General features: G+C 36.5%; 1 protein-coding gene and 1 non-coding gene across 2 annotated transcripts; one reads left to right on the top strand and one right to left on the bottom strand.

The window, feature by feature from the left end:
- Window positions 1–20165: 20165 nt before the first annotated feature.
- TSBP1 (testis expressed basic protein 1) lies at window positions 20166–112042 on the top strand. Its single transcript, XM_047731973.1, has 32 exons — window positions 20166–20333; window positions 22059–22145; window positions 23090–23122; window positions 23923–23955; window positions 24719–24751; window positions 24839–24868; window positions 24962–24982; window positions 27660–27680; window positions 28219–28239; window positions 39727–39747; window positions 39966–39977; window positions 47210–47248; window positions 47839–47859; window positions 49464–49484; window positions 50271–50291; window positions 50903–50923; window positions 51536–51556; window positions 54723–54743; window positions 55664–55684; window positions 58488–58508; window positions 59118–59132; window positions 59759–59782; window positions 60415–60438; window positions 60739–60765; window positions 61234–61254; window positions 61639–61727; window positions 63893–64034; window positions 87891–87908; window positions 91270–91290; window positions 105547–105567; window positions 106273–106287; window positions 110769–112042. The coding sequence occupies exons 1-32, from the start codon at window positions 20321–20323 to the stop codon at window positions 111722–111724; spliced, it is 1905 nt and encodes a 634-aa protein (XP_047587929.1). The 5' UTR covers window positions 20166–20320; the 3' UTR covers window positions 111725–112042.
- Window positions 52179–52285, bottom strand: LOC125103383 (U6 spliceosomal RNA). Its single transcript, XR_007128385.1, has one exon. It is a non-coding gene; the product is annotated as a U6 spliceosomal RNA (small nuclear RNA).
- Window positions 112043–141010: the final 28968 nt, after the last annotated feature.

Raw genomic sequence — 141010 nt, 5'->3', positions numbered from 1 at the left:
TTTAGCCATTCTGACTGGTGTGAGGTGGTATCTCACTGTGGTTTTGATTTGTATTTCCCTGCCAAGTGATATTGAGTATTTTTCATGTGTCTGTTGGCCGTTTGGATGTTTTATTTGGAGAAATGTCTGTTCAGGTCTTCTGCCAATTTCTTGATTGGATTTGTTCTTTGGGTGTTGAGATTTATAAGTTCTTTATAGATTTCAGATTCTAGTCCTTTAACTGATATGTCATTTGCAAATATCTTCTCCCATTCTGTCAGTTGTCTTTTGATTTTGTTGACTGTTTCCTTTGCTCTGCAAAAGCTTTTGACGAAGTGCCAATAGTTCATTTTTGCCTTTGTTTCATTTTCCTTGGACACATGTCTAGCAAGAAGTTGCTGCAGACAAGATTGGAGAGGATGCTACCTGTGTTCTCCTCTAGGATTTTGATGGATTCCTGTCTCACATTAGGTCTTTGGTCTGTCTTGAGTCTATATTTGTGTATGGTGTAAGGAAATGGCCCAGTTTCATTCTTCTGCATGTGGCTGTCAAATCTTTCCTATACCATTTGTTGAAGAGATAACACCATTTGTTGAAGAGTATCATGTCAGCTGCAAAGAGAGAGAGTTTGACCTCTTCTTTGCCATTTTAGATGCCTTTTATTTCTTTTTGTTGTCTGATTGCAGCCCAGGAATAAATCCCACTTGGTTGTGGTGAATAATGCTCTTAATGAACTCTTGGATCCTATTGGCTCATATTTTGGTAAGAATTTTTGCATCCATGTTCATCAGGGATATTGGTTTGCAATTCTCCTTTTTGGTGGGGTCTTTGTCTGGTTTGGGGATCAAGGTAATGCTGGCTTCATAAAAAGAGTTTGAAAGTTTTCCTTCCATTTTGATTTTTTGAGACATCTTAAAGAAAAGGTACTAATTCTTTAAATGTTTGGTAGAATTTCCCTGGGAAGTCATCTGGCCCTGGGCTCTTGTTTATTGGGAGAATTTTGATTACTGCTTCAATTTTCTTGTTGCAAATGTGTTTGTTCAAGGTTTCTATCTTTCTGGTTCAGTTTCTATATAGTTTATACACATCCCTAGGAATGCATCCATTTCTTCCACATTGTCAAATATTTTGGCATATAGTTGCTCACATGTTTCTAGAATTGTTTGTGTTTCTTTAGAGTTTGTTGTGATCTCTCTGCTTTCATTCATAATTTTATTTAATTCATGATTATGATTTATTTATTTCTATTTTCTTTTTGATAAGTCTGGACAGGGGTTTATCAATCTTATTAATTCTTACAAAGAACCAGCTCCTAGTTTCATTGATCTGTTCTACTGTTCTTTTGGTTTCTATTTCATTGATTTCTTCTCTAATCTTAATTATTTCTCTTCTCTTGCTGGATTTAGGCTTTTGTTGCTGTTCTTTCTCCAGCTCCTTTAGGTGTAGGTTTAGGTTGTGTATTTGAGACCTTTCTTGTTTCTTGAGAAAGGCTTGTATCACTATATACTTTTCTCTCAGGACTGACTTTGCTGTGTCCCACAGATTTTGAACAGTTGTGTTTTCATTCTCAATTGTTTTTATGAATTTTTTAATTCCTTTTTCATTTCCTGGTTGACCCATCATTCTCTAGTAGGATGCTGTGTAGCATCTATGTATTTGAGTTCATTCCAACTTTCCTCTTCTAATTGAGATCCAGTTTCAAAGCAATACAGTCTGGAAATATATAGGGAATGATCTCAATATTTTGGTAGGAGTTGAGGTCTGATTTGTGACCTGGGAAGTGATCTATTCTAGAGAATGTTTCATGTGCATTCAAGAAGAAAGTGTATATGTTGCTTTGGGGTGGAAGGTTTTGAATATATCTGTGAAGTCCATCTGGTCCAGTGTGACATTCAAAGCCCTTATTTCCTTGTTGGTCTGTTGCTTAGAAGATCTGTCCATTGCAGTGAGGAGGGCTCCCCTCACTACTATTAAAATTCCCTATTATCATTGTATTATTATTTACGTGATTCTTTGATTTTGTTATTAATTGGCTTATGTAATTAGCTGTGCCCAGGTGAGGGGCATAAATATTTAGAATTGTTATATGTTCTTGCTGGAAAGACCCTTCAAGTAGGATATAGTATCCTTCCTCATCTCTTATTTCAGTCTTTGGTTTAAAATCTAATTTGTCTGATATAAGGGTTTGCTATTCCAGCTTTCTTTTGATGTCCATTAACATGATAAATTGTTTTCCACCCCCTTCACCTTAAATCTGCAGGTGTCTTTGGTTCTAAAATGTGTCCCTTGTTGACAGCATATTAATGGGTCTTGTTTTTTTTTTTAAGATTTTATTTATTTATTTGACAAACAGAGATCACATGTAGGCAGAGCAGCAGGCAGAGAGAGGGGGGGAAGCAGGCTCCCTGCTGAGCAGAGAGCCCAATGTGGGGCTCGATCCCAGGACCCTGGGATCATGACCTGAGCCGGGGGCAGAGGCTTAACCCACTGAGCCAACCAGGCACCCCGGGTCTTGCTTTTTTATCCAGTCTGATACCCTGTGTCTTTTGATTGGGTCATTTAGCCCATTTACATTCAGAATAACTATTGCAATAAATGACTTACGTACTGTGGTATTGCCTGTAAGGTGATTGTTACTGTGTATTGTCTCTGTTCCTTTCTGGTCTATGTTAATTTTGGACTCTCTTTGTGTAGAGGACCCCTTTCAGTATTTCTTATAGGACTGGTTTGGTAATCACAAATTCTTTTTCTCTTTCTGTTTGTTCTGGAACCTATTTTGAATGACATCTTAGCTGGATATTCTTGGCTGTATGTTTTTCTCATTTAGCACCCTGAATATATCTTGTCAGTCTTTTCTGGCCAGCCAGATCTCTGTGGACACATCTGCTGCCAATCTAATGTTTCTACCCTTGTAGGTTACTGCTCTCTTGTCCTGAGGTGCTTTCAGGATTTTCTCTTTGTTTCTGAGATTTTTAAGTTTCACTATTATATGTCAGGGTGTTGACCCATTTTTATTGATTTTGAGGGGGGTTCTCTGTGCCTCCTATATCTTGATGCCTGTTTCCTTCCCAAGATCAGGGAGGTCCTCTGCTATAATTTGCTCCAATATACCTTCTGCTCCTCTCTCTCTTTCCTCTTCTTTTGGGATACCAATTATTCTAATACTGTTTCACTTTATGGTGTCACTTATCTCTTGAATTCTCCCCTTGATCCAGTAGTTGTTTCTCTCTCTTTCTCAGCTTCTTCATTCTTCACTGTTTGGTCTTCTATATCACAATTTCTTCATTTATCCTAGCAGTTAGAGTCTCCATTTTTTTTTAAAGATTTTATTTATTTATTTGACAGAGAGAAATCACAAGTAGGCAGAGAGGCAGGCAGAGAGAGAGGAGGAAGCAGGCTCCCCGAGAGAGCAGAGAGCCCGATGCGGGGCTCGAACCCAGGACCTGGGATCATGACCTGAGCCGAAGGCAGCGGCTTAACCCACTGAGCCACCCAGGCGCCCCAAGAGTCTCCATTTTTTATTGCATCTCATCAATAGCCTTTTTGAGTTCAATTTGATTAGATTTTAGTTCTTTTTTATTTTGCTCCAGAAAGGTATTTTCTATTGTTTTCTATGCTTTTTTCAAGCCCAGCTAGTATCTTTATAATCGTTATTCTGAACTCCAGTTCCAATATCTTACTAATGTCCATATTGATTAGGCCCCTGGCAGTCAGTACTGCCTCTTGTTCTCTTTTTATGAGGTGAGTTTTTCCTGCCTTGTCATTATGTCCAGAGAAGAGTAGATGAACAAGAGAACAAAATACTAAAAGTACAACAACAACCCCAGAGAAATATACAGTAAACAAATCAGAAGAGATCCAAAACCAGGGGGAAAGTATGTATAATCAGACAGGTGAGCAGAATAGAGCAATATGCTGGATTCTGTTTGTATTTTGGTCTGTTTTTTAGAAAGATGGATTCCAAAATTGTAAAGAAAGAAAAACTTGTATATGTACATAAATAAAATTAAATACAATGAAAGGATAGAATGTGATTATAAAAATGGAAATTAAAAAACAAGATAGCACAAAGAAAAAGAAAAAAAATAACAAAATAAGAACAAAAAGGAAGAGATATAAACAGATAGGTGAATATAACAGAGCAATACTCTACCTCCTGAGTGTACCTTGGTCAGTTTGTTAGAAGAAACTACATCTTGAAATTGTAAGGAAAAAAAAAAAAACTTATATAAAAAATAAAATTAAATACATTGAGAGGGTAAAATGTAACTATAAAGAGGAAAGTTAAAAAAGACTCTAACAAAAGAAAACAAAAAAGAAGAAGAAGAAAACCAAGCAAACAAAAAGATTATGATCCGGCAGGTGAATAGAACAAGCCATACACTAGATTTTGGTTGTTTTCTCGTCTGTTAGAGGAAACTGGATCCCAAAATTTGAAAGACAGAAAGAAAGAAAGAAAGAAATATATATACACATATATGTACACACATATATATAAATATCTTTTATCTTTAAGATATCTTTATATCTATATTTATATCTTTATATATGTAAATTAAGATATATTAAGGTTAAGTACAATAAAGGGATAGAATGTGATTGTAAAAATGAAAATTAAAAAAGATTTTTAAAAAGGAGGAAAAAATGTTAAGAAAAATAAAGAAAATTTAAAAATTAAAGGTTGAAGACTAAGGAATCATGGGGAAAAAGTCATAAGTTCTATGTACTATATTCCCCTAGCGTTGGAGTTTTGCAGTTCTCAATTGGTAAACTTGGTCTTGGCTGGATGTTTTTGCTAATCCTCTGAGGGAGAGGCCTGTTGCATTGATTCTCAAATGTCCTTGCCAAAGTTGGAATTGCACCACCTTTGCCAGAGGGCCCAACTAAGTAATCTGTTCCCGTTTGCTCCAAGTGGCTTTTGTTTCCTGAAGGCATTCTGCTCAGCTTTAGAGGTTGAGAAAGAAAATGGTGGCCTCCCATTTTCCAGGCCCTGAGCTAAAAGCTCAGGGCCTGACCTCAGCGAGCCTTCAGAGAAAAGCAGTCAGTCACTCCTGTCTCCCTGGTCTCAGGCCATAGTCCATGCTCACACAGCCTCGTGACCAAGCATTTCTATCGCAGACATTTCAAGTCTCCAAACCCTGCAGACTCCTGTGGCATGCTTCCCTTCTACTCCTCCTGGGGGGGAAGGGGGATATCACCCAACTGTTGCTTGTTGGGCCCCTGCTCAGGAACAGTCATCTGCCTGTGCCACAGTTCAAGGGTTATAGCAACCCTCAGCTGAGAGCCCACTCCTGGACTCGGTGATGGCAGCCAGCTTCCCTGCTCTGATACCTAGGAGCTCTGCCACACTCTAATCTTTGTGTGACACTGAGGATCCTAAGAGCACACTGTCCCAGAGAAGTTTCCACCTGCCCACCCTCCACTGGCATTTACTCACCTGACCAATGTTTTCACTGGAGCAGACTTATAAAAGTTCCAGGTTTGCGCTCCACTGCTCTATCACTTTCCAGGATCTGACTGATGGAGGCTCCCTCCCCCACGGTCTGTCTTCCCATATATTGCCTCATACTACCTTCTCCACACCTCCTACCTTGCAGAAAGTGGTCACTTTTCTATTTGTAGAGTTGCAGTTATTGTTTTCTTAGATCTTTGGTTGAGTTTGCAGGTGTTCAAAATGGTTTGATAGCTATGTAGCTGAAGTCCTGGGACCAGATGAAATTAAGGTCTCTTACTCCTCTATCATCTTGGACTGCTTTATTGTTTCTTTTTCATTTCTAATTTTATTTATTTGGGTCGTTTCTATTTATTATTATTAAGCTTGGCTAAAGGTTTATCAATTTTGTGCATCTTTTGAAAGAACTAGCTTTTATTTTCATTGATTTTTTTTTTTTTTTTTTTTACAGAGAGAGATCACAAGTAGACAGAGAGGCAGGCAGAGAGAGAGAGGAGGAAGCAGGGCTCCCTGCTGAGCAGAGAGCCCAATTCGGGGCTTGATCCCAGGACCCTGGGATCATGACCTGAGCCGAAGGCAGAGGCTTTAACCGACTGAGCTACCCAGGTGCCCCTCATTGATCTTTTCTATATTTTCTTTTTTTCTTCTTCAATTTTTAGTCTTCATGTCATTTATTTTTGCTCTGATTTTATTATTTCCTTCCTTCTGCTCACCTTTGCTTTTGTTTGTCTTGTTCCTTAAGGTATTAGTTTAGATTGTTTGGTTTTTTTTTTTCTTGTTTCCTGAAGTAGTTCTATAGTGCTATAAACATTCCCTCAGAACTGCTTTTGCAACATGCCAAAGATTTTGGACAATTGTATTTCCATTTACATTTGTCTCCATGTATTTTTTTTTTAAATTTCTTCTTTGATTTTGTTGTTGATCTTTTGGTTGCTTAGTAGCATGTTGGTTAACCTCCACATGTGTTTTTTCTAGTTTTTTTTTTTTTTTCTTGTGATCTAGTTCATATTTCAAAGTGTTGTGGTCAGAAGTGTATGACATGATTTGAACCTTCTTAAATTCATCGAGACTTCTTTTGTCACCTAACATTTGATCTATCCGTAGAATGCTTCATGTTCACTTACAAAGAATATTATGTTGGTTTTGGATGTCTTTTCTACCTTTCTCTCTGTCTTCTCCTTCTGAGACTACTATAAAGTGAATGTTCACTTCATGTCATCTAAGACATCCCTTAATCCACCCTTGGTTTTTAAAATTCTTTTTTTTTTTTTTTTTTTTTTTCATTTACTGTCCAGGTTGGGTGCATTAACCTGTCTTCCAGATCACTGACCTGTTCTTCTGCATCCACTAATCTTCTATTGATTCCCTCTGGTGTGTTTTTCATATTAGTTATTGTATTCTTCAGCTCTTTTTCATATTTTCTTTGTTGTTGTTGTTGTTGTCAAAGTTCTGAGTTCTTTTGTTCTTCTCTCCAGCCTGGTGAGCATGAGCTTTACTTTAAACTCTTTTGTCAGGCACATTGATAATATCCATTTCATTTAGTTCTTTTTCTGAGGTTTTGTCTTATTCTTTCATTTGGAGCATATTCCTCTGTCTCCCCATTTTGCTTAACTTTCTGTTTGGTACTATGAATTAAATAGAATAGTTATAGCTCCTAAACTTGAGGGAATAGTCTTGTTTATAGTCATCTCCTGTGTGAACTATGTGTGCCTAGTGATTTTTGCTGACTGGATGGAGTTGTGGCTGCCATGGGCTGGGGGTTCATAATGGAGCTGCCTTGGTAGGATGGCTGAAGCTGAAGTGCACATGGTCTGGGGCAGTCCTGAGGCTCTCTGTACAGATGGTGAACTTTCAGAAAAGTTGATATGAAGTGTATGCACGACAAGAGGTCCCAGAGCTCTCCACACAGTGATTTCCTAGCAGAATAGCTGAAGCTGAAGTGGATTAAGGTGGGGGAACTCAGATCTTTTCATTCAGAAGGTGCCCTAGCAGGGTAGCTGAAGGTGAAGTGAGTATAGGCTAAGGGATCCCATGGCTCTATGCACTGAAGGCTTCTTGGCAGTATAGATGAAATGAAGTGAGTATAAGCTACGATGTTCCAGGGCTCTCCCCACAGAGAGTGCCCTGGTGGGACAGCTGGAATTGAAGCAGGTGTGTGTTGGGAGGTCTATGGTTCTCCATGCAGGGGCATCATGGCAGGACAGGATTTCAATGGTCTAATCTTGTACCAACAATAAATCTGTGTCAATAAGTGAGTCCTAACTGAATTAAAATATGGGATGCTTATTAAAATGTTGGTAAAATGTTGGTAATTTAACCTGATACATGTAAAATTTTAAGTGCTCCTTCACCAGTCTAGACCATAAAAAACAGACTAAATAAATCTCAGCCATCAAAGTTGATTTCAAAAATTAAACACAGTGGTCCAAAATCTTTGATCCAAATTTTTTTGGCAGCAAAAGTGATTCCAAGAGGGAAGTTTATAGCAATACAGGCCCACCTCAAGTAGAATGGAAAATCTCAAATATATAGTCTAAACTTACACTTAAAGGAGCTAGAAGAAGAAGAACAGATAAAATCCAAACCCATGAAAAAGAAGGAAATTATAATGATTAGAGCAGAAATAAATTAAATGAAAACTGAAAAAAAAATTGAACAGATCAAAGAAATTAGGAACTAGCTCTTTGAAGAGAAAAATCAACAAAATTGATAAATCTCTAACCAGACTCATAAAAAAGAGGGGGGGGTGAGAGAGGACATAAATAAATAAAATAGCTCATGAAAGAGGAGAAATAATACCACCACCACAGAAATACTAACAATTATAACACAATATTATGAATACCTATATGCCAACAAATTGACAACTTAGAAGTGGGCAAATTCATGGAAATATATAACCTACCAAAATTAAAGCATGAAAAAAAAGTAGAAAATTTGAATAGGCCAATTACCAGAAATAAAATGGATTCAGTAATCAGAGAACAAGACCAGAGTGCTTCACAGGCAAATTCTACCAAAAGTTAGAAAAAGTTAATTAAAAATAAAATAATAAAAATAAAATAATCATAAAATAATAAATAAATAAAATATATAAATATATATAAATATACATATATATAAAATAAAATAAAAAATAATAATAAAAAATAAGAAGTTAAAAAGTTAATAGTTATTCTCAAACTATTTCAAAAAAACAGAAAACAAAGAAAAACTTTATTTTATGAGGTCAGTATCACCTTGATATCAAAAACAGATAAAGATACAACAACAAAAAAGAGTACTACAGGCCAATATCTCTGATGACTATAAATGCAAAAATTATCAACAAAACATTCATCCACCAACATATTAAAAAAATCATACAACACAATCAAACAGGATTTATTCCCAGTATATAAGGGTGGTTCAAAATTCACAAAGCCATCAAAGTGATGTGCCACAACAATAAAAGAAAGGATAAAAACCATATGATCATTTCAATAGATGTGTGAAAAACATTTCTTTTTTAAATTAACATATAATGTATTATTAGCTCCAGGGGTACAGGTCTGTGAATCGTCAGGCATACACACTTCACAACATTCACCATAGCACATACCCTCCCCAATGTCCATAACCCAATCACCCTCTCCCTATGCCCCACCCCCAGCAACCCTCAGTTTGTTTTGTGAGATTATGAGTCCCTTATAGTTTGTCTCCCTCCTGATCCCATCTTGTTTCATTTTTACCTTCCCTACCCCCAAACCCCTCACTCTACCTCTCAACTTCCTCAGATCAGGGAGCTCATATAAAATCATCTTTCTCTGGTTGACTTATTTGGCTCACCATAATAACTTCTAATTCCATCCACATCATTGCAAATGGCAAGATTTCATTTCTTTTGTTGGCTCCATAATATATATATATATATATATATATATATATATATATACCACATCTTCTTTATCCATTCATTTGTGGATGGACACCTAGGTTCTTTAAATAGTTTGTCTGTTGTTGATATAGCTGATATATACATTCAGGTGCACCTGACCCTTCAGATCACTACATTTGTATCTTCAGGGTAAATACCCAGTAGTGGCGATTGCTGGGTCATAGGGTAGCTCTATTTTCAACTTTTTGAGGAACCTCCATGCTGTTTTCCAGAGTGGTTGCACCAGCTTGCATTCCCACCAACAGTGTTTCCCTTTCTCTGCATCCATGCCAGCATCTGTCATTTCTTGACTTGTTCATTTTACCTATTCTGACTGGCGTGAGGTGGTATCTCGTTGTGGTTTTGATTTGTATTTCCCTGATGCCGAGTGATTTGGAGCACTTTTTCATGTGTCTGTTGGCCATCTGGATGTCTCCTTTGCAAAAATGTCTGTTCCTGTCCTCTGCCCATTTCTTGATTGGATTATTTGTTCTTTGGGTGTTGAATTTGATAAGTTCTTTATAGATTTGGACACTAGCACTTTATCTGGTATGTCATTCACAAATATCTTCCCCCATTATGTCAGTTGTCTTTTGGTTTTGTGGACTGTTTCTTTTGCTGTGCAAAAGCTTTTGATCTTGATGAAGTCCCAATAGTTCATTTTTGCCCTTGCTTCCCTTGCCTTTGGTGATGTTTCTAGGAAGAAGTTGCTGAGGCTGAGGTCGAAGAGGTTGCTGCCTGTGTTTTCCTCAAGGATTTTGATGGATTCCTGTCTCATATTGAGGTCTTCCATCCATTTTGAGTCTATTATTGTGTGTGGTATAAGGAAATGGTCTGTTTCATTTTTCTGCATGTGGCTGTCCAATTGTCCCAACATCATTTGTTGAAGAGACCATCTTTTTCCTTTGGACATTCTTTCCTGCTTTGTCAAAGATTAGTTGACCATAGAGTTGAGGGTCTATTTCTGGGCTCTCTGTTCTGTTCCATTTAACTATATGTCTGTTTTTGTGTTGGTACCATACTGTCTTGATGATGACAACATTGTAATAGAGCTTAAACTCTGGAATTGTGAAGCCACCAACTTTGGCTTTCTTTTTCAACATTCCTCTGTCGATTCGAGGTCTTTTCTGCTTCCATACAAATTTTAGGATTATTTTTTCCATTTCTTTGAAAAAAAATGGATGGGATTTTGATAAGGATAAATGTGTAGATTGCTTTAGGTAGCATAGACATTTTCACAATATTTTTTCTCCCAACCCATGATCATGAAACATTTTTCCATTTCTTTGTGTCTTCCTCAATTTCTTTTATGAGTGTTCTATAGTTTTCTGAGTACAGATCCTTTGCCTCTTTCGTTAGGTTTATTCCTAGGTATCTTATGGTTTTGGGTGCAATTGTAAATGGGATTGACTCCTTAATTTCTTGTTCTTCTGTCTTATTGTTGGTGTATAGAAATGCCACTAATTTCTGTGCATTATTTTTTTTAATTTTTTTTAATTTTTTTTATTTTTTTCAGCATAACAGTATTCATTATTTTTGCACCACACCCAGTGCTCCATGCAATCCGTGCCCTCTACAATACCCACCACCTGGTGCCCCCAACCTCCCACCCCCCACCCCTTCAAAATTCTCAGATCGTTTTTCAGAGTCCTGGAAGGGGAGGTGAACCATGAGAGACTATGGACTCTGTGCATTATTTTTATCTTGACACTACTGAATTCCAGTACAAGTTCTAGCAGATTTGGAGTGGAGTCTTTTGGGTTTTCCACATAAAGTATCATATCATCTACAATGAGTGATATTTTGACTTCTTCTTTGCCGATTTGGATGCCTTTAATTTCTTTTTGTTGTCTGATTGCTGAGAATAAGACTTCTTCTACTATGTTGAATAGCAGTGGCGATAATGAACATCCCTGCTGTGTTCCTAACCATAGTGGAAAAGCTCTAAGGTTTTCTTCATTGAGAATGATATTCACGGTGGGTTTTTCATAGATGGCTTTGATGATATTGAAGTATGTACCCTCTATCCTTGCATATTGAAGAGTTTTATTAAGAAAGGATGCTAGGGGCACCTGGGTGGCTCAGTGGGTTAAACCTCTGCCTTTGGCTCAGGTCATGGTCTCAGGGTCCTGAGATCGAGCCCTGCATCAGGCTTTCTGCTCAGCCTCTCTGCCTCTCTCTGCCTGCCTCTCTGACAACTTGTGATCTCTCTCTGTCAAATAAATAAATAAAATACTAAAAAAAATGCTATACTTTGTCAAATGCTTTTTCAGCATCTATTGAGAGTATCATATGGTTCTTGTTCTTTCTTTTATCAATGTATTGTATTACACTGAATGATTTGTGGATGTTGAATGAACCTTGTGGTCCTGGAATAAATCCCACTTGGTCGTGGTGAATAATCCTTTTCAGGTACTGTTGAATCCTATTCACTAGTATTTTTGTGAGAATTTTTGCATCTGTGCTCATCAAGGATATTGGTCTGTAATTCTTTTTCGATGGGATCTTTGTCTGGTTTTGGGATCAAGATAATGCTGGCTTCATAAAATGATTTTGGAAGTTTTCCTTCTATTTCTATTTTTTGGAACAGTGTCAGGAGAATAGGTATTAATTCTTCATTAAGTGTTTGGTAGAATTCCCCTGGGAAGCTGTCTGGCCTAGGCTCTTGTTTTTTGGGAGATCTTTGATGACTGCTTCAATCTCCTTACTGGTTATGGGTCCCTTCTGGTTTTCTATTTCTTCCTAGTTCAGTTTTGGTAATTTATACATCTCTCGGGATGCATCCATTTCTTCCAGATTGACAAATTTGCTGGTGTATAATTTCTCATAATATGTTCTTATAATTTTGTGTATTTCTTTGGTGTTGGTTGTGACCTCTCCTCCTTCATTCATGATTTTATTTATTTGGGCTTTTTGATAAGTCTGGCCAAGGAATTATCTTATTAATTATTTCAAAGAACCAGCTCCTAGTTTTGTTTTTGTTGTTGTTCTACTATGTTTTTTGTTTGTTTGTTTTGTTCATTTCTATTTCTTTGATTTCTGCTCTGATCTTTATGACTTCTCTTCTGCTGGATTTCAGTTTCCATTGCTTTTCTTTCTCCAGCTTCTTTACGTGTAAGGCTAGGTTGTGTACTTAAAACCTTGCTTGTTTCTTGAGAAAGGCTTGTATCACTATATACTTTCCTCTCAGGACTTCCTTTGTGTGTCCCACAGATTTTGAACAGTTGTGTTTTCATTATCATTTGTTTCCATGAATTTTTTCAATTCTTCTTTAATTTCCTGGTTGACCCATTCATTCTTTAGTAGGATGCTCTTTAGCCTCCATGTATTTGGGTGCTTTACAAATTTCCTCTTGTGATTGAGTTCTAGCTTCAGATCATTATGGTCTGAAAATATGCAGGGAATGATCCCAATCTTTGGTATGGGTTGAGATCTGATTTGTGACCCAGGATGTGATCTATTCTGGAGAATGTTCCAAGTGCACTAGAGAAGAATGTGTATTCTGTTCCTTTGGGATGGAATGTTCTGAATATATTCGTGATGTCCATCTGGTCCAGTGTGTCATTTAAGGCCTTTATTTCCTTGTTGATCTTTTGCTTGGATGATCTGTCCATTTCAGTAAGGGGGGTGTTAAAGTCCCCTACGATTATTTTATTATTGTCAATGTGGTTCTTTGATCTTGTTATTAATTGGTTTATATATTTGGCTGCTCCCATGTTAGGGGCAGAGATATTGAAAATTGTTAGATCTTGTTGGACAGACCCTTTGACCCTTTGAGTATGATATAGTGTCCTTCCTCATCTCTTATTATAGTCTCTGGCTTAAAGTCTAATTGATCTGATATAAGGATTGCCACGCCAGCTTTCTTTGATGTCCATTAGCATGGTAAACTGTTTTCCACCCCCTCACTTTAAATCTGGAAGTGTCTTTGGGTCTAAAATGAGTTTCTTGTAGGCAGCATATTGATGGGCCTTTCTTTTTTACCCATTCTGATACCCTGTGACTTATGATTGCAGAATTTTGCCCATTCACATTCACAGAAACTGTTGAAAGATATGAAATTCGTGCCATTGTTTCGCCTGGAAGGTGACTGTTACTGTATATTGTCTTTGTTCCTTTCTGGCCTGTGTTACTTTAAGGCTCTCTCTTTGCTTAGAGGACCCCTTTCAAAATTTCCTGTAGAGCTGCTTTGGTGTTCCCAAATTCTTTTAGTTTTTGTTTGTCCTGGAAGCTTTTCATCTCTCCTTCTATTTTCAATGATAGCCTAGCTGGATATAGCATTCTTGGCTGCACTTTTTTCTCATTTAGTGCTCTGAATATATCATGCCAGTTCTTTCTGGCCTGCCAGGTCTCTGTGGATAAGTCTCCTGACAGTCTAATATTTTTACCATTGTAGGTTATAGACTTCTTTTCCTGGGATCCTTTCAGGATTTTCTCTTTGTCACTAAGACTTGTAAATTTTACTATTAGATGACGGGCTGTGGACCTATTTTTATTGATTTTTGAGGGGGGTTCTCTGTGCCTCCTTGATTTTGATGCTTGTTCCCTTTGCCATATTAGGGAAATTCTCTACAATAATTTGCTCCAATACACCTCTGCCCCCCTCTCTTTGTTCTTCTGGAATCTCAATTATTCTAATACTTTTTTGTCTTATGGTATCATTTATCTCTTGAATTCTCCCCTTGTGGTCCAGTAGTTGTTTTTATCTCTTTTGCTCAGCTTCTTTATTATCTGTCATTTGGTCTTCTATGTCACTAATTCTCTCTTCTATCTCACTTATCCTAGCAGTAAGAGCCTCCATTTTTTATTGCACCTCATTAATAGCTTTTTTGATTTCAGTTTGGTTGGACTTTAGTTCTTTTATTTCTCCAGAAAGCGCTTTTATTTCTCTAGACAGGGTTTATCTAATATCTTCCATGCCTTTTTCAAGCCCAGCTAGCACCTTGAGAATTGTCATTCTGAACTATAGATCTGACATATTACCAATGTTCATATTGATTAGGTCCCTAGCCTTTGGTAATGCCTCTTGTTCTTCTTTCTTTCTTTCTTTCTTTCTTTTTTTTTTTTTGTTTTTGTTTTGTGGTGAGTTTATCTGCCTGTCATTTTATCCAGATAGGAATATATGAACAAGAGAATAAACTACTAAAAGGGTAGCAATGTCCCTAAATTTTGTGTGTATTTTGGACTCTTAGAAGAAACTACCTCCCAAATTTTTAAAGAAAGAAAAATTTATATATCTACAAAAATAAGGGCAAACATGATGAAGTGATGGAATATGAGTATAAAGATGAAAATTTAAAAAAAAATTCTAGAAAAGGAATTGATAAATCAGTTGGTTTGGAAAAAGAAGGAAAAAGAAAGTGGAGTGAATTTGCTCAGGCTAGAGACTAGAACAAGGCCCTGTGCTAGATTTAGGGTATAATTTGATATTTTAGAAGAAATTGCATCCCAAAATTTTTTAGAAGAAAAAACCCCTATATGTATACAAAAAATAAAGTTAGATACAATGAAAGATAAAATATGACTAAAATAATGAAAGTTTAAAAAAATTTTTTTAGAAAGATATTGTTAAGATAAACTAGTTAAGAAACATTAAAAGAGGAAAAGGAAAAGTTACAAAAATTAGAATAAGGAAAAAGTAAAATTTAAAAAATTAATTAACTTTGCAAGACTGAAGAATCATGGGGGGAAAGCCATGTATTCCATGCTTTACCTTCCCCTCTCTGGAATTCCGCTGTTCTCCTTGATCAGTGAGCTTGGTCTTAGCTGGAAGTTCTTGCTGATCTTGGGTGGGGGGGGCACTGTTGTAGTGATTATCAAATGTCTTTGCCAGAGGTGGAGTTGTGCCACCCTTGCCAGGGGCCAGGCTAAGTAATCTGCTCGGGTTCACTCTCGGTAGCTTCTGTTATCTGAACACTTTCCCTTAGAGCTCTAGAGGATGGGAATGAAAATAGCAGCCTTCGAATCTCTGGCCCAGAGGAGCTGAGATCTTGGGGCCCCACTCCTCAGTGTGCCCTTGGAGAAAAGCTTTCAATCTCTCCCAACTCCCTGGTCTCTGGCCGCACTCCAAACTCACCCAATCTGTGACTTAGTATTTCTGTCTCTGGCACACAGTCCTGTTTAGAGTCTCCAAACCCAGCAGATTCCTGCTTCTCTGCTCTTCCAGTGGGTAAAGGTGGGTCTCCCTAGGTCTGCTACTTGTGGGGTCCCTCTCAAAGAGAAATGGTCCAATTGTGCTGTAGATCACAGCTTAAAATAACCCCAAGCTGAGAGCTCATGCCTTGGGTCTGACTCTAGCTGGCTTCCCCGCTGTGAGACCTGCAAGCTCTGCTACACTCAGACACCCTGATCCTTCTGTGACCCCATGGGACCTGAGACTACACTGTCCGCACAAGGGCTCCTTTAGCCTCTGGAGCTATGTGCCTCAGTGGAGCAGACTTTTAAAAGTTTGAATTTTGTGCCCTGTTGCTCCACTGCTTGCCAGGAACTGGTCCCTTCCCCTATGGTCTATCTTTCCATTGCTTCGGATTCACTTCTCCTCATGTCCTAGCTTTCAGAAAGTTGTCGATTTTCTGTTTCTAGAATTCCTGCTCTTCTTTTCTTCGATCTTCAGTTAGGTTTGTAGGTGTTCAGAATTGTTTGATAACTATTTAGCTGACTAGGCCCTGATATCATCTCAGTCTGCTACTCCTCTGCCATCTTAACTCCTTCCCGGAAGAGGCATTTCACAAAGTACATATATTTATGATAAAAACCCTCTGCAAAGTGAGTTTAAATGGAATATATCTCAACATAATAAAGGCCATTTATGAAAACTCTATGGCCAGCATCACACTCAACGGTAAAAAATTGCGAGCTTTTCCTCTAAGGTCTGGAACAAGAGAAGGATATCCACCCTCACCACTTTTATTCAAATAGTACTGGAAGTCCTAGCAACAGTAAATAGAAAATGAAAAGAACTAAAAGGCATCCAAATTGGAAAAGAAATGAAAAAGTAAAACTCTCACAATTCATGGATGACATGGTACTATACATAGAAAATCCACCAGTCAGAATGGCTAAAATTAATGTCAGGAAATGACAGATGTTGGCGAGGATGGAGAAAGGGGAACCCTCCTACAGTTGGTGGGAATGCAAGTTGGAGCAGCGACTCTGGAAAACAGCATGGAGGTTCCTCAAAAAGTTGAAAATAGAGCTACCCTATGACCCAGCAATCACCCTACTTGGTATTTGCCCTAAAGATACAAATGAAGGGGCACATGCACCTGAATGTTTATAGCAACAATGTCCACAATAGTCAAACTATGGAAAGAACCTAGAGTCCATCAACAGATGAATGGATAAAGAAAAAGTGGTATATATATATACAATGGAATACTATGGAGCCATCAAAAGAAATTAAATCTTTCCATTTGCAATGGTGTGGACGGAGCTAGAGGGAATTATGCTGAGCAAAATAAATCAATCAGAGACAGACAAAGATCATATGATCTCTCTGATATGAGAAATTCAAGAGGCAGGGAAGGGGGTTGCGGGGGCAGGGAAGGAAAAAATTAAACAAGATGGGAATGGGAGGGAGATAAACCATTAGAGACTCTTAATCTCACAAAACAAACTGAGAATTGCTGGGGTGTGGAAGGGTAGGGATAGGGTTGTTGGTTTATGGACATTGGGGAGGGTATGTGTTGTGAAATGTGTAAGTCTGATGATTCACAGACATGTACCCCTGGGACAAATAATACATTATATGTTAATAAAAAATAACCTTTATATGATAATAAAAATAATTTTTAAAAAATCCTAAAGACCATCATATAACTACTAGAACTGACAAGTGAATTTGGTAATGTTACAGAATGCAAAATCAATGTGCACAAATATCCTGCATTTTTCTACACTAGTAATGAAGCAACTAAAAGTGAAATTAAACTACTCCGTTTGCAATTGTACCCAAAACAATTAAATATCTAGGAATAAACTTAACCAAAGAGGTGAAAGACCTGTACTCTGAAAACTATCAAACACTGATGAAAGAAATTCAAGACAACACAAAGAAATGGAAAAACATTCCATGCTCATGAATCGGAAGAACAAATATTGTTAAAAGGTCTGTACTACCCAAAGCAATCTACAGATAAAATGCAATCTCTATCAAAATACTAACAGTATTCTTCACAGAACTAGAACACACAATCCTAAAATCTCTATGGGAACTCAAAGGACCCTGATTAGTCAAAACAACCTTGAGAAAGAAAAACCAGGAGGTATTATAATTCCAGAATTCAAGTTATATTGCAAAGCAGTAGGGAGTAAAACAGCACAGTACTGGCATAAAAGTTGACACATAGATCAATGGAATAGAAGAGAAAATCCACAACTATATGGTCAATTAATTTTGGACACAGGATAAATGAAGATACAGTGCCCAAAAGATAGTCTTTTCAACAACTGGTGCTGGCAAAATTGGACAGTTATATCCAAAAGAATGAAACTGGACCATTCTCTTGCACCACACAAAAATAAACTCAAAATGGGTTAAACGTAAATGTGAGACCCAAAACCATAAAAATCCTTGAGGAGGGCACAAGTGGTAATTTCTCTGATGTTGCCCATAGCAACATCTTTCTAGATATATCTCCTAAGACAATGGAAACAGAAGCAAAAATAAACAATTGGTGCTACATCAAAATAAAAAGTTTCTGCACAGCAAAGGAAACAATCAACAAAACTAAAAGGCAATCCATGGAATGGAGAAGATATTTGCAAATGGCACAGCCGATGAAGGGTATATCCAAAATATATAAAGAACTGATACGATTCAACTCAAAACATAATCCCATTAAAAATTGGGCAGAAGGGGTGCCTGGGTGACTCAGATGGTTAAGTGACTGCCTTTGGCTCAGGTCATGATCACAGGGTCCTGGGATTAAGCCCTGTATTGGGCTCCCTATTCAGCTGGAGGCCTTCTTCTCCCTCTCCCACTCCCCCTGCTTGTGTTCTTTCACTGTCTCTCTCTCTCTCTCTCTCTGTCAAATAAATAAATCCAATCTTTTAAAAAAATGGGCAGAAGACATAAACAGACATTTCTCCAAATAAGACACCGAGATGGCCAATAGACACATGAAAAGATCTTCAACTTCACTCAGCATCAGGGAAATGCAAATCAAAATGACAATCAACATAAGCAATGAATTCTGGTACACTGAAAAGAAATTAAAAACATAAAAATAAATTAAAAAAACAGTGCCTGGAAAAAAAAAACTACAATGAATTATCACCTCACATGTGTCAGAATGGCTAAAATTAAAAAAAAAAAAACACAAGAGATGATGAATGTTCATGAAGATATGCGGAAAAACAATACTCATGCACTGTTGGTGGGAATGCAAACTGGTGCAGCCACTGTGGAAAACAGTAAGGAAGTTCCTCAAAAAAAGTAAAAATAGTACTACCCTATGATCTAGTAATTTTACCACTGTTTATTACCCCCCAAAAATACAAAAGTACTAACTCAAAGGAATTCATGCACCCCTGTGTTTATCACAGCATTGTTTATAATAACCAAACTATGGAAGCAGCCCAAACATTCACCCATGGATGGATGAATAAAGAAGCTGTGAGATTATATATATAATCTCACAGCTTCTTTATATATATATATATATATGCACACACACACACACATATATATACATATATACATGTGTGCATACATATATATAATATATATTATATATCTATATATAAAATGCAGTATTATTCAGCCATAAGAAAGAATGAAATCTTGCCATTTGCAACAACATGGATGGACTTAGAGACTACGATGCTAAGTGAAATAAATCAGATAAGTACCATATGTGGAATTTAAGCAATGAAACAAATGAACAATGGAAAAAAAAAGAGAGAGAGAGACTAACCAAGAAGCAGCCTCTTAATTATAGAGATCAAACTGATGGTTGCCAGAGGGAAGTCAGTGGGGAGATGGGTGAAAAATAAATCAGTAGTAGTCCAGAGCTGCCCAAAACATTGGAGGGTAGAGCATCCTAAAACTGGCCATTACTTTGCTCCTCCAGTGGCTGACAGCTCAGCCTATAACACACTATAACACACACCATGAAGAGTAGGCGCCCAAGATTGAAATGAAATGTGATTTTGTGAATACAGTGTGCTCTGGAGTCAAAAACTTTGCCAGTTGTGGGCTAGGTGACTTCAGATGTCTCAGGAGAAGGGTTTCGTTGTAAACATTATTAAGGATTAAATAAGTCTGTACATGTAAGGCATGTATCTACCATAAAGCCTTATAGTTATAATAAAGCTCTATGGTTTTATTACTCCTCTTGTTCTCCACAGTGGCTTGAAATCCCATTCACTGGCTTTTTCTTCCTAGCACCACAGACCTCTTGACTTTCCCTATCTAATCTCAACATCTGGGCTTCACTGGCTCACCCTCCTTTTGTTTCAAGGTCCTTCTTTTAAATATATTTGGGAATTTTTCTCATTTCTAATTATTAAACATGTATTAAGTGCCTATTCCATAGGACGTTCTCTGCCTCAAGAGTTACAAGGATGATGGAAATAGAGTCTCTGGCCTCAAAATTGCTAGAAAATTAGAACTTATTCCTGAGTACAGATAAACTCCCTTCCAAAATCATAAGTTTAAAGTCTTTTAAAATATTCTGAAATCTTCCCAGTGTCTTGGTTCTCTTCTTCCTTTCCTCTTGCCTCTCTAAAGTTCCAGTTCTTTGTTATGACATAGATTCTAGAACCTTCATAGGCCACACTCCTGTAGCCTGCTTAGGTCTGATCAACCTAAGTCCCCTGCAACCCTCTGCATGTTTGTCTACAAGGGTCTCCCCCGCATTCAAGTTCATACTGCTCAGAAACAGTGAGCTTGGAGTGTTCCTTTTTTCTTCATCACCCTCTGACAAAGAAATCCAGATGACACAGAAACCACTGAAGACAATACCTGGAAAATGGCAGTTTTGGGTATGGACTGAGTTCCTCTCTAAGGCCTCCCTTACCCTACTGAATCAGAAAAGTCTCCTCCTTAGAGACTTTAACACATGGTTTTACCTTTCTTGCCTGCTTACTTTCAAATTCAGTATCCTTTCTTTCATTCTCATTGATTCTTTTGGGAGCCTGGGGAAAACGACCTACGTAGTCAACTAAACTCTAGAGTAAGGACATTAATCTTTCCTTTGGTTTCAGGAGTTTGAATTACTAAAAAGAAAATAACCATCCTCTGGAATAATAAGAAAATTCCTTAGCCTGTTATCTCACTTCTGGTAATACTACTCACTTTATAATCTGCCTCAACTCTTCCTCTTATTTTCCTCATAAATGGAGTATATCATCTTCTGTCCAATAGCCAGAACATTTCTGACACTATTCAAAGGGAGTACCAGAAGCTTGATCCAAGTATACCACCTGGTTATCCCTTCCACCCCTAAGGATTACGTCACATCAGTTATGAAATTCTGACTTGCACGAAAGAGTCCAACTACTTCCTATTCATTTTAGTTGTCCATTAGGAGAAAATCCCTGAAGGTTGTCTTTTTGGGAAAATTTTCTCACATGATCTAATACTTGAAAGATTTGGTAGACATTTGCCCAATTTTCCCCAATTGGAGGTGTGTCATTACATCTTGAGATGAATTCATCTATTGCTTTTTTGAAGCATCTTTAATCTTAGTGTAATTAATTTTTTTAGCCCTTCATAGTCAATTGTCTTCAACATTTTTCACTGTTACAGGCAGATGTATGATTCCTTTGTTCATTCATTCCTTCTTTCCTTCCTCCTTCTTTCCTTACTATCTCTTCTTCTCTTTCTCTTTCTCTTGTTCTTTCTCCCTTCCTTCCTTTCTCCATTCTTTCCTCCCTTCCTTCCTTCCTTCTGCTTCACTGCCTGCCTTTATTCTCCCAAAGGCTCCTTAGTTTCAGTTTTTCATTAACTGTAGCAAAGTATATAATTAAGATTTGTCTCTCCAATTATACATAAACAGATATAGTTTAGGCAGTTCCAGTATTCTTTCTCCTAGTAATCAAAGTAACATTCATCACAGATAACTGTCTTATCATGAGGGACTTTGTTGATGATGACTGAAAGGTCTTTCCCAATGGTAAGAAATTTTTGCCCTCTGCTGTGGTTTTCACTAATATGACCACCTTCTGTCAGGGGCCACTAAGATTTGATTGCTCAAAAAACTTTTGCTGTAAAAATTTTTTAAACACATTATATATGTGTGTATATCACACACACACACATGAAACATACTACTGTACTAATATATGTTTCAAAACAGAAAACCTAGAATTTTAAAGTTGTAATATAAAATTACATAAAAGTAGAACTAATATTTTTTTTCCTCACACCCCAGTGGATTGCTTTGCATATCACTGAATTCCTCTAGCTATCTGTCTGTAGACAGTAAGGGATTCAATTGAGGAGGAAATCTGTCACATTTTCCACTCTAAATCAAGAGTTAGACAGCAACTGCGGTTCTTGGTATCTGACCAAAAGGACCAACATAAAAAATGGGTAGGGGAAGGAATGTGGGGACAATAAGATGAAGAACATAAAGGAAGAGAGGAGCTTAGGTAGCAGAAAAGGAGATATATCTTTTGGCGAAAACAATAAAGAGGTGATCGGTAATTGTCTCTGATAATGACCAGGTCTAAATAAGCAGGTCTACAGGTGAGATTTTGTTGCAGAAATAACTTTGGCTGTCATCCTGACTCTACTGGGACTTGCCATTCTGGCTATTTTATTAACAAGATGGACACGGCGCAAGCAAAATGGTGAGTAACAAGTCAAAATGGAAATTCCCCATGAAAGTCACAGTGGAAGGGATGTCAAGATTCAGTTTCACTTCGTTTCTACTTATTAGATGGCTAAGAACTTTGCTAGAGATAGCTAGAGACTTTTTAAACTCCCAAAGCTCACATAGCCAATAATGTCAAGCCCCACAAAAAGCAGATTGAATTTAAAAATAGTAATAACAAGAATACTCTAAAATTATCTAAAATGTTCCAAGGGACATTATCTACATAATAAAAATGGAAAAGAAAAGATACTGTGCTGATGGACACCACTAGCTAGTATTATACCAAAAAATTTCAAGAATTTTAGTTACTGGGGTACCTGGGTGGCTCAGTGGGTTAAGCCTCTGCCTTCAGCTTGGGTCATGATCTCAGGGTCCTGGGATCAAGCCCCACATCTGCTCAGCAGGGAGCCTGCTTCCCCCTCTTTCTCTGCCTTTCTCTCCCCCTCTCCTCCTCCTCTGCCTACTTGTGATATCTCTCTCTTTCAAATAAATAAATAAATAAAATCTTAAAAAAAAGAATTTTAGTTACTTAATAGTACAGAGATGATAAGAAGAAACAAATATAGAGTAGTATTTGTCAAGGAAACAGAGATAGGGCTCATGTAGCCAATGACGTATTTCTATGCCATAAGGTGTCTCTTTCCAGGATTTTCCTCAGTATTTTCTTCATTGCCTTATATCCCCCACACCACCCCTTTTTCTTATCTCAGCACCTATGAGCCCTCAGAGAATAAGTGTGGAAATAGAACTGGGCTGGGCTGTAGGTGCTGGAAAAGGGTAGGAACCAGTAATACATCATATCAAGAGTGCCACCTTGGGAACACAGAAGCACAGTTTAGAGTGACGAGAGATGGGTCAGGAGGATGAATACCTCTCACAAGCAGTTAATAGTAATATTTTTGCTTGATTCTTCCACAGAAATTGATGTCTCAAGATACAGTTCAGAACAGAGTAAGTACTTAGACCCAAGAGAGAAAGAAAAATAGAAAGCGTAATGGAATTTCCTTAAGTCAGGGACCAAGTCTGTCTTATTTACCATTGTATTCCCAGCACCTTGCAAAATGAATCATTCCATAAACTGAACTTCTAACTTACTCAGAGAAATCTACCAGAGATTTCTATGTAACACTGAGTGCAAAACTGAAATTGGGCAGAATAAACTAATGGGGGTAGGTTTGCATGATTCTGAGGCTCTCTTCGGATACCTTCTGTGGAACAACAGCAACAGGAATACCAAGTCGTGAAAATAGCAGACTCCTCGGGTAATGGAATAGAAGGTCTAAATCTGGTAGTGAAAAGGGCCTCAGCAAGGTGGCTGGGTAGAAGAATCAAATTTGCTAGGAATAATAAAAGAGTAAACACAACTAAGGTAATTATGATTGAGAAGAGCACCAAGTTCAAGATATGAAGAGATGAAGCATATTTTCCATGGCAATGTCTAGTGAGATGTCCAAATTGGTGAAAGATAGCCCAGGATTAGTAAGAGAAGGAAAACAGGAGTTAAGTTCTGGAGTACCAGGAAGGAAAAGCAAATTGAGGCCCTTTCTGATTACTGTCTAGTCTAGTGAAACTGGTGACTGGCATAGTCACTCATCATCTGCTCCAGCTATGCAGTCCTTAGTTCCTACAAAGTAAATAAATTCCCATCATCATTCATTACTGGGAGTCCATCTCTACATTAGCTCTGAGTCTTAAAGCCCCACCCCTTTTCAAGAAGCAAAACCATGAAGTACTCTCTTTTTTTACTCTAGGTGCTGGTCTTCTGGACTATGAGGATGGTAGAGGTAAATAGATTAGGAACTACTACAGAATGAATAGAGAAATGTGTTCTTATAGAACAAAAAAAGCCCATCTCCCTTTGAGCACAATTTGTGAGGTCAGCACACCTTTTATTATTACAATATCCAACTGCCAATCTACCTTTCTATGCATATATATATATGTGTGTGTATGTGTGTGTGTGTGTGTATAAATAATGTGATTTGTACATTTTTCTCAAAAAAGACAAATATGTCCCCTTTCTGAGACATTAAAAATATTCTTTCCAACTCCTGATTATACCAAGATCTTGGAAAGGGAAGATACCTCTCTGAAACAATTTCCTCGATGCAAAAATAATGATAAAGCTCATTTGAAATTAAACAACCAGAAATCTAATGGTTTGAAGTAGAGGCCAAGGTACCCTACTTTTTTGTAGGGACACACACACACACAGATGCACACACGTATACACTCTACAAGCATAAAGATTCATATTTCTAAAAGGAGAGAGGAGAGAGCTTGGTCACTCTGCATCTTGTCGTGCCCCACACTTGGCCTCTTGGTCCATGCCTTCTCCTCTTACTTCTATGATTCATCTGTCATGAACAGAGTGAGGAGTCATGGGATCCTCTCTTTCTTTCCTGAAATGGGATCCAAGGGAAATCTAGGAAAGGAGAAAAATCTAGGGAAGAAGAGAAATCCTACTAGTTGGATTTAGACATAGGGTGAAACATTTCTTGATGAGCTGTTAGTAAACGTAATCTGTTTTTTTTTTTCCCTCAAAAGATGTTCCCTCTCAGAGATCTGAAAGAGCAAGAGGTAAACAGATTTTCACCTAGAAAGAAAATAACGTAGACGTAGTTGTCAGGGTAGAATCTCATCATGTTTTTTCATCTTGTCTTTTAGGATTCCGTCATTTGTATTCAACAGAAAGTGGTAAATAAATTAAATATTGAATTGTTAAGAAATTAATACAGATGTCTATTTATGAGAAATTAAGAATCTTATGTTTTTCCTTCAATCCTCTAGACACTTCATATGATGATCAAGGTAAGTATATTTGGATCTGTTTTCTTTCCTGTTATAACATGAGGGGCTGTACAATTTGGGTAAAAAGACAGGAAACCAATGAAATGTATAGAGGATTCTGAGAAGCATACAGAAATGGTCACCTTGACACCATGAGGTGTCTTTTCCCCCAGTACCATCCAATTCCTCTTCTATTCACTTCCTAATCGTCTTAAAGTAGTCTGAGTACTCAAGGTACATTCAATATTCCAGAGCACAGGAATGTTAGCCACTAAGTGTGTCTTTTTTAATATAAATGTTAAGAAATGGAGGAATAAATCCCTTAAAATTTGTCATTTTAAGGTTTGACCTGTGCACTGAAATTCCAAGAGGGCAAAGAAAACCTGATCTTGTCTACTGTTGTCATTTACATCTCATGTTTCTTGGGAAACAAACATCCTCAGAATAGTCAGTCATCACGACACTGCATTAAACCAGTGCAAGAAGCTACCTGAATGTGAGAAATGTAAGGGTACAGATAAGTAAAATGCAACTATAAACAAAGAAAGGGAGAGAATTAACATGCATTCAGTACCTTCTATGTGCCAGCCACTCTTGAGGACATTTTTTACTTTATTTTAATATCTACAAATGACCCTGTGAACCACAAAGAATGAAGCTCCTGTGGCTGCTCAAGGTCTCTACAAGTTAGCCTACAGATTGCTTTGGTGCAAATTAGAGAGTCTTCCTTTCTCTAGGCAGATGCAGTCCCACTGAAGGACACTACTGGGATTTTAGCCCCCAAATCCCTCTGCACAGTGAACAACCTATGCAACCATAATAAGGCGGTCCTGAAGATATAAGAATGGTAGTTCATTCTTAACATGTCCAAAACCCAAGTCCTGATCCTATTTACATACAGGTACATACAGGTACCAGCACATGCATTCCCCCAATTGCTCAGGCCATACACCTCTGTAACTTCTTTCTCTCACTTTCCTTAGACAATCCACCAGCAAATCCCATCCCCACTACTTTCCCTTTATATTACAAATTAGATCACTTCTCACCATGACAACAATCTTAGCTGAAACATCAACATCTCTTGCCTGAACTACTTTGACCCCTTACTGGTTTCTTCCTACTCTCGCCCTCTTACAGTCTATTTTCTTCATCAGTAAGGATGATCCTTAGCAAGCAATTCTTAAATCAATTAACTTACTATATATTGTCATCCTTGATTTTTTATCCCTAATTAGAGAAACATACACATGAAAAATGTTAGTGACTTGCCCAAAGCGACAGGGTTGCAAATGACTCAACCTGATAGAAACATAGAATTATCTGACTCTAGATTTCATGTTCCTTATTTTTACACAATTTAGTAATACCTTACTAATTTCCTGCTATGGATCTTAAGTGTAGAGTTTGCAATCTTAGCTTCTTTCTATCTAGGCTACCCTTGCATTTTTAGGGAAAACTTGGATCAGTAAAAAATTTATTGTGGTCTAAATAAGCCATAATTTAAAATTCATAGAGCCAAATGACAACTTAGTTCTTTGATTTCCCAGTCACTCTAAAGTAGCCTTATGAAGCTCAATGACCTTGTTTCTACGTTCCCAAGCTCTACCAGTCTGCCCTCTATCTTTTCTGGACATGGAGATATAAATTTGCTGGTCAGCTAGAGACTACAAAAATCCTCTGACACGAAAATATTGGGCAAAGTCATCAGATCAGTTTAGGTGCATGAAATTTAGTACTTAGCTTTTGATATTTAAATATATCATGTATTACATATTAAATTTGCCATGATAATTCACGAATTTTGAAAGGCACTGAATATATTTTGAATGTTATTAAGTTTTACAGCAAGTGTAAATGAGGCACATTTGGTATATATATCTTGGTATTTTCTGTTTTTAAAATACCCACAGAAAAAAGAGAAACAAGTAACAATAGTGTAAACCAGAGGTTTTGTGTGTCTCGGACTTAATCCCATCACAATGACACCCGACTATGGCAGGAAAGTATTCATTTTCAGGATGGGGATGAAAAAAAAAAAGTTGTCTTTACATTTCCAGGTAGATCTTTACTTATATGTCAGTAAATTAGACCATTGTGCAACATAATTTGTCATTTCCAGAGTGTTGGTATCATTTATTTTTACACTTTCATGAAAACCATAGTAATAAGATGGCAAATTTTCATATAATTTACTTGTCTCCAGATTTTTTAGGCAATGTTTTTGTGACATTTACTAAGTTTTAGGTTGTAGGATGCATATCCAATCACAATATGTGTGTGTGTGTGTGTGTGTGTGTATTCATTATACTTTGCCATCCTTTCATTAAATTTTGCCACCTTTTCATTAAATTTGCCCCTCTTCATTAAATTTGAACTCTAAATTAGTTGAGTAAATATTTTGCCATTTTTTTCTCTTACTTTACCTTAACTTATTTTATAGCTACTGTGCTCTTCTGTTTCTGTTTTTCTTTCCATGTATAATTATTATCTCTTCTCACTATGTATTTACCTTATTCTTTGCCTGGTTTTTCATGTCATTTGACTCATAAATTAAGTCATGAGAAGATTTTTGCCCCCAGTTTCTTGCCTACTTGGATATTTGAGGGCGTTGATTGGGTAATCCTCTGTAATGATATTGAAACTATAAAAATAGAAAATTCAAACTGATTTTTCTTGGTTTTATTTGTGTTTTTAGAGGGATCCAAAGGAGATTACAGTAAGTATTCTCTTGTTTTTCAACAAAAATTTGCTTCCCTAGATTGTAAATGCTTTGAGAAAAGAGAAATGCCATCAGTTCATATGAATACTGAGTAATAAGTGAAGTCTCCTAGTGCTGGTTTAAGATAGTTTGTCATTAACAAACTGTCAGTTTCCAAACTTGGTCTGCTGGTTTCAGAACTGACTGAGAGAAAAGGAAAAAAAAAAAAAAAAAGAGGTAATGATGAGTGACAGGAAAGGGAAGTGAAAGGAGTGGAAGAGGAAAGGAGAAGAAAGGAAAGGAATGGGGGAGGGATTAGGACAGAGATTTAAGCCACAAAGTTTCATAGGAATAGCATCTGTCTACTAAAAGCTGAAACACTTTATAGAGATGGAAGGGATGGAGTTGGTGGGAGTGGCTTCTGGTACCCATAGCCAGGTCAATAGGTCTCCCTGGGCCTGGACCTCCTCTTGAGAGGAGGTCACAGTAATTGATATGCAAGGTCAGTGATCCATATTCTGGCAATTCACCTCATGTTTCTGTGTGTGTGTTTTAGCACCATCAGCCAACTCCTTAGGTAAGTTCCTTGTGGCTTTTCTACTATCATCTGGTTTGCATGTCCTGTATAGTTTCTGTATTTTATCTCTATCTCTTTTTTTTATATTTTTTAATTAATTTTTTATTTTTTCAGCATAACAGTATTCATTATTTTTGCACCACACCCAGTGCTCCATGCAATCCATGCCCTCTACAATACCCACCACCTGGTGCCCCCAACCTCCCACCGCCCACCCCTTCAAAATTCTCAGATCGTTTTTCAGAGTCCATAGTCTCTCATGGTTCACCTCCCCTTCCAATTTCCATCAACTCCCTTCTCCTCTCCATCTCCCCTTGTCCTTCATGCTATTTGTTATGCTCCACAAATAAGTGAAACCAAATGATAATTGACTCTCTCTGCTTGACTTATTTCACTCAGTATAATCTCTTCCAGTCCCGTCCATGTTGCTACAAAACTTGGGTATTCATCCTTTCTATTTTCTTTTTCTTTTTTTTTTTTTACAGCTTTATAAACATATATTTTTATCCCCAGGGGTACAGGTCTGCGAATCGCCAGGTTTACACACTTCACAGCACTCACCATAGCACATACCCTCCCCAATATCCATAACCCCACCCCCCCTCTCCCAGCCCCCCTCCCCCCATCAACCCCAGTTTGTTTTGTAAGATTGAGAGTCACTTATGGTTTGTCTCCCTCCCAATCCCATCTTGTTTCATTTACTCTTCTCCTACCCCCTCAACCCCCCATGTTGCATCTCCTCTCCCTCATATCAGGGAGATCATATGATAGTTGTCTTTCTCCGATTGACTTATTTCGCTAAGCATGATACCCTCTAGTTCCATCCACGTCGTCGCAAATGGCAAGATTTCATTTCTTTTGATGGCTGCATAGTATTCCATTGTGTATATATACCACATCTTCTTTATCCATTCGTCTGTTGATGGACATCTAGGTTCTTTCCATAGTTTGGCTATTGTAGACATTGCTGCTATAAACATTCGGGTGCACGTGCCCCTTCGGATCACTACGTTTGTATCTTTAGGGTAAATACCCAGCAGTGCAATTGCAGGGTCATAGGGTAGTTCTATTTTCAACCTTTTGAGGAACCTCCATGCTGTTTTCCAGAGTGGTTGCACCAGCTTGCATTCCCACCAACAGTGTAGGAGGGTTCCCCTTTCTCCGCATCCTCGCCAGCATCTGTCATTTCCTGACTTGTTAATTTTAGCCATTCTGACTGGTGTGAGGTGATATCTCATGGTGGTTTTGATTTGTATTTCCCTGATGCTGAGTGATATGGAGCACTTTTTCATGTGTCTGTTGGCCATCTGGATGTCTTCTTTGCAGAAATGTCTGTTCATGTCCTCTGCCCATTTCTTGATTGGATTCTTTGTTCTTTGGGTGTTGAGTTTGCTAAGTTCTTTATAGATTTTGGACACTAGCCCTTTATCTGATATGTCATTTGCAAATATCTTCTCCCATTCTGTCAGTTGTCTTTTGGTTTTGTTAACTGTTTCCTTTGCTGTGCAAAAGCTTTTGATCTTGATAAAATCCCAAAAGTTCATTTTTGCCCTTGCTTCCCTTGCCTTTGGCGATGTTCCTAGGAAGATGTTGCTGCGGCTGACGTCGAAGAGGTTGTTGCCTGTGTTCTCCTCGAGGATTTTGATGGATTCCTTTCTCACATTGAGATCCTTCATCCATTTTGAGTCTATTTTCGTGTGTGGTGTAAGGAAATGATCCAATTTCATTTTTCTGCATGTGGCTGTCCAATTTTCCCAACACCATTTATTGAAGAGGCTGTCTTTTTTCCATTGGACATTCTTTCCTGCTTTGTCGAAGATGAGTTGACCATAGTCTTGAGGGTCCATTTCTGGGCTCTCTATTCTGTTCCATTGATCTATGTGTCTGTTTTTGTGCCAGTACCATGCTGTCTTGATGATGACAGCTTTGTAATAGAGCTTGAAGTCCGGAATTGTGATGCCACCAACTTTGGCTTTCTTTTTCAATATTCCTTTGGCTATTCGAGGTCTTTTCTGGTTCCGTATAAATTTTAGGATTATTTGTTCCATTTCTTTGAAAAAAAATGGATGGTACTTTGATAGGAATTGCATTAAATGTGTAGATTGCTTTAGGTAGCATAGACACTTTCACAATATTTATTCTTCCAATCCAGGAGCATGGAACATTTTTCCATTTCTTTGTGTCTTCCTCAATTTCTTTCATGAGTACTTTATAGTTTTCTGAGTATAGATTCTTAGTCTCTTTGGTTAGGTTTATTCCTAGGTATCTTATAGTTTTGGATGCAATTGTAAATGGGATGGACTCCTTAATTTCTCTTTCTTCTGTCTTGTTGTTGGTGTAGAGAAATGCAACTGACTTCTGTGCCTTGATTTTATATCCTGACACTTTACTGAATTCCTGTACAAGTTCTAGCAGTTTTGGAGTGGAGTCTTTTGGGTTTTCCACATATAGTATCATATCATCTGCAAAGAGTGATAGTTTGACTTCTTCTTTGCCGATTTGGATGCCTTTAATTTCCTTTTGTTGTCTGATTGCTGAGGCTAGGACTTCTAGTACTATGTTGAATAGCAGTGGTGACAACGGACATCCCTGCCGTGTTCCTGACCTTAGCGGAAAAGCTTTCAGTTTTTCTCCATTGAGAATGATATTTGCCGTGGGTTTTTCATAGACGGCTTTGATAATATTGAGGTATGTGCCGTCTATCCCTACACTTTGAAGAGTTTTGATCAGGAAGGGATGCTGTACTTTGTCAAATGCTTTTTCAGCATCTATGGAGAGTATCATATGGTTCTTGTTCTTTCTTTTATTAATGTGTTGTATCACATTGATTGATTTGCGGATGTTGAACCAACCTTGCAGCCCTGGAATAAATCCCACTTGGTCGTGGTGAATAATCCTTTTAATATACTGTTGAATCCTACTGGCTAGTATTTTGGCGAGAATTTTTGCATCTGTGTTCATCAAGGATATTGGTCTGTAGTTCTCTTTTTTGTTGGGATCCTTGTCTGGTTTTGGGATCAAGGTGATGCTGGCCTCATAAAATGAATTTGGAAGTTTTCCTTCTATTTCTATTTTTTGGAACGGTTTCAGGAGAATAGGAATTAGTTCTTCTTTAAATGTTTGGTAGAATTACCCCAGGAAGCTGTCTGGCCCTGGGCTTTTGTTTGTTTGGAGATTTTTCTGACTGTTTCAATCTCCTTACTGGTTATGGGTCTGTTCAGGCTTTCTATTTCTTCCTGGTTCAGTTGTGGTAGTTTATATGTCTCTAGGAATGCATCCATTTCTTCCAGATTGTCAAATTTGTTGGCGTAGAGTTGCTCATAGTATGTTCTTATAATTGTCTGTATTTCTTTGGTGTTCGTTGTGATCTCTCCTCTTTCATTCATGATTTTATTTATTTGGGTCCTTTCTCTTTTCTTTTTGATAAGTCTGGCCAGGGGTTTATCAATCTTATTAATTCTTTCAAAGAACCAGCTCCTAGTTTTGTTGATTTGTTCTATTGTTTTTTTGGTTTCTATTTCATTGATTTCTGCTCTGATCTTTATGATTTCTCTTCTCCTGCTGGGTTTAGGGTTTCTTTCTTGTTCTTTCTCCAGCTCCTTTAGGTGTAGGGTTAGGTTGTGTACCTGAGACCTTTCTTGTTTCTTGAGAAAGGCTTGTACCGCTATATATTTTCCTCTCAGGACTGCCTTTCTTGTGTCCCACAGATTCTGAACCGTTGTGTTTTCATTATCATTTGTTTCCATAAATTTTTTCAATTCTTCTTTAATTTCCTGGTTGACCCATTCATTCTTTAGAAGGATGCTGTTTAGTCTCCATGTATTTGGGTTCTTTCCAAATTTCCTCTTGTGATTGAGGTCTAGCTTTAGAGCATTGTGGTCTGAAAATATGCAGGGAATGATCCCAATCTTTTGATACCGGTTGAGACTTGATTTAGGACCAAGAATGTGATCTATTCTGGAGAATGTTCCATGTGCACTAGAGAAGAATGTGTATTCTGTTGCTTTGGGAGGAAATGTTCTGAATATATCTGTGATGTCCATCTGGTCCAGTGTGTCATTTAAGGCCTTTATTTCCTTGTTGATCTTTTGCTTGGATGATCTGTCCATTTCAGTGAGGGGAGTGTTAAAATTCCCTACTATTATTGTATTCTTGTCGATGTGTTTCTTTGATTTTGTTATTAATTGGTTTATATAGTTGGCTGCTCCCACGTTAGGGGCATAGATATTTAAAATTGTTAGATCTTCTTGTTGTACAGTTCCTTTGAGTATGATATAGTGTCCTTCCTCATCTCTTATTATAGTCTTTGGCTTAAAATCTAATTGATCTGATATAAGGACTGCCACTCCTGCTTTCTTCTGATGTCCATTAGCATGGTAAATTCTTTTCCACCCCCTCACTTTAAACCTGGAGGTGTCTTCGGGTTTAAGATGAGTTTCTTGTAGGCAACATATAGATGGGTTTTGTTTTTTTATCCATTCTGATACCCTGTGTCTTTTGATTGGGGCATTTAGCCCATTAACATTCAGGGTAAGTATTGAGAGATATGAATTTAGTGCCATTGTATTGCCTATAAGGTGACTGTTATTGTATATTGTCTCTCTTTCTTTCTGATCTACTACTTTTAGGGTCTCTCTTTGCTTAGAGGACCCCTTTCAATATTTCCTGTAGAGCTGGTTTGGTGTTTGCAAATTCTTTCAGTTTTTGTTTGTCCTGGAAGCTTTTAATCTCTCCTTCTATTTTCAATGATAGCCTAGCTGGATATAGTATTCTTGGCTGCATGTTTTTCTCATTTACTACTCTGAATATATCATGCCAGCTCTTTCTGGCCTGCCAGGTCTCTGTAGATAAGTCTGCTGCCAATCTAATATTTTTACCATTGTACGTTACAGACTTCTTTTCCCGGGCTGCTTTCAGGATCTTTTCTTTGTCACTAAGACTTGTCAATTTTACTATTAGGTGACGGGGTGTGGACCTATTCTTATTGATTTTGAGGGGGGTTCTCTGAACCTCTTGAATTTTGATGCTTGTTCCCTTTGCCATATTGGGGAAATTCTCTCCAATAATTCTCTCCAATATACCTTCTGCTCCCTTCTCCGTTTCCTCTTCTTCTGGAATCCCAATTATTCTAATGTTGTTTCATCTTATGGTGTCACTTATCTCTCGAATTCTCCCCTCGTGGTCCAGTAACTGTTTGTCCCTCTTTTGCTCAGCTTCTTTATTCTCTGTCATTTGGTCTTCTATATCGCTAATTTTTTCTTCTGCCTCATTTATCCTAGCAGTGAGAGCCTCCATTTTTGATTGCACCTCATTAATAGCTTTTTTGATTTCAACTTGGTTCGATTTTAGTTCTTTTATTTCTCCAGAGAGGGCTTTTATATCTCCCAAGAGGGTTGCTTTAATATCTTCCATGCCTTTTTCAAGCCCTGCTAGAACCTTGAGAATCATCATTCTGAACTCTATATCTGACATATTACCAATGTCTGTATTGATTAGGTCCCTAGCCTTTGGTACTGCCTCTTGTTCTTTTTTTTGTTGTGAATTTTTCCGCCTTATCATTTTGTCCAGATAAGAGTTTATGAAGGAGCAAATAAAATACTAAAAGGGTGGCAACAACCCCAGGAAAATATGCTTTAGCCAAATCAGAAGAGATCCCAAATCATGAGGGGGGAGAAAGGGGATAAAAAGGGGTTCAAAAAGAAAAAAAAAAAAGAAACTATTTAAAAAAAGAAAGCCGATAAAGAAAAAATATAAAAAGAGGAAAAAATATATATATATTAGATAAACTACTTAAAAAACGTTAAAAAAGAAAACGGTAAAAGTTAAAAAAATTTAGCAGAAGAAGAGAAAAAGAAAAAAAATTAAATTAACTGCAAGGCTAAAAAATCATGGGGAGAAAGCCATGAGTTCTGTGCTTTGCTTTCCTCTCCTCTGGAATTCTGCCGCTTTCCTTGGTATTGAAACAGCACTGCTCGGTAGGTGAACTTGGTCCTGGCTGGGTTTCTCGTTGATCTTCTGGGGGAGGGGCCTGTTGTAGTGATTCTCATGCGTCTTTGCCCCAGGCGGAGTTGCACCGCCCTTACCCGGGGCTGCGCTGAGTAGCTGAGTAATCCGCTCGGGTTTGCTTTCGGGAGCTTTTGTTCCCTGAGCACTTTCCGTAGAGTTCCGGAGGACGGGAATGAAGATGGTGGCCTCCCGGTCTCCGGCGCGGAGGAGCTGAGAGCCTGGGGCCCCACTCCTCAGTGCGCCCTCAGAGAACAGCGCCCAATGACTCCCGTCACCCTGGCCTCTGGCCGCGCTCTGAGCTGACCGAGCCTGCAACCGGTTCAAGGCAACCCCGAGCTGAGAGTCACTCCTCGGCTCTGTCTCTGCAGCCGGCTTCTCCATTCTAATACCGGTAAGCTCTGCGACAGTCAGACACCCCCGATCCTTCTGCGACCCTGCGGGACCTGAGACCACGCTGACCCCACCTGGGCTTCCAGTTAAGCCTCTGGATCAATGTCCCTCAGCGGAAAAGACTTTTAAAAGTCCTGATTTTGCTCCGTTGCTCCGTCGCTCGCCGGGAGCCAGCCCCTCCCCCCGTGGTCTATCTTCCCGTCGCTTTGGATTCACTTCTCCGCCAGTCCTACCTTTCAGATAGTGGTTGATTTTCTGTTTCTAGAATTGCTGTTCTTCTTCTCTTCAATCTCCCGTTGGATTTGTAGGTGTTTGCAATCTTTAGATAAGCTATTTAGCTGATCTCCCGCTACCCGAAGTAGTCTCAGCCTGCTACTTCTCCGCCATCTTGACTCCTGAAAGTTATCTCTATCTCTTAAAGAAGTTTTAAGTACAAAAAATAATTGACCCTTGTAAATTCATACTCTAGATTTGACAACTGATATTTTGTCGTATTTCTCAAGTGACATAATATAGAAATCTCTTTTGTCCCCATCACTACACACATTCCACTCTCCCCAATTCCTAAATTCTTATAAATGTACCATAAATCCTGTAAGTTTATTTTCATCTATTTATATAATTTTTATGGATCACTGAACAATACATAGTATTTTTGTACATATTTATTTAAAAATTTTACTGAAATGACATCATTCTGAAAGTATCATTACAACTTGCTTTTCCCTCCAAATATTATAATATTGAAAACATACAGAAATCCAGGTTATACATTTTAATTGTTAAATAAATATCCCAACTTATGAACATATTTTTTCTATTCTTTCTCCTACTTTTCTGTTCTCAATGTGTTCAATTTCTGCTATCATAAATAATGCTGCAAAATCTCAAGTAATTTAAAAAATAATTAATCCAGGTACACACCCAGAAATGGAATTAATAAATCACAGTGTGTATGAATATTTATGTAATTTAAGCACTTTTTTACTTTACTAGCTGTTGTTTAATTGAATTCCACATAGGAGGCACACAAAAATCTGTAAAAGTTTCCCATTTTCCTACATCAGTAACAACCCCAATTTTGTCATATTTCCACCTTATTGCCACTTGGATTAGCATAAAATTTTTAATTCACATTTTTCTGCTCAATCCTGAAACTGAGTATCTTACATGTTTACTACCTACTTAAGGCTTCAACTTGTACAAACTGTTCATTTAGTTTACCCATTTATCCATGAGGTTATTGATTTGTAGAAACTCTTTATAATTATGAAAGCAAATCTTTTATATTTTGTTAAATATCTGCAAATATCTTCTCTGATTCTCTTACTTTAAAATTTTTTTATTATGTTCAATTAGTAAACATTAGTACATCATTAATTTTTGATGTAGTGTTCAGTGATTCATTAGTTGCGTATAACGCCCAGTGCTCATCACAACACATGCCCTCCTTAATACCCATCACGCAGGTACCCCATCCCCCCATCCGCTTCCTTCTGTAACCCTCAGTTTGTTCCCCCAGAGTCCAGAGTCTCTCACAGTTTGTCTCCCTCTCTGATTTCTTCCCATTCGCTTTTCCCTCTTTTCTCCTATGATCCTCTGCACTATTCTTAAATTCTTATGGTGTCTTTTGACATTTTGAAGGCCCCATTCTCCCTCCTCCCCACCCACACACAATTAGTTGTAATAATATTTGTCAATCTTTTGTTCTCTTTTAGATTTTGGGGGTTTGGTTTTTGATTGTTTTGTTTTGTTTTGCCTTTCTAGTCTGGATATCACATAGATGTTATTCTACACCTTCTCTTAATAGCTATAAATATTCTCTTTCCACACACAGGATGTTAATCCAAATGGAGGTTTTTGCATTTGGGATTTTTGTTCGTTTACAAATAATATAGATGGGGCTTAATTTTCTTTTTATTTTTTTAAGATTTTATTTATTTATTTGACAGACAGAGATCACAAGTAGGCAGAGAGGCAGGCAGAGAGAGAGAGAGAGGGGGAACCAGGCTCTCTGCTGAGCAGAGAGCCGGATGCGGGGCTTGATCCCAGGACCCTGAGATCATGACCTGAGCCGAAGGCTGAGGCCTTAACCCACTGAGCCACCCAGGCGCCCCGGGGCTTAATTTTCTTCTGAAAAACCAATTGTTCCAACTGAATTTATTGACTCATGCATTCTTTACCCACTGATTTGTAATACCTCTTTTATCTTACACTTAATTTTTCCATGGATTTTCTGTCTTAGTGAACTTTTGTCTTTTGCTCAACAGATACTAAATTGCTTCCATTTCTAAAGCTTTATGATATTTACTATGAGGAATGACACATTTTTCCCTCTCTGTTGTTGTTTCAGAAATGCTTTGCCTATTCTTGGACCTTAATTTTTACACAAAATTTAGTCCATTTCTCAAGATTGTATGAGTCACAGTAGGATTTCATTGGAATTTCACTGAGTCCGTAGATTTATAAAATCAATTTTTCTGATGCATTAATATGATAATGTATCTTACTCAAATCTTCTTATATGCCCTTCATGAATGTTCTATAATTTTCTCTAAAGGGTCTGGAGCATCTTTTGTTAGATTAATTACTATGCACATATTTGTTTTTGTTTCTGTTGTGAATGATTTTTTTTTTCTATTGGATTTTACAGATGATTACTCCTGCTATATAAGTTATATGTTGTACTGTTGAGAGTAGATGTTGTACCTAGCCACCCTGCTGAATTCTAAGACTTCTAATAATTTAGAGTCTTGGATTTTGTATGTAGAAAATCCCATCTGCAAAAACTAACAATTTTTGAGTCTTCTTTTTAGTTCTTAAACTTTCCCCTTATCTTACTGTTTTATCCAAAATATCCAGCACTGACACCAGCAATAATCACAGGCATTCTTCTTGGTATCTGATTTTAGCAAGAATGCCTCTGTTTTCACCACTAAACATGATGCTTGCTTCCATTTGTCAGTTCCATTTTATTGGGTTAAGAAAACTCCTATTTCTACTTTGCTAACAAAAATCTTAAGAATAAGTACTGAATTGGGACGCCTGGGTGGCTCAATTGGTTAAGCAGCTGCCTTCGGCTCAGGTCATGATCCCAGCGTCCTGGGATCGAGTCCCACATCAGGCTCCTTGCTCGTCAGGGAGCCTGTTTCTCCCTCTGCCTCTGCCTGCCATTCTGTCTGCCTGTGCTCACTCTCTCTCCCTCTCTCTCTCTGACAAATAAATAAATAAAATCTTAAAAAAAAAAAAGGAATAAGTACTGAATACATTTTAATTATTGTTTTAAATTTAATGACGTAAAAGTATTTTATGATTCTAAAAATGTGCACTCTATCTATGGATATGTCCTATTTTTAAAAAAAGATTTTATTATTTATTTATTTATTTATTTACTTGAGAGAGAGTGATTGTGAGAGAAAGAGAGCACAAGAGGAGGGAGAAGCAGACTCTATGCTGAGTGGGAAGCCCAATGGGGGCTCCATCCCAGGACTCTGGGATCATGACCTGAGCTGAAGGCAGACCCTTAGCTGACTGAGCACCTCCAAATATGTGCTATTTTTTATTCCTAGTATCACTGGGTTTGTGCTTTCTTTCATTGGTCATTCATCCGTGCCAGAGATAGTTGTTTTTATTACTCTATTTGAAAATCAATTTTCGTTTTGTTGAATATCTACTAATTATTTTTTCCTATTTTATTACTTTCTCTTTTAAACTTTAGTATTTCCTTCTATTTTATTTTATTTCTTTTAAGATTTTATTTATTTATTTGACAGACAGAGATCACAAGTAGGCAGAGAGAGAGGAAGAAGCAGGCTCCCGGCTAAGGAGAAAGCCCAATGTGGGGCTTGATCCCAGGATCTGGGATCATGAACTGAGCTGAAGGCAGAGGCTTTAACCCACTGAACCACCCAGGCACCCCATTTCCTTCTATTTTAGTTCCTTTTTCTAGTTTACTATGTAAAACCCTTCACTAATTTTCAGAATTTCTTATTTTTTAATGTAAATATTTAAGTTCACTCTAAGTTCATTTGCTATTTTTATTGTTGATTATTAATTGTATTATGATTTACAAATCAGATGTGTGTGATTTATATTCTCTGAAATGTGTTGCACCATAGCCTGGTGTAAACAGATCACTTCCTGGCAAACCCTGACAAACAGATATGAATTAATAGTGACCTTCTCACAGATAGTGTTTTTGTGAGCCTTAGATATATAGAATGTCTAGTCCCATGTTCTTCCACAGCATGAGGTGTCTGTGTCCTTAATTTTTGCTCCTGATCATGTATTGAAAAGTCAACCTCCCATTAAGATATATGGGTGATGAACCTTCTCACTTGCTAACAAAATTATGGGCTCCTTCTTGATATATGGCCCTTGGAGACTTTTCTTTCTAGTTTTCAAGTTCAGCTTTATGTTTTAAAACTTTAAAAAAATATCACGCTCAACTTTTCCAAGTGGTTAGAGGAGAGGGTGATATATCCATCTTGACAACAAGTGCCTTTTCTCTGCCTTGACTCTTTATCTTCTAATATCTAGAAATATCCTTATTTTGTTTTCTTGTTATTGAGCATTTCCACAGGACACAAATGATTTCTGAGAAGTATAAATCCCCTGTTGAAGCTGTTATGTAGTATTAGTTTGGTGCAAAGATCTTTCAAAGGGGGGAAAAGAGAAAGACAATTGAGAGAGAAGAGGAGGAGAAATATGGGTAGAGACGGAAACAGAACAAAAGCAGCAGGATCACAAAGAAGAAAGTCAAAGAGGGAGAAAAGTTTCTGGGGACCAGAAAGCTAGCAATCCTCACAAACATTGTTATTCCCTTACTAAGAGAAATTAAAAGATAGGCTGCATAGATGTTGTAATCTTAGCCTGCCATAAGAGTATTACTAAGTAAATACACAAAAGTCCAAAAAATAATCTGTAGATGGATGTCCATCTGCCCACCACACTGCATTGAACCTGGTAATAGAAAATGAGATGTGACACATTGCTGTTCTCTTTCCCACAACCTTTTCCTCATATGTAATCTAGGTAATCTTAGATTCTCCCTGAAATACAAAAATCTAATTCTTGTTTGCTTTCTTTTAGCACTGTCTCGATCAAGTATTGGTAAGTTCCTTTACCTTTCTCCAACTCAATTCAAGGTATCCCCAGGTTTGAATGGCAACAATGGAGGAGATATACAATTTCCTAACTCCCTGAGCCACAGCTGACACTCAGGGGTTGGTGTTCCCAGGGGTTCCCTCTTCTGATAGTCCCAAAATGAAAAGTAGCAATAAAAAAAAAATGCCAGACAACCCCATAAACTTTTTTGTGTTTCTTTTTAGGAGAACAAAGAGGTAAGTTCGTTTCCTTTTTCTCAACTCTAATTCCCTTTGGTGTATCACAGCCTGGGGGTCATACCCTAACTCTGCCTAGCCTTGTCCCTCAACTTTTCTTCCTTCTCTATAATCAAGCACTTCACCTGAAGTTAATGAGAGCTTTGGAAAATGAAAAGTCTACCAATTATGAATACAGAGAAGATTCAGATGGTTTTAGCTGGCTATGAGCGTTTCAGCAAAACAAAATACCTTCTTTTGCTCAGCAGCAGGAGGAAAGAAGAAGATTGTGAAAAGGGCAGGGAATGAGAGTAAGGGGGACAGCTGTAATTACATAAGCCAGGTTTGTTGAATCCATATTCACAGGTCTTACAAATAAGAAACTGAACTCAAGGATATTATCTAACTTACCCAAAGGCACATAGTTCATAGAAGGTAAAACTGAGGTTCTACACACAGAGCTTTTTTTTTTTTTTTAAGATTTTATTTATTTATTTGACAGAGAGAGATCACAAGTAGGCAGAGGGGCAGATAGAGAAAGAGAGGAGGAAGCAGGCTCCCTGCCAAGCAGAGAGCCCAATGTGGGACTGGATCCCAGGACCCTGAGATCATGACCTGAGCCGAAGGCAGGGCTTAACCCACTGAGCCACCCAAGCGCCCTACACACTGAGCTTTTAATTAAGTCATGTGCTTGTCCAAGTATCCCCATGACACCATTAAAATTTATTTTTTCAATTTAAAGTATCTTTTTGAAATGAAATTTAGAACATTATGCATATGTAAAAAATATTACTTCAATTTTTAATATGTAATCTAAAAATGCAAAAAATGTGAATTAATCTAAATCTCAAAATTATTTTTCTAGTCCATTATTGACATAACTGCATGTGATGAATAAGGTTGCTTTATTACATAGACATATAATATGTATATGTAAGATATAGATATATCTATATCTTACATAATGACCTTGGAAAACCATCAAGCTCAATATTTCATTACTGTTATAATCAAACCAGGTTTTATTTAGTTTTGCTTTGTTTTCATCCAGTTAAGTCACAGAAATAACTTACCACAGGAACAAAGTCAAATATCTTCAGGTTGACATGTGTTAAACAATCAACTCAAGTCTTCAATTTCTCCTGCAATATTTCAAGACCCTGTGGTATATGAGTGTGGAATCAAAAATAACCATTGCGGGCACCTGGGTGGCTCAGTGGGTTAAGCCTCTACCTTCAGCTCAGGTCATGATCTCAGGGTCCTGGGATCGAGCCCCACATCAGGCTCTCTGCACAGCAGGGAGCCTGCTTCCCCCTCTCTCTCTGCCTGCTTCTCTGCCTACTTGTGATCTCTCTCTCTCTGTGTTGAATAAATCAATAAAATCTTAAAAAAAAAATAAATAACCATTGCTCAGAGGGCTGCAAGAGGCATAGTACTTTAAAGGACAATTGGGCTTGTTAAAACAAAAGGATGAACAGAACATTTGGAGAAATTAAAGATACAGGGGAATCTGCTGATAGTAATTTCAGACAGCATGGTGTATGGGATTTTAGAGTGTAAGAAAGAAAATCAGATTAGGAGTTATACTAATCATTATGATAATATGCTTCTTAAAATGAGAATTATCTTCTGATGGTGAATAAGGTAAATGGATATGTGACACATGTTGGGATTAATCTCAGAGGAAGGTGAGTAATTAGTTATTATATATAGTATTTAGCTGAAAGATGCATGGGGCCATTCACCCCTGAAGATCAATACACTGTGTGGTCCTAGAGGATGAGTGAGGCCCTCTTGAGAGGTCATTCTTAAGGACATCTCAGGGGACTACGGGAACTTGGGGAAGGGCTCTCAAACCAGAAGCACAAAGGGTTTGATTCTATTATTTCTCTGAAAATCTTAAACCAGCACAGTGCCGGAGGTAGAGGAGGCTATGGTCCATCTGTCCCACGCAGGTCTATATAGGTATACGTAGATAAGGACTGCAATTTGAAACTCTTGTTATAATATAAAGTATATGTGTTACACCTTCATAGCAATTCTATGAATTATATATTACTATAAATTTTATACTTAAAATGAATACTCTAAGACACAAAAAATTAAATGACTTGTGCAAGGTCACACAGGTAGTAAGTAGAGGAATTACATTGAAATCCAAGCATTCTAGCATCTGAACACCCACTGTATGTATCTCATGAAGACTAATCTGGACAACCTCTCTAAAAAGAGTTCCATGAGAATCATAAGCTTTTTACACTGTTCATCCAACCTCTTGTGGATTTTTGCTATCATTCCTCAGTGTCAACTCCAGAATATTTATGTCCCTTTCTATTTCTCAATTCAGGAAAGACACACATGAGTAAGCAAGAGGTGAAAAGAAAGGAGTACATAGGACAACTAAAGAAAGTTTAACCAAGACTTAACGTCTTCCACGTTCCCTTCAGAGTTTCAGCCTTTACAAAGAAGACATAAATGGCCTCCTTGTTCATCTCCAGTCCTTTGTCTGGCTTCTGGGCCTCTGTCATGGCACCAAAGCATAGGATCTTTCCACTCTCTGTGACCAAATCACAGGGGAAGGGAGTGGAGAGCTTCTTCCTGAAGCTTCTTGTCAAAGGGGTTTAACTCTGATAACTTTAAACAGCTGACCTCATGAATTTACTTGTGTGTCCACTTAGCACAGTTTACAAGGGAACTGCGCATGTTTCTGACTGTTTCTCTGGCACAAATCCTTGACATCTGGGGATCTTGTTCTCCCTGTCTTCCCCTTCCCAGGCAGGTCCTAAACTTAGAATGTCAGTCTTTTTGCTTCCCCATTATCCTAGATTTGATTAGCTAAGGCTAAAAAGCCCAGGAACACAGGACTTCAGTTTGTGGATTTAGACTAAATGAGTCATTAAAAGTTGAACCTAACCGAGCATTGTTAAATCTTGTCTTTTTAGAGATTGGTTAAATAAGTTTTCAAAAAGATGAAGGAAATGATCTAAGATCAATCTTCACACAGGAATTTAACCTCCACCATAAGGCAAATAAGACAAATGCTCAGCCTTCTGCCACTGAATATAGTGGGATTCATGCTATAGTAGTTTACATATTACTAGTACTGTCATGATTTAATACTGAAAGTTCCAGAAACATTCCCTATTATTTAGGTTGGTTTTTTTTTAATAAGAGGAACACTCCAGAGAGTAATAAAAAGAACAAAAGAGAGAGAGAGAGTGTGTGTGTGTCAATATGTAGGAAGAAGTTAATTTACTTTTTAAAGGAATATTCCAGAAGGAACAGAAAGAGAAAACTCTATGCAGTACAGAGGAAAGTGCATTGAACTTTGAATCAGAAAAATTGGAGGTGAAAACTACATATATTTTTTTCACATACTCAGGCACAGACTCTCTACACCTCGGTCTTCTTTTGTTATAAAATTGGAACCTTTGTAACATTGTCTTTCTTCAGTTCTTGAAGCTATTACTTCATGGAGAGGAGATTCTCCAAACTGAGAAGAGGAAAGAAAGAAAGAGGGAGGAGTGGAAAACAGGGGAAAGGAAAGGTGCTGGATGAAATCAGAATATTGAAAATACAGTAAACCTGGAGACTTCCCTGAGAATTTCACTCCTGGGTAGTGTCCAAGGGGGAGGAAGATTCAATATCCATCGGTGGTAACCCATGTGCCTACTGGGGAATGGAGAGTATAGTTTCTGTAAAGACTTCTGGGAAATGGATGGATTATTTAAAGCATTAACTCTAAACTGATTTGAATATTTGTTATTGTTCTTTAGTATTACTGCAAGGATCCATGAGTAAGTTTTTCTTCTTCTTTCAGAATTTGTTATTATAGGGCTCCCACACTAGGCAGAGGATATGTTGTCTTATCTGGGGATATATGCTATGTCAGAGTGAGAGCACTCGAGGTTCATCATTCTCCACTTTCTCCTTCATTAGTTATCTTACCTGCACCATGCTCACCTGTTTCACCTTTCTCCCCAAGACAATGACACGCCCCTTCTTGCTTTCAAGCAAATTCCTGCACTCATGTTATGTCATGGGACCTCTACTCCCAGCCCCACCTTTTCTTCAGCAGCCATAACTTCTCTTTTCTGGATCCTTGTACTTTTCCATTAACTCCCTCTCCCTCCTAGAGCAAATTTGATTTTCTTCCATCCCAACAGGCCCTCCCTGGATTCTGTGTCCCTTTCTAACTACATTACCCCCCCACCCCCACAAAGAAGGAAATTATGCTATTTACTTTGGCCATGGCCTTGGGAATAAGTTACTGCTCACCCCATTATTGAAAATATGCATTATTTCTCCATGAATTGCGAGTGGCATAATAAGAACTATTAAAAACCACTTTAAAAATAAGTTTGGTTGTTAATTAATGTATTATAAATATACAGGGAGATTGTTACAGATGAGGGTTCTGGAGACAGGCTGCCTACAGTTGTATGCCAGCTCCTTATTTACTTGTTCTTTGAAAATAGGCAAGTTATTTAATTTCCATTAAACTGTTACAATTTCAAATACCAATTGAAAAACTAACAGAAAAGAACAGAAAAGTGAGAGAATATAGAATACATGAATGGAGAAAGAAGAAAATTGAGGTGATAAGGCTTAAATCAGTCTACTGGAACTGATTTCCATTTATTGCCAAAGCAAAATGAATACAGTTTCTAAACAAAGGAAGACAGAGAGAGGGATGAGGGGCAGAAAAGTAAGGAATTAGGGAAAGTGACACAAAAATTTTTAAAAATTTAAAAAGAGATAATCCTGGTTGACAGATTTTTTTTTCTTCTGAGCGATATGCTTCTGATAAAATTTTTCATATTGAATATTATATTTTTGGTCACAATGAGTAAAATTACTTCTTCCTCAAAAATCATGATTTCATGATTTTTCTAAAAATATGCAACTTCCAGGTGCTTCACAACCTGAACAGGTTTGTGAATTACAGGTTTTAATTAAATGTGACCCAACCAACACCTATGATTAAATTAGTGAAACAAAGGAATTTATTTGGTCTATCTTGATCCAGGCCACAATCTGTGGTGATGTGAATCTCACACTCTACTATTGTTGAAATATGTAGGGTACTCACTTAAACCCCTTCCTTTTCCAAAGTAGAGCTCCCAAATTGGCAACCACTAGCCCAGTGCCACCTGTACATGTGTTCTGGTTGACCAGCATCGCATTATTTTAAATTCTGAACATGAATGCTTCTAGATAGAGGGTGCACTTTTCAAGTACCCAACTTCCCCACTATCCCCTTAAACTGACAGATTCACAACTCATGAGACTTGCTGAGGCAATTGGGCATGTGACCCCCACACAGACAACCAGGATTTCCATTTAGAGTGGAAAATTTGGCGCTTTCTAAGATAACTAATTCTGATATTCTCATTAGGCAGACTGTCCACAGAAGCTATGCCCTTAATCTAAACATACATAATACTTAAGTGTTTTGGCAGGATATTCAAGTCTTATAATTAAGATTTTTATCTGCTTCTTCACTTTGAAAGTAAGTGGAAACATTTCACTGTCATGCATAATTATTTGTCTTAAATTGGACAAGACTACAGAACTCTAAGTTCAAAAATTTCTAAAAATATATGATATATGTTCCTCTCTGTATACCTTTGCCTGTGGCAGGTACCCATGGGTGATCATAGTTCTCTTTCCTGCTCAGCCCACATACAATCTAAAATTTTTTTCATGTCCTGGGATGCTACTAATCAATGCTACTAATTGATTAGAATTAGCCTATTAACTCAAATATATTCATCATGCCTAATATGGGTCAATATTCTTAAATCCTAAGTATATGGGTGCTATCTTTTATAAATTATCTTTATTTGGTAGTGGAAGTGGCAGTTTGTTACCTTAGTCTATAGCACCTAGAAAAGGCAGAATCTCTTCCCAAGTTAACATTTCTGTGAAAAGCTACTATTTCCCCCTAAACTCAACAAACTGGCAAACAAAAATGGAGTCATAAATATACAAGTAAAAACAAAATAATTTTAAGAGAAATAAGCTGCAAATTTTTAACTGCCTAAAAGCTTTCTTACTAAATATAATTTTTTAAAATACATCGGCCCTTAAACAACGTTCAGTAGAGAAATAAAACTACATAAGGAAAAAGATTTGAATAGGTAAAAGAAGAAAGAGTGGAGAAGAAAACAATAAGAAGGAAGAATTTCAGCAAAAATTTCCAGAACAGTAAAATGGAAGTCCAAAGTAGGTTCTAAAACTTCAAATCATAATTTCACACACAAACAAAACCTTTGAAATTCCATGGGAAAATTAATTCATCACATACATAAACTTGTTTCAGTAAAGAGGTCTTGACATCTTAAAGTAAGATTGGTTCCTCTCTAGGAAGAAGCCATGGTTCTCCACTGCTGCCAATCTCATTGGAACATCAATGGGTATAATTAAGGTACTCAGCTAACCAAGGAATTAAAGGGATTTTTTTTTAAAGAGTGAAATCACACAGATCAGCAAACCAAAACAACACAATGATGTGCTCATGAAAATGCCCTGTCACCAGCATTCAGAGCTTTCCAAATGACAATAAAAGGTGTAAGAGGGAAAAATAGAGAAAACAGAAAAGAAGTAAGCTAGAGCTGAAGACTTTAAACAAATGAAAACTTCCTATTTTGCACAAGAGTTTCATTCCTTTGTAGTCACTGAATAGTTCTTTCCATAACAATTCTGAAAGAATTTATCAGCTTTCCTATCCATTATTATTCTTGATTTTTCACTGTAGCCATGCCTCTAAGAAAGGAGATATAATTTCCATTTTAAAGATAAAGTAATGTTTTGAAAGTTTAGTGACTTATGTAGTCATAAAACTAGAGAGAAGTGAAGCTGGGACTCTCTAGTCTTGGATGTTTATTTATTTGAGAAAGAGAGCGATTGTGCTGGAGAGACTGGGGAGGGGCAGAGGGAGAAGGAGAGAGAATCTTAAGCAGGCTGACCCCATCACAGGGCTTGATCTCATGATCCTGAGGACATGACCTGAGCCAAATTAAGAGATGCTTAACCATCTGAACCACCCAAATGCCCCTAGTCTTGGATCTTTAATCTGAAGACTATTTGTACCACACACGTGGGCAGGAAGGAGTAGGATTGCCTACACTTCATGCTCTATGAAAGTCTAAATCGAGATGACATTATACTTGTCTTTTTTTTTTTTTTTTTTTTTTTTTTTTGCTTAAACAAACTTTATCTCTCATAGTTCTTGTCATTTTTCATGACAGGTGATGCAAAAACCCTCAAAGTAACTCCAGAACCTTTATGTAAGTTTCTCTTATTTTTTAACTCAAGTTTTTTGTTTGTTTGTTTTGTTCTTTTGTTTTTGTTTTGTTTTTGTTTTTGTTTGGTCTTCTACAAAGTGCCTACTATTGGGTGGGGGGGCTGGAGCAGAGGTTAAGTAGGCACATAAAGGAGGAAGAAAGGAGACATCTCACTATTTTACTGTTCTCCTTTTCCTTTACCAGTGTGAGGAACATGAGGATGATTTCAGGATCCCTCTAAGTGACAATTTTCTTATTTAGCAAAGTGGAAACTCTGCTAATAAAATTAATTCATAGGTGAAAGGAAAAATTCTGTGGTTGGATGAAGTTGTTTACCAAAAACAAACAGAAAATTTCAGAAGGATTTGGTAATAGGAAGATAGTAAAAATTGAGAACAAGAACAATAATTGTAGGAAATATGATTTTAAGAGTCTCCTTAAGAAAAAAAAGGGGAGGATGGAAGCCAGATTTACTTCTTCCTGTTTTCCACGTAAATATAATAATGTAGTAAATGCTTGACCTGAAGTTCCCTGAAATGTACATCTTTCAGTCATGCTCTCTCCAGACTTACCTCTTTGTGTTTGTATTTTAGCAGGCTCAGCAGGACCTATAAGTGAGTTCCTTTCCTATGCTTTAATTCCCATGTGCTTTGTTTTACTACACTTTAGAATATGTAAGACTCTGCTACTCATGGATGATTTTATTTCCTCCTGCACAAATTGTGAATTCTTTTTTCCTTCTTTATTCCCTATTCTTATTTTAATAAGCTGGGAGTCTTCTGAGGAAGTACTATTACTTTTAAATTTCTCAAAATCTTGAGACTCAATTGGCAAGGGAAACGTGTTAAGAATAAAAGTATTAGAAAGGTAGGACGGTCCCTTGCTAGAAATCGCAGTCACACTCAGAGGAAGAGAGCAGCAAGTCCCAGCTCACTGACTGAGGGTCCCCCACTGTTAACAAAGATTAAGTCTGGAAGAAATGTCCTGGCAGCATCTTAATGACATTATAACAAACATCTCTGGCAGAAGCACTGGGAATGAGGGATGAGTGACAGACAGTTGACACAGAAAAGAAAAAAAAATCATAAATGTAAACAGTGTCCTATACATGTTCTGAGATTTTACCAGTCACTTAATGGCCTGTTGGTTAAATTGGGCCCAGGGATCTGCATTAGCCTCACCTTAGAGTTTCTTGGCAGTGAAGAATCTCCACCTAAGACCCACTAAATCAGAATCTGCACTTTTAAGAAAATCCCCAGGTGCCTTAGAACCATTACTAACAGAGTTTCAATCCCTTATAGCTAGAAAAGAAATAAAAATTTGAGTGCACTAGATCCAAGTTTAACCAGGTCTTCCATCCCTTCAGATTCTCCATAGCAAGAGTAACTTTAAAGTCAATAACAAGAAAAATGAAACTCATCAAGGGTTCATTCATTTATTAACGTATTTCTAATCCATCACTTCTGAGAATGTTCCTAGGGCACGGGCAACACTAAAGGAAGAAGAATAATTTGAGGGTTAGAGCTCATGACAAATCACACGCTGAGTCTGCTCTTCCTGGTGCATTTATACACATGAAACCTGATTAAAATAAAGTCAATCAAGAATAAACACTGGGGAAGTGTCACTAAAGCACATGTAGCCCTAGAGGTACAGAGAGGTGTCTGTATGTATGGTGTTTGTAAAGAAGGCTGTTAGTGGTAAGCATGTGGGTCTAGTGCCTCAAGCTCTTTACCAGCCAACTGCACCTATGAAAGTCTTGAGCCATCTGAGAGTTCCTATTCCCTTTTATGCTTAGATATTACAGACCAAATTACTCTAATTAATAAGGGAGCTGAGGTCACCCACAGGAGACAGAAATTCCCGCTGCCTCCTTCAGAAGATGAGGCCATAGGTTCTGGCTAAACAAGTTCAAATTAGCCCAGCTGGAAGAAAAGCAATGGCTTGTGGAATCTACTGCGTTTCAGTGATCCATCAGGAAAGGCACCCTGAGCACTGACTGCATCCCTGCAACTCCAGCTGTCAGACACCAGTGTTATGGAGATCTTCCATGGTGGTGAATGAAGAAAAAAATGTACTTATTCTTCTTCTGAAGTAGAAATTTTGTTCCCTGTGTCTGCATTTATGATGTTCTCCCAAAAATAATTTCAGTGCAAACTAAATTTTCTGTGCCGAAGAACAATTCTAATTAGTCTTTATTGTTTTTCTCATATTTTAGCTGGAACCATTGGACCCATAAGTGAGTTCCTTTTCTGTTTCTTAACTCTAACACTCTTTGGTCTTCTGTGAGCTATGGCACTTCTCCTTACCTGAGCTCTTTCTATATCCAGGCTTTCTTACTCACGCTAATTGACTGTATGATTACATTTAAATTACTGACCCCTCCTGATGCTCAAGACATCAGAAAAACAAAAAACAAAAAAACAAACCACCCTGAACTGTCACTGAGTTTAAGACAAGGGAAAGTAAAATCATTCATATTTAAAATAATATGAAATACAAATAAATATTTAAAACCAGAGGAAAAAATCCCCTTATTATTATGAAAATAATTAAAATAACTATTTGTGGACTTCCTTAAACTGAGGAAGCACTCCAAGAACAGGTGGTTCTAGGAGGAGGTAAAAGAATAAGCATGATAAAGACAAAAGAGGAGGTGGTGATGGGAAAAAAAAACACAGAACTGACATCCCACTTACCCCAGGAATGTTAGTCCTTTGAGAGAACTGAGTGTTGGGTGGGCAGACAGGGAAAGGGAGGAGGAATGAAAGTGAAGGAAAGATTGACAACCTTCAACTCCAGTTTTATATGTTCCCCTCTGCCATAGTTTTCTCATTTAAGATGAATGCCAAATGACTTAATCTGGAGGGAGGGCTATGGGGCTTCTTTGTTAAAATTATCTACTGATATGCAGTAGTAATTCTCCCTCTGGTTCAGCTGCTTCACAGTTTCTTTAAAAAATATTGGTGGCATGAGCATTCTGGTAATATCAAACCTGCTGATTTTCCTCTTCTTTGTATTTTAGTGCAATTCACAGCACCAATTCGTAAGTATCAAATTTGTTTCTGCACTCTGGTTCCTTTAATTTCTCACCCATAAAATCTTAAGTACTGATCTGCCCTGCTTTCTTGATGCCATGTTTCTCAACTTCTCTAGTATTCCTATTACACAGTTTCCAAAGAAGCCATGCATGAAGTAGAGAGACTACAAAGCCCATGGGCTAGCATAAGAAAATAGAAAAGGAAAGGATCCTCTTAATAGCAGTCACAATGCCCTGTCAGCAAAGGAAGGTTTGCTTTTCAAATAACAGTGAGATCTTAATGGAATGAAAGAAAAAAGAGAGAGAGGGAAATTTTTAAAGGAGACATTATGAATTAGTATGGAATTAGTTTATCACAATCCTCTAAAGGTTGCAAATATTATTGGAAACAAGGGGAGGTCCCATTCCTGGAAGTCCCTATATTGTACAACACAGAGCCTGTCTGAGGATTGCCATGCAAACAACCCTTGATGTTACTAGGATTTCTACTTATGACACTCCCTCTAGAGTAAGGGTTGAAGAATGGTTATTTCCCTCAGAGTGATAAAGCATACTGATTATCTGCCTCTCCCTCCACTCCTCTTCTCTTTCTCTCTCTTTCCCTTTCTGTTTCTCAGCAGGAGCTACGGGACCTATCAGTAAGTTTACTGCCTGATTCTTCACTGTAGAGAATTTTAATTTCCTATAGTGTCTTAGGGACCTTTCCCTGGATTCTATGTTGGGATTTCAGTGGTTTAGGGTCCACATTTTCTTGGTCTTTTTGTTGTCTTCTACCTACCATTTCAGTAAATCATTAATGATAATGTGGATGTACATTCCAGTACCGAACACAAACTATAAAGTGGAAGATGAACTCTTGAAAGTTTCCAGTGGCTTATCGACATCACATGAAGGACTTTTAAAAACAGAATGAGATAGACACAAGTGAAATTATAGGGGAAAGGAAGAAAATTAAGTTTAAATGTAGAAGGATTTTTCCAACCCTCTGCGGGGTTTATATGGGCCAAAATCGTGACTTCTATTTAGTACCTTTGCTACTTAGCCTCTCAGTGAATCCATTAGATAAGGAAGCTTTTATATGTATTAGCATCCATGAAGAAAGTCAACATCCCCACTACCCCATTGTAGCTGAGCCCAAGTTTACTGGCACAGATTCTCACCAGGAAAAGCATGCAAATGAGAACTATGGGCTCCAGAGCCCGAGAGCAGCTACTGATTTCTTTTCTCTTTCCTTTTGTTTATTTTTCTAGAGCTCTCTCAAAAAACCATTGGTAAGTCATCTAATGCTCTGTTGACTTTTATTTCAAATGATTCATGCCTATGGACTCCAAGATCAAGTTTTTCCACTGCCTCTTTATCCCGCTCAGAATTCTTAGAGGTTATATTCACCCAGGTTCTGCAATAAAAAGATACTATGAAGCTGAAATATGAAGTGAAAAAATAACCCCCACTAGGAAAGGTCTTTTCTAAGTTTTATAATCTAGCTTTCTAGAACCAACATGTAATAAAGATTTGGAATATAACACCTAAACTTCTTGCTTTCCCTGAAAATAATTTTTATTAGATTATGTTCTTAGATTAAATTATTAGATTATGTTTTTCTTACTATCTAATTTCTATGAAAAGTTCTGTCCACTATAGTTAGGTTTTATTTTTGCCAACTTTTAGCAACTTGTCCTATTGCATTTTTCCATGGAAACATTATAAATAATGGTTAGGTTCCAAGATACAGTTGTCCATAATTACATATTTACAAACTAAGAGCAAATAGTTATTGCTTCACACACTAGGTTATAGGATTCCTAACAAAAATTAGGAATTTGTGAAATTAGAAACCTAAAAAAATATTTGCCTGACAGAATGAATGTAAGTCCCGTATCTGTACCTAGTCACTCTTGGTGTGATCCCTTCATGAATTTGCATATCATCCTTGCACATGGGCCATGCTAATCTTCTCTGTATTGTTCCAATTTTAGTATATGTGCTGCTGAAGTGAACACTCCCTATATGATTCCTGTAATGGTTTACCGTTTTTCTAATTCTCCCATGCATTATTTTGTTGGCTCTACACAGTATTTCAATGGTGGTAGGTAAAGTGGGTAATACCCATCTTGAGAGATGAAAAAATTGAGATTCAGAAGTCATTCCTCAAAAAAATAAGGGAAGGAAGATGATTAATGAAGTTAGAACTGAAATTGTGCTAACTCTTGAGTTCTTTCCACTACCATTTTGAGTGTTCAAAAGGTTTTTAGTTAGAAATACAATGCACTTATAATATTAAAAATAGTGGACAAAAATGCCTATGGGAAGAGAAAGTGAGAGAAAATGCAATACATGCTGAGTGAAATAAGTCAAGCAGAGAGAGTCAATTATCATATGGTTTCACTTATTTGTGGAGCATAACAAATAGCATGGAGGACAAGGGGAGATGGAGAGGAGAAGGGAGTTGAGGGAAATTGGAGGGGGAGGTGAACCATGAGAGACTATGGACTCTGAAAAACGATCTGGGAATTTTGGGGGGGTGGGGGGTGGGAGGTTGGGGGCACCAGGTGGTGGGTATTGTAGAGGGCACGGATTGCGTGGAGCACTGGGTGTGGTGTAAAAATAATGAATACTGTTATGCTGAAAAAAATTAAAAAAAAAAAAAAGAAAATGCAATACAAAGAATAACAATAAAGGTATATGTTAAAAAGAGAAAAATCGAGAGAAATTTAAAAGGAACAAAGTAGGAAGGAAGTTGAAGGCAGGAGATTGAGTTGGAGGCAGGAGAAGAAAAAAGAATAAATGAGTATAAATAAAGCTGAGAAAGAGAAGTGAAAGAAGTCTACAAAAGAGTCACAAGTTAAAAAAGGAATGAGTAAGAACATACAGGAAAACAAAGAAAACAAAATAATATTTGAAATGATTATCTGTCTAAATTTTTAGTGGCTTATACCAGAGGGTAAATGTCCTAAGAATTCTAATCCAGGATCAAGGGCACTTTTTAAAAATAGATATAGTCAAGCAAATATTAAATTACTTTTGCAAAATACCTAAATTTCTAGCTTGTCTACAACTCATGGCCTACAATATCCATAACTGGTAATCTACCTTCTAGCTTTTTTACATGGAAAAAAAAATTCAGAGTTAAAGGTTTGGGGACTTATGGGTTAGAACTGGGATATTTCCCATGATGAGTGCCATGAAGCAAGGAGCTATGGAGAAGAAAGATAATGTAATGCCCACTGAAAGGCGGGGTGGTCTTTTTAGACTCAATTAACCATACAGACTCACAAGATGATCCCAGCTTTCACCAGGCTACTCAGTGGGACTTAAGGAAGGAAACACAGCTTGCCACTAGGGCAGCATCAACCACCTCTTGTCTGTGACAGTAGTCCTTGATGTGGTCTATGCAAGTGTCTGCATTGCCACCCAGGCACCCATTGCCTCCCATAGGAGTTTCTTGGAGTTAGAAGCCCAAGAACCAAAATATCCTATAAGAACTCCACAACATAACCTCCAGGGATCCTATAAGGAACATGCCCAAATACACGGTCACTACACTTAGGGAAGCCCAAAGATATGGCTTTCTAAAGGGTATTTATAGTTCTCCCAGTTCACATGCAATTTATCAACAAGAATCATTCTTCCTTACATTTTTAAAATTTTTTAAATTTTTATTATTTATTGTTTATTTATTTATTTATTTTAGAGAGAGAGTGATTGAGGGAGAGGGGAGGGAGAGAGAGAGTCTTAACAAGTCTGTGTTCTGAGCATGGAGCACAATGTGGGGCTCGATTTCGTGACCCTGATGTCATGACCAGAACTGAAATCAAGAGTGAGATGCTTAACTGACTGAACTACCCAGGTGCCCCAAGGATCATTCGTAAATTAAAGGAATGTTGTCAAGTAAGATAGCAGGTTTAGTCAGAACTAGAAAATCAACTGAAGGCCAAATTCTCATTAAAAACTGAAGGTTTTGTTGACTTTTTCCCAGAGACACAAGCCAATCAAAGCAGTAGTCAGTAAACTGGAAACTGAGAAGACTATATCCTTACATCCTACCTTCATGCCTACCCTAGAGCATATTAGTTAGCAAATAGAAATAGCAAATAGAAATATTTTGATATGGGGTGGTCCTTTAAAAGAGCACCATCTTTTGTTACTGACAGGAAAGAAAATACAAAGAAAAATACAAAGTTTATATCTTTAATGTCTCTAGCCTCTCCTAGGTTGACAGTGATTCTAGAGAGATCCTCATCTTAGGTTGAGTTGTAATATATGCTAAATATCTCTTTTGCTATGTATTTATCATACTTGGATTAGTTCTCCCTAATGTTATTACTGTTAATCACTTCTTCTCTAACTCCCAAAGCCCCACCCTAGAATAAAATTAATGAAAAATTTATTCTTCATACAAACAGTCATACTAATACCCCAATCTTGATTTCTTTTTAGTGCAAACTCCAGGACCTATTGGTAAGTTTCCTATATATACATCAACTCATATATATTACTCAAATTCATAATAGGTAGCATAACATTTTTCTAATAATAATTATGGTAGGGGCGCCTGGGTGGCTCAGTGGGTTAAAGCCTCTGCCTTCAGCTCAGGTCATGATCCCAGGGTCCTGGCATCGAGCCCCACATCAGGCTCTCTGCTCAGCAGGAAGCCTGTTTCCTCCTCCTCTCTCTCTCTCTCTGCCTACCTCTCTGCCTACTTGTGATCTCTGTTAAATAAATAAATAAAATCTTAAAAAAATAATTATGATAGTTTGTCAGTATACATTAGAAGAATGTTCCAAAGCAAAGATGCAATAGAGAGAATCTGGGGGAAGACATAGAAATGAGAAAGAAGACAAAAGAAGGAAGGCCAAGAGAATGAAAAACAGTGACATGAAAGAAAAAAGATGGGGAAAATGAAGGGAAAGGCATACAATAAAGATTACACTTCAAACACCTGTAGTAGGGGGCGCCTGGGTGGCTCAGTGGGTTAAAGCCTCTGCCTTCGGGTCGTGATCTCAGGGTCCTGGGATCAAGCCCCGCATCGGGCTCTCTGCTCTGCAGGGAGCCTGCTTCCCTCTCTCTCTGCCTGCCACTCTGCCTACTTGTGATCTCTCTCTGTCAAATAAATAAATAAAATCTTAAAAAAAAAAACCACCTGTAGTTGTTAAAAACAAGCATGAAATGTTTCTCCCTCTAACTAAAACAGGGTTACAAGTCTCCTAGGGGAAGATCTGATTCTTACGGTGAGGATACAGTCCAGTAAAAATATTTAATCCTGGTGACTGGGATTTAGTAATTCTGGCAAGGTATTTAACTGTTCTCCTTTGGAAAACAGTGGTATGTGTGTTTATCATGTTCAACAACCACAATAATTTGTTTGTTTCTATTTTTAGTGCAATATACTGGGCCCAGTGGTAAGTCTCTTATCTTTTTCCTCTGGTGTTTTCTTTGATCTTCTACAGTGTATAGAGGGCTTGTCCCCTGTCCCAAATGTATCTATTACCATAAGGACAGTGGTTTTAGACATGTTTTCATGCATCTCAGTTTCATTTGCTGAGAATTCCCTAAAGTTATTTCTTTTTTTTTTTCCCTAAAGTTATTTCTTAAGAAAAAAGGTAAGAAAGTGTCCCCAGTAATGGTCATAATGGCTTCTATAATAATACAGAATTTTCTAAAGTAACAGAGAAAGAATAATGGTAACTTTTTAGTTCTGAAATAATTTGTAGTTCATAAAGGGCCTCTTCAAAGACAACAGAGACAATATAAAGAAAATTTAAAAAAAGGAAAGCAAATTTTAAAATAAGTGTAAAAGAAGGGAAAAACAATCAAATTTAAATAGACTGAGGTCTTACCAGTTTTCTTCCAAGTTTCCTGGGAAAAGTGCACCAAAAAATAATACTAAGGTTCTAATCTGCACAGAATTCCCCAATCTTTTCTACCAAAACCTTCTCTTTCTTCACGTCCTATCCTGCCCCTTGTCCCAAACACACACACACACACACACACACACACACACACACACACACACACACACCTTCAGGGAACAGGATATGATGGTAGATGGGCTGCAATTATAGGAACTGCCAGATACATCAGACAACTACAAACTATAAATGAAAGTGAAGGGTAAGCTAATATTGTGACTAGGTAGGGCAAAACCAATGTCAAATTCTAGGATGTCAAAATAAACCAAACTCTGCATGTGGCTGTCCAATTTTCCCAACACCATTTATTGAAGAGGCTGTCTTTGTTCCATTGGACATTCTTTCCTGCTTTGTCGAAGATGAGTTGACCATAGAGTTGAGGGTCTATTTCTGGGCTCTCTATTCTGTTCCATTGATCTATGTGTCTGTTTTTGTGCCAGTACCATGCTGTCTTGATGATGACAGCTTTGTAATAGAGCTTGAAGTCCGGAATGGTGATGCCACCAACTTTGGCTTTCTTTTTCAATATTCCTTTGGCTATTCGAGGTCTTTTCTGGTTCCATATAAATTTTAGGATTATTTGTTCCATTTCTTTGAAAAAAGTGGATGGTACTTTGATAGGAATTGCATTAAATGTGTAGATTGCATTAGGTAGCATAGACATTTTCACAATATTTATTCTTCCAATCCAGGAGCATGGAACATTTTTCCATTTCTTTGTGTCTTCCTCAATTTCTTTCATGAGTACTTTATAGTTTTCTGAGTATAGATTCTTAGTCTCTTTGGTTAGGTTTATTCCTAGGTATCTTATAGTTTTGGGTGCAATTGTAAATGGGATGGACTCCTTAATTTCTCTTTCTTCTGTCTTGTTGTTGGTGTAGAGAAATGCAACTGATTTCTGTGCATTGATTTTATATCCTGACACTTTACTGAATTCCTGTACAAGTTCTAGCAGTTTTGGAGTGGAGTCTTTTGGGTTTTCCACATATAGTATCATATCATCTGCAAAGAGTGATAGTTTGACTTCTTAAATGAAACAAGATGGGATTGGGAGGGAGACAAACCATAAGTGACTCTTAATCTCACAAAACAAACTGAGGGTTGATGGGGGGAGGGGGTTGGGAGAGGGGGGTGGGGTTATGGATATTGGGGAGGGTATGTACTATGGTGAGTAGTGTAGTAGTAGTAGTAGTAGTAGTATGCTGTGAAGTGTGTAAACCTGGCAATTCGCAGACCTATACCCCTGGGGATAAAAATATATGTTTATAAAGCTGTAAAAACAAAAAAAAAAAAAAAGAAAAAGAAAAAAGAAAGGATGAATACCCAAGTTTTGTAGCAACATGGACGGGACTGGAAGAGATTATGCTGAGTGAAATAAGTCAAGCAGAGAGAGTCAATTATCATATGGTTTCACTTATTTGTGGAGCATAACAAATAGCATGGAGGACAAGGGGAGATGGAGAGGAGAAGGGAGTTGAGGGAAATTGGAAGGGGAGGTGAACCATGAGAGACTATGGACTCTGAAAAACGATCTGAGAATTTTGAAGGGGTGGGGGGTGGGAGGTTGGGGGCACCAGGTGGTGGGTATTGTAGAGGGCACGGATTGCATGGAGCACTGGGTGTGGTGCAAAAATAATGAATACTGTTATGCTGAAAAAATAAAAAAATTAAAAAAAAATTAAAAAAAAAAAAAAAAAAAGAAAACCCATGTAAAAAAAAAAAAATAAAATAAACCAAACTCAAGTCATTGTAAATTCTGAGTCTGGAAATTATGAAACAACATTCCAAAGTTTAAGCCAAACAAGAGGACATTATCAGAAGGCAAGTCAGATATACTCAAACATTCCTTCAACTAGCTGAGCTCTTGTATCAGAAGCCGAGCTGAGGCTTAGGGATGAAGTCATGAACACTACATCAAAAAACTTATTATGCACTATAGGCTGGCTAACTGAACATAATAAAAATAAATAATAGATATACTTTCAAAATAAATTCATGAATAAAAGAGGAAGATTTGGTTAATCTCTGGTGCCATGGAGTTTAACGCCCTGAAAAGGGATGGAAAGGAAGGAGGACAGCCATGCTCCTGCCCCAGACCAGCAAAAGACCTGAGGATGTGAAGCATGGGGGTAGGAGCTTAAGACCAGATGATGCACGAGCTAACAGGAAGGTTTTAGAGTTCCCTGCATCCTCCCTGTGGTTACCCTTTCAACCCCATCATGGAAGAACTGAGTTCTCTTCATTCTACACACACTGATTACTCCCTTTTCTTTCCCTTCCATTTTTCCACCAGGTGAAACTTCAGAAATGACTAGTAAGTTCCACACTTGTTCTTATACAGTAGTTGCCTTTGGCTTCCTGCAGGGTCTGCAATACTTTCTTTCTGTCTTGTGGGTATAGATATTCATGTTTCTCCGCCTCTTGCTTTTTCCACTATCTGCCTGCATCCCCACCCAAGGAATGAATGAATGAAGAGGAATACAAACCCTACTTAATAATCCGAAAAACTTAAAATAGATATACTATATTACATAAAAATATCAGAGGAAACTATCTGTCAACAAGGGTGGGGGAGGACATTTGTATGAATGAATGAAAGCTTGCACAGAGTGGCAGAAACAGGGAGTAGGAAAGTAAAAGCAGCACAGTTTAAATAACCAATCTCCTGTAGGATTTGAAGCAGTTACCACTCACTGCAAAAAGGGAAGAGATAACTCTCTTTCCTGAAGCCTCTCAGACTAAGCAGGAGGCAGAATCCCCCAAGGCATGATGGCAGCTGGGTTCTCCAGCAGTGCACAACATCTATAAGGGTTAGATGCTCCCTCTATGAACATTTCTGATACTCCCTCTCAGAAAACGAGCAAGAAAACTAACTCCTGTTTTCACCAGTCTTTCTACATTAACTTCTCTTTTTGTTTTTCAGCTACAGGATCCTCTTGTAAGTTTCACTGTCTCCCTTCATGATGGAACTCAATTATCTCCAGCACTGTCTAACAGATCTACTCAAACAAAAATTTATCCATCCATATTGAGATAGCCGTAGCTTAAGGATCCTATTTCCTTGATCCTTATTTTCCCATTACCCAGAATTCCACTAGGTTATTAATAAGTTTCTAAAATGTTCACAGAGTCGCATAAAAATTAAAGAGCAGAGAAAAAGGTTTCTCCATGGTTCTAAAGATTGGCAGGGACTTTCCATACAGAAGAAAAAAAATGAACAGGAAAAACAAATACAGGTGATATTTCTATTTTCCAGCTGGGTCATCTATATGAGCAATTAGTAAGTTGTTTGTTTTTTTCTTTGCTGTTCACTTAATCAAAGTCCAGCAATGTCTATTGAAATTTGAGTTCTAGTACACGAACTTGAAACTTAATTTCTCAGCGTTTGCTTCTCCATTAACCTGAATTCCACCAGCTGACTGTAAGTTTCCTGCAAAGTTCAAATACTCCTGATCAGAAAAACTTTTCAAGCAGTTATATCACTAGAAAATTTACCAACAGAAAAAATGAGTAGGAGAGTAAATGAGCAGGGGGCAATAAGAAATGTCTCTGCTTATTTTTTAGTAGGATCAACTCGTCACACAAACAGTAAGTCTGTGTATTCATTTAATTCTCTGCCATGGACTCAACTGGCTTTTAGTGGGGTCCAAGAGTCTTTATCTGACCATGTTGTTGTGCAAAGGGCTTGAGGTACCTCGCAGTCCCTTGCTATTTCATTATCAAAGTCCCTCTGGGTGATTCATGATTCAGGAGAAAGTTCTAACAGTATGGATTTACATAAACAGGGGAGAAAAAAAGTTTTGCTTAGTTACAGGGACCACCAAGAGGCTGCCTACAGAAAAGGAAAAAAATGATGGAAGAGAAAGGAGGGGATCAGAAGTTTCTAAAACAGTTTTTCATTTGGACCTCCTGCCCTACCTACCCAGTTTGTTTTTCCACATTTGAATTCCAAGACATCTGAGGACAATTTCCCCGACCATTTGGGATTTTAGAGGCTTGAAGTTCCTATTTCTTAGACATCCTGTATTCAAACTATGGATAATTCTCCTAGTTTTTTAATAATTTTATGGAAAAAGTCAAATTGCATGATTTACATAAATAATGAAGATCAGAAGTGAAGGCTTCCCGGTGATTAAAAATAGCATGTTACAAGGGACAAAACAAATTGAATGGGGAAGAAAGGAAATGGAGGTAACAATTTTCTCTGTTCTGTTTTCCAGTCGGATCAGTTCCACCTGCCCTCGGTAAGTCCTTCCATGTTTCCTCCACCATGGAGTCCCATAGCTTCTTTCCCTGGCTATGCTGGGATTTCTCCGCATGGTTACATACTTCCTTAACCACTAGCCTTTCCATGGACAAATTCCATGCTTATTAATTTTTTTTGAAAGTTCAAATCTTGCTCATTTACACTGAAAGTAAATAAAGACCAAAGGGAACATTTTCCCTATTGTTATAATGACTTAATGAGAAAGAACTCTAAACCGAGAAGTGGGGAGAAAGAGTGGAAGAGAAAAGGCTTACAAAAATACTTCTTTGTCTTTCAGCTGGTCCACCACCTTCAATGCCCAGAGGTAAGTTCAGTCTGTTTTGGGTTTTGTGGATTTTTTTGTTTGTTTGTTTTTTACTATTTTCTGTTGTTGTCCTCTACATGACCTACAGAACTATTTCTGCCCTACTCATTTCTAACTCCTGTGCAGCAGCCAGACACTCAGCTCTCACATTACTTTGCCTTCTGCTCATTCTGTGAAGTAAACCTCCATTTAATTTCAAACATTTGTTTAATTTGCATCTCCTCAGTGATAAGAACTATACAGGTGCTTTAACTACATTATATCCCATTTAATCCTTGGAGTAAATCAACTCTTTTAAGGGCTAAGAAACCAAGGCCACATACTTGCCCAGGAACACAGTTCACTGAACCATAGTTGGAACCAAGAGCCATGTGACTACCAAACTTCTTCCTCACACAAATATGCTTCCCTAGAAGGAAACTTGTTCCTTTCAAATAATTACTCACTGATATCTATTTTTTTTTAAAGGTGTGCCCCCGCCTCCCATAAGTAAGTATTCTGTTTCTCTACTATGGTGCTCAGGTCTTAAAGTTTCTTAAAGTGATTTGAGTTTCTCATTGCTCTCTTGCTTTCTTACTACACAGCTTCCCCTACATTATAGATAATTTAAGAATATACTGATGAAAAGAAAAGAAGTAGCATATGTCAACAAAAACAACAAAAAAACCTGAAAAATATAAATAACAGAGGTAGCCAAAATTTTTGAAAGACAAACAGGATGTCCAAAGTAATGTTTAATTGGAGAAAGAATTTTGAGTGTTCCCTCAAAGTATGCTTTCTTCTTATGTCTACCCAGGTACTCCCCTCAGAGACACCAGGGGAAAATGTTAGATAATACTATATTACATGGCTTTCTTTTTGCTTATTTTTTAGTGATTTCACAGAGAACCTCAAGTAAGTTCTTTACTTCTCAGCCTGTCAAATGTGAGATTTTTCCCAAGAAGATATATTCTATTCCTAAAGTGTACAAAAGATTGAGATTCATGTTTCTCATATTTGTTTGCTTTCACATTACCCAAGTCTTCCAGATTAGACTACCAGACCATCTTTTTGATCCATAACTACAAGAGTTCCCATTAATTCCATTCCTAACTCAATTTCCCAGGAAACAGACACCAACAGTGATTCAATATTTAAACCAGATCAAATACTGACAATGGTGATCTTTAACATAGAATTCATGAAACCACATTACACACTATGTTCAAATTTTCCATTATTCAAATCTGGTCCTCATATCTATGTTACAAATGATTTTTATGCAATACCAATATCCTTTGGGGTTCCTCAGATTGAAATTAAATTACATTACTATTAAAACCCAAAGTTCTGGTCAAGACTTTAAAAATTCAGATGCCAGTGGAGCCCAGGAAGATAATACAAATGAGTAGGTGAAGCACATCACCTAGAAACAGTAAAAAGATCATGTTTAGTCTAAAGAGGGTAGCTGCTGCTCAGGTCTAACCAATTTCTCCATGCAAGAATACAGAACTAGAGGTGTCAAAACATCTCACTTAATCCAGATTTTAGATAAAATTTCCTAATTTTTAAACCATGGATCACTCTAACAGATTGCAAACTTGCTTATATAACCCTCTATTTCCATCTAAACACATTCTGATTATAATTTATAATACTAACTTTTGAAAAATTACAATAATGTTAAGACACAAGGATTAGTATCTGAGGAGGGAGAATTGTAACTGTTAACATAGACATTCTACATGTTCTTTCTGAATCGTGAACAAGGAGACTGACCAACTATATAGTCTCACTGCCAGATGAAATACTGAGCAGACCCAAGGATGAGGTTGGAAACTGCAGATGTCCATGTTTGGGAATAAGCCCTATAATTGGGAACAACTGAGTTTAGCAAAAGGCACTATTGGTTTTGCAGGTGGAAATTATAATCCAGAACCTAAAGTGAAGAATTTAGTGTGGAAGTACCAGAAAGGGTGGAAGGAGAGATTTTAAAATCTAAGACTCATGAGATTGGGAGGAGATAGAAACATATGCCAAAGGCACTAGAGAATACACCACCTTCTTTCTGGCTGGCTTGGTTTTGCCTGCTTTGTTTATTATTATTAATTATTATTATTATTATTATTATTATTAAAACTACATAGCTAAGCTTAAGTATAAATAAAGAGGGGCTGGAGGGTAGAATGATTTCAGAACCCAGAATGGTAAGAATTGGAATTGAGACTCCCTGAGCAAAGCTGGGATCAGAAAATACCCTACATATCTGCCCTAGCCATGAAAACAAAGTCACCTGCACAGCACCAGACCTAATCTGCTCAGGGCTCCAAGCCCTGCTGGAAGTTCGCCATCCATGCTGTACAGGATCCCAGCCAAAACACTTGAGATCTGGTTTGGTGATGCTGCACCCTTTTAGCTAAGGTAATAAAAACCACAAAAACTCCCCATAAGAAGGGAACTGCAGCAGAATATCCACGGGATAAAACATGACCCACAAAGCTAATTCTCAAGGAATAAGAGACACCAAAAATTTATGAAATTCATGAAGAAGCCCAGCACCAAAATGACACTTCACAAGCCCCAATAAATTGGAGAATTTCAACCCAAAGAAATACAGCTGTAGCAATCTGAAAGAAATAAAATAATAAACTTTAAATCTTCAGAGATAGTAATGCATTTAACAAAAATATACTGGGTGCCTATTCTAGACATTGAGAATATAATAGTGGGGAAAAAACCACTACACTCAAGAAGTTAGCAGTTTGAAATAACGGGCAAATAATGACAAATTAACATATAATTACTTTCAGATAAATGCCATGAAGAAATATAAGCAGAGTAACAGAAAAGACTGGAGAAAGACGGTATATAGAGGGGAGAAAGAGTGTTTCAGGCAAAAGAACAAGGATGTAGGTTCTGCTGTAGGGATGCATATTCTAATGTAGATAGATGAAAAGAAAGACGGAGGATGGTAGAGGTCAGAGAAACAGGCCACATATGTGAGGCCTTGCAGTCCTTGGTAAAAAGTGGTAGATTTTTATTCCAGCCATAATGAGGACCCACTAGTGGGTTTGAACAGGGAGTCATAATGTCTGCTTTATAATTTTATAACATCTCTCTGACTACTGTATGGGGAATTAACTGTCAGAGAGTGACAAGGGCAAGGAGCTCAAAAGAAGAAGCAGGAAGACCAGTTAGTAGGACTGGAATTAAAGAACCACCAGTTACATGTGAGTGTGACAAGAAGCATAGTGATCAGGTGAAGGTGGAGAGAAGTCTCCACATTCCATGTATTTTTGGGGTACAGCCAACAGATTCTGCCATTACACTGAATGTGAGTTTAAATGGAAAAGAACTAAAGGTAATTCTCAGGTTTGGGGCCAAAGCAACTGGGAGAGAATGGGGCCACTTACTGATCTAGGTAAGATGGGCAGAAGGGCAGATTTAGAGGAGGCAATCTTGAGCTCAGTTTTGTGCATGTTAAATTCAAGATGCCTTGAACATTTATGACTGGTTTATTAAAAAGTCTGCACTCAGAAGGCCATGGGCATGGTCTCTGACACATATCTCTTCCCTACCCATTAATATTTGGGGTAGAACCTATAATTTTTAGTCATTTTAAACTATTAAAAACCCTCAGGCCACTCCTCTTGAAATACTCCCTTTAGCAATCAATCTCAGGCCCACTGACTCAGAACAGGGAAGAAGTACAGTCTCCTTCTTCTTTCCATCCACCTCCTCTGATTATAGTTCCCACTGAGCTGAAGCTAGAAAGATGGGTTTCACTTAATTAGGTGTGCAGTTTCCCTCCTCTGTTAGTTGTGGTCTTTCTTCTGAGGATATGAAACTGGATTTCAATGTCATTTAAGTTAGGCACTCAAATGTCTTGTAGAATATGTGTTGAATTTTTTGAAGGAATCTGCAAGAACTTGCCCAGTTCTGAGGACTCTACTGCACAGTCTCTGATGGGAGAGTATTGACTCCAGTATGGCCTATTCCAGAGCCCCTCTGCTCCCTCTCCACAGTATACCTCATAGTCTGTTACTACCATCACCAAACAAGTGTAAAGTTGAGTAAGATACCAACACAAAATCTCAAGTTTGGATTGCTATGTCTGTTTTGCTTTTTTTTTTTTCTTTCAAGATTTTATATTAATTCGAGTTAGTTAATACATAGTATAGTATTAGTTTCAAGGATAGAATTTAGTGATTCATCCCTCGCATACAACAGTGCTCATTACTTAATGTAATAATTACCCTCCTTAATGTCCATCACTCATTTACCTCATCCCCCAACTCACCTCCCCTCCAGCAACCCTAAGATTTTTCCTTATCATTAAGACTCTCAGATACATACATATATAATATATGTGATATATATAATATATATGTGATATATGTGATACACATATATATAAATCTACATATTTATATATCACACCTTTTTTTAAATTTGGATTTTACAAACTTAACATATAGTGCAATATGGATTTCTGGAGTAGAAACCAGGTGATTCATCACTTATAACACCCAGTGCTCATCATAACAAATGTCCTCTTTAATACCCATCATTCATCTACCCACCCCAACCAACTCCCTCCATCAACCCTCAGTTTGTTCTCTGTCATTAATAGTCTCTTATGGCTTGTTTACCTTTCTCCTTTTTTTCCTTACCCCCTTCCCATATGTTCATCTATTTTCTTTCTTAAATTCCACATATACATAAGATCATATGGTATTTGTCTGACTTAGTTCACTTAGCATAAATACATTCTAGCTCAATCCATGTTCTTGCAAATGGCAAGATTTAATTCTTTTTGATGGCTGAGTAATATTCCAGTATGTGTGTATGTCTCATGTATTTTTTTATCCACTCATTAGTTGATGGAAATTTGGGCTTTCTTCATGGTTTGGCTTTGTTGATAATGCTGCTATAAGCATCAGACTGCACGTATCACTTCAAATCTATTTTTATATCCTTTGAGTAAATACCTAGCAGTGCAATTGTTAGATCATATGATAGTTCCGTTTTAACACTTTGAGGGAACTCCATACTGTTTTCCAGAATGGCTGCGCCAGGTTGCATCCCCACCAACAGTGCAAGAAGGTTCCCCTTTTCCACATCCTCACCAATACCTGTTATTTCTTGTATTGTTAGTTATAACCATCCTGACAAGTATGAGATTGTACCTCATTGTGGTTTTGATTTGTATTTTCCTGATAATGAGTGATGCTGAGCATCTTTCACGCGTCTATTAGCCATCTGGATTTTTTTGGGGGTGTGGGGGAGTGTCATTCATGTCTTATGACCATTTATTAACTGGATTGTTTGGTTTTTAGGTGTTGAGTTTTATAAGTTCTTTGCAGATTTTGGATACTAACCCTCTACTCAGATATGTCATTTGCAAGTATCTTCTCCCATTCTGTAGGCTACCCTTTAGTTTTGTTGATTGTTTCCTTTGCTGCACAGAAGCTTTTTACCCCGATGAAGTCCCAATAGTTCATTTTTGGTTTTGTTTCCCTTGCCTGTGGTAACATGTCTGGGAAGAATTTGCTATGGCTGAGGTCAAAGAGGTTTCTACCTGTGTTCTTCTCTATGACTTCAATTGTTTCTTGTCTCACAGGTATTTCATCCATTTTGAACTTATTTTTGTGTATAGTGTCAAAAGTTGTCCAGTTTCATTCTTCTACATGTCTGGCTTTCTCAACACCATGTTGAAGAGACTTCCCCCCCCCCCCATTGGATATTCTTCCTGGCTTTGACAAAGATTAGTTAACCATTTAGTTGTGGGTCCATTACTGGGTTCTCTGTTCTGTTCCATTGACCTATGTGTCTGTAGAGTATCATACTGTCTTGCTTTGTAATAAAGCTTGAAGTCCAGAATTATAATGTCTCCAGTTTTGTTTTCTTTTTCAGAATTGTTTTGGCTATTCAGGGTCTTTTGCAATTCCATACAAATTTAAGGATTGTTTGTTCTAACTCTGTGAAAAATTCTGGTGGTATTTTGATAGGACTGCATTAAATATATAGATTCACTTGGGTGGTATAGACATTTTAACAATGTTTGTTCTTCCGATCCATGAGCATGGGATGCTTTCCGATTTCTTTGCATCCTTTCAATTTCCTTTATAAGTGTTTTGTAATGTTCAGAGTATAGATCTTTTACTTCTTTAGTTAAATTTATTTCTAGATATCTTTGTTTTGATGTAATTGCAAATGGGATTGATTTCTTGATTTTTTTTCTGCTGTTTTGTTTGCTGTATAGAAATGCAACAGAATTCTGCACATTGATTTTATATTCTGTGACTTTGCTGAATTCGTGATGAGTTTCAGGAATTCTTTGGTGGAGTCCGTCAGGTTTTCTATGTAGAGTATCATGTTGTCTACAAATAGTAAGTTTGACTTCTTCCTTACCAATTTGGATGCCTTCTTTTTCTTTTTGTCATCTGATTACTGAGGCTAAGACTTCCAGTATTATGTTGAACAACAGTGGTGAGAGTGGACATCCCTATCATGTTCCTGACTTTAGGGGAAAAGTTCTCAGTTCTACTCTGTTGATGTTGATAATAGCTGTGGGTCTTTCATATAATAGCCTTTATGATGTTGAGACATGTTCCTTCAATTCTTCCTTTCTTAAGGGTTTTTATCAAGAAAGGATACTGTATTTTTGTCAAATGCTTTTTCTGCATCTATTGAGAGGATCATATGATGCTTATCCTTCCTTTTATTAATGTGGTACATCATATTGATCAATTTGCAGATGTTGAACCACCCCTGCAGGTGTAAAACTAGGAGTAAAACTTACTTGGTTGAGGTGAATTATCATTTTAATATACACTTGGATTCAATTGGCCAGCATCTTGTTGACAATTTTTGCGTCCATGTTCATGAGGGATATTAGTCTATATTCTCTTTTTAGTGGGGTCCTTGTCAGTTTTGAAATTATGGTAATGCTGACCTTATAGAATGAGTTTGGAAATTTTCCTTATATTTCTATCTTTTGAAAGAGTTTCAAAAGAATAGGTATTAACTCTTCCTTAAATGTTTGGAATAATTCTGCTAGGAAGCCATCCAGCCCTGGGTTCTTGTTTGTTGGGAAATTTTTGATTACCACTCCAATTTCTTTGCTAGTTATGGGACTTTTCAGATTTTCTATTTCTTCCTGATTCAGTTTTGGTCATTTATATGTTTCTAGGAATGTATCCACTTCTTCCAGATTGCCTAATCAGTTGGCATATAATTGCTTATAATATTCCCTTATACTTGTTTATATTTCTGTGGTGTTGGTTATGATCTCTCCTCTTTCATTTATAATTTTATTTATTTAGGTCCTTTCTCTATTTTTTTTCCCATAAATCTGGCTAGGGGTTTATCAATTCTGTCAATTCTTTCAAAGAACCAACTCCTAGTTTTATTCATCAATTCTACTTTTTAAAAAAATTTCTATATCATTTATTTCTGCTCTAACCTTTATTATTTCCCTTCTCCTGCTAGATTTAGACTTTATTTGCTGCTCTTTTCCCAGCTTCTTTAGGTTTAAGGTTTGGTGATTTATATGAGAGCTTTCTTGCTTCTTGAGAAAGGTCTGTATTGCTATATACTTCCCTCTTAGGACTCCCTTTGTTGCCTCCTAAATGTTTTGGACTGTGGTGTTTTCATTTTCATTTGCTTCCATGTATTTTTTAAATTCTTTAATTTCCTGGTTAACCCATTCATACTTTAGTAGAATGTTCTTTAACCTCCATGTATTTGTGGTTTATCCAGATTTTTCTTGTGGTTGACTTCAAGTTTCATAGCACTGTAGTCTGAAAACATGCATGGTATGATCTCAATTTTTTTTGTACTAGTTGAGGCCCAATTTGTGACCCAGAATGTGATCTATTCTAGAGAATGTTCCATGTGCACTTGAAAATAATGTGAATTCTGTTGCTTTAAGATGCTCTGAATATACTTGTCAAGCCCATCCATGTGATCCAGTGTGCCATTCAAAGCCCTTTTTCCTTGTTCCTCTCCTGCTTAGATGATCTGTCCATTGTTGTGAATGAGGTGGTAAGGTCACCAACTAGTACTGTGTTTTGTCAATGAGTTTCTTTAGGTTTTTTATTAATCAATTTATATATTTTTCTGCCCCCAACTTTATTTACAATTGTTAGATCTTCTTGTTAGATAGACCCCCTTTTTTATGCTATAGTGCCCTTCTTCATCTCTTATTACAGTTTTTGGTTGAAGCTCTAGTTTGTCTGATAAAATGGCTACAATGCCCACTCACTCCTTGTGAAGCTCAAGCATCCTTGCTACAAAGGAAAGGAAAGGAAGACCTGTTGCTCCATTGCACCCTTGCCACTCTGCACTGTTCCCTCTTCCCAATTTTCTTTTCCCAATGCTTAAATAGTCACAAAACAAATCAACAAATCTACTATGAAGGCATAAACCCAAGGGAAAGTTGCCACACATCCTTTCCCACAGACATCCCAATCTTTGTAAGCAAATCTCTCAAAGTCCTTCTCATTTGCTTTCAGAAAGGATATCACTATTCCTTCCTCCCCCACAACACTGTTCCTTGTCATCTACTCACAACTTTGAAGATTTCTTTAAATCTCCTTTCTCGTACAGTTGTCTTCTTATTTAGACTTAAAAGGAAAGTGACATTTGGTACAGGAGAACTAATTTAGATGCCACTTGTTAAGGCCTGAGAGAAGCACCTGTGCCTTGCAACAACTCCAGGAATTCCTTCCCATTGTGTCTGGTAGCACAGACTTTACAACTATGCCAATCTCTTCATGAGGGTTTGTCTCACTTCAGCTGGGTCAGGAGGGACATGGGAGATTATAAACTCTTTTCCTCAAATTTTTGATGCTAGTTGTCAATTTGGGGATAATAGGAAAACTGTCCCTCAACATATTGTTCCCATCCAAGCATATACTCTGTATCAAAAAACAATTGAATATTTGAATCTGAAGCTACCAGGAGAGGCCAGGTAAAGCATAAATTTGACAGTGATTAGCATATAGTTAACACTTAAAACCACTGAACCAAATTAGATCACTGAAAGTGATCTAAGGATTGAGCTCAAGAACATCAATTTTAGGGGCGCCTGGGTGGCTCAGTGGGTTGGGCTGCTGCCTTCAGCTCGGGTCGTGGTCTCGGGGTCCTGGGATGGAGTCCCGCATCGGGCTCTCTGCTCAGCGGGGGGCCTGCTTCCCTTCCTCTCTCTCTGCCTGCCTCTCTGCCTACTTGTGATCTCTCTCTGTCAAATAAATAAATAAAATCTTTAAAAAAAACATCAATTTTAGAGGTTGGGAAAAAGAGACATATCTGGCAAAGTATATGCCAAAATATAGGCATAAAAATATCTGGTATATAAAGTAAGTAGGAAGAAAACGAAAACAGGGTGGATGTGCCATAGAACTCAGAGTATTTCAAGATAGAAAGGATGAAATGAATGAATGACTATATCAAGAACTGCTGAGAAATAAAATTTTGGACTGGGAATTGATCACTGAATTTTATAAAACAGAAGTCATCACTAATCCCTGATAGCGTAGATGGGAACAAAAGCCTAATTGGAGGGGTTAAGGAAAGAATTTTCATTCTCATAGAGAATTTTCACTTTCAAACAAAGAGCAGATGATACAGCATATAGCATAGAGTCGAGATAGTGTAACACTGAGAGGAACAAAAGGTTGGAGTTTTGATAAGTCTTGGCTTCCCTAGTGGGAAATAAAAGAAAGACTATCCATTAGGACATATATATTTTAAAGATATTTTGGAAAAAGAAGAGGTAGATATAAATAACAAAGCCGAAATCTTAGAAAATGGAAAACTGTTACTGAAGTTGAAACAATAGATAATTAAATAATATATTAATATTTATAGTTATGTAAGTATATAGTTATTTCAGTAACAGTTAGGTATTACACTAAGCACATTTAAAAAGATTAAACTAAAAGAACTGAGGAAATCTCTCAGAAGAATACACAGAGTTGAAGAAAAATATGAAAGAAAAGAACCATGCTTGCATAGAATAAGGAGGTCAAGTATAACAGGAATTTAGAGAATTCAGAGAACAAGAACCAAGTACTATTTTTAAGAAATAGTAATTAACAACATTTGAGAAGAAAAGAGACTTAAATCAAAATGCTGAGTGCTAGAAGTAGACAACTTTAAAATAGACATACACACACACGCACACACACACAGGACTTATCATAGTAAACTGACAGAGATTTAAAAAAAAATCATAAAAACAACCAGAGAAGCCAGGATTAATCTACCAAAAATCATTTTAATGTTAACTTCTCATTAGCAATACTATATTCCAGAAGACAGCAAAACAATGTCATCAGTAAACTGAAAGAAAATTACTGTAAACCCATATGATACAATGAGTCAAATTATCAGTTATGAGTGAAGATGAATTGAAATCTTATATTTCTATATATTCAAGAAGCTCACTAATCTCAGTAAAAGATTTGTTGAGGAGACATACTTTAGTGAAAATAAAACTTAAAAAGGAGTTAGAAGCAAAACATATATATAACATATATATTTTCATATATATGTTATATATATGAAAATAAACTAACAAAACACAATGTTAAGTCCAAAATGTTGACTATAAAGAAGAAAAAGAACAAAAAGAAAAGGAAGCAAGAAGAGAAGGAGAAGGAATTGAAGGAGGAGAAATTTACTAGTGTGTTTTAAAATGAGTAGATCTCAAGCATCAGAAAAAATAACAGAGAATCAAGGCCGGTGATTACATATGAAGATAATTTGTCAGAAGGACAGAAGTATTGATTAACATTAAACTGTTTAAATATAAATTTGAATATTAAGCTAAAAAAAATCTACTATTAATACAATAGAAATGCAACATACACCTTCTGAACCTATAGGGTAAAATAAAAGGAACCTGGTAAAACAAAACCTGGTTAATCTCAAAAAAAAAAAAAAAACCTTCAAAAAGAGAAAAAAAAAACAAAAACTAGTTTTGTTTTTTGTTTTTTGTTTTTTTTAAATGAGGTGGCAGGAAAATATCTATACATGTCCCTTAACACAATATAATAAATAAAGTAAATTGAATAAACATTTAACATGGCATCACAAAAGACCCTGAAGAGCCAAATCAATCTTAGGAAAGAAGAACAAACTTAGAGGCATCATATTTCCTGATTTCAAACTATATTACAAAACTTTATAGCAATCAAAACAGTATGATATTGGCATAAAAAGAGAAACACGTGTCAGTGGAACAGAACAGGGAGCCCCAAAGTAAGCCCATGTATATTTGGTCAATTTAAACAAAGGAGCCAAGAATATACAATGGGGAAAGGACAGTTTTTTTAATAAATGGTGTTGGGAAAACTGGATAAACACACATGCAAAAGAATGAAACTGGACCAATACTTACAACCATTTGCAAAAATCAATTCAAATGGACCAAGGAATTAAATTTAAGACCCCAAGCCATAAAACTCCTAAAGGAAAACATTGGTTTCTGACATTGGTCTTTGCAATGAACTTTTTGGATTTGACACCAAAGCCAAGGCAAGAAAAGCAAAATAAACAAGTGGGAGTATATAAAACTAAAAAGCTTCTGTATACCAGAGGGAACGTTCAACAAAATAAAAAGACAACCTACCAAACAGGAGAAAATATTTGCAAATCATATATATAATACGGGGTTAATATCCAAAGTATATAAAGAAAACATATACAATTCAATAATGAAAAAAAATAAAGCTTGATTTAAAAATGGACAGAGAGGGACGCCTGGGTGGCTCAGTTGGTTAAGCAGCTGCCTTCAGCTCAGGTCATGATCCCAGCGTCCTGGGATCGAGTTCCACATCGGGCTCCTTGCTCGGCAGGGAGCCTGCTTCTCCCTTTGCCTCTGCCTGCCATTCTGTCTGCCTGTGCTCGCTCTCTCTCCCTCTCTCTCTGACAAATAAATAAATAAAATCTTTAAAAATGGACAGAGAAACAGAATAGACTTTTTTTTTTTCTGAGAAAGACATCTAAATGAGGGGCAGGTTCTTGAAAAGGTGTTTAACATAACTCATCAGGGAAATGCAAACCAAAACCATGAGATGTCATTTCACACTGGTTAGAAGGGTTACTATGAAAAAATACAAGAGATAGCAAATGTTGGCAATGATGTGGAGAAAAGGGAATCCTGTGTATTGTTGGTGGCAATATAAATTGGTTGAGCCACTATGGAAAACAGTATAAAGTTTTCTGAAAAAATTAAAAATAAAACTATGGTATAATCTAGTAAACCCATCTAATAATAACTCCAAAGGAATGAAAATAGGGTATCAAAGAACTATCTGTACTTTCATGTTCACTGTAGCATTACTCACAATAGCCAAGATATAAGTGTCTATCAACAGAGGAACGGATAAAGAAGATATTGTGTGTGTGTACACACACATACACACACAATGGAATATTATTCAGTCATGAGACAGAAGGAAATTCTGTTGTTTGTTACGACATTAATGGACCTTGAGGACATTATACTAAGTGAAATAAGACTGAGAAAGACAAATACTGTGTGGTATCACTTATATCTGGAATCTTAAAAAGAAAAATCAAACTCATAGAAAGAGAGAGCAGAAAAGTAGTTGCCAGGAGTTGAGGAGTGGGGAAGATATGGAAAGTTTGGTAAAAGGATATACACTTTTAGCTATAAAATGAATAAACTCTGAAGACCTAATGTAGAACATAGCGACTATAGTTGATAATACTGCATTATATAATTGAAATTGTATAAATTAAATTTGCTGAGAGTAGAACTTAAATATTCTTGCAAAAATTATATATATAATGAGGTGATAGATATGTTAATTAACTAGATGGAAAGAAATCTTACACAATGAATTTGTGTATCAAATCATTACAATGTACACTTTATTATCTTACAGTTTTACTTGTCAGTTATACCTCAAAAAGCTGAAAGAATAAAAAAAGAAAAAAACACCAAAAGTAGAAGAAATTAATAAAATTATAATTAAACATTAAAAAATAATCTTTTTTATTTTGTTGAAAAAATTTTAATGGAAAAAGGAAAAACACAAATGTAGGAATAAAAAAGGAACTTACTTATCAATACAATAAAAATTTCTAGCATTTTTTGAAAATTTTTTGGAATTTTACCAATTTACCAATTTACCAAAATTTTACCAATTTTTTGAAAAATATGTGAATTATCAAAACTGACTCAAGAAGAAATAAAACCCAAATGTTGTCGATAATTATAAAATAAAATGAAAAGTGAGTCAGAAAAACCCTCTCACTTTAAAGCCCCAGGAGTGCCTGGGTGGCTCAGTTGGTTAATTGTAGACTTCAGCTCAGGTCACTTCTGCTCAGGTGATGATCCCAGGCTCCTGGGATCGAGCCCCACATTAGACTTCCTGCTCAGCAGGGAGTCTGCTTCTTCCTCTCCTTCTGCCCCTCTCTCCACTCATGCTCTCTCTGTCTCTCTCTCTTTCAAATAAATAAATCTTAAAAAAAAAAGTCCCAGACAAGATGGTTTTGCCAAATTTTCAAAAAACAGATAATTCTTGTATTTGGAACTCTGCCAAAGAATAGGAAAGAAATGAAATCTACTTGAACTCATTTTATGATGTTGTAATTCCTTAATTTCAAGGCAAGGAAAAAATTGTATAAGAAAAAAAATGCATAGGGTTACCTGGGGCTGGGGAGGTTAGTCAGTTAAGCCACTGCCTTCTGCTCAGATCATGATCCCAGAGTTCCCACTGAGCCCTGCACTGAGTTCCCTGCTCAGTGGGAAGTCTGCTTCCCTCTCTGCCCCTCACTCAGCCTGTGCTCTCTCTCTCTCATTCTTTCTCTCTCTCAAATAAATAAATAAATATATCTTTTAAAAAATTCATAGACATATTTTACTTAGAAACACAGATATAAAATTCCTAAACAAATAGTGCAATGATACACTGATCATAAACACAGTGATACTATATTTATTTTTAATGCCTCATAACCATGATAGAAATTATTTAAAAAACTATCAATAAATTTGCTAAATTCATAGATAAAAGGAGAAAAATGTTGATCATTTAAAAAGATGAAGAAAACTTATTTTATAAGATTCAACAAAGAATTCTAACCAAAACTCTGATTAGCAAGAAATAAAAACTCAAAAGGGAATAAATAAGAATTTCCTTAATCTCATAAAAGAGATTTATTCCTTTATCTTTCTTAAGAATTCTAAAAAACAACATTTTAGAACCATTGTCACTCAAGTAAAAATCAAGAATAATATTACTACTACTAATTTATGCCAGCCTGTGCAATAAAACAAAAAAGATATAAAGACAAAGAAAAGGAAGAATTTTGTCATTATTTTCAGACTATGATTATTTGCATAAAAGACTATGAAACATGAACAAACTGCTAATTCTTAATACAAAGTCAGCAAAGTTGCTAGATACAAAAACAAACAGAACTTAAAACATTCTTATGTCAGCAATAACATTTTAGAAAATATAATTTGAAAATAAAATTATACCACTCACTAAAGAAATAAAATTTACAAATCTCCTAAGGATAAACCTCCAAAAAATGTGTTGTCTTATCTATAGAGAAATCAAATGGAACACCTTATTTTTACCTAGCCATTTTCTCTGAGCACTTGTTATTACAGGAGATGGAAAAACTTGTATCCTGAAATAAACTGAGAGAGAATATAAGGAGATTAGATAGGTAGGGTAAGAGAAAGAAGAAGTAAGGAGGAAGAAGGGATGGGTGGGATGGAAGACAGGTTAGCCATCTAACCGGTATTGTCTACTGTTAAATAGATCAATAGTTCAGTTTAGCACCAGGCCTTCAAGCCCATTTGCTCCTCTATATTATTGACTCCCTGATGGAAATAATTTCAGTGTCGACTTTTACAATGTTGATGTAGCACATGTGTAGTGACTTTTGTCAATATATAATTATAATGCAGAATTCATCTATTTACTAATGATAATAATGAGCAGGGGCGCCTGGGTGGCTCAGTGGGTTAGGCCGCTGCCTTCGGCTCAGGTCATGATCTCAGGGTCCTGGGATCGAATCCCACATCGGGCTCTCTGCTCAGCAGGAAGCCTGCTTCCCTCTCTCTCTCTCTCTCTCTGCCTGCCTCTCCGTCTACTTGTGATCTCTCTCTGTCAAATAAATAAATAAAATCTTAAAAAAAATAGTGAACTAGAAGGCAAGTTATTTGAAATCATCTAGTCAGAGGAGCAAAAAAAAAGAAAAAGAATGAAAAAGAGTAAAGAAAGCCCACATGAATTATGGGATACAATTAAAAGAAACAATCTGCATATTCTTGGAGCCCCAGAAAAAGAGGGGGAAAGGAATAGAAAGCTTATTTAAAGTAATAATGACAAGAAATTTCCCAAACTGGTAAGAAATTTGGAAATCCAAATTCTTGAAGCTAGTGAATCATCTCAAAATTTCCACCCAAAACACTTTTGTCCAAGCACATTAATTATACTATCTAAAAGCAAAGACTAAGAATTTTAAAAGCAGCAAGAGGAAAAAGTGCTGTACATCACTCATCTTCAGGGAAATACAAAGCAAAACCATGATGAGATACCACCTCACACCAGTCAGAATGGCTAAAATTAACAAGTTAGGAAATGACAGATGTTGGTGAGCATACAGAAAAGGGGAACCCTCCAACCTGTTGGTGGGAATGCAAGCTGGTGAAGCCACTCTGGAAAACAACATGGAAGTTCCTCAAAAAGTTGAAAATAGAGCTACCCTATGACCCAGCAATCACACTATTGGGTATTTACCCTAAAGATACAAATGTAGTGATCCAAGGGGACAAATGCACCCAAATGTCTATAGCAGCAATGTCCACCATAGCCAAATTGTGGAAAGAACCTAGATGTCCATCAACAGATGAATTGATAAAGAAGATGTGATATATATATATATATATTGCAGCCATCAAAAGAAATGAAATCTTTCCACTTGCAATGGCATGGATGGAACTAGAGGGTATTATGCTGAGCGAAATAAGTCAATCAGAGAAAGACAATTATCATATGATCTCTTTGATATGAGGAATTTGAGAGGCGGGCAGGGGGTTGTGGGGGGTAGGGAAGGAAAAAGTGAAACAAGATGGAATGGGATCAGGAGGAAGACAAACCATAAGAGACTCTTAATCTCACAAAACAAACTGAGGATTGCTGGGGAGTATGGGGGTAGGGAGAGGGGGGCTGGGTTATAGACATTGGGGAGGGTATGTGCTATGGTGAGTGCTATGAAATGTGTGAGTCTGATGATTCACAAACCTGTACCCCTGGGGCAAATAATACATTATATGTTAATAAAAATTTAAAAAATTAAAAAAAATTAAAATCAACAAGAGAAAAAAATAGTTTTACTTATAAGGGAGCCATCATAAGGCTTTAAGTTAACTTCTCAGCAGAACTCTTACAGGCCAGGAGATAGATTGATATATTCAAAGTGCTGAAAGGAAAAGATTGCAAACCAGAAAGACAACCAAGCAAAGTTTTCCTTCAGGAATGGAGGAAAGAGAAAGACTTTCTCAAAGAAACAAAAACTGAGGAACTTTATCACCACTAGACCTGACTTACAAGAAATTCTGAAAGGAATCCTTTGAAGTGAAATGAAATATTGCTCACTAATAATATGAAAATATATAACATACTGGTAAAGTTAAACATATAGTCAAATTCAGAATATTCTATTACTGATATATGGTAGTGTGTTGATCACTTAAATCTAGGATAAAGGTTTAAATGACAAAAGTATTAAAAAAACTATAACTACAATAATTTGTTATGGTCATGCTATACAAAGAAGAAAATTATGACATGAAAAACATAAAAATATAGGAGAAGAAATAAAAAGATAGAGTTTTTGTACAGGATTGAAAATATCAGATTAAAATAGACTGCTATAAAATGTTTTATGTAAGCCTCAAAATAACCACAAGACAAAAACCTACAGCATATCCACAAAAGAAAAAAAAGAAGGGGGAGTCAAATCATACCACTTAGGAAATCATCAATTCACAAAGAATGACAGCAAAAAAGGAATACAAGAACAAGGGACTTAAAAACATCCAAAACCAATAAGATAGCACTAGTAAATCCTTACTTATCAATAATTACCTTATATATAAATTGACTAAATTCTTCAATCAAAAGGCAAAATGGATTAAAAAACAAGATCTAGGTATATGCTACCAACAAAAAACTCACTTCACCTTTAAGGACACACTTAGATTTATAGTGAAGGGATGACAATGACATTGCCTGCATGAGGAAGTCACGAGAGGGCACAGAGGTAGCTGTACTTGAATCAGACAAAACAGATTTTAAAACAAAGATTGTAACAAGAGACAAAGTTCACTACATCTCTATAAAGTGATCGATTTTTCAAAAGGATATAACAATTGTAAATGTATATGCACCCAACATTGGAGCAACTAAATATATTAAGCAAATACTAACATATGAAAGGAGAAGTAGACAACAATAGAATAAGAGTAGGGGATTTCAATACCTTTCAACAATGAAAAGATCATGTATAGACTGAAAATTAGTGAGGAAACAAGATTTGAAACATACCTTAGACCAATGAATCTAACAGACATATACAGAATATTCTACCAAGAGCTAAATAAACATTCTTCTCAAGTGCACACACATATTCTCCAGAATAGATATATTTTAGGTCAAAACATAAGGCTTAGCAAATACAGAAGATTGAAATCATAGCAAATACTTTTTCCAATCACAATGCTATGAAACTAGAAATCAAACTAAGAGAAAAAGAAAATTCACAAATGTGCAGACATTAAACAACACGCTGCTGAACAACCAATGGGTTACAGAAGAAATCAAAAAGCAAATTAAAAAATTTCTCAAAACAAAAAGTGGAAATACAACATACGAAAACTTACGAGATATAGCAAAAGTAGTTCTCAGGGGGAAGTTTTATTGAAAAACAACTATATTAAGAAATTGGCCTACAAACAACCTAACTTTATACCTCAAGGGATTACAAAAAAACAAACTAAGACAAACTTAGCAGAAGGAAAGAAATAACAAAGATCAGATCAGAAATAAATGAAATAGAGACCAGAAAAATAATAGAAAAGATCAATGAAACAAAGTCCTGGTTTTGGGAAGAGAAAAACAAAATTGACAAACTGTTGGAATAAGTAAAAAAGAGAGAAGATGCAACCAAAATCAGAAATGAAACAAAAGTCATTACAACTGAAACATTTTTTTAAAAGATTTAATTATTTGACAGATAGATTACAAGTAGGCAGAGAGGCTGAGCAGAAAGCCTGATGCGGGGGTTGATCCCAAGGTTTGATCCCAGTACCCCATGGGACCATGACCTGAGCTGAAGGCAGAGGCTTTAACCCACTGCGCCACCCAGGCGTCCCTTTTAAAAGTGAAACCTATGGAAACACAAAAGATCATAAGACTACTATGAACACTTATATGCCAACAACTGGATAACCTAGAAGAGATGGATAAATTACCAGGAACATACAACTTACCAGGACTGAATCAGGAAATAATAAAATTTGAACTGGCCAATAATGTGTAAGGAGATTATAGTAGTAATCAAAACCTCCCAACAACAACAAAAAATGCCGAACAGCAGTTTCACTGGTGAATTACATCAAACACATAAAAAGAGGTGACACTAATCTCTGCCAAGCTCTTCCCCAAAAAGTGAATGGAGGACCACTTACAAATTTTATGAGGCCAGCATTAACCTTGTGATAAAGACAAATAAAGACACTACAATAAAAGAAAATTACAAACCAATACTCCTGATGAATAAAGATGCAAAAAAGTCTAAACAAAATACTAGTAAATATCACATTGATATGATCATACACAATGATAAAGTGGGATTTATCCCTGGATGGCTCAATACATGCAAATCAAAAAATGTGCCACATCACATTAGTAGAACAGAAGATAAAAATCATATGATCATCTCAATATATGCAAAGAAAGCATCTGACAAAATTCACTATATTTTCATAATAAAAATTCTCAACAAATTAGATGTAGAAGAAATATACCTCAATATAATAAAGCCCATATATAAAGAACCCGCAGCAAACATCACACCCTATAGCAAAAGTTGAAAGCTTTTCCTTAATATCAGAGACAAGGAAAGGGTGCCCACTCTCACCACTCCTAGTCAATATAGTACTGGAAGTCCTGTCCAGAGTAGTTAGTTAAGGAGAAGAAATTAAAGGCATTCAGATTGGAAAGGAAGAAACAAAGCTCTCTGCACTTTTTGCATGCATGTGATATGATTTTATATACACAAATCTTTAAAGATTCCACCAAAAATCTGTTAGAACTAATAACGGTTAAGGTCCGCCTTTGGCTCAGGTCATGATCTCAGCGTCCTGGGATCTAGCCCTGGGTCAAGCTCCCTGCTCAGCAAAGAGTCTGCTTCTCCCAGTTCCTCTGCCATCCCCCCGCTTGTGCTCTCTCTCTCTCTCTCTCAAATAAATACAATCTTAAAAAAAAATGAAGACACAAATAGAAAAATATTCCATGGATTGGAAGAATTAATACTGCTAAAACTCAGTACTACCCAAAGCCCAAAGCCATCTATAGAGTTAATGGAATTCCTATCAAATTTCCAGTTCCTATCAAATTTCCATTGTTCATAGAAACAGAAAACACAATTCTAAATTTGTGTGGTAACAAAAAGATTCTGAATAACCAAAGTCATCCCAAGGAACAAGAACAAAGCTGGAGGCATCACATCTCATCCAGGCTATTACAAAGCTATAGTAATCAAAATTGTATGTTAGTGGCATTAAACAGACACAGAGACCAATGGAATAGAATTGAGAGCTCAGAAATAAACCCATTCGTAGATAGTCAAGTAACATTTGACAGCGGACCCAAGAATATTCAATGGGGAAAGGATAGTATCTTCAATAAACGATGCTGGGGAAAAAATATTCACAAGCAAAAGAATGAAATTAGACTCCTATCTTACTCCACTCACAAAAATAAACTCAAAATGGATAAGACTGAAAACTGTAAAATTCTTAGGAAAAGATAAAGGGAATAACTCCTTAACATCGGACAAAATAATAAGATGGAACTACACCAAACTAAAAGGCTACTGTATAGAAAAAGAAATGAACTGCAAAATGAAAAGACAATCTATGAAATTAGAAAAAATTATCTGCAAATGCCCTACCTGATAAGGAGTCATTTTATATATATATATATATATCCCATATGTTCTACATATGGAACTCATCAACTCAATAGCAAAATATCTGATTTAAAAAATGAGCAGCAGGGGCGCCTGGGTGGCTCAGTGTGTTAAGCCTCTGCCTTCGGCTAGGTTCATGATCCCAGAGTCCTGGGATCGAGCCCCACATTGGGCTCTCTGCTCAGAAGAGAGCCTGCTTCCTCCTCTCTTTCTGCCTGCCGCTCTGCCTATTTCTGATCTCTCTCTCTATCAAATAAATAAATAAAATCTTTTAAAAAAATGAGCAGCAGAAGTTGGGAAAAAATCAGTGTGACAAAATCAAGAATCCAGAGACAGACCCTTATTTAGGAGAATAGGTTTATGACTCAGATAAGGAGGCTTTCTTTTAAAATACTGAGAAAACAGGTAACATAAATGTTGATTAATAAAAATTCAAAACTTTTTATTGACCAAACACACTACAAATAATGTTAAAAGATAAGAGGGAGTCAGACTAAGAGAAAATATTTGCGGTGTGCATAACTATCAATGTTATCAGCATTAAGAATATAAATAAAATCTCACAATCAGTAAGAAAAATAAATGATTTAAGGATAAGAATAAACAGTTCACAAAATAGGGAAACTGAATGCCTAATAAACATAAGTTTCCAAATCTCATTAATAATCAAAAATACAACATAAAGTGAGATACTTCTTTTCTCCACATATATCAGGAAAAATTTTAAAGCTTGACAAGATCAAATATTTATTAAGACCTGGGTGGTACAGTTGGTTGAGCATCAGACTCTGGTTTTCCACTCAGGTCATGATCTTAGGATTTTGAGATCGAACCCCAAGTCAGGTTCTGTGCTCAGTGTGGAGTCCGTTCGAGACTCTCTCCCCTTCTGTCCACCCCATCCCCCCAACACCGCAATCCCTCCCTCTCAAATAAATAAAATCTTGAATTTACTTCTGGGTATAAACACAAGAGTAAAGTCTTACATTTGTACATAAAATGTCATGTACAAAGATGTTTACTGTGACATTCAAAAATCAGAAATAAATTAACATATGTAAACTCATAAAATAGAATAATTTTCAGTAGTTTAAAATGAACTAACTCTAGTGTCTGTATATGCAATTGAGAAAAGAGCTCCAGTCATAGTGTTGAATGGAAACAAACCAGATGAAAAATGGTATTTCCTGATACAAACTAATAATAAAAGATGACACATAATAATAGAGAATAAGTATTTCAGAGAATTGAATAACAATTTATGTATCAATATTTTAAAAAAAGAAACATGCAAGTTAAAGCAAAAAATATTGAAACCTACCCTATTGCTTAAGGATCCACATATATAGGAAAGTACTTTTTAAAATTGCTGGATACACACTGAATGCTAAATTAAGGGAAGAAAATGAACCTGGGATTGGTGATTCAAAGGGTAATCTTGGACATCCCTATATTATCTTTTTTCTTAGAAGAAAAATTGGGAACAACTATGACAAACATTACAAGTAGTAAGATTTTTTTTATTTCTGAGATATTATTTTTTACAGTATCTCAAAATAAAAAGAAAGCAAATAAAACAATAATACTGTGAAACCCTAAGGAGGCAGGTCATCATGACATTTGCTGTGGATCACAAGTGTGTCCACCCACAAAAGATTCAGCCTCTCTTGCAATGCATCCTGCTTCTTCAAGCTCTGAGAATCTCTAAGGGGGTGATGACACATTTTCACCCATTAGTCTACCAGAACAAACCTCTGGTTCCTCTTATTTTATTTAATGTCCATGAGGCTATTTGAAGGAACCCCACTTACTTCCATGAGTGATGCCCTTGTTTGTCAAGGTGCAGCTTCTGAAAAAAAATCACTGATCTTCAAAATTACTTGGGGTGCTGGGTTCCATAAAAAATGAAATTTTTATACTCTGCACTGATACTTATAACCTGAGCCCCAAAATAGCACATCTGGAGTTCAGTCTCATAACAATACTTTAGTGAAATTGTTGCTTACTCAACTGTGAACAAGAATACACATACACACACATAATCTCCCACAGTCAAGGAACAGTTTTCACCATTAATGCAACCCAAATTCATACTTAGAAAACAATAATTTTCTTGTGTGTTTTCTCATTCTTACATGTAGTTTGATTACTCAGAGTCATAGTGTTTCAGATACTTCCTTTTCAAATCTTACTTTGTCATCTCATCTCTGCTTTGCTTTGTCACACCTGTCTCTTTCTAGTGATTCTCTAGAACCAAAAAAGCTGCCCCAAGTGTATTAAGTTGCCCCCAAAGTATATTAATTATTTCACCTCTTGCTAAATTATTTAAAAAAACACTCCTTATACCTTAGAAATCATTTTTCCTAGACTGATCAAGTTTTGAATATCTTAAAACTAAAAGCTTTCCAGGACTTAGGCACAGAATATCATATGTTCACTACTCTCCCAGCAATCTCTTTTGCTCACCCTCCTGCATCTTGTAGCAGAGATCTCTGCATGCCTTCATAGACCCCATACCTGTTTCACCTATAAGGCTCAAAATCTTCTTAATGGGTGCTTGAAGAGAACAGAGGGAAAGGAGGAGCATTCTGATGCTGGCTACATATAGTAGGGTGATTTTTTTCCCTTGATTCAGTAAACATTTGTTAAATGCCTGCTCTTGCAGAGGCCATGCTAAGTGTGGGATTCGATGAAGAGAAAATAAAACCTCTCTCACTGAAGGGAGTGACAGAGTGGGCAAATTAAGTAAGGAATCTTGGTGAGGACCACAAAGATTAAGATTATCAGTTGAGGGGCGCCTGGGGGGCTCAGTGGGTTAAAGCCTCTGCTTTCAGCTCAGGTCATGTTCCCAGGGCCCTGGGATCCAGTCCCATGTCGGGCTCTCTGCTCATTGGGGAGCCTGCGTCCTCCTCTCTCTGCCAGCCTCTCTGCCTGTTTGTGATCTCTGTCTGTCAAATAAATAAAATCTTTAAAGAAAAAAAAAAAGATTATCGGTGCAGACTGGAAAAGTAAAATGACAAAGGGGGACCAAGAAAGTAGCTCAACTAAAATAGGTTGGAATATGACACATTTCCTGACTTCACACAGTCAGGGATCTAGAAGAAAAAGGAAAAGTGAGTTCCATCACTAGCTCTGGATTCCTCCTTCCAGAACATTCCCAAGGCAAAGTGGTCCCTGAGTAATCATCCTTTTCATTATTGTTCAGTGTGTGATGCTTATATTGGAATGACATCAGTGAAAATGTGTTTCTGTTTCATCAGACAACCACACTAATTTGTTTGTCTTTTTTATTAAAGCAAGACCTGAGAAATCTAAGAGTAAGTTCCATGTTTCTCTCAATTATATTGTTAACATTGGGTTTTTTTATGGAATCTAGAAGCTGTTTTATGCTCTGCTTTAGTATGAATGCACCAAGACTTAAGATCTATATTTCTGACTCTGTAGTTTATTAATATTTTCAGCATTTCTCACCTTCTAACTTCTTGTTTCTCTATTCCTATTTCCAGTAGTTTGTTCCATTTTCAACTATCAAGGTCCATTTAGAGGCTATAATTGAAACTAATTGGTACTTAATGTGGTACTATAATAATAAATAATATTTATTCAGTTTTTATTTAATTTTAATTTTTATATAATTTTTATTTTTGTATTTATTAATATTTATTCAATGTACAAGGCACTGTACTCAGCACTTTATATATGCATATACATTGTGTCAGATAGGGATTGTTATTCCTATTACAAAGACAATAAAAGAGTGAGACTAGGTAACTTGCCCATGATGCCACAATATAAGCAGCAGAAATTGGGATTCAGTTCAGGCTCTAAAGGCCCAGCAGTGCCTCCATCCCAGTCAAATGGTGAGAAATACAGTCACCCAGCCCTACAATATGTATGTTTATAGGGAAAAGAGAAAACTTTCTAAAATTAACATAATGAACAGCAATTAGCAAAACAAGAATCATAGCAATGCTCATGATAAACCAATACAATCATTCCAAAGAAGTGATGGGAAGAGAGGAATAGTAAGAAGAAAACAAAGTGTCAGTAACATAAAAATCTCTCTAGTTGATGAAGAGTTTGAATTAGCAGAGAGAAACCAGAAATAGCATCTCCCATCTCTTAACCTTTCTTTCCAAAAAGGCATCCAAATTAAAAGGGACATTAGCAAAACAATGTGAAGATATTCATTCTCAAATCATATTGAACTGATTCTAAGTGCAGCATCTGGTGGTCTCTCTTATTTCAAAACTTCTAGCATAAATTTTGAGAAGTAACTCTGCTGTTCATCCAGAAATCTTTCACTCACTCACTCATTTGATTTCTTTTTTGCAAGTAAGTTCTATATCTATTCATCAATTCTGGGGTTGGTTCCAACATTAGTTATATCCTTTTCTGAACATGCAAGACCTTAACATTCAAATTTTTCAAGTTTGTCTTTCTTGTTTTTATATTAAATGACTTCCTCTGTAGTAACTGAGGAATTATTTTAGAAAGTAAAAAACCCACGGAGGGCAAACCAAATACTAAGCTGGCTAAAGCTGACCTGGAATTAGAAATAATGTTTCTGAACATTGGTTGTAAATTGTCGCCTATGGAAAAATATGCTAGTTGTAACTACTTTACTGGAGTTTATAAATGGTTTTGGTAGAAAATTTTAAATGTAGGAGATGTCAGAAATAAAATTCAGTTGGCAGAGTTAAATCAATTGAGATCTCAATTAATTAATTAATTGATTATTCGCTTATTGAGGGCCTACTCTGTGTCAAACACTGGGGATACAGCAGGGACCAAAAGTGAAGAAAATAACTGCCCTCTGGGAGTTTACATATGAATTTAAACATTCCTGACACCCTTCTTCAGAGAAACTGGGGAGAATGCAAAGAAAAAGTAGTTCATTTCTCCCACTTCTTCTAAAAATGGAGCTCTTGCGTCTCACATAAATGCTTGAGCAGTAATTGAGAATATATTTGTTTTCAGTCATTGAACAGTATCAATGGCAGTCATGTTCTCTGTATCCACTTTATGACACCTGCAATTCTAAGAAACTCCCTTTTTGTTTCTGTTATGCACTCATTGTGGGTTTTTTTCTCCCTAAATGCAGCTGTTTCCATTTCAAAAGAAAGATAGACATTATATTTCCCATACCCTCTACTCCGAATCCTACTAGAATATCAATGATTTTATATAAAACAGAGACCATAAAGATTGGTGGAAAAAGGGGCGCCTGGGTGGCTCAGTGGGTTAAAGCCTCTGCCTTCGGCTCAGGTCATGATCCCAGAGTCCTGGGATCGAGCCCCGCACTGGGCTCTCTGCTTGGTCGGGAGCCTGCTTCCCTTCCTCTTTCTCTGCCTCTCAATCTGCCTGTCTCTCTGCCTACTTGTGATCTCTGTCTGTCAAATAAATAAATAAAATTTTTAAAAAATTAAAAAAAAAGATTGGTGGAAAAAATAAACATGATTGATTTTTTTTTCTTAGTGAGTTAAAATGTCCCACTTAAAACAAGACTTTATCTACTTAAAAAGACTCATGATAAGGACATAAAAGAGATCACATACTATAGCCTGAGGAAGGAAGCAGGAAAAATCAGATTTTTCCTCGTTTCTAACTGGGCTGGCGCCACTCCTATGCACTGATCTTTGCTTACACATTGACCAACTTCTTCCCTCTTGGATTACTGAATAATATCTGGAAAATGAAACTGAGAAACAGAAATAATTAAGAGTGAGATGAAAACTTCTTTGGATTGCCTCTACCGACTTTTCAACAAAATACATTTTCAACTAAATATAAGGTAGAAATCACAGATAAAAGTAGGAAAACTCATGAAAGAGTAAGCAATGCGAGAAGGGAGCAAAATGAAAATGGAAGCAAAATTTATAGAAAATGAGGCTTTTCCAGCTCTGTGGCATTTCAATTTTTGAAAGAAACTGGATGATAAGAGAAAAATAACACTTCTTTGCCACTTTTTCAAAATGACTGTGTTACTACTGGAAAAGAGAGATTAAAGTAACTCAGGTCAAAGTTCTGGAGTTTACTTTCCCTTTTCATTCTGGAAATTCTTGTCTGGAAACAGTCTCAGTAAGATTATTATCAATGTCAATTTCATGATCAGTGTCAACCTATACTAATAATTTGTATTTGTATTTTAGCACATGGAGCAGTACCTATCTGTAAGTTCCTTTTGTTTTCATAAATCTGGTACAATTTGGGATCCCAAAATAAGGAGAACATTTTTTCTAACTTTGACCAATTCCATTTAATGCTTGTATTTATAAATATTTCCTCTCCCCCTTGGTAACTGGCTGGGTAATTACTCACTCAATAGAAAGAATAAACATTTGACTAAGAGACTAAGTATAAAAGAAACATTTTGTTTTCGAAAAACAATTTCAAATACCTTTTAATAACAAATAAAAATTGCCACACAGCCAAAAGGAAAGATATATAATATACAGTGGGATTTCCCAAATGAGGAGATACCAACAGAGGATAAAGGAAAAATCAGGAAGATATCTAAGGTGTAAGGAAAGGAAAGAGAATAACCACAATTAGCATTCAAATTTGCTATTGTTTAAAGTTCTCTGCAGGATTTAAATCCTCTATACTAGATGAGAAAGAAAAAGAATGGCAGAAGCACAGATGTCCCAGCCTGCTCTGTCTTTCCACTAAGTTGAAATATATGAAAGCCAGTTAAGTCAGACTGAAACTATTCTTGTACCACAAAAGAAATACTAATCCCTCTTATTTTACTGTGGATGTTTTTACTGGGGGAGGTTTGGTGTCTCTCAAAGATCTCTTTGCTAATAATACCTTGGAAAAAGAAAAGAAGGAAACTATATTTTTGGTCAAAAACTCTGGTTAATGTATTTTTATTCATGTTATTCTGCCAGTTACTCCAGTGCCTGTTGGTAAGTTATTATTCATCTATTTCTCTTTTCTTTATTCATCTATTTCTTAATTCCAGTGTCCCTTAGAAAAATTTCCCTGAAGCAAAGTGTTTCACATTCATGGTTTCAAGCCCCTTTACCTCCCCATTATCTAGTACCTCTTTAAGTTACAAATGAATTTAGAAACTATAATACGCCCAATGCCTAGGTAAATAGATAAATAAATGATAGAAAATTAAGACCCTGAGGTAGTATTTTTCACCTAATAAAAAGAAAAATTTAAATATGAAAAGCAGTGTCAGCAATGCTTTGGTAAAAAATATATATTTGTACATCATTGATCCCTTTTAAACTTATGTGAACCTTTTAGAAAGCAAACTTACATTTTGTTGCAAGATACAATGAAATACAGTATCTCTTAAACTCATAATTCCATTTTAATAGATATGCTCTAAGGAATAATTCTAAATATTAAATAAAACCATATACATGATATTAAATTATAAAAACAAAATTGGCTAAGGTAATATATTGCAATGGTTAATAAAGTAATCAGATCGACCTAGGTTCAGATTTCAACCAGAACACTTAACCAGATATGTGGCTCTGGGTAAAGCATTTAATTTCTCTAAATCTTTAATCTGTGTAACCTCTAGGGCCTTTAAATTTGATGTTTTCATTGTCCCTATTCCATATTACTGGAACAACTGATTTATATATGTATAAATCAGCAGAAACCCTAAACCATGACTGTTAAAAAAAAAAGATAATTAGGGAAAACAATTTTAAATATTTTGCCAAACAACCAAGCTACAAGGGAAATCTAAAGATGAAGAGCAAGAAAGAGTGGAGAAACCAGGACTCAGCCACAAGAGTAAGGATATGAAAATTGTGAAAATTCAAATGTGGCAACACCTGATTTTTTCCTCTTAGTAGGGCTTCAAAGGTTCTACTTTAGCATACTTTTCAGTGGATGATTTCCAAGACAGACACTTTCAAAAATTACCCATGAATGTGGAATTTTTCCCCCAAATTTCCTAAGAATTGTATATATTTCCCTGTCTTTATCAATACCACCTAAAATAGACAAATTTTTCATGCTCTATTAGTAAAGGATGATGACTTTAACAACTCAATTACTCGAAAGATCATAGTAGTTACTCTTCCAAAGTAATCTTTCCAGAGAGGATCTATTTGTCTGTTTTGGGTTTTGTTTATTTGTTTGGTTGGTTGGTTGTTGTTGTTTGATTAAAGTATAGTGGACACACAATGATTTCTACAGGTATTTCAGGCATACAACAAAATGACTGGACAACTCTGTACACTATGCTATGCTCACCACAAGTGCAACTACCATTTGTCACCATACAATATCATTGACTACATTCCAATGCTTGTATATTTTTGGCTTTGATACAGGATTCTGAAGTACCTCTAGGAGTTTAGTCCCTTCTTTGGCGGTCATAAAGAGCTTCGAAGTTGACATAAGCTAGTGCAATCACTAAGTGTTGTGAGAGAGCTGGGTATTTTTAACCAGATTATATAACCTTTGTCCATTGTTACCATAATTAAGAGCACTAGAATTAAGACAAATTCTGTTCAAGACCCTAGGTGGAGGTATGACTTTGACTCGGATGAAATTTTCTATATAAACTCAATAGCTGCCTGTCTTTCAGCAGCTCTCCATATTCCCTCTACCTCATTTAAAAAGGGTAGCCATTTCCATCGAATGACTGTATTTCAACTCTTTTCTAAAGGACCGATGAGCAAAGAATGAATCTTTATTTTATTGTAATAACAGTCTTTACAGTCAGTATTAGCTCAAAACTCATAAACAATGCTTATCAACAATGACTGTAAGAAATTAATATTTGATACTCACTGGAAACTAATATCCAGACATTAATGATTCCTAATAACATAACTAACAGTAATAGTTTGGCATGCACTCTGTTGCCTGCAATTTATATAAAGTTGGGGTATACTGATGCCTCCAGCTTTGTCCTCTGTCCTTTCCCAAGGTTACTGGATTAAACAATGAAGGAATTGATATATCATATTTATTTGCAGCTGCCTTCTTAGAAGGGAAGATAGTTTCAGGAATTCTTTTCTACTTCTGCTATAAAGAATATGATTAGTAATTGAGTTTTGGTGAAGTTAAATTCTGTGTTAGGTTGATTAGAGTTTTTTTTTTTTTTTCCACCCTCTAAAACCCTCAACACCATTGCTTGGCAATTCTAGCATCCTTTGGACTCCCACAGGGTTGAGGTTTCATCCTTTCATGGGTTATAATCACTCCTGTTAATGCAAACTTAAGTGGCATATTTTCCAATTTCTTTGCTCTCAGATTTTTCTGCATGTCCTAAAATTAAAGATTTTAAGTGAAAAATCTATTGATGCAAAGGAGAAAAAGGACAGGCATAATATGAACTTTTCAATTAAAAAAAAAAAACAGATTTCCTAAAGTAATAAAGAATTTAGCTCAGATTTAAAAAAAAAAAACTAAAATAATAATGTTATGAAAAGTAAAGAATAGACCAGAAACATTATGAGGTAAGAGACTGAAATGGGAAGAAAAGCAAAATAAGTGAAATCTAAATAATCATTGCTAGCTCCTAAGGAATTTTAAATTATCTAAAAAACTGATAAGAAAAGGAAGAGGGGCTAACCTCAACTCCATTTGGTTTACTCTAAAGTTAATTATCATGAAAGATTTAGGACTAATGAAGAGGATCAGGAGATTGAAACTCTTGGGATTTCTCATTTGTTATTATAACTGATTTTCACTATACCCTATTCTCCACCCTTGAAGATGTCCAAGAACCATCATCTTACATGGTTTACAGGTCTTACTTGTGCTACTTCTTAGGTCAGATTTAAAATTCTGATTAAATCCCAGAGATTATCAGAAAGAAAAAGAAACACATACAGAAATATTATCATGACAAAAGTGTTTACGTTGATAGTTACAACCTTTCTGTACTGCAAAAAGGAACATGATGAGAGCTGACTTGGTGACAGTTTTGAAACGAAGATATAATGCTGAAAGAGAAGAAAATGAAGAAGGAACTTAAGTTACTAACCTTTAACTGGTAGCCAGTTTCCTGCAAGATTGTGACCCTTGGACATGGTTAAGAATGTTAAAAAAAAAAAGTTATTGCATTAGAGAAAGTAACTTTACTCATATGACTCATCAAACAAGCCTTCCAAAATAGCCTTAGGTTATTAAAGAGTAGTTAATACTGAATTAATAAAGTAAAACATATTCATATAAGATTTCATGTTTCCCAAAAGTCCCTTTTCCAAAGTTCCAAGTAGATTTTCAATAGGAACTAAGTACATAACTTTTCAAAATAATAATGTATTTTATTTTCTTTTTTAGTAATTGGTCCAGTTGCAGCTGGTAAGTTTTAATTGCTTTTTCAGTGTCCTCTGGTCCTCTGTAACATCTGGGTTCCTTTACTTACACTAATACTTTTCACACCTGGCCAGTCTGAGCCCTGAGAGTTAGATTATTTTGCACCTCTTCTCCTCCACATTTTCTAGTATTCTTTTAATTTACAAATAGTTTTGGAGTGATGGGTAGTATATCAAAGGTCCACAGAACAGCAAAGACAATGAAAAAAGTTGTTCTTTGGTTACCATATTAAGTTACAAAAGAGAAACAAAGGGAAACAATGCTGATAAAATATGTTGGGATCAGATCACAGGAAAAACCATGGAAATAACACACTAAGAAATTTATATTTCAGTCTGAAACTCTACGGTCACAAAACAAAATACCAAAAGATAAAAGGTGGAAAGCATATAATGAGAAGATATGAGTGAGAGCATTAGGAGGGACAGACTGCACATGCAAACAAAGAAAACACTAAAATAGAGCTGAAGACAAAAAAGAAAGGCTGATCTTTGTCCTCTCCTTCGTAAAGTTTATCATATCTCAACCTGAACCACCACTGCTGTTCAGTGAAAAAGGGTCAGGGTACTTTAAAACCCTCTTCTGACTTCTTCTCCTTCAAAGAAGTGATTGAGACTTGCCTTTCATACTATTCAGGCAAACTACAAAACTTGTGCTTCCATAAAAACAAACAAACAGAAGCTTTTGATCTTGATGAAATCCCAAAAATTCATTTTCACTTTTGTTTCCTTTGCCTTTGGAGACCTATCTTGATAGAAGTTGCTGTGGCCGATATCGAAGAGGTTACTGCCCATATTCTCCTCTAGGATTCTGATGGATTCCTGTCTCACGTTGAGGTCTTTTGTCCATTTCGAGTTTATCTTTGTGTTTAGTGTAAGAGAATTGTCGAGTTTCATTCTTCTACATATAGCTGTCTAATTTTCCCAGCACCATTTATTGAAGAGACTGTCTTCTTTCCACTGGATATTTTTTTCTGCTTTGTCTAAGATTATTTGACCATAGAGTTGAGGGTCCATAACTGGGCTCTCTACTCTGTTCCACTGGCCTGTCTGTTTTTATGCCAGTACCATGCTGTCTTGGTGATCACAGCTTTGTAGTAAAGCTTGAAATCAGGTAACATGATGCACCCAGTTTTTTTTTTCTTTTTCAACATTTCCTTAGCAATTCGGGGTCTCTTCTGATTCCATACAAATTTTAGGATTGTTTGCTCCAGCTCTTTGAAAAATACCGGTGGAATTTTGATCAGAATGGCATTGAAAGTATAGATTGCTCTAGGCAATAGACATTTTAACAATATTTATTTTTCTGATCCATGAGCATGAAAGGGTCTTCCATCTTTTTGTGTCTTCTTCAACTTCTTTCATGAGTGTTCTGCAGTTCCTCGAGTACAGATCCTTTACCTCTTTGGTTAGGTTTATTCCCATGTATCTTATGGTTCTTGGTGCTAGAGTAAATCGAATTGATTCTCTAATTTTTCTTTCTGTATTTTCATGGTTAGTGTATAAGAAAGCAACTGATTTCTGTACATTGACTTTGTACCTGCCACATTACTGAATTGCTATATGAGTTCTAGTAGTTTGGGGGTGGAGTCTTTTGGGTTTTCCATATAAAGTATCATGTCATCAAGATCAAAAGCTTCTGCACAGTAAACGAAACAGTCAACAAAACGAAGAGGCAATCCACAGAATGGGAGAAGATATTCGCAAATGACAATACAGACCAAGGGCTGATATCCAGGATCTATCAAGAACTCCTCAAATTCAACACACACAAAACAGATAATCATAAAAAAAAAAAAAAAAGGGCAGAAGACTTGAACCCAAAGAAGACATACATGGCTAACAGACATATGAAAAAATGTTCATCACTAGCCATCAGGGAGATTCAAATCAAAACCACATTGAGATATCACCTTACACCAGTTAGAATGGCCAAAATTAGCAAGACAGGAAACAACGTGTATTAGAGAGGATGTGGAGAAAGAGGAACCCTTTTACACTGTTGGTGGGAATGCAAGTTGATGCAGCCACTTTGGAAAACAGTGTGGAGATTCCTTAAGAAATTAAAAATAGAGATTCCCTATGACCCTGCAATTGCACTACTGGGTATTTACCGCAAAGATACAGATGTAGTGAAAAGAAGGGCCATCTCTACCCCAATGTTCATAGAAGCAATGGCCACATTGCCAAATTGTGGAAAGAACCAAGATGCCCTTCGATGGATGAATAGATAAGGAAGATGTGGCCCATATACACTCCAGAGTATTATGCTTCCATCAGAAAGGTTGAATACCCAACTTTTATATCGACATGGACAGGACTGGAAGAGATTATGCTGAGTGAAATAAGTCAAGCAGAGAGAGTCAATTATCATATGGTTTCACTTATTTGTGGAGCATCAGAAATAATACAGAGGACATGGGGAGATGAAGGGATGGGAGTTGGGGGAAATTGGAAGGGGAGATGATCCATGAGACTATGGACTCTGGAACAATCTGAGGGCTTTAGAGGGGTCAGGGGTGGGAGGTTTGGTGAGCCTGGTGATGGATATTATGGAGGGCATGTATTGCATGGAACACTGGGTATGGTACATAAACAATGAATTCTGGAACGCTGAAAAGAAATTTAAAAAGTAAATAAAATTTTTAAAAACTGTTGTTTTAAATGCACCAATTTAAAAAAATAACAAAGATTAACAAAACTCTTATCAATAAAACAAACAAAAAAAATAACAAAATAAAAAGAAAGATATTCCATGTTCATGAATAGGGAGACTCAATATTGTCAAAATGTCAATTCTTCCCAAAATAATTTATAGATTGAGTGCAATCCCATCAAAATTCAGCAAGGTGTTTTGTGGATATTGACAAACTGATTCTAAAATTTAAATGAAGAAACCAAAGACTCAGAATAGCCAATACAATATTTAAGGAGAACAAATTTGGAAGACTTATGCTACTACTCACCCTCAAGACTTACCTGAAAGCTACAGTAATCCAGATAGTGTGGTATTGGTAAACAAATTGACAAATCAGTGGAACAGAATAGATAGCTCAGAAACAGTCCCACATAAATATAGTCAAATAATCTTCGACAAAGGAGCAAAGGCAATACTATGGAGTAAAGATATTCTTTTCAAGAAATAATGTTAGAACAACTGGACATCCACTTATAAAAAAGTCAATCTTCCCCCATAACTTACACTCCTCACAAAAATTAGCTCAAGATGCATCACAGACCTAAATATAAAATTCAAAATATAACACTCCTAGAAGATAACATCAGAGAAAAGCTAAATGACTTTGGGTATGGTAATGACTTTTTAGTATATTTGCTGCCAAAGTGAGTGCTGGTAACAACTTTTTAGATATAACCCTAAGGCATGATTCATGAAAGGAATAACTGATCAGCTGGACTTCACTAAAATTAAGAGCATCTGAAAACAATCTGATTTTAAAACAGGCAGAGGATTTGAGTAGATATTTTCCAAAGAAGACATACAGATGGCCAAGAGACACGTAAAAAGATCCTCAATGCTACTATGTTATCAGGTGAACACAAATCAAAACCACAATGAGATATCACCTCACACTTGTCAGATGGCTAAAATCAAAAACGCAAGAAACAAGTGTTGAGGATGTGGATAAAAAGGAACCCTGGTGCACTGTTAGTGGGAATGTAAATTGTTTCCCCAGTGGATAACAGATGGAGGTTTCTCAAATTTTAAAAAAATACCATGTGATCCAATAATTTACCCAAAGAAAACAAAAACATTAATTTGAAGATATATGCACTCTATGTTTATCACAGCATTATTTACAATAGCCAAGATATAGGAGCAACCTAAGTGTCCATCAATCGAGAAAAGATTAAGATAGATAGATATATCTATATCTGTATCTGTATCTACATATTACAGACACAAAGAGGATATGATTATGCCATTTGCAACACCATGGACAAACCAGAAGTTATTATGTTGAGTACATACACACACACCATGGAATATTACTCAGCCATAAAAAAGAATGAAATCTTACCATTTGCAATGGCATGGCTGGAGCTAGAGAATATTATGCTAAGCAAAATAATTCACTCAGAAAAAACACAAATGCCACATGATTTCACTCATTTGTGGACTTTCAGAAATAGAGCAAATGAGCAAAGTGGGAAAAAGAGAAAGACACAAACCAAGAAACAAACTCTTAACTATAGAGAATAAACAGGTGGTTACCAGAAGGGAGGCAGGTGGGGGAATAGGTTAAATCAGTGATGAGGGGGATTAAGGAGTGCACTTTTTTTTTTAATTTTGTGTTATATTAGTCACCATACAATACATCATTAGTTTTTGATCCAGTGTTCCAAGATTCATTGTTTATGTACAACACCCAGTGCTGCATATAATATGTGCCCACCTTAAGGGCCATCACCAGTCTGTGGTAGGAGTGAACTTATGAAGAGTACTGGGTGATGTGTGGAAGTGTAGGATCACTGATGTATACACTTGGAACTAATATTATACTGTGTGTTAACCAGCTAGATTTTAAATAAAACTTTAAAAAAATAAAAATTAAAAAATGACCCAACTTTATGCTATCTTTAAGAAATTCACTTCAAATTTAACAACAAAAAGAAAATGATAGAAGTCTATACCATGAAAGCATTATTTTTTATTTATTTTATTTACTTTTTAAGATTTTATTTATTTGATGGTGAGAGAGAAAGAAGGAGAGAGCATGAGCCAGGAGGAGAGGCAGAGGGAAAAGAAGAAGCAAACTCCTTGCTGAGCAGATAGCCCAATGCAGGGCTCGATCAAGGAACTGTGATCATGACCTGAGCGAAAGGCAGCTGCCTAGCAACCGAGCCACCCAGGTGCCCAGAAAATATTATTTTTCAAAAAAGATGATGTGAACAGTACAGATAAAAGGTTGATATCCAGGATCTATAAAGAACTCCTCAAACTCAACACACACAAAACAGACAATCATATAAAAAAATGGGCAGAAGATATAAACAGACACTTCTCCAATGAAGACATACAAATGGCTATCAGACACATGAAAAAATGTTCATCATCACTAGCCATCAGGGAGATTCAAATTAAAACCACATTGAGATACCACCTTACACCAGTTAGAATGGCCAAAATTAGCAAGACAGGAAACAACATGTGTTGGAGGGGATGTGGAGAAAGGGGAACCCTCTTCCACTGTTGGTGGGAATGCAAGTTGGTGCAGCCACTTTGGAGAACAGTGTGGAGATTCCTCAAGAAATTAAAAATAGAGCTTCCCTATGACCCTGCAATTGCACTACTGGGTATTTACCCCAAAGATACAGATGTATTGAAAGGAAGGGCCATTTGTACCCCAATGTTCGTAGCAGCAATGGCCATGGTTGCCAAACTGTGGAAAGAACCGAGATGCCCTTCAACGGATGAATGGATAAGAAGATGTGGTCCATATACACTATGGAGTATTATGCTTCCATCAGAAAGGATGAATATCCAACTTTTGTAGCAACAAGGACGGGACTGGAAGAGATTATGCTGAATGAAATAAGTCAAGCAGAGAGAGTCAATTATCATATTGCATGCATAACAAATAGCATGGAGGACAAGGGGAGATGGAGAGGAGAAGGGAGTTGAGGGAAATTGGAAGGGGAGGTGAACCATGAAAGACTATGGACTCTGAAAAACAATCTAAGGGTTTTGAAGGGGCAGGGGGTTGGAGGTTGGGGGAACCAGGTGGTGGGTATTAGGGCACGGATTGCATGGAGCACTGGGTGTGGTGCAAAAACAATGAATACTGTTATGCTGAAAAGAAATAAAAATTTTAAAAAAAGTTAATGTGATATTAATATCATATAAAGTAGACCTCAGAGAAAAAATTTATCAGAAGAAGGAACATTACATAATGATAAACAGAATACACCAAAAAGACCTAGAAACCAACAACTCATAACACGAAAAATAAGAATAGTATTTTGTAACATGTGACAATTATATGAAATCTAAATTTCATGGTCTACAAATAATGTTTTATTGGGACACATCCTTATTTTTTTTCTTTTATATATTGTCTATGACTACTTTTGTGCCACAGAAGCAAAGTTGAGTAGTTATGACAGAAATCTTGTGGCTTGCAAAGCTTAAAATATTTATTATCTGGTGCTCTACAGCAAAGTTTGCCTACCTCTGCCCTAAAAGAAACTAAAGTATAAGAAGTAGATTGGGAACTTACTAGTAGCTATTTGAGGTATTCATGAAAATTGAAATAAGAAAATATATAAATGATGGTGTTTTGGGATCAGAAACACATCTCTCTATTCCCATTTCCCTAATTTTTTTTCTAAGGTACCATTCAAGATTCCTAGCAGGATACAATACTATATAGTAGGACAGCAGATCCCTCAGTATGGTATAAGAACCTGGTACTTCGCAAGATCTTTATGACTCTCATGATCCAAGTTACTTTCATCTCTCTGGTTGCTCTATTTTACTCTTGCTTTCCAGTCACTACCAATACAGCATCCACAGGGATCCTTTTAAGATTCAAGTCACCCCTCTGCTATGATCCATTAATAACTCTCCATCTTTCTTGATTCAAACTCAAAGTCATTACAGCACCTCTTAAAAGAAAGTCTTGAGGATGCTTGAGTGTCTCAGTCAGTTAAGCATCTGCCTTGGGCTCAAGTCATGATCTCAGGGTCCTGGGATTGAGTCCCACATCAGGCTTCTTGCTCAGTGGGAAACCTACTTCTCCCTCTGCCTCTGCTTTCCCCCCTGCTTGCATGCCCTCTTTCTCTATCTTTCTCTCTCTCTCCACTCTGATAAATAAATAAAATCATTTAAAAAAAAAAAGGTCCTGGGTTGGGATATCTGTCCCCCACAACTCTCTAATAGCTTTCCTTCATCTTATTTTTTTTTTAATTTTGTTCCAGCCACACTTGCTTTCTTTCTGTCACTCAAATAGTCTAGAAAGACTCCTACCTCAGACTGGTTTAGTCATTGTCCTCTCTGCCTGAATTCTCCACTCAAACATCTGCATGGCTGATCCTCTCACCTCTTTCATGTTCTTTCTAGTAGTTCTACCAACTGCTGAGAATGGGGTATTGAATTTCCCAGGTAAAACTGTGAGTTTTTCTATTTCTCTTTTCAGTTCTATCAGTTTTTTCTCCCATGTATTTTGAAACTCTTTTGTTTCATGCAACACTTGTTTCTTATATGTAGCTGTTATGAAGAAATGCAATGAGCTATAAGAAAACTCAGGTAGATAATCCAGTAAATTCAGAAATAAAATTAATGAAGAGAATAAGTTTTTTACTTATTAAAGAGATTAAAATTATAAAAAATTATAAAAAAGAGATTAAAATTATAAAAAAACAAATTCTGAGATTAAAATTATAAAAAGGAGATTAAAATTATAAAAATACAAATTGTGAAACTACAAAAGTCATAAATGAGATGAATAATGCAATACAGAGCATAGGTAACAGGGCAGACTAAATGAAAGAAAGAATAAATGACTTGGAGAATGGGAATATAGAAATACTTCCAGCTACAAGAGGATAAAGGAGAAGAGAGGGAGAAAGATGCAAAGAGTTTACTTAAAGAAATATTAGCTGAGAACTTCTCAAACCTTGAGAAGGAATGGAACATACAAGTCAGAGGGAGAAGACACTTTCATCCTCCCAGCAAGACAGATAGTGACTTAACCAAACTTGAGTAGCACAAGGGGTAAGAAGTCCCTCTTCAGAGGTCCTGCAGAGCTCTTCCTGCAGAAGTGTATGTTGTGACATGTCTTCTATGTCTCAGAAGACCAAGGTTTGTGAGGGAATGGAAAGAGTGAAAGAAACCTTCCATTATAAGAAGTAGTAGTTTGGATCCTGTGATTGATGGATTGGAGCAGATTTTAACAGAAATAGCTGTGAGCTCAGTTTTTAGGCTACATGTAATTCAGCTGAGGACAAACACATGAACAGAAATAATAAACTTAGTAACATGCACAAGGAAGTTCCAGGTGTGGACCAATGAACAGAGAGGTCCCACCAAGGCCACAGATGTGCTCTTTAGTCGGTTTTCTGTCCTGTTAACAGGGCCAGGTTAGAGCTGTGGTTCTCAGGTGTGGTCCCTGGAACAACAGTATCAGCATCCCTGTCAACTCCTTAGAAATGTGCATTGTAGGGAAGGAAGACTGTGTGGCTCAGTCAAGTTAAGCAATCCAGAGGGGTGGGAAAAAAGCTAGTGGTATCACACTTGCTGATTTTAAACTATACTATAAAGCTATAATAATAAAAACATTGGGTACTGAGATGAAAATAGATACATGGACTAACAGGACATAATAGAGAGGCCAGAATAAAACCCTCACATATACAGTTAACTAATAGTCAAGGCGGGAGCCAAAAACATTCAAAGGAGAAAGGACAATCTTTTTAACAAATGGTGCTGGGCAGACAAGATACAAATATGGAGAACAGCAATAAAAGTAGGGGATCTTAACACCCCACTTACAGCCATGCACAGATCATCGGAACAGAAAATCAACAAGGAAACAAAAACTTTGAATGACACACTGGAACTAATATATTAGGTACATTCAGAACATTCCACCCCAGAACAGCAGAATACACATTCTTTTCAAGTGCACATGGAACATTCTCTAGAATAGATCACATATTAGACCACAAAGCAACCATCAACCAATTCAAAAAGGTCAAAATCATACCATGAATCTTTTCTGACCACATTGCTAGAAGTTAACCATAAGAAAATAGGGATAGACCACAAATACACAGAGTTTAAATAATATGCTACTAAACAATGAATGGGTCAGCCAGAAAATAAAATAAAGAAATTTTAAAATACATGGAAACAAATGAAAGTGAAAATACAATGAATGGTTCATGGCATGTAGGTGGCTCAGTCGGTTAATTATCTGCCTTCACTCAGGTCATGATCCTGGGGTCCTGGGATCAAGCCTCACATCAGGCTCCCTGATCAATGGGGAGCCTGCTTCTCCCTCTGCCTCTCTCTTTCTCTGTCTCTCATAAATAAATAAATAAAATCTTAAAAAATAATACAATGGTTCAAAACCTTTGGGATATAGCAAAAGTGGTTCTAAGAGGGAAGTTTATAGCAACACAGGCCTACCTCAAGAAGCAAGAAAAATCTCAACTAAACAACCGAACCTTACACATAAAGGAGCTAGAAAAAGAACAACAAACAACTCAAAACCAGCAGGAGGAAGTAAATAATACAGATTAGAGCATAAATAAATTGTATAAAACTAAAAAACAAAACAAAAAACATAAAACCAGGAAACCAATAATGAAGCAGCAGAAGGAAAAACTAAGAAAACTATAATTTACAATTTTACCCAAAATAATAAGATACCTAGGAATAAGCCTAACCAAGAAGATAAAAAACCTGTACTCTGAAAACTATGAAACACTGATGAAAGAAATTGAAGATGACACAAAGAAATGGAAAGACATTTCATGCTCATGGATTGGAAGAAAAAATATTGTTAAAATGTCTATACTACCCAAAGCAATCTACACATTTAAGGAAATTCCTATCAAAATAACAACAGCACTTTTCATAGAACTAGAACACATAATTCTAAAATTTGTATGGAACCACAAAAGAACCTGAATAACCAAAGCAATCTTTTTTTTTTTTTTTTTTGAAGTAGGAAATATACGTTTTCTTGGTTGAAATTGTAGTACATTTCGAGCTTTTTTTTTTAATTTTTTATTTTTTCAGCATAACAGTATTCATTATTTTTGCACCACAACCAGTGCTCCATGCAATCCGTGCCCTCTACCATACCCACCACCTGGTGCCCCCAACCTCCCACCCCCCACCCCTTCAAAATTCTCAGATCGTTTTTCAGAGTCCATAGTCTCTCATGGTTCACCTCCCCTTCCAATTTCCCTCAACTCCCTTCTCCTCTCCATCTCCCCTTGTCCTCCATGCTATTTGTTATGCTCCACAAATAAGTGAAACCATATGATAATTGACTCTCTCTGCTTGACTTATTTCACTCAGCATAATCTCTTCCAGTCCCGTCCATGTTGCTACAAAACTTGGGTATTCATCCTTTCTTTTTTCTTTTTCTTTTTCTTTTTTTTTTTTTTACAGCTTTATAAACATATATTTTTATCCCCAGGGGTACAGGTCTGCGAATCGCCAGGTTTACACACTTCACAGCATACTACTACTACTACTACTACTACTACACTACTCACCATAGTACATACCCTCCCCAATATCCATAACCCCACCCCCCTCTCCCAACCCCCTCCCCCCATCAACCCTCAGTTTGTTTTGTGAGATTAAGAGTCACTTATGGTTTGTCTCCCTCCCAATCCCATCTTGTTACATTTACTCTTCTCCTACCCCCTTAACCCCCCATGTTGTATCTCCTCTCCCTCATATCAGGGAGATCATATGATAGTTGTCTTTCTCTGATTGACTTATTTCGCTAAGCATGATACCCTCTAATTCCATCCACGTCAGTTGCATTTCTCTACACCAACAACAAGACAGAAGAAAGAGAAATTAAGGAGTCCATCCCATTTACAATTGCACACAAAACTATAAGATACCTAGGAATAAACCTAACCAAAGAGACTAAGAATCTATACTCAGAAAACTATAAAGTACTCATGAAAGAAATTGAGGAAGACACAAAGAAATGGAAAAATGTTCCATGCTCCTGGATTGGAAGAATAAATATTGTGAAAATGTCTATGCTACCTAAAGCAATCTACACATTTAATGCAATTCCTATCAAAGTACCATCCATTTTTTTTCAAAGAAATGGAACAAATAATCCTAAAATTTATACGGAACCAGAAAAGACCTCGAATAGCCAAAGGAATATTGAAAAAGAAAGCCAAAGTTGGTGGCATCACAATTCCGGACTTCAAGCTCTATTACAAAGCTGTCATCATCAAGACAGCATGGTACTGGCACAAAAACAGACACATAGATCAATGGAACAGAATAGAGAGCCCAGAAATGGACCCTCAACTCTATGGTCAACTCATCTTCGACAAAGCAGGAAAGAATGTCCAATGGAACAAAGACAGCCTCTTCAATAAATGGTGTTGGGAAAATTGGACAGCCACATGCAGAAAAATGAAATTGGATCATTATCTTACACCACACACGAAAATAGACTCAAAATGGATCAAGGACCTCAGTGTGAGAAAGGAATCCATCAAAATCCTCGAGGAGAACACAGGCAGCAACCTCTTCGACGTCAGCCGCAGCAACATCTTCCTAGGAACATCACCAAAGGCAAGGGAAGCAAGGGCAAAAATGAACTTTTGGGATTTTACCAAGATCAAAAGCTTTTGCACAGCAAAGGAAACAGTGAACAAAACCAAAAGACAACTGACAGAATGGGAGAAGATATTTGCAAATGACATATCAGATAAAGGGCTAGTGTCCAAAATCTATAAAGAACTTAGCAAACTCAACACCCAAAGAACAAATAATCCAATCAAGAAATGGGCAGAGGACATGAACAGACATTTCTGCAAAGAAGACATCCAGATGGCCAACAGACACATGAAAAAGTGCTCCATATCACTCGGCATCAGGGAAATACAAATCAAAACCACCATGAGATATCACCTCACACCAGTCAGAATGGCTAAAATTAACAAGTCAGGAAATGACAGATGCTGGCGAGGATGCGGAGAAAGGGGAACCCTCCTACACTGTTGGTGGGAATGCAAGCTGGTGCAACCACTCTGGAAAACAGCATGGAGGTTCCTCAAAATGTTGAAAATAGAACTACCCTATGATCCTGCAATTGCACTGCTGGGTATTTACCCTAAAGATACAAACGTAGTGATCCGAAGGGGCACGTGCACCCGAATGTTTATAGCAGCAATGTCTACAATAGCCAAACTATGGAAAGAACCTAGATGTCCATCTACAGATGAATGGATAAAGAAGATGTGGTATATATACACAATGGAATACGATGCAGCCATCAAAAGAAGTGAAATCTAACCAAAGCAATCTTGAAGAAGAAAAGCAAACCGGAAGGTACCATGATTCTGGATTTGAAGTTATATTACAAAGCTCTAGTAATCAAAGCAGTATGGTACTGGCACAAAAACAGACACACAGATCAATGGAACAAAATAGAAAACCCAAATATAATAATAATACTGTCAATTCAACTTTGACAAAGCAAAAAGAATAACCAACAGAATAAAGATAGTCTCTTCAACAAATGGTATTGGGAAAACTGGACAGTTACATGCAAAAGAATGAAACTGGACCACTTTCTTACACCACACACAAACATAAATTCAAAATAGTTTGAAATCCTAAGTATGAGACCTGAAACCATGAAAACTGTAGAAGAGAACAGAAGAAATGACATCTTTGACATCAGCTATAGCAACATTTTGTCTCCTGAGGCAAGGAAAACAAAGCAAACATAAACTATTGGGAATACATCAAAATAAAAATCTTCTGCATGGCAAAGGAAACAACAAAACTGAAAGGCAGCCTATGGAATGGCAGAAGATACTTGCAAAGGACATATCTGATAAAGGATTAGTATAGAAAATACATAAAAAACATAAAACTCAACAGCCATAAAACAAACAATCCAATTAAAAATGGACAGAAGACATGAAAAGACATTTTTCCAAAGAAGACATACAGATTGCCAACAGACACATGAAAAGATGTTCATCACTCTTAATCTCACAAAACAAACTGAGGGTTGATGGGGGGAGGGGGGTTGGGGGGGTGGGATTATGGACATTGGGGAGGGTATGTGCTATGGTGAGTGCTGTGAAGTGTGTAAACCTGGCAATTCACAGACCTGTACCCCTGGGGATAAAAATGTATTATATGTTTATAAAAAATAAAATTAGAAAAAAAAAGAAAAGAAAAAAAAAAGATGTTCATCATTAATCACCATGAGGGAAATGCAAATCAAAACTACTGTGAGATATCACTTCACACCTGTCAGAATGGCTAAAAGCAAAAAGAGAAGAAATAACAGGTATTGGTGAGAATGTGGAGAAAAAGGTAAAAAATAGGGGCACCTGGGTGGCTCAGTGGTTTAAAGCCTCTGCGTTCGGCTCAGGTAATGATCCCAGGGTTCTGGGATCGAGCCCCACATCAGGTGCTCTGCTCAGCGGGGAGCCTGCTTCACCCTCTCTCTCTGCCTGCCTCTCTGCCTACTTGTGATCTCTGCCTGTCAAATAAATAAACAAAATCTTTAAAAAAAAGTGAAAAATAAAAACTACCCTATGATCCAGTAATGTAAATTGGAAAACAACACGGAGGTTCCCCCAAAAATTAGAAGTTTGCCTACCATCCATATGATTCCATTCTGGGCATATATCCAAAGGAAGTGAAAATAAGATATCAAAAAAATACAAAAAATATAAGTTCATGAATATTACAACATAATTCACAACAGCCAAGGTACAGAATGAAACTTAATTGCCCATACTGATGACTGGATAAAGAGGATGTCATACACACATACACACACAAACAAGATATAATATTCGACAGTGAGAAAGCAGGACATCCTGCCACTTGCAACAACATAGATGGGCCTTGAGAGTATCATGCTGAATGAGTAAGTTGGAGAGAGGAAGACAAGTATTGCATGGTATCATTTATATGTGGAATCTAGAAAGCCAAATTTATTAAAAAAAAAAAAAACGTAAAATGAGAGTTACTAAGGGATTGTGTGGGTGGGGGATAGGGCATGTGTTATTCAAAGGTAAAAATTTACAAGTAGTAAATAAGTCCTAGAGACCTAATGCATAGTATAGTGAATTTAGACAACAAAATTGTATGACAATCATCAAACTTACCAAGAGACTAGAACTTTGATTCCAACCACAAGAAAGGATCACTATGTAATGTCATAGAGGTTCTAATTATTGCTACAATGGTAATCATATTATAATCATATTATACTATAATATACTAATATACCAAATTGACATGTTGCACACCTTCAAATTGCACAAAATGTCAAATATATTTTAATAAAATTTTTTTCATAAAATAGCTAATCACAAGATCTTTCTAAACAATAACAGGTCAAGAGGAGGGGCAGGGAAATAAAAAGAACTTAGTTGTTCATGACACAGATTCTGTACATCCAGTGCAGAGGAGTGTGGGTTTGTGTAAGAAGGGAGAACCCAATACCTACTGATGATTTTTTCTGGTCTCTTTCAGTGGACAGTTCTGGAAAAATCAGTAAGTTGAGATCATTTCTTTGCCTTACCTATTTCTGGTCTAGGACCTTTGAGGATTTTTTTGTTATGTATTTTATATTTCATGTTCTTCTAATTTATTTTGTATTTTATGTTCTTCTACCTTAGAGTAGTCAATATTCCTTAAATAAGTGATTTTCTCATACTTTGATTTCTTCTTTTCTATTTCCCTTTTGGAACTAAATATAATGATCTTGTCTCATAATTCTGGCTATTTACCACAAGGAAGCCCATTTTCCTGGTGCTAGCATCTGACAATGGATAATTTTTACTAGAAAAAGAAAATCACCTAAACTTGACATAAAGAACAAGTGTCAGGACAAGATGGTGATTTTGATAATTGGCCAAATATGTATTTTCCAACTTACCTAAAGGTGAGTGGGTAAAAAACTGACTTGTGAGAGAACAATGAAAGTAGGAAATGTGATAGTTTGAAATTTGGTAGAATAGATATTACCAACACAGGGATTCCATCCCATACATTAACCAAGGGCATCCTAAAGAAAACCGTCTCTGTGAAGTAGGATGTAGAGCATTGGGCCAGCAGCACTCCTGAGGATGAAACAGAGGGTTTTATAGTACCTGGAGGTGCTGCTTCTGCATTCACTTACAAAAGATATTATTGGGAGTGGGATTTTTCTTGAGTTAGAAAAGTCCCACTGATTGATCTTTTATGTTTTATTTTTAGCACTATCTCCTATGGGTAAGTTTTTTATTCTCAACTGTGATATTTTACATTGTTTATATTTTCTGGACTTGCTGTTTCTACTCCCAAGATGGAGACTTGTGTTTCTAAGGACATTTTAAGTGTTTCTATTCTCCAGAATCTTCTAATATTTTAAATAACTATTTTTGGAGAGACAGCTGTAGAGGAAATGAAATTCATAAAAAGGATGCCATAATCTCTGGCCATCTTCTAAGCTCTGAAAAAGAATCTCCTTTCTAACTCCCAGCAAAATATAATGACAAAAAGATTGGTTTCTAGATTTTGTGAGTTTTTTGCTGGTAATTTAGAACTCCTTTTTGGTAACAAGTGAAGGTCCACTGAATCATATTAACAGGAAAAATAACTAAGAAAAAAACTTTATTTTCTCTTGCCTTCTAAGTAACTTTACTTTTGAGGAATAGTAGGTATTGAGCCCCTCTCTATACTGTGCACTGTGCTAGGCATTTTCAGAAACATTATCTCTTATTCTTACCATAGCCTATCTGCTAGTTATTGTTATTCCCTACTTTACACATCAGTAAATTTGCTCACACTTGCCCAAGGTTTAAGAGTTAGTAAACCAGGTGGTGGGTATTGGGGAGGGCACGTATTGCATGGAGCACTGGGTGTGGTGCAAAAACAATGAATATTGTTACACCGAAAAGAAAAAAAAAAAGAGTTGGTAAACAACACTGCTGAGATCTAAATCCAGGACTTCCTGTCTCCAAAGTACATATTCTTTCCATACCAACACATTGCCTTCTATACTGAACCACAAAGACCTTTTTTGTGATTAGTCCTGAAACCATATCTATAAATAAAATGTTTGTAAAAACAAATATACATCCAGTAGAGAAGGTATATAATGAAATGTACACAAAGGATAGTTTTAAAAATAAAAGACATCCCATTTAAATCAATGTTTGGCTTTTAACTGTTTTCTAAATTCAGATTTCCCATCAGGATTATTAATGCCTCAGCTCCTCAATAAAATCATATGAAACAGAATAATAATTCTTAAAACCCTGTCAATATACTACTATAAGAAACAAGTAAAACTTAAATTTAGTAAGATAGATTCAAGCATCTCGAACTTTTCCAACACTAACAAACACAAAATATATCTTTATATTTAATTGTTCTTTCTCAGTTCTCACTAGGAGAGTGGGTTTGTGAGTGGGAGGTGGGGAAGTTGGAAAGGGTAATTATTTTCTTTGCATTCACAGTCCAAAAAATAATATGCATTCAGAGCACTCATGATGTATTTGCATCTTTCAAATGCACATGGAGAAGGTGATAAGAGAGTGTATGTTTTCTTTACAAAAAGAAAGGGCTTTGGGAAGGCACCATAGGCTAAGGCCCTCTCTGAAAGTGAACTCATTTTTAATGAATATGCTTTTTTAAATTGTCAGGAGAAAAATCAGCTCAATCTTTTAATTTTAAAACTTTTCTTGTAAAAGATCTATTCTTGTCGACAATATTTCAAACATATTCTTCCCTGTTGATACTTTTAGCAAAAAGAGATTAAGATTTAATTCATTGTTCAAAGAAATATTTAAGACAGATCAGCTTATCAAACTTTACCACCCTCTCAAGTTGAGTATATTAATTTCTCATCTCCACATTCAGCTAATTAAGTATATGATTTTTTTAATATTAATTAATGGACTGAGATCTACAAAGAGTCCTTTCCCTGATGCTTAACAGATCTTTATGATCTAGATCTGTGTGTGTTCTCCCTGACAGCCACTGGCTTAGGAACTTAATAGGAATAATTTCCTAATAAGGCGCATGGTCGGTCTAGTCACCACATTATTTTAAGTTTCATATGATTAAAATTATTACTATGATAGCTAACTCATGATATCTTTTAGCTTTAACAAATTTTTAATCCAGTTTAAAATCTTGAAGTAACCTGAATACATTATAATAAATGCCAAGTTCTTGATTAAATATTTCCCTTATAATTAGAATTTTGCCATATAGGCTACTGTCTGCAATAAACAGACTTTTAGCCAGGGCTTACAAATCTTTATATTATAGAGATTATGAGATCCGGGTAGGGGGGGGAGATCTATGTACCATGTAGAAATTTGAGAGAAGGGAGGGAAGAACTTAGAAATTGGTGGAATAATGATGTGTAGCTGACTTCTACAATGCAATTAAGTTCCAGATGGAAAATATACAGCAAAGATATTAAAACAACCAAGCATATTACATTAGAAGTGACTAGAAGTATTTTTTAGGGTAGAGGGAAAGACAGTAAAATTCTTTAAATCCTATAAAATTAGAAAAAGTATAGCTAGAATAAACATTTTATTTAAATCCTAGAATTCTTACCTTTGATTAACAAAAATCTATATAATTTAGGTGGTAAAGTTAGCTTTAAAATGGGTCCTGCAGTAGTATACACAGTAGTAAATATGAAACAAACTAAAGATGGTAAAACTAAAGATAGTCATATATTAAGAAAAGTCAGCTTGTTAAGGAACACATTGCACAGAATTTGTAAGGTTGGAAGCTTCAGTGGAAAAACATTCTCTTCCTCACACCACACCACATCCTCCCAAAAAACAAGTGTCCACTGGTAGTACTGTCAGAAATCAAAATATTCTGAACTCTCTTCTTCGGTACAAAAATGCTTAGGATATATTACTACTGATTTTCATTAGTAAATTGGAAGTGGGTTTGTCTAGAATAAAATGTCAGTACCCATATCTTATTAAATAATCATTGGGGAGGAAATAATACACAAAAAGTTCAGAAAGCACTGCTGTAAGATTCTTAATGTTATTGTTATTTTGCGTCAGAGTCTAAAATATCAAAAAGGCAACACTGAACTACATCATCTCTTTTCACTTACAGTTATCTTCTTATCTAATGCAGGTGTGTCTCACATTTGGCAACTTGTTATTTGGTTATGTGTACATCAATATTTCAGACATTGAACCCTAAACATACCAAAAGCCTTTCTAAGTTAAAAAAAAAAAAAAGTTTTTAAGCAAGAAATCTTCCTGTGAAGCAATTAACCATTCCTCTAAAGTATTTGGTTGGAACTAGGAATTCCTTGTCTTGATAGATCAGACTTTCTGCCTGTATGATCTCATTTGGCAGTAGTTATAGTCAATATTAGACTACTTACTATGCTCCATGTACTGTATTGAGTGCTTTACTTAGGTAATATTATTTAATCTTTATAACACTTCTGTGAAGTAGCTACTACTACTGCACCCTTTTACAGATAAGAAAGTAAGATTCACCCAAGCTCACCTGGCTAGTTAGGTATGAAGCCAGGATTTGAACCAGTCTGTCTGTAAAAGCCATGCTCCTTAAACATTTGTCTAGAATCCTTAAATAACTTTACAAAATGGGCAGAACAAGTTAAATATAAGGAAGGTGAGTCTTTGGGGATTAACTGGCTTACCCAAATAAACCCAGCTAGCAGAAATACTAAGCCCAGGTATTCTAATTCAGCTTTTATATTCAGTATTCTTTCTATTACATTATTTAAATAGGTTTTCTTAAAGGAAGTCATGCCACTGCTCCATAGAAAGAACCCACAAAATTCTTCCTGGTAACATAGATATATATATATTTTTTTCTTAATCCAGAGAACCAAATCACTAAAATAAGAAAAGAAAACAGAAACTAAAAAATTCAGTTTTCATTAGCTCACACAGAAATTGAGACATAGTAGAGCTCACTTACCTATGTATGGAAAAAGGGAACAGAAATTTTTGCAAAGTGAGTTTGCAGGTATCGTAAGGAACTGTCTAAAGCATTGGTTTAGACTGAACTCTGAAGTCTGACTTTTCAGGTTCAAATCCCAGCTCCACCACCCACTGACTCCAGGGCATATTCACATTCATTTAAAGTTCCTGTACCTCAGTTTTTTTATCTGTAAAATGGGCATAATAATAGTACCTGCCCTATATGGTTGTTATGAAGATTAAATGAGTTAATACTTTATATAAAATGTTCAGAAAAATGAGTGCCTGATATATGATAAGCACCCAATGATTACCAGCTAATATTATTATCACTTTTAAATAATGAGACATTCTTATATTTAATATCCAAAGCACATTTTGAGTTTTTTCTATTTTAAGAAATAAATATTGCTTCTTTGCACATTTTTTCTAAAAATAAATTCCATTTCTTTTCAGAATACATCCTCCTTTAGCTATTAAGCTTTAATCATCAGCCATAATATACTGAACACATGCCAGCCACTTCATTCATAATACATTTTACCTCTTCTTTCAATAATCTTCCAATTTATTGAAGATAGTCTGGAATATTATCAATACCTGTATAACTTTAAGTATAAGAGTGCCATTATTTTATATTTTCATGAAATCTCAAGTTATCTCCAGTTTTTCAGTTTAAAGACAAAAAATAAACCAGTATCAGGGAAAAAGTAGGAATAAAGAGAAAGTACTTGATATCTGAATTGTGCACTTTTGTTGTGTGCTCAGTTATATTTCCAGGTTACATGGATGCAGAACTTGCAAAAAAATCTGATTTCAAGGCCAAGATTCTAAAAAATGGAGCCACTACAAAGTCTGAGAACAGCCAAGAAGAAAACAAGAAAACATTAAAGAAGGAAAAGCTAGTCACAGATTCTGATGAATCCTTGAACTCAGGGCACAAACCAGAGACAAAAACCAAAGCAAAAGATACTGAGTTGGAGAAAGGTGAAATAAAAATGGAGGTCAAGTTAAAGGAGAGTGACACTAGGATACCAAAAGAGGAAGACCAGGTAAAGGTGAGTGACATTGGAATACCACAAGAACAGGAGGCCCATGTAGAGGTGAATGATACTGGAATACCACAAGAACAGGAAGACCAAGAAAAAAAAAGTGAGTACGGAATACTACAAGGGCAGGGATCCCAAGTAAAGAAGAGTGAATCCGGAATAAAACAAGAACAGGGATCTCAAGTACAGAAGAGTGAGTCTGGAATAAAAGAAGGACAGAGATCTCAAGTAAAGAGTGACACTAGAATACAAGAAGGACGGGAGTCCCAGGTGGAGAATAGTGAAGCTAGAATACCACAAAGACAGGAGTCTCCAGTAGAGAATGGTGAAGCTGGAGTACCACAAGGACCACAGGAGTCCCCAGAAAAGACTAGTGAAGCTGGAACACCCCAAGGACATGAGTCTGCAGTAAAAAGTAGTGAATCTGAAATACTGCTAGTTCAGGGGCCTCAAGTAAAGAGAGAGAGTTCTGAGGATCAAGGAGAGCAGGGAAATGCAAGGAAGAAGACAGATACAGAAGAAAATGATGCTCTGAAGAAAAGTGATGAAGGAAAGCACAAAGTTAAAGGAAAGAAAGAATCAGAAGTTAAGAGTAAAAAAATAAGGTTCAGTAAGGGGCAAAGGCAAATAAAGGAAGAAGTACAACAAAAAGATGGAAAGAGTAAGGGTAAATAAAAGGAAGGCTCTTAAGTCAACTGATTATTATGATTCCCATCCCCTAGATGCAAGTCACAACCCAGTTATTGCTTAAATGGATCATAATTAGAGAATCCCTTTAATTTATATGTCTACAATAGATGTTTCACCATTTTAATCCTCCCAGCTACAAATCTTGGCTTCCAATTCTTTGCTAAGTTGATACTTTTATGACTTAGTCAAGAAAGATGATACTTTCTGAAATAAAACATTTTGAGAATGTTTGAAATGTATAATTTCAATGTAAAGAAATGTATAATTTTCTTCGACTACTATTATAATTAACTCAGTGACAGCCTAATCAATCAACCAATCAGTGCTCTTCATGGTAGGCTAAATGTTCATGAAACGCTGTTCTAGCAATAAGGGGTACAGAAAAATATGTCTGACTTCCTGCAATAGAACAGCTTTTAACACACATAGTGATATAATATGCGTATAGAGAACAATTTTTTAGAAGAAAATCTGTCAAAATATAGTTTAGATGGATGTTATAATATGAGTTAGGAACCTCTTGGGATAAAAATATAAAGGGGATAGCTCCCTGAGGAAGAGAATGGTGGTATACATGTCTCAAAAGATGGATAAGATGTTGATACGCTGAGTGAGGTAGGAAGAGTACAAGAAAGGCAAAGAAATTCAGGACTGCCACACTATGCTCTAGAAGAAGTAGCCAATTATACTGTTGCAGTAGGCTCATGAGTGCACTCTGGAATATAATTTTGAAAAGGAGGGTTAGAAGAAGATTCTGAAGGAATATGAAAAACAAACCAGGCAACTGGGAAGCCTTCTAGGGTATTTGGGAAGGAGAGTTAGGTGAATAAGTTTACATTACCAAAGCGTTAATCTTGTGATTATACAAAATAGTCTGAAGAGGAGAAACCTCGAAAGTAATAAGTCTAGTGAAGAGGTGTTTGAGTTGGAGTAATGATGGAAAGAGAATAAATGGAAGGGATAGGTATGAAGTATTTTTTCAAAGAAGAGATCACTACTTCATGATGACTACGTATGAGTAAAGAAAAGGAAAAAAAAAATTGATGACTCCATAACTTTTGAAACTGGGTGACCGAAAATCCATAACAAACGGATAGCTAGGTTGTGGGACAGGGAGAGAATAACAAATTGCTGAGTTTAAGGAAACAAACTAACACTTGTCATTCCAGAGGGTGTAGACCAGTAGAGATAGTTGAAGTTATAGAGTAAATGAGTTCCCCAAGACAAAGTACAGAGCTAGCAAAAGCACAGTAAACTGAGCTTGTTAGAGGTCAAAGAAAAAAGTTAAGGTATGGGAAGATGTAAGGAAAACCTGTACAACAAATGTTCTGACAGGAAGATGAAAATTTAAAGAAAGGATTGTTAAAGGAGTGCATTCCAATTTGCAGGTCAAAACATTTTCATTCCCACTAGGTCCTGCAGGTAAATATGTCATACAATAGGAAACTACAATTATGAAAACCATATGTACCCTTCTCTAAAGGCCACCAAAAAGCAGCCAGTTAAAAATAATTGCTAATCTTCCCTTAAAGGTACAAGCATCGAAGTTTAAAAGGACCCCAGAAAAAGTAAGGGGAGGAGTGAGCTATCAAAATAACACCATGTTTGGCAAAATGATGCAAATACTAGGAAAATGAATAAGTACATGCAATTTCAATATAATTTAGATATAAAGATAGTAAAGTGGGACTTAAAAAATCAACAGCAGTAAATTGTTTCACAAATAAGCTAACATATATGTCAAATGCCCTGTTCACAAATGCCCAGTTTTGAAGTCTTATAACTTCAATATGTCAGTTTTTGTCAGTTTTATCTCAATAAAGACAGAAAAAATTAATGAGTAGAAGTCTTACCATTAGTCATTTTATGTGTAGGAAAAGAGCACAAGAAAAGCAGACAACTGAGTTAAAGATAACAAAGTTGAATAAGAAATGCAAAGATATTGGGAAGTAAACAATTTATGTAAAATCAGATAATGTGACTCCTACTCCAACTGAAGATTTCTGCATTAAAAATGCAATTTACCATCGCCCATAAATATCTCTTACCACAAGTTATAACTGGCATATCTAAGAAATGAATACAGGGAGCGGATAGAAGCAAAAAAGCATAGAATTTAAAACAGGATCCAAAGAGATAAAAAGTTAAACTGAGAAATTGATTAGGATGCTCAGTTTTACATTTGATGAAATTTCATTACCCACATTTTAAAATAGGAAAAACAACATCACTACTCTGTACCTGGGAGGTCCCAATTAGGTTTTAAAGAAATAGAAGCCTGTTTTTCTAGGGTTTGAGAACTAAAGATACTCTCATCCATTATCATCCAGAATCCTGAGCATCTGCCAAGGCTGTGAAGTAAAATCTAAGAGATACGACACTACAGATTATAAACATTGTAACCCAGTTCTCAAGAGTATTTTAAATCTTTATTAAATTTCTCTGCAAAAATTAAAACTCATGACATTATCAGTGTTAACTTCCTATGAATCTCTCCATATCTTAACCTATGCTCATATAAACATATATGCACATGGAGTCAATCTACACACATTATTCTGCAACTTGATTTCCATATCTAACACTATAACATGTGCATCACTCCAGGTTGAAGGCCATCATTCTAAAGCATTACCATCACAGTATAGTGGATGAATTACTGCATATTCAACCAAATCCTTAACAATGGACATTTGGCTTGTTTCCATCTTTTGCCATTAGCCAAATGGTGATATAATAAACATCTTTGTACAATATAAAGATTTTATTTCTGTAGGATTGATTTCCAAAATGGAACTGGCAAGTCAAGAGAAAAAGGAAATACGTATTTTTAATGTTAATGAAAATATGTAATCACTTTCCCAAAAATTTGTAATCACTCATTTTCTGACAGTGATGTCTGAGTTCTATTTTCCCCACACACTCATGGGTGCTACACAGAGTATCTACTGAGAAAAACAGTAATGAGAAAAGTAGTAGCTAATTCTTTTATGCCTGTGTAACGGGAACAGTAATATCTAACTCTTGCTTTGATTGTATTTCCCCAACACCTAGTGAGACTGAGCAGTTCTTATAGGTTTCTTGGTCTTTTGGACTCACTCTTCTGTGAATTACTCATTTTCCATACTGGCAGTTTGTCCTTTTCTTATTCAGATTCAACTCAAGTAGGTGCTTTTTGTCTATTAATGTTTTTCACCTGCCATTTGTGTTAAGAAAAAAAAAAGTTTTCTCAATCTACTTGTTCTTGCCAACATCCAATTCATTCATGCTGTTCCCTAAAATTATATCCTGATTCTGACCACTTCTCACCTCCTTTATCAGGCAATCCAAGCCTTCCCCATAGCTCATCTGTACTATTGTGATAACCTCCAAAGAGAGCTTCTCTCTTTGTCAGAATCATACTTTTGTTCTAATTATTTTTTTAATTTTATTTTTAGAGAGAGAGCACACAAGCCCAGTGGTTGGGGCAGAGGTGAGAGAGAGAGAATCTCAAACAGGCCCCATGCCCAGTGCCGAGCCCCGTACAGGCTTGATCTCACCACCCTGAGACCATGACCTAAGCTGAAACCAAGAGTCAATCACTTTACCAACTGAACCATCCAAGTGACTCAAAACATACTTTTAAAATGTAAGCTAGATCATGTTACTTCTCTGCTCAAGACCCTCCAAAGGTCTTCCAGTCATTTCTGTGTGAAAGTCCAAAATTCTCAGGACCTTCACAGCCTCATAGTATGCAGCATCTGGGTTCTCCTCCAGCCTCATGCCTCACTGCTGCAGGCACACTGTGGTTTCATTGTTCTTCATGCCCACCAAGCATGTTCCCACTTCAAGGTCTGCCTCAAACACTTTCCCCAAAACATGTACACAACTCACTTCCTTAATTCTTTAAGACGTCAGCTAAAACATGACTACCCTAACTCAAACAGTATTTCTCCACTCTCTATCCTTTTGTCCTGACTTTTCTTCATACCATTTATCCCTACCTCACATTACACATTTATGTGTTTACTGATTTTCTGCTCCCATAGATGTAAACTCTGAATCTCTGAAGATGGGAACTATGTTTTGTTCACTGCTGAATCTCTAGTGCTTAAAAAAGTGTGTCACAGGGGCACCTGGGTGGCTCAGTGGTTTAAAGCCTCTGCCTTCAGCTCAGGTCATGATCTCAGGGTCCTGGGATCGAGCCCTGCATTGGGCTCTCTGCTCAGCAGGGAGCCTGCTTCCTCCTCTCTCTCTCTCTCTGCCTGCCTCTCTGCCTACTTGTGATCTCTGTCTGTCAAATGAATAAATAAAATCTTTAAAAAAAAAAACCCTTCATTTAAAAAAAAAAGTGTGTCACACACAGTAGATGCGAAAAAAGAATTGTTAAATGAAATAAAATAAAATGAAGGTATCTTTTACTATATAGAAATTTATTGCATTTAGTCAAATGTGTCTGCCTTAATTCTGATAGTTTCTAGGTTTTCAATGCGTTTCCCCTACTACTGTGGTACACATACTCATTTTTTTTCCCTAAAAATTCTCTTTCACACTTATTAAATCCATTTGTTTATGTTGTGAAATTGGTGTTTAGTTTTCTTCTCTTCCAGATGGAGATCAAATTTGTCAGCAGCATTTGTAAAATAAACCTTTTTCCACTACATAATGCATTTTAAAAGGCAGTAATGTTTCCCTCCAGGAAGCAAAAATTGGTTCTTGAGGGTCGAAAAATTGTATTCTATTAATGTATAAATCACAGATATTCATAAAGTACATAGGCAGATGTATAGTATATTCATGAAATATATAAGCAAACATATAATCTATTTGTAATATGGAAATCTTATAAGGGGAATGATAAGAATAACAATGTCTTAAGTTTCCTTATGAGATTATAATAAGAAAATATGTCAATGTCATTCTGCTTTGATTACACAAGCTGTAGGAAAGTTTGAATGTCTATGAGGCATGTCTGGATCTACTCTTCTTTTTTTATTATCTTCTTGGTCTTTTGGGCATATAGTCTACCATGTGAACTATATATATTTTTCAGTTCTCCCTCTAATCTTTGCTTTTTTTCAAGTTATTTAATTTCAAGTTATTTAAATTCCAGTTAGTTTACATACTTTGTAATACATACTTTGTAATATTAGTTTCAGGTGTACAGTTTAATAATTCAAAAATTCTATACAACAATTGGAACTCATCACAACAAGTGCATTTCATCTCCACACTCACCTCTTTCTCTATAGTTAAGAGTGTTTCTCGGTGTGCATTTTAGAATCTTTTAGAAAACATTTTAAGTCACACACACACCAACAAAGAAAAGAAAAGAAAAGGAAAAACCTGCATGCATTTTGTTTAGAATTGCATTGACTCTATAATTTATTTGGGGATAATTTACATAATTTACACAATTTACATCTTAATGATTGTGAGTCTTCCAATCCATTAATAAGATTTTTCTTTCCATGTAACAGTCTTCTTTAATTTTTCTGAGTATAGTTTTATAGTTTCCTATGCATATCTTCCAATATCTTTATCCTAAAATTATTCAGATTTTACATTTCTTCTTATATTTCATTTTACCTTTCTCATCTTAATGAATTTCTGCTCTTATCTTTACTACCCTTTAGTCCTACTTGCTTTGGTTCAATTTGCTATTTTTTTTTTAATTTCTTGAGTTGAATGTTTATATAATTAATTTTTAACAATTTTCTTTTCTAACATTTGCATTTAAATTTCTAAATTTACTTTAAGGCTTTAACTGGATCCCATAAATTTTGAAACATAGTATTTTCAATATCCCTCATTAAAAGTATATCTACTTCCATTGTAGTTTTACTTAACCTATCAGTTTATTCTTAAGATAGAATTCTTTATTTCTGAATATATAGAAATTCTCTAATTATCTTTCTTTTTTATTAAATTCCAGTTTAATTTCACTGTGAGAAAAAAATCTTTAATTTTACTTTTGATGTACTTGATAAAAAATGCATTTTTCTGTTGCTGAATACAGTGCCATATACATATAAATAACAATTATATTGTTCATCATCTATATCAAACTTTTTTTGTGCCTCATCCATATTTTACTGGGATGTAATCATCCATTCTGTTTGCAGACTGCAGGTCAGTCAATTTATGCTTTATATATTTTAAGGCAATGTGATTTCATGCATACAAATTTAGATTTGTATAATCTTCATGAACTGATTGTTTTATCATTGTGAAATGATCATCTTTATTTCTAATAATGATTTTTGACTTAAAGTTTACTTTGTAGGAAATTTAGTTATTCCAGCTTCCCTTTTTTTTAATATTTTATTTATTTATTTGACAGAGATCACAAGTAGGCAGAGAGGCAGGCAGAGAGAGAAGAAAGCAGGCTCCCTGCTGAGCAGAGAGCCCGATGTGGGGCTCGATCCCAGGACCCCGAGATCATGACCTGAGCCGAAGGCAGAGGCTTAACCCACTGAGCCACCCAGGCGCCCCTCCAGCTTCCTTTTGAATAGTGTTTGCATCGTTTCTTTTTGATTATTTCACTTACAATTTTTCTGTATTTTAATGTTTTGGGTGTGTCCCTTGTAATGCAGGTGTGTTTCTAATCTGATCTAATAATCATATTTTAAATGAAACAATCTACTTAAACTCAATATTATCATAGGTATACTTGGACTTAAATATGTTCTAGTATTTCTATTTTTGCTTTACACATCCTTTTTGACTTTTCTATTAGCTGGTTATGCATTACTTAACCATTCTTCTAATGAACACTTTAAAATATACATAATGTGTCCCTGACTTGATCTAGTTTTATACAAATTAGAACATTTACCTCTTCTACATAATGCAAGGACATTAGAAGTTTTAACTTCATTAGTTCCAACTTAAATCTTACTTTTGTTATAGATTTTAATTCTATATAAACTTTAACTCCCATAAAATTTTATTGTTTCATAAGTCAGTATTTATTTAGATAGACTCACATATTTACCTTTCCATTCCTCTTCAGTCTTCCCTGTATCTGATAGCATATATACAGAGCAATAGTTTTCTTTCTGCCTGAAGAATACCTTTTGGTATTTTGCTAGTGAAGAACTATATGTGACAAACCTCCCCCCTCCCTTTTTCTCCATCTGAAATTATCTTTATTTCACCTCCATTTTGTGAAATATCATTACTGGGCACAGAATTCTTGATGGATAATTATTTTCCAAATTCATTTTTATAGAAATAACTCCTTTTTTGCATTACAATGCATTGGTTTGCTTAAACTGTGTAATTTCAAAACAAAGACCACGCGTACATGCTTTGAGTACAAACGCAACTCTCAAGGTGAACATATAGCTTAAATGGCAAGAGTTACAGTTAATGGATACAGAACAGAGCAGCCTACTAGTCACATGAGCACTGGTCAATATATTATATTGAAGGATGAAAATTTGAGAACTTGATTAAGTGAAGGTTGCTGAAGAGAACATCCAATTCATGGATTAAAGTATTTCCTCTTTCCCATCCTGAAAACTTTATTACATTAGTCAGTTTACCTCAGAGAGCACATTAAAAAAAATCATAGTCTTGAAATAGTGCCTGTTGGAACCTGTTTTTCTATGATCTGACAAATGAATTTTTACCATGGCTGGGTATAGATATATTGGATTATGAGCTTATTTTCTCAATTACCAGTGTTATTTTATGACAATCTTACATCTAGTACTGCTGATGAAGAATCAGACGCTGCTTTGACTCTTTCCATCATACAAAGCCTAATAGTTTTGACTGGAAGCCTTTAAAAATTGTACTTTTATCCTCCTTTACCAAGCTATGCCTGTCACTCATTTCAATTTATAATCTTGTGTCTATCCTCAACTCAGGAAACACTAATTTATTCATCTGTTCAAGCACATCCTTCTGGGTCTCCTAATATTCTCCTGTTAGATGAATTGGGTCTGACCTCCAAATTTCTCTTCCTTTGGCTTCTACTTCTTGGTGTTTTATCTCTTTATTGAGAGGCATTTCTTCCATTCAATCTTCCAAAGCACTAATTCACTTCTCATTAATAAACATTCTCTTTTCCAATTTTCTCATCAATTTTTTAAAATAGTTTTATTTTTTTAAGGCAGTTTTAGGTTCACAGAAAAATTGAGCAGAAAGTACTGAGTTCTCATATCTCCTCTGTGCCTCATATGCATAGCTTCCCCCACTACCAATATCCTGCACCAGCATGGTGCATTGTCACAATCAATGAACCTACACTACGTTATCATTATTGCAAAAGTCCATAGTTTATTTTACATTTCACTCCTGATGCAGTACATTGTATGGATCTTGACAAATGTATGACATGTATCCACTAATACAATATCACACAAAATAGTTGGTTGCCCTGGAAATCCTATGGGCTCTGCTTATTTATTTATCCTTCCCATCCATGAACCAACACCTGACAAACACTGATATTTTTGCCTTGACCACAGGTTTTCTTCTTCAAGAATATCAAATACTTAGAATCACATAGTATGTAGTATTCTCAGATTAGTTTCCTTTACTTAGTAATATGCATTTTAGTTTTCTCCCTGTCTTTTTATCATTTGGCAGCTTATTTTCCCATGTTTATTGACATGTAATTGACATACAGTACTGTATACCTTTAAGATGTACAGCATATGATTTGACTTATATATATTGTAAAATGATTAGCACAATAAGTTTAGTTAATATCCATCATCATATATCATACTCCCCAAAATGAAAGTGTTTTTCTTTGTGGTGAGAACTCTTAGGATCTGCTTTCTAAACAACTTTCAAATATACCCTATGATGGTGTTAACTAAGTCACCATGTTGTACATCATATGTACATCCAGTATTTAGGTCTCTTATAATTGGAAGTTTGGACCTTTTGACCACCTTCAATCCAGTCTTCCCCCATCTTCCCTCCCACCTCTAGTAACCACAAATCTGTTCACTCTTTCTATGAATTTGTTCTGTTTTGTTTAAGATTCCACATATAAGTGAGATCATACAGTTTTTGTCTTTCTCTGACTTCCTTCACTAAGCATAATGCCCTCAAGAGCCATCCATACTGCTGAAAATGGCAAAATTTCATTCTATTTTATGAGGTTATGTTCCCTCTATGCCTAACTTTCAGATTTTATCATGAATTGATGTTGAATTTTGTCAAATATTTTTCTCTGCACCCATAGAAATGATCACACAATTTTTCTTTCATTCTATTAATTTGATACATCATATTTATTGATTTTAATATATTGAACCATCCTTGCATCCCAGGAATAAATTCCACCCAACCATGGTGAATGCTGCTTTTAATGTGCTGTTGAATTTCATCTGCTAGTATTTTATTGACAATTTTTGCATCCATATTCATCAGGAACATGGACCTGTAGTTTCCTTGTCTCATAGTGTCATTTTCTGGCCTTGTTATCATAATGATGTTAGCCTCATAAAATGATTCTGATGGTGTTCCTTCTTCCTTGATTTTTCTGGAAGAGTTTGAGAAGTATTGGCATTAATTCTTCTTTAAGTGTTTGGTAATATTCACCAGTGAAGTCATCTGGTTCTAGGATTTTCTTTGTTGGAAGATTTTTTATTTTATTCAATCACCTTACTAGTAATAAGTGTGTTCAGATTTTCTATTTCCCCTTGATTTAATCTTGGTAGGTTGCATGTTTCCAAGTATGTTCCCATTTCTTCTAGGCTATCCAGTTTGTTGGCATATAGTTATTCATAATAGCTTCTTATAACCCTTTGTAATTCTGTGGTACCAGATATAATGGCTCTTCTTTCATTCATAATTTTGTTGATTTAGGTCCTCCTTCTTTTTCTTAGTTTAGCCTAATTTAAAGTTTGTCAATTTTATCTTTTCAAAGAACAGACTCTTATTTTGTTAATACTTTCTATTGTTTTCCATTTCATTTATTTCTGATCTAGTCTTTTATTGTTTCCTTCCTTCTGTTAACTTTGGGTTCAGTTTGGTTTTTTATCCATGAGAGAACTGAGGTCGTAGCTCATATCTTTTTACCACTGAATAATATTCAAATGCCTGAGTGTCCCACAGTTCATTTATCCATTCACTTACTGAAGGACATCTTAGCTGCTTCCAAGTTTTGTCAATTATGAATAGAGCTGCTATACACATTCATGTGTAGATTTCTGTGTGGATATAAGTTTCGAACTCCTTGGAGAATAACAAAGTGCAGGACTGTCTAATCATATGGTAAGAATTGCATGAAATCATCAAAGTATACCAAAGTAGCTGTACCATCTGCATTCCCACCAACAAGGGATTAGAGCTCTTGTGGCTCCACCTCCTTACCAGTATTTGATGATGTCAGAGTTTTTGCCCACTCTAATAGGTATGCAGTGGTTTCTCATTGTTTCTTCATTTACACTTTCCCTGTTGACACAGGACATGGGGAACTTACTCACATGCTTATTTGCCATCTGTGTATCTTCTTGGTGAGGTGTCTATTCAGATTTTTCTGCATTTTTTAGCCAAGGTGTTCCTTTTTTTATTATTAAGTTTCAAGAGTTAGTTCTATATTTTGGATAACAGGTTTGTATTAGAAATATCTTTTGCAAATACTTTCTCCCAATCTGTGGCCTATCATTTTTTTGACCATCTTTCACAAAACAGGAATTTTTAATTTTAAGCATTCTTTTTTTTTTTTTTTTAAGATTTTATTTATTTATTTGACAGAGAGAGATCACAAGTAGGCAGAGAGGCAGGCAGAGAGAGAGGAAGGGAAGCAGGCTTCCTGCTGAGCAGCGAGCCCGATGCGGGACTCGATCCCAGGACTCCGGGATCATGACCTGAGCCGAAGGCAGCGGCTTAACCCACTGAGCCACCCAGGCGCCCCAGGAATTTTTAATTTTAATAAAGTACAGCTTACCAATTATTTCTTTCATGGATGTTGTGTGTTATATCCAAAAACTCATCACCAAACCCAGGCTAAGTTCAAATAGTTCTTTTGTTAGGTTGATTTTGATTCCCTTTAAAAATTTTTATCTTAATGTTCTTTTTTGAAATTTCATTAGTTCTGCTTCATTAGAAGACATGTTTTAGACATCCAATTTGGTTTCCCTCCCTCCAGATTTTGAGTAACATATATTATTTGCTTGTTAAGGACAATTTGCTCTTAGCCATCAGATTAACTAACCAACACTTAGGATTTCTCACTCATTGACAATCACTATGCCATAAAAATGGCAGGACCTGCTTATATTGGTTGTCTGTGTACAAAATGGTTAACCCCTGTTCTTATATTGAGACACAGAAAGGAAGATTTTTCCATGTCCCCCCTCCTTTAGCTAACTCTTCCTTTAAGACAAGAAGTGAGAGCAATTTGGCCCAGCCCAATGGGCAGGATCAAAGACACACTCCTAGGAACACAAATGAGTGGAAAATAACGTCCTTTCTTAATGAGCTCATAGGTTTTCACATGCTACACTCTCTCAATGAACCAGAAAATCCTGATTATTTTCCCCAGGCCACAAGAAAAGTCCCCAGTTCTAGTACAAACACCTTAGCTCTATCATAGCGGCAAAGAAAAGTTTTCTTACTCTTTCTCCCTGAAGATCTCTATAGAACCAGCAGATTCAAATAGATCCTCCAGGTTCTATCAGCTGGCCTTCCTATGGCCATCATATTTCTTCAGAGAGTAAATTGAGAAGAATAAGGAGTCCTGATGTACTCACATCACTACATGTCACCATTCTACATATTATATAAGATAAATATGAACTAAATATTGCAGAACAACAACAGAAAAGAGCCCACTGGTTATAATCCAGCACATCAAGTCCTTTAGAATGAAATAGGTATCAAGCATAGGGAAAAATAACCCATACTAAGACTATAAAGCAGTGAACACCCTATTATATATTTTATATATTTTTTTCTAACTCAACAAATAAGTGAGAGTCTTGAATTCCTTGAATTCAATTCCTTGAATTCTTGAATTTCCAGAGTTCCTGTTCTGAATTCTTTCCCTCAGATAAACAGACCCATGAAGTAAGAGGAAACAAACTTCTTTTTAGATGAAATTGTGCTTTCAATCATGTTCACTCCAGAGAATGAGACAGAAAGAAAAGGCTCTGGCAGTCTGAGGACTCACTCAAAATATCTATAATAGCAGACCAGACATGATGATGTAGGAAGAAGTGAATTTAAAATCAACAGATTTGTTTCTTGTCTGACTCTGGATTCCTTTTTAGGTTAATTATTTGGAAATGTCAATTTACTTCTCTGGACCTTAATTTCCTAGTCTGTAAAATCTAAACTATCTTGTATTAGAAAATAGATGATAAATACCTATGCTTTGAAACTCTGTTTATACTTTTATTACTTTTCTCAGAAACTAAGATTAAAAAAAAAGAATTCTCTCTGTACATAGATGTCATTATCTGTGGATGGAACAAAGGGGAGAATGTTTAGTCTATTTTATAAGCAAGAAAAGAGTGAAACTGCTACCACACTGTGTCGAATTGTGGCAGCCTGGAGGGAATTTACCAGCTAGAGTGATAACAGAGGAGAAAAGGCAGATACCATGCAAGTAAACGTGTCTATACTCTTCCCCTTTCCATGAAGATCTTTCACATTGTCAAGCAGGCCTGACATGGATGACTAAACAATAACAACAAACACAATAGGAAAATGAACAATTGAGCCACTGGCCTCTCCAGAGCACAAGCAACCTGGGTAAACAAAGGAGATCATCCCTCAGTATTACTAAAGAGACAAAGTAAAATTCATAATGCAAACACTCTAATTTCCTGATTTGACTCTCCACTGGGATATGATAACCCTTTCTTCTAACTTAGTAGTGATGACCCAGTAATCAGACACCCAGAAAATTAATAGTCCGTTGATAAACTAGCACTCTCTAGTTTCTGCAAAAGTTATGGTGAATCTGGATTTCTTTGGATTTTCCTAATTAGGGTTTTATAATTCTGATGACTGGGAAGTTCTCTAGGTTTGTATTTTCTACAAAGAAAGGATTCTGTTTTGGAAATAAGGCATATTTTATTTTTTTAATTCTTTTTTTTAAGATTATTTATTTATTTATTTATTTGACAGATAGAGATCATGAGTAGACAGAGAGGTAGGCAGAGAGAGAGAAGGAAGCAGGCTCCCTGCTGAGCAGAGAACCCAATGTGGGGCTCGATCCCAGGACCCTGGGATCATGACCTGAGCCGAAGGCAAAGGCTCAACCCATTGAGCCACCCAGGTGCCGTGGAAATAAGGCATATTTTAAAGTATAATTTTCCAGTATATATTCAACAAATATTAATTTATACCTACCACGCCAAGTTGTTAATGTCAGTCTGTGTTTAAGGAACTCAGAAGCCATTTGAAAAAAAAAGCACATATGTAACCATAAACTCAGTGTAACCAACTAATAACTTCATCACATCTCTTCACTAAAGCAAATAACCTGTGGAGAACAGTAAGACTACTTGATTATTAAACAAGTTATATCCTATCACATATATTTAAAAAAATTAAAAGTCCCTTTTCTTTACAAAACATATAGATCATTCAACCATTGCCTTATTCAAAGAAACAAACTCTTTACAAATTAGTAATCTAAAGATTACTACAGTAATGATGTAAGAAATAATGCTAATAGCCCTATGAGAGCAATTTGAAATGTGTTCAAGTCTGGAAAGGAGAACACGAAATCAATGACTTTCCAACCAAAAGTAAGATTCATAAATATTAACTATAGTTTCTAGTTCTCTCACCCCGCTTTACTTAATATTATTAGGATGATCTGATGTCACTGACAATTTCACATCAAATGCCAGACATGAAAGAGTGGAAACTGTTCCATATCCAATAAAATCTATGTAAATTTTCCTGTTCACTATTACAACAAAAAGAATAAACAGCAAGAGAAGTTGTCTTAAATCTTCTCTGGATGAAGAAATAGCAAACTTATTTACACATACATATGTATCCTACATGCATATTTATATATGTGTACATGTGTATATAATTTTATGTGTTTCTTAAGTTGTAAAAAGAAAACCTCTTAGTATCACTAATATTTCCTTTTCAACAAACAGGCAGAATGAGGGTGGGGTGGTGTGAGTGAACAGTGAGAGTATGAGAGGAAAGATAAGAACAGTTAGAAGGGGTAGAAGTGGAATTACAATATGTGAAGGTTTTCACATCTTCAAGGCTTGATTCAAATCCCAGTTTATTTTTAAAGAGAATTTTGGGGGCATCTGGGTGGCCCAACAGGATAAGCTTCTGCCTTCAGCACAAGTAATGATCTCAGGGTACTGGGACCAAGCCCAGCATCTGGTTTTCTGCTTAGCAGGGAGTCTGCTTGCCCCTCTCTCTCTGCCCCTCCTCTCTACTCATGCTTTCTGTCTGTCTCTCTCAAATAAATAAATAAAATCTTTAAAAAAAAGAGAGAGAATTGTGGCCTTGAAAAGAATCATAGGCAATAATAATAATAACTTTATACCCAAGCCAAATCATGGTCATTTATTTATTTTTATAGGCATTTGGGGAAAAATGCAGAAAAATCAGCAATTCCTTATCTATATAACATTTTTACTTTTCTTTCTCCATGATAGGTACAGAAGGCAGTATTAATAACTATGGATATTACAAAAACCTCCATGTTCCTAATTTCATTCCCTTTTTCCTCTTGCCCAATAGTTAGCATGCCACTGCTGCTAGCTTACTAACAATGGGCAGGAGCATTTAAGAAAGGTGATCAATAAAATCTATTTTTCTACTATCCATATGTAGTCAAGATGTTCTGATGTGGGTTCCCTAACAAGTAGGGAAAAGGTAAGAATATGATGAAAATGTGAATAAAGCAAGATTTGCAGATTCTAATACCTTACATTTATAATGAAAAGTTTCAATCAAAGACACAGAAAAATATTCATGGATGTTGTTGCCCTGAATCTACCAAACTCAGGAAATCCAAAAACCATCAGATTGGTTGTTCTTAAATTACAACAAAAATTAATTCCACTGAAGCTGACTTTTTCTGATGCAATAGTATAGGTTCATTTTCATGTTCCTCACGAAAAAATAAAAATAGTATCCTTTTTCTTAAACAAACAAATCAAAAGATTTGATAATTTGTGATTAAACTTTCTGAATAAAAATAGATGTTACTTTCCTATTTCTCAGCAAATTTATAGAAATCTTGATATAAATAAATAACCCTGAAATAATAAATAAATGAGATATAAATAAAATATAATAAATATAATAAATAATATATAAATAAATATAGAGAATAAATAAATATAAATTTTAAAAATCTGTGAAATAATAAATAAAATAAAATATAAATAAATAAAATAAACAGACATCTCTAAAATAAAAAGAGATGTAAAGGAGGACAGAATAGATGCACATTTCCCAAACCTATGACATTTCTACTATAAAGACCAAGAAGAGCAGATAAAGATGAGAAAGGGCTCTAAAATGGTCTAATTTTAAAATGAATCCCCCCAAGGAGTATCAGAAGAAAATGTCACATTTCTTCCCTGAAGAAAACCACACTCATATATTTACATCTGTATTCTGTGGAAGACTCAGAACACTCAGCATGTACCTGGATACTTCCTTAACTCTGCTGCACTTTTGTTTATAACTTCTTTGAAAAACTTTTCATCTCTCTACTCACTGTTACTGTCAATGACTTACTAGTCATACACAAAAATAGCATTAAAGAAAGCTAGAGTTTCCTTCCCTTAGGCAAATGATACTTATATGTTCATTTGTGTTTATATTTCAGAAAAGACAACAGAACCCTGCAGTAAGTTTCTTTTTTGTTTGTTTATTTCCTATTTGTGATTTAGAATTAATGGTCTGGAAGACTCCTATGGGTATTACCAGTTTCATGTCTATCATGTTTAAATATAAGCCCCCTGAGTTCAGGGGTCAGGGGAGGAAGGAGTTTTAGTTTAACAAGGCATTTACCTCAACTGCCTGCCTAAAATCCTGCTGGAATGAAATAAAGAAATGGAAAAAGCATATACACAAGGAACACAAAGAAAGGAAATGAGATCAGTTTGTAAGTGCTGAGAAATTTTTGAAAACAGATTACTGACAGAAGAGATAGAAGAAACCTGAGAACAAGCAGTAGAGAAAGGTAAGAAGAATGTCAATTCAAAATTCAGAAAAGGCTCACAAATTGAAGGCAGAAATACAGGGTGGGATGGCCAGTTAACAGTAGTTATCTGACTAGTTCCCATTCAAGATGGCAGCATAGAAAGATCCTGAACTCACCTTCTCTGACAGACCCACTAAATCTATGGCTATATATGTGTGTGGAATGATTTCCTCTGGGAGCGGGGGAAGGACTGGTGAACTAACCCTCTCACATGGGGCAAACAAGAGGGTAACCACATCGAAGTTGTTAGGAAAGGTTAAGACACAACAATCCTACCATATTTCCCATGCATTGAGCAGCAATCCATAATCGGTACGAAGAACTCAAAACCTGGAGCTTCTCCTTGAGGGGCAAAGGATTCATACCCCACACCAGCCCCACCCACCCAACTTGAGAGATGAGCCCTCAAAATATCTGGCTTTGAAGACCAATAGGACTCATGCCTACAAAAACCAGAGAGATGGGGCCAACTGAGGATGACCTTTAAAGGGCACCCAGACTTACTACTCCTCCACCAGGACCCAAGACAGAAGCAGTCCCTTGAAATGTGCACAGATATTATGTAAAAGAGACTCATTTCCTAGCTTTAAAGTATTGATCTGAGGTACATGGTCTTGCTGGATACTCTCTGGAGATGGAGGCTGGTGACCACCATCTTCCTATTCTCCTTCCATCTTACTAAAGTCAATGGTTACCATCTTCTCCTTCATTTTTTTCCCTTTTCTTTGTTTCTTTTTATTTTTACTTTTTTTTCTTTTTGACTCTCCTTTGGCCTCACTCCAGCCAATGTGTACCTCCTTGGCACTCTCCCTCTGCCACATGACAGTGCCAGCATCTCCCAGAAGGGAGCTTCTACACACAACTGGTACCTCAGTTTTGTTTTTGTTTGTTTGTTTGTTTTTTTAATCTACTAACTCATATTTTGTCACTGCCACCCACGCTTGCTTGCCTGGCTCTGAAGATCATGGAGGCTTGCTTTCTTGGGTCCCATGAGACTTTATCAATCAGAGAAACAGCTCTAGGCAGACTACCACCCCAGTCTGTCTGAGAAAAAGACTGCTTTGCTGGTCCAGGAACTTTGGCCTGAGGAAATCTTCCTTCTGGTTTGACACACTTTAGGAGCCTACAGAGATGCTCTCTGGGAATGGTGGCCAGTGGATAGATCTTTGTGCTTTCCCTTTGCCTCACTCCAGTTCATTGGTATCTTACAGAAAGGAGTCTATACCCTTCTCTGGTATCCAGATTTTTGTGGCTGCCAGGGAACTCCTCTACATCACCTGCTTTGGGGGCCAGTGGGGCTTATGTGCATAGGTTCCATGGGATTATAACCAATGGAGAAAGTGTTCTTAAACAGCTAGTACCTCCAGAGCAGAGAAAGAGGGAACAGACTCAGGAGCTCAATCATTCTGTGAAAGAAGTCGATTGTTTTATCATCAAAGCCACAGAGTGGCAGACTTCTAGGTAAACAGACCGTAAACGTCTCCTGAGACTTCAGAGGGTAGGAACAATCTTCAGAGGAGCAGCATCTCTCAATAGGGAGCTCTTATGTATGTCCAGTGCTCCTGTTTTTATACCTGGTGATCTGGTTTTCACATCTGCTGACCAGGGGATACCTGTTGATTACCTCGCTTTAATGGGCAAAGGAGCTTGCCTTCCTTTGACTCCTTCCAAGAGTCAGAGCAGCTCTTGGTAGGCTATAATCTCCAGCCGTACTGCATAGACAGCAGACTGAAACACAACCCCAGCCTTTCTGTGAAAGAGGCCTACTTCCAAGTCCTGGAGCTTCAGACTTAGGGGCCGACATCAGCTCTGGCACACATCCAGAGGCTACAGAGGCACTCTCAGGAACACAGGCCAAAGAACACCAACTCAACAATCTCCTTCTGCCTCACTACACCTCACTTTTATCTCCTACAAGGGAGCTTGTAACTAGACTACTGATTTTTACAACTGCTGCCCAGGGGACACCTCCAGATCACCTGTCTCTGGGGGCCAGGAGAGCCCATACATGTAGGTCCACAAGACTGCCTATATACACATTTATTTCAAGCTGTTGTGTGGGGGTCTGGCTTCCAATTAGCCTGAATCTAGGTGGGCTGACAGATCCTCCCCTTTGGGACACTGACTGGTCCTGGCACACCCTCAACAACCAGGAGGTATTAAAAGTCAAATAGGCTGCTTGCACAACCATAAAGGTTTGATAGACAAACAAGGGCTAAACCAGGGTTTAGTGATAAAGTTCATTTGCACAAGCGGACAATCTTTCAAGATTGTGAGAAGTGGCTAATGAATAGAAACCAACATAGATAGAGAAAGCAAAATGAAGAAAAAGACACTATGTTCCAAACAAAAGAAAACGATAAAACCTCGGGGGGGGGGGTAGGGGGGACAAACTTAATCAAACAGAGATAGGTAATTTACCTGATAAAGAGTTCAAAGCAATGGTCGTACAGATATAGTGAAAACTTCAGGGAGATGAAAATACAAGAAAGTTACAAAAAGAAGAGACAGAACTGAAGAATACAGTAACTGAGCTGAAAAATACACTAGAGGGTTCCAAAGGAGACAAGGTGAAGCAGAATAAAGGATCATTGTCTCAAAGACAGAGCAGTGGAATTCATCCCAACACAGTATTAAAAAGAAAAAAGAATGAAATATGTATTTGGATTTTATTTCTTAATCTAGTCTGAAAATACTTTCATTTAATAGGAATATTTATACCATTTGCATCCAGTGTAATTGTTCATATATTTGTATTTTTAATAATAATGTTACTAATCAGTTTGCTAATTCTCATCTTTTTGTGTCTTTTTTTTGTCTTCTTTTGAAATAATTTCTTTTTTATAATTCTATTTTCCTGATCTCATAGCATGTTAGCAACATACTATTTTATTATTCTTTTAGGAATTACCATAGAAATAACATTCATCTTTGTCTTACAAAATTGTAACATAAATTACTACATTTTTAAAAGAGATTTTATTTATTTGAGAGAAAGAGAGAGAGTAAGAGTGAGCAGGACGGAGAGGGAGAGAGAATCTGAAGTGATTCCATGCTAAGCATGGATCCCAAGGTAGGGCTCAACCCCACAACAGCAAGATCATGACCTGAGCAGAAACCAAGAGTCAGATGTTTAACTGACTATGCCACCCAGGGACCCCTAAATTACTATATTTAACATTGCAAATTAATAAGACAATATAAGGGGTATAAGAACACTGGAACACTCTATTTCTTTACTATTTATGCTTTCATTGTCATGATCATTAAAAATGCATTTACTTTAATCCCTCAATATATTGTATCACCATCATCATCACCATCATCATCATCATCACCATTTTTTATTCTGGATTTTCAATTTTCAAAATTTGTTTGGTCTCCTAGTTGCAAGGAAAATTTTTGCATTTTTAAGCTGCTATAACTTCAAGCTTTCCCATCACTCTAAACTAGATTAGGAAGGAAAAATACTAATCTCCTTCTCTCAGGAAAATCAAACTGATGGATTTATTTGTATTGTATGAAAGATCTTAGAATGCATCAGTACCCTCCCTTTCTATTTCTAATCTGGGGACGGTCTGGCCTGCTCAAGTGAGGCAGTTGAGATTTCTGGATATTACCATATCTGATTATAAAACCACCCATAAAGAGAGAATAAAAACTTACATTAGGCAAGTTGGAAATGAACATTTTTTTCTTTTCCCTTCAGAACGCAATAAAACCAATGAAAAAGAATAACAAAAGGCATAAGCCTGAAAAACATTCTTAAAAATCACCAAAAGTGGGGCACCTGGGTGGCTCAGTGGGTTAAACCTCTGCCTTCAGCTCAGGACATGATCTCGGGGTCCTGGGATTGAGACCCGCATTGGGCTCTCTGCTCAGCAGGGAGCCTGCTTCCCCCTCTCTCTGCCTGTCTCTCTGCCTACTTGTGATCTCTCTCTCTCTCTCTGTCAAATAAATAAATAAAATCTTTAAAAAAATCACCAAAAGAGGGGTGCCTGGGTGGCTCAGTGGGTTAAGCCTCTGCCTTCTGCTCAGGTCATAATGTCAGAGTCCTGCGATTGAGCCCCATGAGGGGGTGGGGTCTCCACTCAGCAGGGAGCCAGCTGATTATCTGATACCTGGTTCCAGGGAGATTAGGGCAACAAATTCCAAAGTGGCCTATAGTGAAAGAGCCTAACAAGGGAATAGTCTCTGAACTTGTTAGTTTGTATATGAAAGTGTGCTGGCAGAAGAATTACTATTTTTTTTATTTTATTTTTTATAAACATATAACATATTTTTATCCCCAGGGGTACAGGTCTGTGAATCGCCAGGTTTACACACTTCACAGCACTCACCATAGCACATACCCTCCCCAATGTCCATAACCCCACCCCCGCTCTCCCAAAACCCCTCCCCCCATCGACCCTCAGTTTGTTTTGTAAGATTAAGAGTCACTTATGGTTTGTCTCCCTCCCAATCCCATCCTGTTTCAATAACTCTTCTCCTACCCCCTTAACCCCCCATGTTGCATCTCCTCTACCTCATATCAGGGAGAAAATATGATAGTTGTCTTTCTCCGATTGACTTATTTCGCTAAGCATGATACCCTCTAGTTCCATCCACATCGTCGCAAATGGCAAGATTTCATTTCTTTTGATGGCTGCATAGTATTCCATCGTGTATATATACCACATCTTCTTTATACATTTGTCTGTTGATGGACATCTAGGTTCTTTCCATAGTTTGGCTATTGTAGACATTGCTGCTATAAACATTCGGGTGCACGTGCCCCTTCGGATCACTACGTTTGTATCTTTAGGGTAAATACCCAGCAGTGCAATTGCTGGGTCATAGGGTAGTTCTATTTTCAACATTTTGAGGAACCTCCATGCTGTTTTCCAGAGTGGTTGCACCAGCTTGCATTCCCACCAACAGTGTAGGAGGGTTCCCCTTTCTCCGCATCCTCGCCAGCATCTGTCATTTCCTGACTTGTTAATTTTAGCCATTCTGACTGGTGTGAGGTGATATCTCATGGTGGTTTTGATTTGTATTTCCCTGATGCCGAGTGATATGGAGCACTTTTTCATGTGTCTGTTGGCCATCTGGATGTCTTCTTTGCAGAAATGTCTGTTCATGTCCTCTGCCCATTTCTTGATTGGATTATTTGTTCTTTGGGTATTGAGTTTGCTAAGTTCTTTATAGATTTTGGACACTAGCCCTTTATCTGATATGTCGTTTGCAATATCTTCTCCCATTCTGTCAGTTGTCTTTTGGTTTTGTTAACTGTTTCCTTTGCTGTGCAAAAGCTTTTGATCTTGATAAAGTCCCAATAGTTCATTTTTGCCCTTGCTTCCCTTGCCTTTGGCGATGTTCCTAGGAAGATGTTGCTGTGGCTGAGGTCGAAGAGGTTGCTGCCTGTGTTCTCCTCAAGGATTTGGATGGATTACTTTCTCACACTGAGGTCCTTGATCCATTTTGAGTCTATTTTCATGTGTGGTGTAAGGAAATGATCCAATTTCATTTTTCTGCATGTGGCTGTCCAATTTTCCCAACAACATTTATTGAAGAGGCTGTCTTTTTTCCAGTAGACATTCTTTCCTGCTTTGTCGAAGATGAGTTGACCATAGAGTTGAGGGTCTATTTCTGGGCTCTCTATTCTGTTCCATTGATCTATGTGTCTGTTTTTGTGCCAGTACCATGCTGTCTTGGTGATGACAGCTTTGTAATAGAGCTTGAAGTCCGGAATGGTGATGCCACCAACTTTGGCTTTCTTTTTCAATATTCCTTTGGCTATTCGAGGTCTTTTCTGGTTCCATATAAATTTTAGGATTATTTGTTCCATTTCTTTGAAAAAAAATGGATGGTACTTTGATAGGAATTGCATTAAATGTGTAGATTGCTTTAGGTAGCATAGACACTTTCACAATATTTGTTCTTCCAATCCAGGAGCATGGAACATTTTTCCATTTCTTTGTGTCTTCCTCAATTTCTTTCATGAGTACTTTATAGTTTTCTGTGTATAGATTCTTAGTCTCTTTGGTTAGGTTTATTCCTAGGTATCTTATAGTTTTGGGTGCAATTGTAAATGGGATGGACTCCTTAATTTCTCTTTCTTCTGTCTTGTTGTTTGTGTAGAGAAATGCAACTGATTTCTGTGCATTGATTTTATATCCTGACACTTTACTGAATTCCTGTACAAGTTCTAGCAGTTTTGGAGTGGAGTCTTTTGGTTTTCTATATATAGTATCATATCATCTGCAAAGAGTGATAGCTTGACTTCTTCTTTACCGATTTGGATGCCTTTAATTTCCTTTTGTTGTCTGATTGCTGAGGCTAGGACTTCTAGTACTATGCTGAATAGCAGGGGTGATAATGGACATCCCTGCCGTGTTCCTGACCTTAGCGGAAAAGCTTTCAGTTTTTCTCCATTAAGAATGATATTTGCAGTGGGTTTTTCATAGATGGCTTTGATAATATTGAGGTATGTGCCCTCTATCCCTACACTTTGAAGAGTTTTGATCAGGAAGGGATACTGTACTTTGTCAAATGCTTTTTTCAGCATCTATGGAGAGTATCATATGGTCCTTGTTCTTTCTTTTATTAATGTGTTGTATCACATTGATTGATTTGCGGATGTTGAACCAACCTTGCAGCCCTGGAATAAATCCCACTTGGTCGTGGTGAATAATCCTTTTAATGTACTGTTGAATCCTATTGGTTAGTATTTTGGTGAGAATTTTTGCATCTGTGTTCATCAAGGGTATTGGTCTGTAGTTCTCTTTTTTGATGGGATCCTTGTCTGGTTTTGGGATCAAGGTGATGCTGGCCTCATAAAATGAGTTTGGAAGTTTTCCTTCCATTTCTATTTTTTGGAACAGTTTCAGGAGAAGAGGAATTAGTTCTTCTTTAAATGTTTGGTAGAATTCCCCCGGGAAGCCATCTGGCCCTGGGCTTTTGTTTGTTTGGAGATTTTTGATGACTGTTTCAATCTCCTTACTGGTTATGGGTCTGTTCAGGCTTTCTATTTCTTCCTGGTTCAGTTGTGGTAGTTTATATGTCTCTAGGAATGCATCCATTTCTTCCAGATTGTCAAATTTGGTGGCGTAGAGTTGCTCATAATATGTTCTTATAATTGTCTGTATTTCTTTGGTGTTCATTGTGATCTCTCCTCCTTCATTCATGATTTTATTTATTTGGGTCCTTTCTCTTTTCTTTTTGATAAGTCTGGCCAGGGGTCTATCAATCTTATTAATTCTTTCAAATAACAAGCTCCAAGTTTCATTGATTTGTTCTATTGTTTTTTTTTGGTTTCTATTTCATTGATTTCTGCTCTGATATTTATGATTTCTCTTCTCCTGCTGGGTTTAGGGTTTCTTTCTTGTTCTTTCTCCAGCTCCTTTAGGTGTAGGGTTAGGTTGTGTACCTGAGACCTTTCTTGTTTCTTGAGAAAGGCTTGTACCGCTATATATTTTCCTCTCAGGACTGCCTTTGTTGTGTTCCACAGATTTTGAACTGTTGTGTCTTCATTATGATTTATTTCCATGAATTTTTTCAATTCTTCTTTAATTTCCTGGTTGACCCATTCATTCTTTAGAAGGATGCTGTTTAGTCTCCATGTATTTGGGTTCTTTCCAAATTTCCTCTTGTGATTGAGTTCTAGCTTCAGAGCATTGTGGTCTGAAAATATGCAGGGTATGATTCCAATCTTTTGATAACAGTTGAGACCTGATTTAGGACCCAGGATGTGATCTATTCTGGAGAATGTTCCATGTGCACTAGAGAAGAATGTGCATTCTGTTGCTTTGGGATGAAATGTTCTGAATATATCTGTGATGTCCATCTGGTCCAGTGTGTCATTTAAGGCCTTTATTTCCTTGTTGATCTTTTGCTTGAATGATGTCCATTTCAGTGAGGGGAGTGTTAAAGTCCCCTACTATTTTTGTATGATTGTCGATGTGTTTCTTTGATTTCATTATTAATTGGTTTATATAGTTGGCTGCTCCCACGTTAGGGGCATAGATATTTAAAATTGTTAGATCTTCTTGTTGGACAGACCCTTTGAGTATGATATAGTGTCCTTCCTCATCTCTTATTATAGTCTTTGGCTTAAAATCTAATTGATCTGATATAAGGATTGCCACTCCTGCTTTCTTCTGATGTCCATTAGCATGGTAAATTCTTTTCCACCCCCTCACTTTAAATCTGGAGGTGTCTTCGGGTTTAAGATGAGTTTCTTGTAGGCAACATAAAGATGGGTTTTGTTTTTTTAGCCATTCTGATACCCTGTGTCTTTTGATTGGGACATTTAGCCCATTAACATTCAGGGTAACTATTGAGAGATATGAATTTAGTGCCATTGTATTGCCTGTAAGGTGACTGTTATTGTATATTGTCTCTGTTTCTTTCTGATCTACTACTTTTAGGGTCTCTCTTTGCTTAGAAGACCCCTTTCAATATTTCCTGTAGAGCTGGTTTGGTGTTTGCAAATTCTTTCAGTTTTTGTTTGTCCTGGAAGCTTTTAATCTCTCCTTCTATTTTCAATGATAGCCTAGCTGGATATAGTATTCTTGGCTGCATGTTTTTCTCATTTAGTGCTCTGAATATATCATGCCAGCTCTTTCTGGCCTGCCAGGTGTCTGTGGATAAGTCTGCTGCCAATCTAATATTTTTACCATTGTATGTTACAGACTTCTTTTCCCAGTCTGCTTTCAGGATTTTCTCTTTGTCACCTAGACTTGTAAATTTTACTATTAGGTGACAGGGTGTGGACCTATTCTTATTGATTTTGAGGGGGGTTCTCTGAACCTCCTCGATTTTGATGCTTGTTCCCTTTGCCATATTGGGGAAATTCTCTCCAATAATTCTCTCCAATATACCTTCTGCTCCCCTCTCTGTTTCCTCTTCTTCTGGAATCCCAATTATTCTAATGTTGTTTCATCTTATGGTGTCACTTATCTCTCGAATTCTCCCCTCGTGGTCCAGTAGCTGTTTGTCCCTCTTTTGCTCAGCTTCTTTGTTCTCTGTCATTTGATCTTCTATATCGCTAATTCTTTCTTCTGCCTCATTTATCCTAGCAGTGAGAACCTCCATTTTTGATTGCACCTCATTAATAGCTTTTTTGATTTCAACTTGGTTCGATTTTAGTTCTTTTATTTCCCCAGAAAGGGCTTTTATATCTCCTGAGAGGGTTTCTCTAATATCTTCCATGCCTTTTTCGAGCCCGGCTAGAACCTTGAGAATCGTCATTCTGAACTCTAGATCTGACATATTACCAATGTCTGTATTGATTAGGTCCCTAGCCTTTGGTACTGCCTCTTGTTCTTTTTTTTTGTGGTGAATTTTTCTGCCTTGTCATTTGTCCAGAGAGGAGTATATGAAGGAGCAAGTAAAATACTAAAAGGGTGGCAACAATCCCAGGAAAATATGCTTTAGCCAAATCAGAAGAGATCCCAAATCATGATGGGGGAGAAAGGGGATAAAAAGAGGTTCAGAAAGAAAAAAAAAAGAAACAATTAAAAAAAGAAAACCAATAAAGAAAAAATATAAAAAAATATATATATATATATTAGATAAACTAGTTAAAAAACGTTAAAAAAGAAAAGGGTAAAAGTTAAAAAAAATTAGCAGAAGAAGAGAAAGAAAAATTAAAAAAGAAAAAAAATTAAATTAGCTGCAAGGCTAAAGAATCATGGGGAGAAAGCCATGAGTTCCGTGCTTTGCTTTCTCCTCCTCTGGAATTCCGATGCTCTCCTTGGTATTGAAACTGCACTCCTTGGTAGGTGAACTTGGTCCTGGCTGGGTTTCTTGTTGATCTTCTGCAGGAGGGGCCTGTTGTAGTGATTCTCAAGTGTCTTTGCCCCAGGCAGAGTTGTACCGCCCTTACCCGGGGCCAGCTGAATAATCCAATCGGGTTTGCTTTCGGGAGCTTTTGTTCCCTGAGCGCTTTCCGTACAGTTCTGGAGGGCGGGAATGAAGATGGCCGCCTCCCGGTCTCCGGCCTGGAGGAGCTGAGAGCCCGGGGCCCCACTCCTCAGTGCACCCTCAGAGAACAACGCCCAATTACTCCCGTCACCCTGGCCTCCGGCCGCAATCCAAGCTGACCGAGCCTGCGACCTGTTCAAGGTAACCCTGAGCTTAGAGCTCACTCCTTGGCTCTGTCTCTGTAGCCGGCTTCCCCGTTCTAATACCTGTAAGCTCTGCAACACTCAGACACCCCCGATCCTTCTGTGACCCTGTGGGACCTGAGGCCACGCTGACCCTGCGTGGGCTTCACCCTGGTCAAGCCTCTGGAGCGATGTCCCTCAGTGGAACAGTCTTTTAAAAGTCCTGATTTTGTGCTCCGTTGCTCTGCCGCTTGCCGGGAGCCGGCCCCTCCCCCCGCAGTCTATTTTCCCGTCGCTTTGGATTTACTTCTCCGCCAGTCCTACCTTTCAGTAAGTGGTTGATTTTCTGTTCTAGAGTTGCTGTTCTTCTTCTCTTCGATCTCCTGTTGGATTTGTAGGTGTTTGCAATCTTTAGATAAGCTATCTAGCTGATCTCCCGCTACCTGAAGTAGTCTCAGCTTGCTACCTCTCTGCCATCTTGACTCCCAGAAGAATTATTTTAAGATTCCTAGGAATTGGCAGGACACAGGAGGGGCAGTTTTTCCAGAGTCAGCAAGGCTCCAGATGTCAAAGCAACAGAAATACAGAAAACAGAGAGGCATGATTAGTATAATTAATTGACTTTTAAAATTTTGAACATATATGACTTTGATTACAACATTTAAATATTAATAATATTTCCAATTACATCAATGTTGCATTTTACTCACAATGAAAAGCCTGTTGGAGAAACTAGTCTTTTTTGCAGGGTCAGATAACAATTTTGTATTTGTTTTGTTTGTGTTTTAGTTAAGACTCCAGAATCTGTTGGTAAGTCCATTTTCAATCTTTCACATATACTTTAGTGTCCCAGACAGAAAAAAGTCTTTCAACTTTGCAGGTATGATAACTTACATTTTTAAAATCTCCCTAGACAAGATTAGGGAATGAAAATATTAATCTCCTCTCAGACAAATTACACTTATATTATTTGTATTCTAGGGAAGAACCTAAACCTATCAGTAGTCTCCCTTCCTATTTCTAATCTGTGGGTTTCCTTCTGAAGTTTGGTTAAATGGCTAATAAAATTATAAGAAGCACAAACCTATAAAACATTCTAAGAAAACAGGAAAGATTGAAAAATTAGCAGCAGAGAGAAGTTTACACAGGAGTTCTGGTATGTAACTCAGCTATGAAGGTTCTTTACACATCATGATATTACTAACATAACATACTAATATATGCTTAAAATATGACATGACTTTGTGGGAGAAATAGGAAGAGGAGAAGATATGGGAAAGGGGTAGAAAAAGAGGTAAAACTTTGATTTCCACGAGAGGAACCTAGTGTACATTGTCCAAATTGGAGAAATCATAAAATATTATGTAGGTGTTCTAGAACTGCATATTGGTCAATAGCTTCCTCCCCTGAACAAAACTAATGTGAAAAAGAAACTGACAGTAAGATTTGGTGGGCCAGAAACCTAATGTTTTAATTTAGAGAAAATAATTTAACTTTTAAAGTAAGTACCTATACTTTGATATATTAAAAGTTAAACTTAAATAAAACTATAAATTTTACATTCTAGTACATAACTTTTATAAAGATAGAAAACAAACCTAATCTCCTTCTAATGAGCAAACAACACCTACATTTTTATTTGCCTTCTTCAATTGCGGCTTCCAAATGAGTCAATAATTTTATTTTTCGTGAGTGCTTGGGTGGCTCAGTTGGTTAAGCATCTGCCTTCAGCTCAGGTCATGATTCCAGGGTCCTCTCAGGTTCCCTGCCCCTCTGCCCCTTTCCCTGCTTGTGCTCACTCTCTCTCTGTCTCTCTCAAATAAATAAATAAAATCTTTTTTTTTTCTTAAAGTTGATTTTTCAACACTATGTGCATTCATTACCAACTTACATGGGAGTTTTGCATTCTCTGGCTGTCATCATTTATACTTTTGCAAATTCTTACTTTAGAGAAATAAAGAAAATGGCACTCCCATCACCAATTTAGCCAAATGTTTGTTTATGTTTGTTTTTCAGGGAATAGCTCAGAACAAACTAATAAGTCCCTTTTCTATCCTTTATCTCTAGTATGCTTAGTTTCTTAGTAAGAGATGATTGTTTTCCCCTAGGAATTACAAGTAACAGTCCTATAAAGGAATTACAAGTAACAGTCCTATAAAGCCTTTCTTTTAAAAATATAATTGTGAGATTGAAGTTAAATATAAAAATTTCTTAAACTTAATTTTCCTTCAAGAAATTTTAAATCACACTATATTGAAAGAATTATTTTTAAAGACAAAACCTAAAAGTCTAAAAAAAGCAACAGAAACCATAAGTAGGGCGCCTGGGTGGCTCAGTGGGTTAAGCTGCTGCCTTCGGCTCAGGTCATGATCTCAGGGTCCTGGGATCGAGCCCCGCATCAGGCTCTCTGCTCAGCAGAGAGCCTGCTTCCTCCTCTCTCTCTCTGCCTGCCTCTCTGCCTGCTTGTGATCTCTCTGTCAAATAAATAAATAAAATCTTTAAAAAAAAAAAGAAACCATAAGTAGATGAAAATTTAAAACAGAAGTATTAAAGCATAAGAAGCACAGTTAAGCACACTAAAAGCTAAGTTAGCTATTACTTATACATATGATATACTAAAAACTTCTATATGACATACAAAACTCCAATCTTCAGTCAATTCAATAGACCTAACCCTGAACTGCAGAAACCAGATTGACTCAGTATCAGCTAACTTTTCAATCAGAGATGTAAAGATGTGGTTGAGGAAAAGATAATTTCTAAAAACATTGTTTAAATAAGTCCATATACATGATATCCTCCATTCCCTTCCATCAGGCTTCCACACTGGTACACACAACATACCAGAGTTGATGAAAAAGACTTTATCCTTGGACACGTTGAATTAAAGGAAACCTGAAAACAAGGCCTCCATGTACAGGAAAAAACAGAGAAGCACCCTGATGATAGAGAGCAAAATAAGATTGTAGACTCTTATATTATTATACATATATTGTAGACAACCTATGTTGTTTCCCCAGTGTACTC

The sequence above is a fragment of the Lutra lutra genome, chromosome 6 (genome assembly GCF_902655055.1).
Source record: "Lutra lutra chromosome 6, mLutLut1.2, whole genome shotgun sequence".
Lineage (NCBI taxonomy): Eukaryota > Metazoa > Chordata > Mammalia > Carnivora > Mustelidae > Lutra > Lutra lutra.
This window is presented reverse-complemented; position numbering and strand designations above follow the sequence as displayed.

Bases quoted from the DNA above. Each gene is read 5' to 3' on its own strand.
- TSBP1 (XM_047731973.1), top strand. The intron at 24,752-24,838 runs GTAAACAGATTT...CTTGTCTTTTAG, and splicing joins GAGATCTGAAAGAGCAAGAG to GATTCCGTCATTTGTATTCA. The intron at 47,860-49,463 runs GTGAGTTCCTTT...CTCATATTTTAG, and splicing joins AGGCTCAGCAGGACCTATAA to CTGGAACCATTGGACCCATA.